This window comes from Calidris pugnax, unplaced genomic scaffold (genome assembly GCF_001431845.1).
Source record: "Calidris pugnax isolate Ruff unplaced genomic scaffold, ASM143184v1 scaffold38, whole genome shotgun sequence".
Lineage (NCBI taxonomy): Eukaryota > Metazoa > Chordata > Aves > Charadriiformes > Scolopacidae > Calidris > Calidris pugnax.
The window spans coordinates 3,191,555-3,326,394 of record NW_015090995.1 but is presented as its reverse complement, the minus strand read 5'-3'; the positions used below and the strand labels follow the sequence as shown (position 1 = coordinate 3,326,394).

Genomic DNA, 134,840 nt, shown 5'->3' with positions numbered 1-134,840 from the left:
TGTTTATAGGGCTTTATTAATCTACTGAAGGAATACATTGAAAATCATGTTAGATATTATTCAACTAGTGAAAACAGAGTTAATAAAGTTGAAAAAAAAAAAAAAAAAAAAAAGCCTAGCTTGATTAGGAAATGTCGAGTGCAATTTCAAGGCTGTTGCACAGAACGGGGTTGTGTGGTGACATTGGCCAACGACAGAGGAAATCAGCTTCGCTGTGAAATATCCACCTTGGACATTGATATTGGTCTGCAGTGCAAAGCAGGGTGTCCTGTCACACCAACTTAGCTTCATTACTGTTTGGGTAATTTTTTTATTAGCCTGTTTCTTGCCCTGCATGTGTAAAGTCAATAATAATTTGGGTGATCACCATTTTTCCTTATGACGCCGACCCCAGATTCACAAGGCTTGCTACCAGGTGTGGCCAGATGCTACAAAAATGAGCAGGACCAAATCCCCACCAAGTTGTGAAGAGTCTCCTAAACTCCTGAGATCTGAAGGGCCTGCAGGAGTCTGCATTTTGGAGGCCAGGGATCCACGTCCTTTGCCAGAGCGATGGTTTTACCGACCAGCCTGTCTGCAGATCTAATACCCGATGTCTGGGCATCTGAGTTTGATGCTTTTCATAATTCATTTGTGAGATGTAGCGGCCAAAATGATGACTTTGATTAAATGCTCTGGCCTCCTGAGTAACAAATGCAGCACCTTTCAACAGTTAACTTTAGAGCAACATGGGGATGTGTGCTGTGAGGGTGCAGCCAGTGCATTCTGCTACTGAGCATTGCAGATGGTTCAGGGCTATTTAATTTGTGGAGGAGTGTGTAGATGCTACTCTTGTTCTAATGAAAGCATTTGACTAGTCTATACATTTTGCATGTATATACACACATAGTGCTGAATTTGTTTCTTTGCCTGGGGGCCTAAAGCAACTCTGATCCACGCTGTTGTACATCAGCACTAGTCCCCGAGAAGTGCAGGGGGTCCCGCAGATGTAAATGGCACGTGAACAAGACTGAAATAAGTCACACTATTTTATCAATCATGCTTCAAACTGGGTGTAGAAACTAGCAAGAAGGAGTGAGTAGCCCAAATCTTCTGTTCATGTAGCAGAAAATGAAAGGAGATGTGTAGTTAACTGCTGCTGTGTGAGAAGATACCTGGGAAGATCACTGCTAGAGATGGATGTGGACTGAGGATTTTGGATCTGGATTTAGGTCTGGGCTTTTAGAAATCAAAAAATGTAGTGGTCTTTGCTTTGGGTGTTCTCAGTCACTCATGATTATTTTTTTTAATTCAGCACTGACTTACGTTGCAGTAAGAGTGACCAAACGTTTTGTTTTCTCAGCACTTGCTCTGTGCTGCATCCCCACAAAGAATGGAAATGAAGCATCTGCCCTTTTTCCTTTTCGTAGACCTTGACCTGGAAGTTCACCCATTTCAAAGCCTTTAGGGTAAAAGCAGGAGAAAGAGAGAGTGAAAAAGAAAGCCTAGAAAAAACCCTCTGCAAACTCCATGAACAAACTTATTTCTTTCTACCAATTAAAAACCAAAGTAGAAACAAAACAGAAACCGCCTGGACCTTTCCATTCCTCTTTTATTGTATATTTTAAAACACAGGCAGATGAAAGAGGAACTGAACGGTAACTGTATTCCTCATTATCTAACTATCCTGGGTGCAAGGGCCAGGTTTTGCTTTCAGCAGGAAGGTTGGCCTCGCTGAGGGTCTGCGGGCAAAGCTCAGGAGCAGCTTGTGAGTGCTCCCAGGGAGCTCCGTGTTTGTAGCTACTCAGAGGTATAAGTGTTTTCCAGATCAGGGGTTTAGACAGAGCTGCAGGAACATAAGAAAATTTGTGGCTGCAGCCCCAGCAGGCTGATAACGTAACTGAAAGCTGCTGCATGAACACAGGCTCCGGCTGCAAGCACCAGAGGGTCTCCCTGAGGTTTGGCTGCAGAGCTGGACAGCAGTGGGAAGGCTGGGAAGGGAAAACCTGAGAGGCAAAAAAACTAGAACAGAAGGGCAGCAGCTGAGCACAGGGAGGGAGAAAACCAGTCCTATGAGCAGGATGCCAAAGCCTCCATCACACTGGTGTGGATAGATGATGGCAAACACGCTTGGTACAACACAGACATGGAATGATGCATTTTTAATGAGTCCTGGCCTCACAAAATACGCTATACAGCACGCTGGCTGAGAGAGACCAGGAATGTCACTACAATTCCTGCTTTTCCTTGAAGCGGTTTGGCTTCTGCATCGTGAGTTGTGCCACCAGCTTGAGCACAGACAGGTGGTTGGCCTCTTTTTCCATAGCTGCATTGATTGGTCTTACTCTCAGCCAGGTCAGGTGGAAATAGCACTAAGAGATGCCGAGTGTGTACCTTCGAGCACCTCGTACTGCAGGCGGTCCCAGAAAGGACAGGAGGTGGGAAAGAATGGAACTTGCTTTGGTTGTAACTCTAAACAAAACACTGGTCTTTATTTTTCTGCACAGGAGCTGTGGATGTCAAACTGGTCCAGAGGCAGGGATCTTGGCTGGTACTGGAGGGACTGGCAGGGATGGGAGCAGAGGCCCAGGACCGGTGCCAGCTCTTCCATCAGGCACTGTGACTGGGGAAGCGAAGCCTGGCTGCCCACGCAGTTCCTGGGGAACAGACCCATTGCTGCCCATATCCATGCCTTCAAAAGGGAGATGAACCCCGTGGGGAACCTTCTGGGGCAAAACCACCTCCACAGGCTGGAGTCAGCTCTCCCGGGTGAGCAGAGCCCCTGTTACGCAGCCGGAGGGGTAAGAGATCCCTCTGGGAAGAACATGGGAATGAGCCTGTCTCCCGAGCCAAAGCCTTTCTGGTGGTCCCTGCCTTCATGGCCCTCCCCACGGCTCCTCTGCACATCCAGAGCTGGGGGCATTGGGTCTGACGGCTCAGAAGAAGCCACATAGCTCCTCTGACCTGCTGCCTTCAGCTCGGGTGCCAAGAGGGTGGCCACCAGCTCCTGTGGCCCAGGCTGCTGGGGGGGACAGGGGGGCATGGGGTGAAGGTGTGAGGTGCTTGCCCTCCCCCAGCCACCTCTAGCCCCTCTCGTGAGCTTTGTGCCCCGGCGGCAGGATGGGGACAGCTGCTTTCACAACCTGGCCGTGTTGTCACTCACATCCAGACATTTCCTGTTATCTAACCTCAGCCTTATCTTCCCCATTCGCAGCTTCCTCTCGAAGGAGGAGCGGCCCCTTCAAAAACGAGCTGTGTGCCTGGGCTGTGCCCCCCACCGCGCTCCTCCTGGGTGGCCACCAGTGCTGCTGCCTGCCCCACGCCGTGCCAGCCCCACACCATGCCAGCCCCACGCCATGGGCCAGGCTGGCTCAGCACGGTAGGTGCCAGGTCCCTGTCCCGCCTGGTGGAGGGGGTGGTTGGGGACAGGGGAGGATTAGACCCTCGGGGGCGACCTCTCATTTCTCCTCTGGGAGGTCCCAGAGGACCACAGAGGTTGGGACACCAAAACCCGGGGGGTGTCTACATTCCTGGTATGGCAGAAAGCTCTCCTCCCACCCCGCATTACAGGTTGAACTTTGGGGGGACCAAAGCCAGCTGGGGTTTGAACTGCCTCCCCTTGGCATCAGGAGCAGTTCTGCCTGAGCCAGAAGAACTTTTTGGTCGCTCCCTTCACAAGGAAAGTGGTGGTGTTGGGCTGGGTGGACTTTGGTGAGGGTGGATTGGGGGATGTGAATGCCGCCGGTCCCAGCTGGGGACTGTGATTCATTGACGAGGTTGAATTACAATTAATAGCAACGGCAATGTGTACGTAGCCCTGTTTGGTACCAGGATGCACATGAGTGTGCTCCCCCAAGCTCGCACGCACACACACGCTACCGATGAGTTGCTGGCAGTAGGGAGATTTTGATCTAAATTAGTCATAGATGAGACAGCGCACAAAGAGCAGGGGAAGTTGTGGGATGGAGGAGGGTTTTACTGGGGAGAGATGGTGTCCCAGCTGGGTGCGAGCCTGCTCTTCAGCTCCTTTTCTGGCTCTCCCGATGGCGTCAGGACGGCAGACAAAGGTTTACTGTGCACCCCTCTTCTCTCCTTTTGGGCGTTGGGGTGCGAGCAGGAACAGGGACAGAGTCCAGCGCTGGGCCAGGGGCTTAGGTGAGTGCAGGGGCTGCGGGAGGGTGTCCCTCCAGGGAACGGGGGGGTTTATCGGGCACTTTTGGGTGAGCCATGGGTGCCAGTTGAGGTGTTTCTGGTTCCCAGCCTCTCGAGCCACCACCAAAACCCCCAACTTCCTGGGTGAAGTGTTTGCTGGCTGACGGAATGGCACTTTGCCTTTCTGTCCTGTACAGACCTGGGGTCTGGATCTGGCTTTTGGTGGTCCCCAGCCTCAGCAGTGCTTGATCTGTCCTCTGGTGGGGCAAGCTTTTGCCATGAATGGCTGCCAGTCAGGAGAGGGGACAGTTTGCTCCTGGGTGCTCAGCGAAAACCTCTCCAGAATTCAGGTCTGTGTCAGGAGGGGGTTGGGTCCATGCACCTCTGGAGACCACGCAGAACAAGGGCACCTGAGCAGCATCAGCCTTTCCCTGCGGTCGGTGGTACCCCCCTGCCAGGGGTGCTGAGGGTGTGTGGGGGATGTCAGGGTAGGAGGTATGAAACCGTGTGGTTTTTCGTTAAAAGCAGGGCATGTTTCTTTGCTGGGGAGAGCGCTGAATTATGGCTTTCACTTGTTGGAGCAAATTTGAAGAGGAAGTTGGGACTTGTAGGACAAGATGGAGGAGAAGTTTATGGTGGAGCAGGGCTAGGCAGAGGGGGGTGTCCACCTTGGGCTGAGGAAGGAGGGGTTGCTTTTAGTCTTACGACAGCTGTTGGGGTGTCAGGATGGCACGGATGGCAGCAGTGGGAACACATGGCTGGTTTCATGCTTCCCGCAGTTGCCTGGGGACAGTCCTCTCTGGAGCACTTTGGGCTCTCTCTCACTTATGTCCTCTCTAAAGCTGGGACAACTGCCGCACTTGCCAGATCATGGTTTGCAGGAGCTTTCCTTAGGACAGGGCAGCTGCTCACCACACCGTCCTGTAAACTGCAGCCCAAAGACAGCTGGAAGCCCAGGGTGAGGTGACAAGGGACATCCCAGTCACTCTAGAGCTGGAGGGAGAGGGCATCACCTCCTGCCTGATACCTCCTGGTTTTGATGAGGGCAAGGGACAAGGGTATCACAAAATCTGTTTCCCTGCACTGCTGTTGCCCTGCTCGTGCTGGGGAACAAGTGATTTGTATGCCACCGAGACGGCTCCATCTTTGCCCACGTGAGCCCTCTTGGAAAGCAGAGCATGGCCTCGTTGGCAGCAATAGCATCCTTCGCCTGGAGTTGTTCCCTGTGGCAGAGCAGGCAGCCACGGAGCTGCTTTGGCACCTGCCAGCTAAGGAGCAGGAGTTATTAATTAACTGGCTGCACCATTTGGCCTCTTTCTTTGTTTAAGTGGTGTTAACTGTCTCATCCAAGTCAGCAGATGTGCTAGAGAAAGCTATGCTTTGGGTATGCAAACTGGGCTTGCCTGCGATGAAGCAAGCCCTTTGGGCTGCAGCTCTGGGCTCTGCTGGAGCCTGCCTGATAGATGAGATGGACCTTACTGAGCCAAATATTCCAACATTGGTCAGGCAAAGCTCCCAGCAGCGTCAGCTGCAGGGCTGGGAGCTCAGGAAGGATCCTATAAGGAGCAGGACGGCATCCAGAGGAAGTCTGCCACGAGCAAAGCCTCATTTGAGTTTGTTTTTTTCATAAAAAAGGCTTCCAGCTCCCTGGGAGAAGCACACCCCAAGGTAATTGGTGGGCGGGGGTTCAGCGGACCCTCTTGCCCACAGAAATGGGGTGGATTCTTGCTTTCAATCCAGGCTGAGATTTGGGTTTCATTAAATGGGAAAGCAGAGATGGCCTCCATCCCAGTTCAAGTCCTGTGTAATGAGTGCTGGTCTCCAAATGGCTGCAGCCTGCAGCTTGGGATCCTGCCACTCAGCATGTGAGAACCACACAGCCACACTCTTGTGCATGCTGTTATTTAGAGTATAGAGCCAAGTCTATCCAATAATTGTACTTTTCGCTTGCTTTAATCACGAGTTGTGGGGGGAATATGACAGGCCTGTAAAAATACCTGGGTGATGACACGCAGCCCAAGGTTTTTGTGACTTTGATAGGGGACTGACCAAAGAATGCAGGAAGAGGAACTCTTTCTGTGTCCCCTCAGAGTATGCAGTTGATGGCTCAGTCTGTTTTATAACACTGAGCTTTTTCTTGGAAATACCCACTTCAGCTTGAGACCAGAAGCTCTGACAATGACAAATCCATCCAGATCAGATACTATCGTTATGGGGTAGGGTAACAAGCTCCATTCCCATCTGCTGATAGAATTATCTCCACTGTGTACCCTCCTCTTATCTGTCACTGACAGCAACGTTTCAAGTGGCTGTTTTTCCCCTCAGAAAGCCACAGTGGGGGATTATTTTAAGCTGTAATTGCAGAAGCAGTGCTGTCTTGTTTTTTGTTCGTTCATTACTTTTTTTTTTTTCTCACCCTCTCAAGCCCACATCTGCCACTGTTAGAAATCAGCATTGAAGCTGAGGGAAGTCTCATCACTGATACCTGCTGATGACCCCGCTTGGCCTTTCTTTGTGCAGCCTCCCCATCACACTTCAATATTGCTGAGAGTCCTTTTGGGGACAACAGGTTCATTTTTCTTTTACCCCTGTGCTCTCGTTAGTGTGTGGTGTCTAAATCTCACTGAAAATCGTTTTCAGGCAGAGAGAGTGCACCCCTGCTTCATTAGCATCCACAGCAACTCTGCAAACCGTTCAGAGCTGGTTAAAAAAACCTTTTACTTTTCATGGTACAGCAGAATTCGATGTGAAAGAAGAGTAGTCTGACCAACCCCACTGACAGACAGACCTGAGACAGGGACCCAGGTGTCTTTAGGACATATGTCTGTTGCTAAAACCCACAGATGAGAGTATTTGGGAATAAGAAATGTTACCCCAGATCCTTGGCTACATTAAAACATTTGCACAAGGGTGACAAAATGCAGGGAAGGCCCAAATCTCCAAGGATGCCTGGCATCCCTCTCCCATGGCCTGGGCCTGGCTGCTTCGTGCTGCAGAGAATATTGCTACCGTGGCGCAAGAACTTGGGAGATATAACAGAAATCAGTTTTAATTGTGCTCAAACCAGTATGTCTTTTGCTAGGCTGATCTTAAATCAGCTTATTAACACTGTTTTCGAATGCTCATGAAATACACATGCTTCTTTTATCCATTGCAACATAATTCTTTTATCTACCTTGGTTGAAATGCATTCTGAATTAGGAGCCAGAACAAAGAACTGGCCACTATCTACATCTCACCAAAGGCCTGATGTGGAGGGCAGGGGGAATGTAAGAATTGCAAAGCCTTTGTAGTAACCTGGTCTAGAAACTGATTATATCTTTAAAGGTGTAGCTGTTCCCTTGCTGTTAAATCTTATTTCACTCTCTGCTGGTTTCAGAGCACGTATAAAGAATATGTATTTGACATTACCATTTTTTATTTTACGCTTTCACGTGAAAAAAACCTTCCCCTTTCCAGGTATATTTCTATGTGTGAAATATTAGATTAGATACTATAGTCATCTGTATGAATTAGAGTCCTAGAAGTTAGAGATAGCAAAGGGTTAATGGAGAATGCTTGTTAATATACCTCAGCTAAATTCCATGTATGTGTCTCTAATGGTCTACCTTCCAAAATTTAGTTAATGTATCCATTTTAGTTTTTCATTTTGATACTAAAAATAGCGCAGCTGCTCTCTCAGAAACTGGTGCTGCTGGTCATGTGGAATTAAAATGAGGGGACTGGGAAGGAAGCAAAAAGCACCATGCTTATGACTCGGCTATGCCTGGTTTAGGAGCCATGATCAATTTTTCTGGAGAGTTGCACAGTATCAGAATTTCAAATCTGTTTTTCGGCTCAAATTCTGAAGAGTCAACATCTGAAAAGGACACAGAGCACAGTAATGCTTAGCCATATCTTCTCTTGTGTATGTTTAGTTATTTAATGTTCTTTTAAGTGCATTTCTGCATTTGACACACACTTTTGTTAAAAGAATAAGAGAACAAATGGCATTTTTTGGCCCTTGTGCAAAGGAATAGTGTGGGGAGACACACACATGTTCACCCTTAAATGCTGGATTATGTCAGCATCTGGGGATAGAAAACTCCATTTATTGCCAGAGAGGCTTTTTCTGCGTGCTGGAAACAAAGCAGAAGGGGGTTAGTTTGATAAGGGAAGAGAAAGTTTCACTTCATGCCCAAAGTTCAGTGTTTCCCTACATAGCAGTTTGGTTTTCATGTAACATCATGGTCTTTACAGCGATTCTGCATCACAGAACAGCTTCCTGCTGGCAGGCAGAGATGGGACTGGAGTTTGAGGGGCCAAGAGGTTGCCCTGGCTGGTTTTTTTGCTGCAAAAGCAAACACATACAGCACTGGACTTTGACAGCTGACCTTGCTTCCAGCAGAGTCAACGATGAACCCCTACGTGTATGCCCAGGGGCAGAGCTGTACCTCTTTTTCAGATGGGTTTCAAGAGGTGCCTCTCAGATCATAGGTCTAGGTAAAAAAAAATAAATGATTTTAGCTGTTAGTGGTACAATAAGAGGTAAAGCCTCGAGCCTGTTCCTGGCAATAGAAATTTTGTCTCTGGCATGCATAGACCCACCAATCTCTGATAAATACAGAGGCTCCATCCCGCGTTCTTTGGGATCTCTCAGACTGGTTACAACTGAAATAATCACATATCTGGAATTAGGCACTTAGATGAAGCACCTTACAGTACAGGGACACTTGGCCATGCGTGGCTGCTTGACACAAGGAGCCAAATAGAAGGAATTAAATGTGAGAAGCCTGAACAACTTGTTTAAATTTGGGAGGTTAAAGATGAAAGCTGTGAAAAGTCTGTTAGATTATCATGCCCTTATCTCTGACCAGTGCAAGATTGCTCCCCTGCAATATGTTCTCTGGGTATTTGTCCGAACTTTGTGTGTCTAGAGAGACATTGGTCTTTGTGATGCTGTACCCGACCTGTGTGGCTGAGTGTTCGCATGGACATTTTGTCAATATTTCAAGCTACAGCTGTAGCCATATAGCTAAGGCAGAAGGTTACTATGGAGCTCTCAGCATCATTTTCAGCTCCATAGAGCTTCAGCTTTTGAATTAATATAGCAGACATTTTCCTCAACGTAAGACGGTGTCTGCTCGTGTAGGTCGGTCTCACCCAAAGAAGAGCATTGAGTGGGGAGGGAATACGGGAAGGATAATGATAATTTTTGCGAACTGGAAAAAAGCCTCAGAAGTTAACAGCAGCTTCAGCCCTTCTTTTCCCTTTCCATTTGCCCAGGATGGCGCTCCGGCGAGGACCTGCGGGACCCCCGGCGAGAGGTGCAGTGCAGCACTGCGTGTATTTGACAAGCTGAGTCCGACACTCAGTGTGCAGAGTGTCAGTTTGTCAAATACCCCAAGTGAGGCATCTGCTGAGCAGCGCGGCGAGGGCACCGGCTCCTTCCTGCCCCTATTCTGCCTCTCTCCCCAAGCCCAGCGAGGTATTGAGAACCCATCCCGTCATTAATGAATGCTTGACTCCCCATCCTGTGCTGTCAGCTTTCCCTTCCACCCCGATTTCGGGAGCATCTCTTGGGGTACTCCTCCTAACAACGGCAACTCCGTACAGAAGTGGTGCTGGTACAGTTCCTCTGCGCCGTGAAAGCAGAGAATTGGGGCCTGGCTCCTTATTCTGTGCAGGCAAAGACAACACTGTTCTCTCCCACGGCATTAATTTGCCAGCTCTTAATTAATAATCCTGCTCAGTTAACAAGGATTCTGGCAACTGTAATCACAACATCATGGGTAAGGGCAGCATTATCCGTCATACAGCATCTTTTCTCTGAACATGTAAGAATCTTCTTTTATTTGGAGTACAAACAAATGAGCCTGCTGATTAACTTCCCTCTAGCCCATTAACCAGTGAAAAATGCATGTTTGCTCAATCCATTTTTAAATTCGGCTACGGAGTCCACCACTTCTCCTTGAAACCTTGCTGTTTGGAGAAGGCTCCTTGTTTTCAGATGGTTAGTCCTAGTCAGCAAGGTTGCTTATTGCTTGCCTTGCAATTTCTGCTGCCTAGTTAAAGTAATTCCCTCTAAATCATCCCACTCAAAGATCTAATGATTGGTAAGCATTTTTAATAACCGACTAGTAGCATAGCAGATCTGCAGAGTGAGATATCTCAGGGTGAGGGGAATGACAGAGGGAGAGTGCACAGCCCAGTTTGACAAATCGAACCCTCTGAAAGCATTTAGCATTGAAAACTCAGAAACTAAGAAAAAAAAATCCCAAGACCCTACTGATTTGTTTTAGGGTGGTACCACCAACAAATTTTGCAGTATTTGAGAATATTGATAAGCTTTCATACTAAGCTTTCCAGGATTTTTTTTTTTGTTGCAGCTATTTCTTGCTACATATTTTGAAGAAGTTGGGGTTTGTACAAAGCTGGGACAAATGAATGCATCTCATTGCCTAAGCAAATTTTGTTCTGCTTTTCAAATAGGTCCTATCAGTAGGGCTTATTGTGCGCTCCTGGACAAACATGGTCCTACTCCTTATGACTCACCCTCCCGTGGTCTCTCTCAAGCACCTACTCATGACTCACAGACATCACCCTGATCTTTATCACTGAGGTCAGCTTCAAAAGAGAACAAAGTCTATTATTTCAGGGTTCGTTTTTTCCCCAGTGGATCCTTGTAGCAGGCAGCTGTGTCAACCCCAATCCTTTCTGCCATCACAGACCTCAAGGTTTCAACAGACCTGAACTCTTCTGCACCACAGGTAGCCAAGTGTTTGTTTATGCTCTTCATCATCGTTTTCTCATGCATTTCCAGTTTTTACTTTCAGTAGAGTTTGCCCCTAGGATTTTTAGATAACTCCCCCACCCCCTAGTTCCTCCTAGGTGGCTTGGGAGGAAGGGGAAGAAAGTTAACCCCTTCGTCTCCTACTAGAACAAATACCAAATCGTGGTGGGACAAATTCCTCTTCCCGTCTCCCTCCTGAGATCGGCAGGTTCAGGAGGACTCTGAAGGCCAGGGAAAACCTGGCAAGTGTAAAAGCCAACAAAAGGCTATCTTCTTTGTACACACACTTCAGTTGCTCTGAAGCCAGGGGAGCCACAAGTCTCATGACACTCTGCTGGCCACTAGAAATAGCACGTTTTTTTGGAGGTGGTGTAGTTTCGGAGCGGAAGCTGAGGTTTCCCTTCTGTGCTGGAGCTGAGCTGGTGCTCAGGGAGGGGATGAGTCACGTCACTGGGTGAGTGACCAGCTCAAGGAAAGGAGAAGTTCTTTTGTTTGACAGTGATACGACACAGCAAAGTCCTCCATGACTGTCAGAAGAAAAACTATCTGTTTCCAACAGGTTTTACTACCAAGCATGCTAAAAATATAAATAAAAAAAATAATTACACACTTGCTGCATGGGGAAAAACAACAACCTCGGCACTGGAAAGAAGCTTTTTGTCTTTCCACTGTTCTACTGCTTATGACCAAAGTCGGTTTGCTGCCCAAACCTAGAGGCAGTGCCAACATGAGGTAGGTAGAGTCTGCTCCAGCTGGAGTATCTGCTGCCCCTGTCTTGGATCCTGTTGTGTTCTTCCTCTGCAGCTTCTCCCGGGCTTCAGGTCCTCTGAGGAAGTTGCCTGGACCTCCCCAGAGCCCATCAGTGCTGGGAGGAATAAAAAGTTGGAAAAAATCATGGTGTTACATAGTCAATGAGGGAAGTTGGAGCTGGGAGCTCCAATAGCAGCAAATCTTGCATGAAACACTAGGCTAATTGAAAAATAATGAGGCTGGCACTTGGGGAGTAAAAGAGATCTTCATGTCCTGTGTTTTGGGCCTGGATTTGCTGAGGTGAGGATGGGGAAGCTGAGAGGTTTTCAGTTCCCTTTTCACACGGCATCGACCTCGCATCACAGATTCCTGCCCTGCGTAAGTGTGGCCGCAGCTCCCCATTCCCCTCACTTCTTTAGCTTGGCACCACCTCTGAGACCACTGACACCAGCTCCAGGCTGGTGTCTCCAAGTCCACCTTCTGGGAGTGTATGTCCTACCTACAGCAACCACACTGCTGGGTGGGGTGAAGTACCTCACCCCAGGTGCAAAGCACGGGAGAACCTCACACACATTTCTAATGGTCCCCACGCTTCTTGCCCTTGGTCAGGGCACAGCTCCTCTCCTCTCCAACTGGGATGGGGGGAAAGGACCAGGTCTAAGGGCTAAAAGAGCAGTGCTTGGAGTGGATCCTGGCACTGCCATAACCCCAGCAAAGACAAGCCCCTAATTCCCCTGGGAAGCACAGGGGTCTGACACACCTGCAACACACCATCCCTGCCCACCCTTTGCTGTGCTTATAAAACCTCCATGATACAGGCAGGAGACTTTTCTCTCTGATCTTGCCTGATGATAACCACCTCATGTCCCGAAGAAGAACTGTCATTGTAATTCAGGGCACTAAAGGTAAAAGCGAGACTCTTCTTCCCAGCGCTCAGGCCATAAAAAGCTTGGTGAACCTGCCATTAGGCTGCTGACCTGGGAAGGGAAGATCCATGGTGGCAGGCACAAAAGCCATGTGGGTCCAAGTCAGCACCAAGAAGGAGGGCTTGCGTGACCTCCCCCAGCTGCACTGGCTGATTTAATAAAAGCCAATAACTCTCCCTGCAAATCTGCTTTGCTAAACCAGGTGGCATCCTCTCTTCCCTGCCCCTGGTCCTCTTGGGGCCTGTAGGCCGGAGGGACGGACGCTGCCTAGAGGTCTGGAACAGACAGGAAGGGCAGAGCAGAGCACAGCAGCACCCCAGCACCACCAGTACATGTAAAAGCCAAACCATTAACAATGAGGAAGCAAAGCAGGCTGTTGAGTAGCTGAGTGTATTGCAGGAAACGCACTTCAGCTGGAGGCAGGAACAGCTAAGCAGGCAGCCTTGCTGGTTTTGCAAAAAGGAACTTCTCTTCTAATTTATTTATTTTTGCCAGAGATCCAGGAATGGCCTGGAATGGGTTTAAGCAGCAGCGACAGACTGCACCCTGAACAGTTTCTCAATAATATCCTGTTAATTTCAGAGTTTAGTTAGTTAGAAGGGGCCTAGCTAAAAAAGTAAAATTACTGAACAGAAAATTAGTTCTGTTTTACCTCAAACCAGGACACACAGCAAAGCCTGCACCCCATTAGCACAGGGCTCACAGTCTGGGGACTTCTCTTTAGGACTGCACAAAATCCAGGGTTAATCAAAGTGGTGGGTTTTGCATCACGGACCGTATACTTCAGCCCTCCTGCTTGAGGGGAAGACTTGGAAAATGCAAAGTATAGCTTTGTAGCTCAGGAACCACCTGGCAAAAAGGAGAACCCAAAATACACCTTCCAAGAAGAGTCTTGAACCTAATGCAGCGCATGTGGGCTTCTTATTTTAAAGGTGATCTTGTGATTTTAGAGCAGTCAGCAGCTGAAGTTTGGCTGATCTAGAAAAGACACCGGCCAAAGAGCTCCAAACTAGAAGTGAAGGAAAATAATGCCGCCCCACTCCATCCCCTCCCCAATCTCTTGAGCACACATCTGCAGTGCTTCCTCACTTCTTCTGCCTTACAGAGGGCTCCCTCAGCTTCAGGCATCCTCCCTGGGAAGTGGTGTCTCTCGCTGAGCCTTGACATGCTCCAGCTGAGCAAGAGTATTTCTTTGCTACAGGATCTCCAGTGCCACTACTGGAGATAGACCCTGTTTCTCACCCCCCATGTCTGCAAAGCCCCCTCTATTGCTCCTTGCAAACCTGCAGCCCTAAATGTGCCCAGCTCAAGCACTGATGCTTCCAAACAGCTCACTGAAATGAGAGTTTTTCCATTGTTTCCAGTCCTCAGCCTGACATTGTCACTGTTTGGAGCGCTGTGTCTTTCTGTGCTCTCACTGCAGGAGTAGGTGGCTGCAGGTTTGTGATTTTGCATGTGGAGGCAGCACCAGGACCCTGACAACAAGCTCTGGGGGCTGTGGTGAGGTGTAGCCATGCCAGGAGTCCCTTGGGGGCTGATTTGGTGCCCCCTCCTGTCCTCTCCTCTTTAAAAAGCAAACCCAAGTCAAAAGCCCAAGACAAACTGTGGCCATGACTGTCCCCCTGCCTGTTCTGCAGAATTAAATCAGAAGGCTGAGAAAAAACATAAATTAGCAGGGAACAGAAAAATGATGGCGCTGGATGGTGAAATACCAAGGAAGTCAGAATTCACATGCAACAAAATCCTTTGAAGCCTTTTGTATTTGCCCTGGGAAAGAAAATACATTGCACCAAGCAAGCATTTTTCAAGGCATTTTACAAACATAAGCACTCACAGCATCCCCATAGCACAACTCAGCATTAATATCTCTGTTGTAATCAGACGGATTGACTCGTGTCCCACCGAGTGAATCAGCGTCAGTCTGTTGTGCCCAGGGAGATCCCTTGCTCAATCATTATTCCAAATGCCTCAAATTTATCTCAGTTTTTTTTATGCCTCTGGCGCCCACACCATAAAAATAAAATGCTTCAACACAAATTCTGCTTTTCTAGGAGAAAAACAGGGGGTAGCAGTTAGGAGGCTCATCACCTAGAATCATAGAATTGTCTAGGTTGGAAGGGACCTTTAAGACCATCTAGTCCAACCATCACTGGGGGACACCTACGGGGACATGCCCTCTTCCTCTGTCAATGAGTTCCAGTCTGAGAGCAAAAATGACATTCCTGGGCCATCAGCCCCCCTCTGTGGTCCCTTTACCATGCTCTAACAAAAAAGACTCAAGGACAAGCAGGATGTACAACCAGAAGTGATTGAGCTGTAAAAGCCAGACGACATCCCTTTCCAGCACAAACCCTGGCTCCTCGCAGTCTGGGATGTCCTAACAGGGGAACATGCACTTAAAAGTTCACCTTGCTGGTATTATGGGATAGCATCATTGCACCCAGCTATACCGTGATTTTTCAGGCTTAAAGACATCTCTGTTTCCACTCCTTCAGATCCTCTCTTTCTCACCTTGTTCCTTCAGGCTGCTCAGAAATTGTTCACTCTCTAAAAGTAGGCGGATAACCACTTTGCTGAGGGTTTCTGCCCCAACAGGCAGGCCCTCATTTGTCAAAGCCCAAGAAGGTTAAGTAGTTCCCCTGGGATAAAAAAAAGCAGCGAGACTGGTAGATTCATCAGAGCAGAAGGCAGACAGGAAGGAGAGCTTCCTTTCCTTTGGTAAAGTTTACCACTCACTCTCTGCAGCCCTGCATGGCCGCTCATGTGGAAAAGCTGATACTCTAGTAATTTTTTTCTGTTGCAAATTCCACTTCCATTGCACTCATAAGGTTCTCATACTCAGGATTTTTCCTGATGCATATGCCGTTATAGCCATTGTCTTTCATGGTCAAAGTGTCATTGGATGTTTCAGCCTTAGAATGTGTCTCCGTCTGTAGACAAGTATAAGGGGCTTCCTCATCAGTCTCCAACCTCGTGACATCTGCGGTGCTATGGGTGAAACAACAGAGAGAGAGACATCATTGAAAAGAATTACTAAATCAGAAGTAATTTGATTTACAACGTAGTCAAAGACAAGATCTACCACATAATCTAGGGAACAGCAGAATTTATATTAATCTAGTGAGGTCCTGGAAGGCTCTGAAAGACACTACAAAGTAACATTAGGAGAATTATACACATAAAAATAGCAATAAACAGTTAACATCAGTACCTTATACTCTCATGGCATTATCATATTATACCCAGCACAGTTACCAAAACAGTCTAGACTTTAGAAAGTAGTAACTGGGAATGCCAGTTATTACCAGAATTCCAGAAAGTGATACTGGAATAACCAGTAATGACTGGGAAAAAATGGCAATGTGTGAGGCTACAGTCAGCTAAGGTATGTCTCTGAATAGGAAAGCAAGATGAAGAGGTTAAAGGCTGAGGTTTGGACAGGGCAGAACGTATATTTGTATAATTGTAAGCAAATAGGAATAGGAATTGCACAAAATAATACTTGGATAAGCAATGGGACATGTTTCCTAAGGAGAAAGGCATGGGTAGAAGGCAGTTATCTTGAGGGGAGAGCTGAGAATTCCTGTTCTTTTCCTTCGTGAAATAATGGCAGGAATTTACCACAGAGAACAGTTTCCCCATCTGCAAGGAGTGAAGGACCCAGAGTGTCTTTATCTCATTCTGACCTATTAAAGAACAGACTCTTGCAACATCCTGCACTAAAATGTTAATTTTGTCACGCTACTAACGAAAAGGACTGTCAAAAGTAGTCAGATCCTCCCCCTGCAAGTCAAAGAAATCTTTGGCTTTTCACTGAGCAAAGAGGCTTTTTGGAAACAGACATGAGTGTGATGTCCTTAAAGTCTTCTTAATGTCCCAGGTGAAAAATTGTACTCACAAAGCAACTTCATAGATAGTGTCTGGGGAAAAAAAAAAAAGAATCAAAGATGTGCATCAACGTATTTTATGATTAATGTGCCACAGAAAACAAAACAAAACAAAACAAAACAAAACAACTAAAAAAAAACCCCAACAAAAACCCAGATGCTCCCAGGTATTCCCACTTTCAGCAATAATCCTCCCACCCTGCTCCTCCCTAGAAGGGACCAGATGGGGCTGGGGCCAAGGCTGGGGGATGATGATGATGATGGAGTGATGGAGGGGGAATGGGGGTGATGATGCTGATGCTGGTGGGGATGGGAGTGATTGGGATGATGATGATGATGGGGATGGGAATGATTGGGATGATGATGGGGATGGGAGTGACAGGGATGATGATGATGGGGTTGATGGGGAGGGGGGACAGGGGTGTCGGGACCCCTCCCGCCCCGTCCCCTCCCACTAGGGCTGCCCTCTACTGCCCGCCCCGTCGCGTCCCGGTCCCGGTCCCCATCCCCATCCCCCCCCCGCCTCTCACCCTCCTTCTTCCGCAGCCGCCGCCACAGCAGCCCGACCACCAGCGCTCCCAGCGCCGCACCGCCCAGCGCGGCCGCCAGCGCGTAGAGGTGCGGAGGATACGCGGCCGGCGGGGAACCTGCGGGCGGGAGCGGCAACGCTGTGACAGCGGCGGGAGGGGAGAGCCCAGCCAACCCCCCCCCCTCCCCGCGTCCGACCCCCGCTTGGGCAGAGGCTTTTTTTTGGGGAGGGGTTTTCCCTCCCCAAAAGGGTTTTGCTCGCAATCAAAGCACTTCAAAAGCGCGTTTCGGGGCGTTTTGCCCCGAAACGCGCTTTTGAAGTGCTTTGATTGCGAGCAAAACCCTCAGTTCCAGCCTGAGCCCGGCCAAACAAAATCACAGAATGAGATGGGGTGGGAAGGGACCTCTGGAGATCATCCAGTCCAACCCCCCCACCAAAGCAGGTCCACCCAGAGCAGGTTGCACAGGAACGTGTCCAGGAGGAATTGGAAATGTCTCCAGAGATGGAGACTCCACCACCTCCCCGGGCAGCCTCTTCCAGGGCTCTGCCACCCGCAAAGTAAAGAAGTTCCTCCTCATGTTTCGGTGGAACTTCCTGTGTACGAGTTTGTGCCCATTTCCCAAACCGTGAAAGCTGGGGCTGAGGTTGGCATTTTCAGCCCCTTTCAGCCAGAAATGCAAACTACAGGCAATAAACACACTCCGACTGGCCTGTGGAGGGCAACTTCTGCCTAGAGAAAACCCGATGTTTGATTCCTTCCCCGCAGCATCCCACAGCATTCATCAGCCTGCTCTGGCTGGTGCAAATCTGGTGTTTTCCAGCACCAAAATGCCGCTCACCCGTGGCCATGGGAAGCCCCTCTGAAACAGCATCCCTCCTGGAGGCCAGCGTGGCTGCTGTGGGCAGATCTGCCAAAACACAAGGGTGAAAGCGTTGTGACCCTTCCAGCAGCTGCCCTGTGGTGTCAGGAGAGCTGGGTTTGCTCTGCAAAGCAGCAGCAGGGCTGGCAGCGATGTCCTCTCGCCCGTGAGCCCCTCTGGTTGCCCTCCTGGGCTGCAGGTAACCACTGCCCTGAAGTTGCCTGCCCTGTTTTGAGGAGCACGCTGTTTTGATGCTCTCAGGCTAACAGGTCGGAGGTGGACGGAAACAAAACACCCCCTGGACCTCCCTCTTGCAGTGACAAGCCAGATTTTTATCCCTGTCGTGTCATCCTGTGTGCGTTCTACCAGCAGTCTGGCAGGCAGCATGTGGTATTTGTGTGTCCCCCCGGGTCCCTGGCAGCCCTGGCCAACGCGGTACATCTCCAGACACCAGCACGTGTGGCTGCCTACAGCCTGGCCAGGGAGTGCTTTGGCTTTGCCTCGCTGGGACCCATCCAGGTTTCCCCAGGACTTTTTCTCCTACAGTGACCCCCTGGCTGGTCTGGGGTGGTTTCCCGTTGGCAGCTGCACCTTGAGGCTCCCTGATGCCCCAAGCCAGGTTTCTTACCCCAGGTGACCTCCCGCTGAAGCTGTGCAACCCCCTGGTTTCCCACATCGTGGTCCCTCTAGCACGGGCTCTGCTGCTGTCCCAGGGGACTCCAACCCCGCTGAGTACCTGCACCCAGAGGACAGGGCAGACTCTTTCTACCCCACCTGCAAAGAGGACCTGAGGCCCCAAAGGCATGGCAGGGAAGACTTGTCTCACTCACCTTCTCTGTCGCTCACAGAGAACCAGGGTGAAAGCAGCCCTTCCCCTGCAGCCCACATCACTTACCTGTGGGTGCTGGTTGGGGTGCATCACCTCGGGGGGCAGGTGTGGGAATGGTCTGCCTGCTGGTCCCAGTGCTGGGCTGCTGGCTGACTGGGGACTCTGTGGGAGACACTGGTCATCAGGCTGTTTCTCCCATGCCCTGTCTGCAGTACAAGCCAGGTAAGAGCAGGACAGGCCAAGGGGAGCAGCCAGGCTCTCAATCCTGCACAGTCCTGGTCCCAGAGGGACACAGAGGACATTTTCCTGACCCCTGCTGTGATCAGGCACCCTCAGAAGCAGGGAGGATGCCACCCCTGTGGTTTCCTCCCTGGGTGGCAATCAAGACACATTCAGCGTTATGTGTCTGACCCTGCTATGAAAGAGGAAACACCCATGTCCTCTGCGGTGGAGATGAAGAGCTCTAGGCTGGGGACTCACCTCTCACCCTCAGCTCGACGGCGTCGCTCTGCTGCACTGCCTTGGCCCCAACCCTGTTTTCCGCCTCACAGTAGTACGTCCCGGCGTCAGAGGGCTGCAGGTTGTCCCACACCAGCTCAGCCTGGTTGCTCAGGAGCTGGGCTTTCCGTCCTGGGCTGCTCCTGAACCAGCGGTAGCTGATGGGGGGAGACCCACTGGCCACACAGGTCAGGCTGGTTCTGGCTCCAACTGGGACACTCAGCCCCAGTTCACCTGCCCTGATGGTGGGCTTGGTCACTGCAACTGGAAGACAAAGCAGATGGGACCCAGGTCACATTGGCCCTTCTTGCAGTGAGGAAGGTTTTCCTCCCCTCCCCAAGCAGTTCTTGCTCTGGCTTTCAGTTCTTTCCCAGGAGGAAGAGGGGAAGAGGGACACCTCTCCCATGTCACTGCTCTGCACAGGTTAGGCTCAGTACACCTGTGCCTAAAGCCAGATTTATACCATCTATGCCACCATTGCTACTGCCAACATGACACAAGTCCTGCCCTGTTGAGTGGGTGTCCCCCTTGCAGAAAGCCAGCTCTTTCTAGCACACACTGAGGATGCTTGGGAATGGGAGGAGGTGGATTTGGCTTGTACAAACCCATTTGCTGTCCTGCAGAATCACAGAGATGCTGGCTACCTGCACAAAACCAAGTGGGTGTCCCCCTTGCAGAAAGCCAGCTCTTTCTAGCACACACTGAGGATGCTTGGGAATGGGAGGAGGTGGATTTGGCTTGTACAAACCCATTTGCTGTCCCACTTGCCACAAGAATCACAGAGATGCTGGCTACCTACACAAAACCGAAACTACATCTCGATGTTATCTCAAGCACCATGAGTTCAAGTGGCCCATCAGTAGATCCAGACCGGGTTGTATCCTCACTGATCCCCCTTCCCCAGCCCATCCTGACACCTCCACGAGTGGATAAGGGCTAACACAGCAAGGGACCAGGATGCCTCAACACCCAGCCTGGATGTGGGTAGACAGTATGATGTGAAAGACTATTCCCACCAGCTCCTTCTTCTCCTACATGCTGTGCGAATTAGACTGGCTACACCAGAGCAGGGCTTTGTTGCTGGATTTACCTTTGACAACTTTAACCGTAGTGGTCAGTTGCTTTGTTATCAAGCTGTTATTTTCAGACCTCCAGGTGACTTGACAGGTGTAGTGTCCATTGTCGGGGATTTCAAGGTTTTCTATTAGGAGTGAGGCATCCCCTGGGCTGTTCTTAGGGACACTGACCCGGTCTCGGAACCGAGACAACAAGACGTGGTCACCAGTATCGTCCCTCCGAAAGATGGTAGAGATGCTGTAGTCTTTCTCCACACTCCAGCTAAGGGTTTGCTGTGTGAAACCTTCTGAGGGTGTGTAGGTACACGGTAAAGTGGTGGATCCCTTCCATGTGCCCTTGACCTCGTGGACACCAGACAGATCCAGGAAAGCTGCAGGGAACAACAATTGAAGGGAAGAAATAAGAATGCAGCAGAAAAGGTGAACATCCTTAGGATAGACAGGAATCACTAGGAGGTGGAAGCCAGAGCGTGGCCATGTCTTAGATGTGCTGTAGACCACAGCCAACTAAACCAGGGTCTGTCTCCACTTCACTGAGCACAGGGAAGTGGACAGTTGCTCTGACCTCATGGCTATTTTTATTGCTTCTCTCTGGGCACTTGCCAGTTCTCAATTCCTTCTCCGCACAGAGAGGCACAAATCCTGCTCTCCCTGGCAGTGTCACAGCTCTGGTCTTCACAAGACCTTAAGGAGCATCTCTTATTCCTGCTTTCTAGCCCCAGTCAAACATAATTCCTTGATGTATCAGTTTTTAAAGGTTTCCATTTCTCCTCTTCCTATTTTCACAGGCTCCCACCAAGAAAAACTAAGAAGGGTGGAAGCTATTTAGAAAACTGCTCAGAAATACCCTGAAGGCATTTGTTGCTCTCAAGGTCAAGTATGTTTGCTATCCAGTATATTCATCCGGACACAATTTTGTTTAAACATCTCTCTCATATTGTTTTGCATTTCTGTGTGCCATGAAATAGCTGCCAACATCTACTGACTCCCTGCAGAGCAGCTGCATATACGTGTGTGTATATATATATATATGTATATGACCAATTTGAACATTAGCAGGGATGACTCCAAAGGAGAGCTGATTGGAAGGAATGGAAGAAACTCAGCAACAAAAAAATCGCTGAGACAGCATTTTTAAAAAAAGTATTTCCTCTCAGTGACGATTTTTAAATTGGGATGTAGTCTTCCAGACTACGTGGAGTTGTCCCACTGGAGGGAAATAGAGCTGGACCAGGCAAAAACCTGATGGGCTATGTCAGAGATCAGAAGACTGATCAGAGGGATTTCTGTTATCTATAAAGCATGATAACGGAAAAAAAAGAGAACTCTCATATCCTGGCCCCTTTTCAAGAATGATCGAGTATCTTCCTTCCTAGCCTGCCAGCACCAGCTGTCCTGGTGGCATGGACGTGCCATGAAGGCAGGAGCCTTAAGGGATCTGCTCTGAAGTACTGGATCTGGAATAGGAACAGTGGACCAAACCCAATCTTCTTCTGGGGAGTGCCTTTGGTAAGTAGAAAATCACCTGAATTTAGCTGGTCTTGGCTCACCTCTACTCATCCCCTCCTTATCCCACTCCCCCTTTCCCCTCTTTCCTGGAAAGACACCCGTTTTGTTCAGCTGCATTAACTCACAGTAAGTTGCTTGAGAGGTAGGTCCCAGAAATCTGCGAAGATGGTTTTTATGGTGAAATGGGGAACATATTTCAACCCGTTTTTCTGAATGTCAGTAGCAATTCTGTGCTTCTGTATACAACTTATTAAAGCACCTTTCTGCTGTTTCCCAAAACCTTCCTCTGCCAGCGGCAGTGTCATATGTGCCCTGGGAGTGGTACATATACCTCACGGGCATATGAATCGAAGCAGATTCCAGCATCACCTCTCCTAATGCACCTAGAGACTCAGCAGATCAGGAGAGACCAAGGGGAACCATGTATGTTCTTGCACCTAGTCTCACAATTACAGCTTTTCTTCTCCCCAGGACCATGCTAGAAGAACAACAGTGATGCATTAATAATTTCTAGAAGAATGCATATTCCGGCTTCACAAAGACTGCTTTGGAAGCTAACAGTCCAGAGCAGGTCCTTTCCAAGGGTCCTGAACAATCCTGTTTTGCCCTTGCTTTGGGGCATGGGAGCTGGCCTTTTTGCCCAATACTGCCCTGTTTGCTCCACTGCTAAAAGCACCTTGTTGTATCTGATACTGAAGGAGACTCTTGGTGAATTCTTAGGTTCTATTTTTCATAGAAGAAACTAAAGGCTTTCCACACTTGACAATTTTTAAATATTAAGACACTATAATCCAAAAGGTTTTCCCTACCCCCTTAGGACTCTGATTTTTGTTCTCATACACTGAAGCATTTACTCACCGTTGCAGCTGACGAAAGCCATCACAAACACCACCATCCACAGAGCTTCTCCCATTCTCCCAGAACTGCAGGGCGGTCCTCCTTTTCCTGCACTTCATGAGAGACCCCCACACTCCTGGGACCAGAATGCAAGTGACGGACACTTCCCTTTCTTCTGTCCTTTGTCATCTAGGATCCTCTTTCTGAAATATCACGAGCCCATTTTGCTGCTGACTTAGGTGAAGGGTAAAGGATGAACAAAGACGACAAGGATCTTTCCAGTTCCATATCATATTCTCCTCTCCCTACTCACTTCTCTTACCATTCTCTTGACTTTTCTGACCAGTGCTCTTTATTATTATTCTTCATAATTGTGTGCTTCTTTTTTCCTGGTTTTCCTTTTCTCCTTTCTTTTCCTCCTCTCTTTTCTTCCACATTTGCATTCACTTCACAGTGAAAGAGCTTTATGATGACTACAGAGTCCAGCACTCAGTAGCAAGGGAAAGCAAACTTAAGGTGCTTGTGAAGCATGAATTCAATTCCTTCTGACTTGTGTGTGATGATATTGCTCAGCAGAGTGCCCAGCATCTCTCTCCATCAAATCTGGGCATCCAGAAATGAAAAAGCACAGGTCCAAGTGCACCATCTCACCTGACACCACAGAGCAGCATGAGGCAGAGACCAGCCTGTTGATGCTCAATTCCACATCCTTAGTGTCTTCTCCTGCTGATGGTACTCGACTCTTCCACCACATGCATGTACCAACTTCTGCAGCAACAGACCCTCCAAGGGCAACCCCGTTCACCTTCTGAACAGGTCAGTCTGTGACCTGAGTGAGAAAGACAACCAACCACAGCTTCTTTGCCAAGCAGTCTGAGCCTTTTAGGCCAGAAAACTTCAGATGCCACTTTTTTTTTTTTTTTCTGTTTTAACAGAAAATGCACAGAGAAGTATTGAATAACCAACATCCTGCTCTTTACCACAATAGGAATTGCCCTGCAAAAGCTTGATTTTCTACCACCTGCCCAGAAACTGTGTCCTATTGCAGTGCAGCTACAGACGCAGTTATACCTACCAAGGCCATGGAGAAGGTGCGTGGGGAAACGTAAGGTTAATGGTCCAGAGTCATCCACGTTTAGTGTCACATTATCTTTTACCATCTACTGATGATCAGATGGTCACTACTGGCTGCTCTCGTTTTCACAGCATCACAGACTATTTTGGGATACATTTCTGTTGCAATAGTCCAGTTCATGGGCAAAAGTCATCAATTTTGATGCTCTGCAGGCACACGTAATATTTTCAAAGGAGGTGACTCATGGCCAGTGGCAAAGGGACTTTAATCCAGGAGACATTCTGGGTATACTCTGTAGGGGTATCTTTAAAAGTACATCCAAAAGTTATCAATAGCTGTTATGCATCGCATTAACATGCACCTACTAATTATTACCAAAAGGAGGAGGAATTACAGAAGATAAGAAGCATGTATAAAAGCAAATCTACTGACCTAAAAAACTCTGTTATAGGCTTCTAATCACTCACTAAAGCAACTTTTGCATATCCTGACCCATGACTGGTGATGGAAGCTTGTCCCAACAAACTATCTCCTATGCAAAAGGCTTTAGAAGAAGCTGGATTTTGGGGAACATGCCCTGAAACAAGCTGAAAACCCAAGCTAAAATTGCTGATATGACTATTTTCTGAACCGGACATGCAAGACTTCCTGAAGCTGTAATTATAAGAATAAAAAAAAATGACTGTTTAGCTGGAACAAATATGAAGAACTATAGTTCCTCAAACATGATGCACACAACATCTTTCTCTCCCTGAGACAGAGATGTAGCTGCTAGTTTTCTTCTCTCTAAGTCACAGAGTCCATTTCTTGCTTACCAGAGGGACTCCTCATAGTTTTGCATCTGAACACATGAATAAAAAGTCTTTACTGGCTCAGACTTTGTGGCTAGTTACCTGGTTTATTATAATGAAGTATATTTATTTCGATGTCTCTGCTTTGGATTGAATCCATTGCTTTTGTGGCCTGCTCTTCCTCGGAAAGCCCTTTGTCTCCGTACCTCGGTCGCTGCTTGCCTTAGTGTGCTCTTCTTCTTGGGCTTGTCATACGTGCCACCACACCTCACCACCTTGGATGAACATCAGTGCAAGTTACTTTGGAGTGAGCCAAACCCCCGTTTGGGTAGCCGTGGCAGTCACCTTGAGGTGCTCTGAGCATACTGAGCATTATCACATTCCCACCTGGGAAAGCACACCTCGCAAACCCAGTGCGGTTACTGACACACTGGGTGTCTCTTCATGACTGGTGACACTTTGACTTCCCCAGAACTTCTAGGGGTATTTCATCACCTAGGGCAAAATCCACCACTTCTCTTTGGAAACAAGGATGAAAGGAGACGGCTAGCAGGGGTGACATCACTTAAAGTAATTGCCTCAACCTAGCACAGCACAAAGGGTCTTTCCCATCTAGGTCAAGGCCAGCAGTGGTGGAAATAGAGGCGGGGGGGAAGGTCTCGTGGTGCTGGCTGCATTGCCCTTCTAGGTCAAGGCCAGCAGTGGTGGAAATAGAGGCGGGGGGGAAGGTCTCGTGGTGCTGGCTGCGTTGCCCTTCTTTTGTTTAGACAGAGCTCAGCTCTCTTCCAAAGAGCCAAGTCTATTGCTCTGGATGGCTCTACCCATCACACCACAGAAAGGACAAGCTCTTTTCTCCTCATTCTCCAAGTAGCACATGTGTCTACACTCAGATGTTCACCCTGTCACTTGACTTTGGCGTACCTCTGCTTCCCAGTTGCTCCACACCACACTGAAGCCCCATATTCCCATTGCAATGTTTGTTTCTGGGATGGAACTCAGACAGGTGGGCTGCTCTCCAGTAACATTCCCTTCTCATTCCCACCCTTCAAAACACAAACACACACTTTTTAAAAATTGAGAACTTTAGTGGAAGGCTCCAAAAACTGCAACGTCATCTAGAATTGAAAGATTAAGAAAACATGAGTGTTTCCCAGAAAATTTCAACACTGTCAATTTGTCATCACATTAACACACTATCCAGTCGTGTTTTTCTGTTGTCCTCTGGAAAACCCTTTCAGTGATAACTGTGTGCTTTGCAATACTACTGCAACAGCTTTCCTCCCCTGTTCACCTGCCTGCTTAGGAAGAAAGACTGTCGGAGGACTTCACCAGCTTTTCATACTCTTCATTTTGTTTCACATCCTAAACATCTTGTTTCGTTATCTCAGAGCCCCACATTGGACTAGCAACAGCTCTTGCACCTTCTGTTCCCTAAACTGTGGCTGACTGCAATCTACAGACATCACCTGACACCACACCCCAAACTCCAGCAGATTCAAAACAATTCCTTTGCTTTCAAGTAGAGAGACCCAGCGTGCTCCTGGGAATGTAATTCCTGGGCACACAAAGACATTCACAATAGACAAAATAAAGAGAAGTATTACAAAATCTAACAACTTCGCAGTCCTGAAGTTTAATGATTTTCATTTGCTTCCCCACATTTGCAAGAAGCTGCACATACACGTTGACAATTTTTTCCAAGACATCATCAACAAAAGCTGCTCTTTGTTCCCTTTCCATTTTGAAATCAAAGTAACCAGCCCTTGATTTTTAAGTACGTTCTTAACAAAGATAAATAAAACTTGTGGTACAGGAAATTCATAGAGAAAGTGTACGGTCACCCATAGAGTGTGCCTGGTGCTTTGTGAATTTTGATGAATTTTTATATCATTCACTTCTCATTGGAGCTCTGTGAACTTTGGGTTTTCATAGCACCGGATGAGTAGCATTGCATTCCACACTTATTTCTGTATTGCATAAAAGAAATACTTTCCCTCTCCTTTTAAAACTGCTGCCAGATGATTTTAGCGAATATCTGCTTCCTTTTCTCTTGGAGGAAACTGTAAACAAATAATCCCTATTCTTCTTCTCCACACTGGTGATGAGGAGCACACTTTGGTCATTTTGCTTCATTCTCTTTTTTTCCAAGCTAAGAAAGTAAAATAAGTTTGCACAGAACCAGTTTCAGGCCACTAATTATCCTTTATTATCATTCTCTGTAACTTTTCTATATCTGTTAAACCCTTTCAAGGTGAGACACCTACACACATACCTGAGGTGGAAGCGTTCCATGGGTTCTTACAACATCGCAGTTGCATTTTCTATTGCATTATAATGCTTTTCCTTGTAGCACCTAATCCTCGTTTTTGAACGCTGGTGAATTTTGAGCTGATCCTGGCAGAGAACTGCAGATGCAGATCTTTCCTGAGCGTGAAGAGCAAATCTGGGGGCCCACTAATCCTATGTTTGTGTCACCTCACCCCTCAGATCACTCATTTTGCTTTACATCTCTCTGTATGGCTTTTAACTGGGCATAGTATGGCCATATTGTTCATTATAAAAAGGTTCTTTCATAACTCTGCAGTATCCCAGTTTTAGACTTACTCAAGGTAGCAGAAATGAATAACAAAGTTTCTCAGCTCCCTACTTACCCTTCAGGACTTCTAAGATGGGAGGAAAGTACTTCATGAGCATCTACTGAGGAGCTATAATTGTGAGGCCTTGCTGGCATTTTAACGATGAGCTGGCTGTGCAAAAATATTCATAAACAAAATAATTCAGGTATGTGTAAACAATCCTACCCACAAGCTCATGGAAAAGTACCTTATTTCTTTAAAATAGTAAGCATACATTAAACAAGAGGACAGAGAAGGTGAACTCAGAAAGAATGTGCCCTGTTCAACACATTATCACCATTGCCCCAAGCTGTCCAGCATCAAAACTATAGAAAGTGCATCCACATCTTACTGGGAGCGCTGCAGGAAAGAATATTGAGCGCAGCACAATGAGAGAATGAGACATTTCTTCTTTTTGTAGTGCTGCTCCTAGTTTGGTAAGGTTCTTGGTGTTATCCTGGCTTTAATCAGTCTTCCATTGTTTCTTCAAGGGTTCTCTCACATTTAAAAGGATATTCTACCACCTTTGCAACACTTCAGGTGGATGGGAGGAGAAATACGGCTTCCCAGGCCAGCCTCATTCTGCACATCTTACCCAAAGATGATGGGGATGTTGAGCAGCCCTTGTTGCTCATTCTAATCCCACCACACGGAGGTAGGGAAGGCAGGTCCTCTTGGTCATACAAAGCAGCACATTTATGGCCTGGGAGTCCTCTTGGTCATACAAAGCAGCACATTTAGTACAATACTCTTGGCCTGGGATCTGCATACCATAGCTTTCAAAGGGCTTTCTTCTACAGAGGTGGTGAAAGGGAACCAAAAAAAACAAATCAGAAGATTTGTACAGCAGTCTGCAACTGAAGTTCCTAAAGAGGTTTGCATTTTCACTACAGAGATTGTTAAGGCTCCATAAATTGCAGAAGAACAAGAAATGCTTGTCCAACCTATTTTTCAGAGGCAAAGGTGGATAGGAAGATAAATTTTGGCTGGACGAAAGTACTCTTCAGGGCTGCTACCTGTAGAGCACTGTTGGGTCTCATACAGTGTCCCCTACTTCATATTCAGATTCCTGGGTGTGTCCAGCAGAGTCATATTCATTCTTTTTTGTATCAGATTCTTTGTTTTTCATTAACTCCATCACATAGTTGTTTTCAGTGGAGGAGATGGGTTCCTCATAATGACCCATACTTTGACTTCTTGAAAAAGCTGCTGCTCTCGAGTTATGGCTGAAACCAAAATACAAGATGAAAGAAGAGTTGCAACCAGAGGAAATAAAGCATCTCCCAACCTTCAAGATTTTGAGCAAGATTATGATCCAACTCAAACCCATGTAAACCTGGGCCATTGGATTAGGACAGTATTCTGAAGGAGAGAATCTTATCCTTTGCTTCAGTGTAGCAGGAGAACCTCGGACATTATAGCAGCGTTGCCTCCAATCCAGGGAGAGTTACAGAGGCAGCAAAGGTATGTAAGCAGCACAAGAATTCCCATAATTTCTTGGAATGGCACAACCAGACAACTGCTTTTTGCAAGATAAATATATATATCTCTATTAAAAAAAACAGAAGTGGTGGAGGAATTGTCAATTGTGAGCTGAATGCAGCCCACATCCACCATGTGGCTTATGATATCTAATATCTTTAAAAATGAAGGTAAATCCTCTGATGAAAAATGCCATCACACCATTTATTCAGTTGCTCAGGGTTTAACTGCTACTGGAGCATGATGCTTTAAAAACTGCTTGGGAAGCCCAGCACCTGGGCAAACGCTGTTGGCATGTTCTACAACAGCACTTAAGTCATCAGCACTCTAATTAATATCTAGATAGGTCATTCTGCTTGTATGTTTTGACTGGATTATTAGACTTCAGTATAGCTTGCATAGGTTACATGTAGATCAGGATGCTGAACCTGAGTTTTAGAAATAGTTGTAACTTCCTGACACAGTTATGGTTAAGAGAGGCAAGTTAATCTAAGGATATTTCAGGCATAAATCAGTCTAACTTGCACATTGGGAGCCTTAGCTCTCTAGAAAGGGAATTCCTATTCTTTGCATTTGAAAAAAAACACTGGGAATTTATCCTTGGCAATGGTCTTCAATAGGTTTCATCGGGCTGAGGAGTTAATGAACAGCTCTTGCTCACTTTTATGAGTCTAGTATTGCAAAGGGAATGACCTTTCTTTCTTCCTAAATTATGTGTTGATGTGGATCAGTAGAGAGTACTACTGAGCTTACTTTAAACCTCTTCAACCACACTGCTTAAGAGGCTTTTAATTTTGACAGCTAAGTAGAACCATCTCCCCCCCCACACACTTTGATACAGCCCCCAAAGACTCATCAATATGTTAGGTAGAGGGTTATACTCACCGTTTTACTTCATAGACTTGAGCTGAAAAAGAATAATCAGAAATTTGTTTCAATAATTTGCATTTGTAGGCTCAAAAAAATAATTTCTGCTATGTCTCTTAAGAAAGCAACTTCTGAAGACGGAATAAAAATAGGAACCTTAGAGATCATGTTAGGTGGGTGATGACTCCTATTCCCAGGATTCAGTCCAAGAAAATGAAAACAACCCATATCCCAGTTGTAGCACAACTGGGTTAAAATAACTGGCCCAAGGTCAAAGGTAAAGTTGAGTTTAGAAACTAGTTCCCAGTTCCCACAATTTTCCTTTTCATTAAAAGTTCAATAAAGAACAAGTTTAGAAAGGGGTTATTCTGGATTCCTTTAAAAAAAAAAGAAAAAAGGCAAAAAGAATATTTGATAGTAATTATTAATTGGTATGACAGTTATAGAAAGGTAATAAAAAATTCAAAGGGACAAGGAGAAAACTATGGCCATCAGTATTAAAGACCCCAAACCAAAACCCCAGCGTGTTCTCTGTATGCTGCTGAGTGCTATTAGTGAGAAAGGGGACTCTAAGAAAGCATTTGGGCAGAAGCTTTCTAATATTAGTGCAGAAAAGACGGAAGCATTCAATAAATATATCCTATGTCTGAAGGCTAGAAAAAAAATGAATTCATATTGAATAGGGAGAATTAATGATGACCTCTTTTCCTCCAGGTTCTTACTAAGGGAAATATTAAACAGCAGCTGGTGCAGACAGGTATTCTGAAGTAGCAGGACAAGATTAACTTGCTACCTTGAAAGATCTGATCAACTTGGTTGAGCAGGTGAGTTTGAGAGACAAGGGATGTCTGTGAGGACCAGAGGGAAATGGCCATCCCTCAATAATGGTGGCAGAGTGGAGGACAGCATGATGGAGAAGCCAAGCACCATGGCATAGCCAGAGGGGGTACAGAAACTGAGGTTCCCCCTGGAACCAGCACAGGGAGGAGGGCTGCAGGGGCTGATCACAATGTGTCAGTCCTTCCTGTGGTGGAGGAGCACCCGGCAGGACCTCTCTGACTGCTGCAACTGGTTTTCCCTGATGAGAAAGGGGCTTCTCTGCTTCTTTTGACCTTTCACCACCTATTTTGACCCATGCATGTTTTGATTGAGTGCCTGTATGATACAGGTGCCAGAGCTGCTAAAGGTGGCTGCACACAAAGTACCAGCCCCAGCCCCAAAAGCCCTCAAAGGTAAAACCAAGGTGGGCATGCACAGCACATTCAGGGTTTCCAGAACATCTCACTCACCTTCTTTGGGCTTTCTGATGCAAATGATGAGAAAGATGACAATGAAAACCACAGCACCACAAACCACAGCAATCAGGATGACCCAGTACAGAGACAGGCGAGTCTTCGGGATATCTAGAGCAACACAGCAAAAGACTTTCAAATAGAGAAGCCCTTCCGGGTCACAGCAGCAGCAGTTATGTGGTGCTGACCACTTCCCTGAGGGCAACAGCAGCCAACCCTGTCATGGCCGCACAGGGTTGTCCCTGCTCGCCCCCATCTGGGCAGCACCTTGCTCTGAATGCGGGTGTTTGTGGGACCTGCCCAGACCTACATCACACACATCTCACCGAGAGACTGCAGCCATGAAGACAACCAGCAGAGTCACAGAATCACAGAATATGGGGTTGGAAGGGACCTCCAGAGATCATCTAGTGGACCTGCCAAAGCAGGTCCAGCTAGAGCAGGCTGCACAGATGGGTTTTGAATGTCTCCAGAGAAGGAGACTCCACCATGCCCCTGGGCAGCTCGTTCTAGGGCTGTGCCACCCTCAAAGTAAAGAAGTTCCTCCTCATGTTTAGGTGGAGCTTCTTATGTTCAAGTTTGTGCCCATTTCCTCTTGTCCTGTCCCTGGGCACCACTGAAAAAAGACTGGCCCAATCCTCCTGACATCCACCCTTTAAGTATTTATAAGCATTGATCAGATCCCTCCCTCAGCCTTCTCTTCTCCAGACTAAAAGACCCAAGTCCCTCAGCCTTTCCTCATAAGACAGATGCTCCAGGCCCCTAATCATCTTTGTAGCCCTCTGCTGTGCTGTCTCCAGCAGTTCCCTGCCCTTCTTGAACTGGGGAGCCCAGAACTGGACACAGTGCTCCAGATGGACCCTCACCAGGGCAGAGCAGAGGGGGAGGATAACTTCTCTCAACCTGCTGGTCACACTCTTTCTGACGCACCCCAGGATGCCATTGACTTTCTTGGCCACAAGGGCACATTGTCAGCTCATGGTCATCCTATTGTCCACCAGGACTCCTAGGTCTTTCTCTCCAGAGGTGCTCTCCAGCACCTAATGCTGTGCTCTCCAGTCTCCTAATGGTGAGGCAAACTGAGGTTGTGTGCTGGGCAGAAGAGTTGCACTACACCTAAGGAAATAAGAAGTCTCAGCTTTTAATGCCAGGACACTCTTCAGTTGTATCTGGAAGATGTTTAAACCTACCACAGCACTGCAAAGCTAGAGGAGGCGTGGAAGATCTGCTCAAGTTGCACACTGAGGCTTTTCTGCTCTTCCAGCTTTGAGACTCAAGAAAAGATCAAAAGGGATCAGGAACACAGTAACAAGTCTCTATAGTCCAACTATGAAAGCTTCCCCCCCCCCAAAAAAACCATCTAGAGTCTTTAAAAGAGTGACCATGGGTCATCTAGGTCCCTTGAGAACAGCCGTTGATGCAATTTGCAGCCAAAAGGCAGAACACTAATTTTGAGGCTGAAGGTACTGACTATTAGTGGCCAGTTTAGGTCCCTAATCTCGTTCTTAGTTTTGTTTTGCTCTCCACTTACCCTGAGTTGTATAATTCTTTTCTGGATACCCCACACCACTCTCAGGGGTCACTGTTATGGACAGATCTGCAAAACAAACAGGAGTGAAAGGCTCCCAGTGCATTTCCAATCCTCATTTTAGGGATTATAGCTGTAGGATCAAGAGACAGTATCTCCACCACCTTTACAAAGCTGTGAAAATAGACAAACTCTGGAAATAAGTACTATATATACACTATAATATAGAGAGAATATATATTGTACTATATATATACACACAGTAGATACATATATATCTAGTACATACATACATAGTTTGTGTATACATAGATACTATATATAGTATACATACACTATATATAGTATCTATGTATACACAAATTATGTATGTATGCACTAGATATATATGTATGTCTATATATATCTATGTATGTATGTACTAGATATATATGTATGTCTATATACACACAGATCTGCAAAACAAAGAGGAGTGAAAGGCTCCCAGTGCATTTCCAATCCTCATTTTAGGGATTATAGCTGTAGGATCAAGAGACAGTATCTCCATCACCTTTACAAAGCTGTGAAAATAGACAAACTCTGGAAATAAGTACTATATATACACTATAATATAGAGAGAATATATATTGTACTATATATATACACAGTAGATACTATATATAGTATACATACACTATATATAGTATCTATGTATACACAAATTATGTATGTATGCACTAGATATATATGTATGTCTATATATATACACACACACCTGTAATAGTGGTAATGTCCCATGAAGCCCAAGGGATTTCTGAGGTACCTTCAAACACCAGCTCCGTTTGAGTTTTTTCTGTAAAACAGTCAACAACCATCAACACCTTCCCTCAGCTTCTGGTCACTGATGTCAATTCCCACAACCTGCTGTGTGGCTGGTGGGGCACTATAAATTCAACTGAAACATAACCCCAAAATACAAAGTTTCCACAAGATGACCTACTGCAGCCCAAGTCTGAATTCCCACATCCCACAGAAACAAACTGGGAATCATAAGCCCTCCCTCAAAACAACCGTCCTTGGTAAGGTAGACCATTTCCAGTCAGGTCTGAAGCAGCTTCTGCATCACTTGTATCTGCCACTAGAGACACTAACCCTGCCTCCCACTTCAGCAGCTTTCATTTAGGACCAGAAAACAAGCAAAAAAGCCCTTTAAAAAAAAAAAAAAAAAAAAGAACAGAACTGCAAACATCCTTTATGGTCTCCAAATTAGGAAGTGGTATTTCTAGCAGGCCTAAGACACATACAGAGTCTTTCATACAGAGACACAATCTCCTTAAGAGCAAGCTGAAAGCTCATTGCGGACTGGAGACTGAGGAAAGGAGGATGTTCTATGATCAGAAACATCTGGATTGAAAACCGGGGTGTGTGGACTAAAGCATAATATTGTCAAGGCTGTATTCCCCAGCCACAAAATCCACTGCTAAACACGGTGTCAAACCTTCCCCTGACTCCTCGTCCTTGCTGTCAGCCATAACTTCTCTTACCCCTCTCTTACCTGTGGTTGTGTGGTGTCTCCCTGAGGTTCCACCATCCCTCTGAGAGGCTACTGTTGTGGTGGACAGATCTGCAAGGTGAACGAGAGAAAGGCTCACACAGGAGTTTGACCACATTTGTGATGCTGCTGCAATACAGGAGAACTTCTCCCCTGGTGGGGTAAGACCATGAGGAACCAGCCACCATCCAAAGGACAGGTAGGGACTGCATGCTAGCAGCGTTGCTAGCATGAGCATCATTAATTCTTGTTCCCTTGCTGTAAGCTTTTTCATGCAACTGCTATGAAAAACAAGACAGTGTTTCAGCCATAGTCTTTGTTCCACTGGGAGCTCAACAGGCTTTGCCTCTTCCAAAGGTCACTGTGTGGTATCTGTGCTTGGCTCAGCGATCACAGGCTCCATGGCTCCAATGACCAAGTTACCAGCCAAGGAAAGCAGCAAGTCTTCCACGAGGCATCCATCATGCACTGTCTTGCAGAGCCTGGATACATCAGAGCACAGAAGTGCAGTGTGTTCTCCTGGAACTTGTGTCCAGGAGTTAGGAACAAAGGCCAGTTTGACTTTTTCACCTACTGAATTACCACTTTTGTGTTCCTCATACTCAAAATGAAGTTCTGATTCCTCATCTAAGCTTGCTAAACCACACTAGAGAGCACTACACAGACAGCAAGACCCTAAAAAAGCCGAAGAGGAATAAATATGTGTTTTAAATATAAAACCCCTTTTGCATCAGAAAAGAGCAGTTCCTCTAAAGAGGAGGGAAATTGAATACAGGAAATAAAAAAAAAAAAAGGACAGAAAGTCAAAGCTATTGAAGAGAAGTGCTTCAGAGTGCAGAAGGCCAAGGCTTTTTGTGTTTTTGCCTTTCAAGGAAGGGAAGCAGGAATGTTGTTCCATTCCATTACAGAAGGACTCCAGGTGTTCTCCATCCAGCTGTGGCTCTGGGGACTCACCTCTCACCCTCAGCTCGACGGCGTCGCTCTGCTGCACTGCCTTGGCCCCAACCCTGTTTTCCGCCTCACAGTAGTACGTCCCGGCGTCAGAGGGCTGCAGGTTGTCCCACACCAGCTCAGCCTGGTTGCTCAGGAGCTGGGTTTTCTGTCCCGGGCTGCTCCTGAACCAGCGGTAGCTGATGGGGGGAGACCCACTGGCCACGCAGGTCAGGCTGGTTCTGGCTCCAACTGGGACACTCAGCCCCAGTTCACCTGCCCTGATGGTGGGCTTGGTCACTGCAACTGGAAGACAAAGAAGATGAGGCCCAGGTCATGGTGCTCATGGTTGCAGTGGGGAAGGTTCTTCCCCACCTTCCCCCTCCCCAAGCATTTCTTGCTCTGGCTTTCAGTGCTTTCCCAGGAGGGAGAGGGACACCTCTCTCACACCTCAGCTCTGCACAGGTTATGTGTCTGTACCAGCTATGCCACCCATCACACCTCCTACACGAAGGCCTGCTCTGCCAGGTTAATGCCATCTCCATTCCTCCAAAAATCACCACTTCCCAGGCAAAGGGTGATCGGGCACGTGCTGATGGAGTTTGGCCAAAGAAAAACAATACAACATCCCAGGAGCTTCCCCTCTGATGCGTGTCCCTTGAAACACTGAGCCATCAGATAGAGGATGAGCCAGGGAGAAACTGATAAACAAGAAGCCACAAATCCTCCTCCAGTAGGGTGGGCAGAATTCTGCTCTATGAGCCATTCACTGCTTCTCGTTTGAGTCTGGCACTGCTCAGCAAAATGCTCCTGAGTTGGAAGCAGGTGGTCACTGCCTGCCTGGTCTATTCAATTCCCAAAAGCCTTCCCAAGCCAAGCCTTCCATCCTGCATTTCCTTGTTGAGTTTACCTTTAACAACCTCCAGTTTAGTGGTGATGTCCTTTGTTACCAGGCTGTTATTTCTGGCTCTCCAGGTGACCCGGCAAGTGTAGGTCCCCCTGTCAGAGAATTCCAGGCTCAGGATGTGGAGAGACACGTTCCCTGGGGCATCCTTCAGGACGTTGACCCTGCCTCTGTACTCGGACAGGAGAACGTGGTCACCAGAGCTATCCCTTCGAAAGATGGTGCCAGAGCCCTGGTCGTGTACCACAGTCCACACAAGTGAGTGCTGCACAAAGTCCTCCTCGGGCACATAGGCACATGGCAAGATGGTAGATCCCTTCCATATGCCTCCGACCATGTTGGGACCAGTCAGATCCAGAAAAGCTGTAGGAAGAATGGAGAAAGAAAACAAAAAATAAAGCAATCACAGTGAAGGCAGCTCCTGGGTGATGAAATGGTGGTGAGAGCATCATCAAGAGGAATCCACCAAGTCAAAAGCCTGGGCAGTCAGCATAGACGATGAGGGATGGGCTAACAAAAAAGCCATGTGGCTTGAGGAATCAGATAGGAGAGAGCTGATTGCCAGGGGCACTGCCACGTGCCACGTGAGCAGTTTGGTTCTCCTGCTCTGCCTGGTGCTTACCTGCAAGCAGGTGAACAGCGGGCAGAGCACAGGGTCAGAATTAGCAGATGATTTAGACCTGAGGGAAGTAGGTCTCAAGACCGAGTTGCAGAGTTCCCTGGTCACAGCTGCCGTCTGCCCCCACCACCCGACATCAGTCTCAGGGCTTTCCTGGAGAGCATTGCACACTAACAGCAAACCAGAGGTTTTATTGTTTTCCCTCCTCTGCTGCCCATTTGTTCTTCTGAAAGACACTGCTTTTTCAGACTACACTGAATTTAACCAACTTCAGCAATGGATCAAAGTAGTCTAAAACTCTTTAAATTTTCCTATAGAAATGAGGTCTGTTGACTTTGTCACTCTTAAGGTTGAACCTGTGCTTCCATAAATACGTCTTTACCCTTTTCTCCTGATTTCCAAACCTCCACTTTCCTGAGAACACAAGAACTAACCAGACCCTTGGTGCTGGGCTGTGCTCTGTGCAATAACCATCACAACACACACAGCATCTTTGTGCTCTGGGTGCGTGGGCAGCCTTTCCATAGCCATCACGCACCGTTGCACTCCCCAACCACTGGATTTGAAACAACTGAACGCCGAGGCAGCAGCATGCAAAGACATTGGCCTTTTTGCCATTTTCCTACTCCCAAAAGATAACCACCCCTGTACAAACACACAGAGACACACCAGTGCCAGGGAAGGACCTGCCTCCAGCAGAAGACCTTTCTGTACACTCACCGTTGCAGAAGAGAAGAGGACTCACAAGCACAGCTGCCCTCACCAGCATTCCCATCCTTGCCGGGGCTGCAGCTTCTCCCTCTCCAGTAGAACAGCCCTGCTCTCTCCAAGTCAGGGCGTAAACACTTCCCTTTCTTCACTCACTTTGTCACCGAGGATGAGGACAGCTGCTGATGGTTTTTCCTTCCTCTTTTTCAGAAAAAAAAAGAGCATCTCAGTGATGACTGTCAGAGGTGCGGGTGGAAGAGAAGTCCTCAGGGAGGGTGAAAATAAGAAAGTTTAAGAATTACTTTTACTCTATTTCACATTTCCTACTGATAAGGTTTTTTCCCCTTCTGTTTTTCAATTCAACTTTTAAAAAAAATAAAATTTCTTTGTTTCTTTTTATTCCTAAACACCTATTTCCTCCTCTTTCCCCCCTTGCATTACTTTCTAAATAATAATTTTTAACACACATGTTACATACAAGAAGATCTGATAGAAAACTTTCAGGAGCTAAACAACAAAGGTCTTGACTATTCATTTTCTTACCGGCTTTTCAATTGAGCTCACCACTGGTGCTTTAAATTAAGATTCATGAAACACCCTAAATCTTTATATTACCAGTGTGAGACAAATAATCATCATAGGCCTCTTCTGACTGACTGATTCTATTCCATTTCATTATATCCCGTTCAAGAGATGGAGAGTTTAGGCATATAAATCTGAAAACAAATTATTTCCAAGAGCTACAGGCACCTGATTTAACCATCCCACTCTAGATCACAGACTGAGCCTGCTTTCTCATGCAGCAATTTAGCTGCTGGGTTGAATTGATTAATTGCATTCAATTAAAAGCATAGATTAGAACCACATGCATCTGCATTACCCTGTAGATTACTTTGGAAACAGGTAAACAATTATATGCCAAAAAAAAAAAGCAAAAAGGAACTTATCAAAGTAGAAAATCTTTGAGACTATGAAATCATGACTTCTTAACTGTAATGAGATTTGCTATTGTTAATTAAAGGCACTATAAATTATAGTTAATCTGTATTATTAGGTAATTGAGCACTAGATTAATCTAGAAGCATCAGTTGTTTACTGAAATGTTATTTTCAAGAGATTTTACATGTCTTTTTCTCTCTCCTGTAGCTCTTAATTTTTCTGTGGCCCTAATGACAGAAATCTCTTCTGCTTCATTGTATACAACTAAATTGATACGAGCACTTTGCTATTGTTACACCCAAATTCAACATCCAGTCCTCAAACGCAAGTAACCAGAATAAAAATCCCAGTCAATAAAATCCCAGGCCATATTCTAAAGTACAACCCTCCTTTAACAGACAATGTTTGCACAGCACTGGATACTGGAGCAATCAATGCCACGTACCTGATTCTGAAGTAGTGGCAATGTGGAGAAACAAATATTTCATATAGTCTTATATATGGCTTAAAGACAGCTCCACCTACGTTGTCATTTGTAGGTGGCTTCCTTACGTTGTTATGTAATTTAACATTAAAAACAGGAGGTTTGTGTATACAACCCCACGACCTCCGATACTATCTTCTTCCTCTTCTTTCAAGATCTTTGCTTTCATTGTGATTGCTTGCTTGTACATATATTTTTATTTTAGAGTCATTGATAGTTCATTCTGCAAAACAATGGTACTTAAAAGCATATACGCATCTAGAAGTATGATTATTGTTTTTACTACTTGTTATTAAAATTGATCTAATGATGACTATGTTATTGGTATGAGTTTGAATTTGGTTCTTTTCAAGTTATAACATTCTGGTCTCTGATTCCCTGAAGCTGGTGATTTTACTACACGCAATTTTCTTGCCTTTACTTGGTTAGAAAATCTCCAGATCCTTGTGGGTGTTGGACAGTCTTGCCTTAGAGAATCATCTGTTCAATTAATTTCTTACCACATATTTGCAGTTATACCTGTAATTAAAGAGGACACCTAACCAGCTTAAGGTCCAAATGCTTCTGAAAATATCCTACTTGATAAATCTGAGAAGAAGATTCAACAGAGGCTTGAGAGATTTTGGGACCTGATTTCACGTGCTCCTCCCGTGTAGCCCTGTGTTCCTTGGTCAGAAGTTTTCCATGAGATGCAACTCCAATCTGGAGTCACTGCAATGGAGAGAAGCAGCAAAAGCTTGTGTGGGTTGCAGTGTTCACTTACTTGGTTCAAAAAAGAAAGAGAAAAGAACATGTTAAGTTCAAATTGATGAATCTCCTTCCTGGGGAACAAGGCTCTCTGGACAGGAGGGCAGAAGTCTAAACTGATTCTGACTAAGTCATAAAGGAACCTACCACTAGAAGGGTATGTACCAACCAGGAAGCTAAAATTCACTGTTTTACAAAGAAAAGATGTGTATATATTTATTTATATATGTATATAAATATATATAAATATTTTGGTTGCGGGGACAGTGGCAGGAGAAATCTCTTGTCCTTCATATGGTACAAGTACAGGTGCCTGTAGGCTAAGATGACCCTTGGTAGGATTAGAAGCAATCTCTTGCGAAGCTAAAATTCACTGTTTTACAAAGAAAAGATGTGTATATATTTATTTATATATGTATATTTACATTTACCTTTTTGGTTGCGGGGACAGTGGCAGGAGAAATCTCTTGTCCTTCATATGGTACAAGTACAGGGATGTGTATATATTTATTTATATATGTATATTTACATTTACCTTTTTGGTTGCGGGGACAGTGGCAGGAGAAATCTCTTGTCCTTCATATGGTACAAGTACAGGTGCCTGTAGGCTAAGATGACCCTTGGTAGCAATCTCTTGTTTCTAATTTGGGAAACTACAATAAGACGGATACTACATTTCAAAATGGGACAGCAAAACATTCTGAGCATGGGCTGGACGAGGTGGCATCTTACAGTCCAGGAGAGACAGATCAAAATAAGTTTTTCTGGTGTTCTGGAAAGCTCTGTGGTAGGAAGTGCAAAATAATATGAGACAAAAAATTGCTGGCTGGGTTGAGATGGTGGGGAGGGGCTCGTCTGAAACAGTATGAAAAGTATTGATGAAAGGAGCATGTGAGGGGCACTTTTCCCCTTCTCACGCTGTGCTTGCCATGCCTGGGTGTGTTCAAATTCTCAGCACGTGGCAGTCAAGGGAAACCAACCTTCCATTCCCCAGATACAGGACACTCAACCCAAGCAGTAAAAGAGATACCCGCGTGCGCTGATGCTGGAGGAGGAAGGAAACTTGCATTATAGTGAAGCAACTGTGGGCATGGGAAACACAAACTTATTCTGTGTCCACTTGCGGTGCCACAGTAGTCCCAACCAACAGGTTGTTGTCCATCGAGGGGTTCGTGATGGGCTGCCATCTGTCCTGCTGTGCTGCAGAGACCACTTGGCCACAGACAGACTTGCCCAGCTCATCCTAAGGGAGGACTCTGGCCGTGGCTCCCAGCGACGACACCACTGCTGCGTCCTTGTCCATATCTAGAAGCAGAGCAGCACCTTTTCATATAAACATCCTTTTTCTTGGCAGTGGAAATGATGAATGGAGTTCCTTACTTCCAGGAAAAGCCTACAAAAACTGTAAGGCCCACGGTGCCAGTTAACCTCGGCAGGGGCTCTGAACAGTGTGCCATGCTCGGACCAGAGCTCTGCCTGGTGCTAAGGTTATCTGTGCTGTTCCCTTCTCGTGTTATCTCCAGTAAACATTTTAATCAACACCTTATGGAGTTGATTTTTCTTTCTTACTCATGAGTCTCTTTCTCTTTCTCCCTCCTCTCTTTTTGAAGAGAGGGATCAGGGGGAGCATCCGTCTTTCGCTTCAGTGGCCAGTCCAGCCCAAACCACAACATGGACTCTACGAAGAACACTTGTGCTGGTGCACTACATCTGGTGTAGCTGGCAGAGACTCGGTGAGAAATGGCTTTTTGGGGAAGGATAGTGTGGCCAGGACAGGGCGGGTGCCCCGCTGGCCCCACACCCAGGCACGGGGACACTTGCACAGTCTGTGGGTGGAGTGACTGCCCCGTGAGTCGGCAAACGGGGAAAGAGCCATCTGGGCAGCCCATCCCAGCTGAACTATTCACTTGCCTCCCAAAGGGAAAGGAAAGGGTAGTAAAAAAACATACCCAGCAGAATTTACCTTGTAGTTGGCTGTGACTAACACGCTTTCCAAAGAGTGCTGGGAAGTTTTGACCGGGCAGAGAGTTACAACAGACTGAGGTACGGGAAGAGCTGGCGTGGGTACCTCAGCAAGAAGAACTGATGAAAGAGTCAAGAGCTGCTGTGCCAGCTGGGAGGGGGGCAGCCCTGGTCGTAGCAGCAGGTATGAGGCCGAGACTGGGATCCTGCAACGTGGGACCACCAGTTGTGGGCAAGCAATAGGGATCCTGGACAACCTTTCATAGCTTCTGTGTGAGATTCCACCCGTGGCTCAAACTTACTGGCAAAAAAAAAAAAAGGGTCTAGAATAGAATTGTTGGTTTCTGCAATGCTTTTCCTTTTTTAAACAAACGCAGAAGTAACAAAAAAAAAATCTCGAAATCAGAGCAGAAGTAACATTAAAGGACGAAGGCGTAGCTAAGTCTTAGAGGATACTCAGACCTGTCTGATAACCAACCTTAACAGCTGTAGTCTACTGAATCTAAGTTAACCCTGTATGATACATGATCTTAAGGTGCTAAGGCCTTCCTTTTAAAGGAAAGGAATGAAAGAGAAGATGGTAAGTGTCTGTGCGTAAATATATCCAACTAATATACTGACATTTAAGCTAAAATGTAAATTTCGTCTGTTTATTATAGAGAAAGTAGAGGGAGACAGAAAAATAGAAGGGGAAGGAAAAGTGAGTGAATCTATTGGGTGTTCCTATGAAGGAAAATACTCCAGCTCTGGGAAAAAAGAAACCTACTAATAAAAAACTTTTGTTAATCTCATTTTCAACAGGTAACAAAGGAACCAAGCATCCAAAAAACTTCTGGACTCTTACCCGCTTAATCCAGGACTTTTGTGCGAAAGGAACCAAGCATCCAAAAAACTTCTGGATTCTTACCCGCTTAATGCCATTCCATCCTCCAGGACTTCTGTGCAGAACCCCATTGACTGCTCCAGGTCATTAAATGGATGGTTTCCACACCTGGAAAACGCAGCTGAGGGCATCTAGTTCTCCATTGACTTTGTCCTAATCATTTTCATCCCATCTTTCATCTTACTTTCCCTTCCCATGGAATCACTTCAGTTGATTTGTGTTTACACAGACCTCATACAACTAAGAGGACACCTCTGCTCCTCTGAGTATTAGAAGAGGATTCAAAGATTTGAAACAGCAGTAGCATTTGTTTTGCTGAGCTTGGGGCAGGTGGTGATCTTTACAACAGCACTTGTTTGCCCATCAGGTTCCTGAAGTGGTTCCTGGAGCTGCCACTTCACAACACACAATCCATCACGACTTCCAGTTGTCAACTGGGAAGCTTTCCACCACAAGTCCATTTCTCGCTAGCACCCAACAGTATTTTGAGCTTTTACATCACCCACCTATGAAAAAAAACACTTCATCTATATTCCCCCACTGCTTGGATGTGAAACCTGGCCCCCAGCAAGCAACTGGCATACAGGCAATGAGCAAATACCCAAAGCCAGCCTGGTCCTACACTGTCAGTGGTGGTCAGTCCCCTTCCCACAAGCTTTGATTCCATGGCACATTGAATATGGGTTAATAATAAACATAACCTTCCTTCTTTTTCAGGCTGACAGTTCTGAGAACAGGTGCCAGGCTAACCTGAGCATTTCAGTCATTTCTGAACAAGCAGCAGCTCCATAATGAGATTCCCCCAGAGAGCATTAAAGCTCTTTTTTTTCTAGAAAACTCAGTAAACAGGTTTGGGGAGTATTGGCACACACAGGAACACACACACAAAAGAACGTACAAGAAACACAGTAATGGTTTTGCAATTCTTGAGTTTAATTACTTCAGCATGTGGGTTCTTGCTATTCAGCCTTCCCCTTTCCATCGCAACCTTTTTAAGGAAACTTGCATAAATACACACTTTTCCTAGACCAGTACATAAACCAGACACAGATGCACAAGTTCTTATTTGCAGTTTTCCCAAGCCTTGGTTTCTTAACTTCTTAAAGAGAGAAAGTGTATTAAAAAACTATTACGAGATCAGATCAAATATCTGATGGGGAGATGCACTGAGATCAGAGGGCTCCATGATGGAAGAACATGACAATAATCCGTAACAGGAACTACGCTTCGGTCTAACCTGTTCAGGAAGTCAGAGTTACAGCAGATCAGCCACTCAAAGAACCTCGTTGTCTGCGCTCTGCTGTCAAAATATCACAGAAGAAAAGCCTGGTTTTGACTGTTTCACTCTTGGCAAAACTGAGGCCTTTGGGAAGAAACGGGAAAAAAAGCAGAACCCAAGACAGATACACAATTCACTCATTTCCCCCTCTCCCTTTAGCTCACGAAAACTTGAGACTATTCAACTCTTTGTCCCAAGAAGCAAGCAAAAGAAAGACTAGAAAAGGCTAGAATAAGACATACTTGACAAAAGGCAATTCAAAAGATCCAAACGTGAAGGGCCACGAGGTTAAGAACAGTTACAGAAGCATGGGAATAAAATGACACTGTGAAGGCATTACACATAGACACACACACCCAGCAGCAAGATCCTCCTCTGCAACTCAAAAGATTGGACGTGGAAGCACAAATCCAATCAAGCAAGGCCAGTACAGACTAGTAGGCTTCAGAATATCAGATTAACTTGGATTCTTGAATATAAAAAAAAGAAAAGAAAAAAATAATAAATTTCAGAACTTATCAGTCCAGAAGCTTTGGAGAGAACAAAGCCTGTAGGTAGCCTGAACTTCTAAAAATGAAACAAAATTTACAAGTAATTGTGCTGGTAGGAAATATCATGTGATATTATACAGTGGGTTTTCTACCTGCCTCCAGGCCTCTTCTAGCCCCAACAGGTTGGTATCACTACAGCAAATTTCAGGTTTGCCTGGGCTACAGGCAGACTGTTACAAACTCGGTATCAGCGAAGGAGAACTTGCGATTCCACTGTCACCGGGGGCTGATGCCTGCGTTACAGCTGCTCAGAGAAGTTCAGAAAACAGCATAGAATGGAATTTTGGGGAGAGATTTTTCGATTAAGCAGCCCCCTTTTTTTTTTTTTTTGTAATTCGCTCTCAAAGGATTCAAATGCATCTAGTTAATGAAGCTTAAAGACTCCACAAGCAGAAAACGCAGGAAAAAGTCCAGTGTACATATAGGGTCAGGTAAACAAGCAGCAGCTGCGAGCACAAGACAAATATTAATGTAATGTCCTATATCAATGCAAGTTACCCCATGACTCCTTTTTTTTTCCCTCCCCTCTCATTTTAAGGGCAGCTGCTGGACTTTGCTAGACGTGGATCAGTTCTACTCAAAATTTCTGAGGACGCGTAACTTGTGAGCTAGGTGCAGGTTACCCTAGAAGAACTGCCATGCAATGTGCATGAGAAATCAGCATTACGCAGGGTGGCAAGCACTTCCTACCACAACACCTATAATCTGTGGCAATGGATGCGTGTTAGCATGTTAAAAAGTAATATTCCACAGTTAAAATGTAATTTTCCATAGGAAAAATGTTCCCTGTATACCTAGGAGTCAATCTAGGAGTACGAAAGTGACTTAAGCAGATGCAAACAAAGGTAGCCATAAACTATTAAAAAAGAAATCTCAAATTAAAAACAAAATTTAAAAAAAAAAAAATAATCTTACTTCCAAACAACTGACAAGCCACCTATTGAAACAGGCTCTCAAAAAGAGTAAAACCCTTGTTGTAAATATTACACACTACATTACTACCCAGCTAATAAAAAAAAACCCAACAAAAAACCAACAAACCCCCCCCAGCCAAACTTTACAAACTGGATACAAACAGATTTCCTTTTGCAATAAGGATATTGGATAAAAAGTTATGGAATACGTTGCGGTATGTTTACGAGGAGGTTGCTCTTCTCCTCCGCTCAGTGCTTTCACTTCCACCAGCTCTTCTTTTGAGCTTGTTTTCAGTTTTTTCCACACATTCTCTTTGCTTATAGAAAGAGAATTTTCTTTTTTCTATACAGAACATGGCACCTGGGAAGCAGGTGAGGACAGAGATCAAACTTCTCGCCGATCCATTTCTTTTGTGACCCATTTCCCATCACTAAGCCAGTTACAGATGCCACGTCAGTTCAAGACGTTTCTATCTCAGAGGCCTCTTCTATGAAGTTAGCAACAGGACTTAGGAGCAAGAGTGGAAACAGTTTATACTCTCCATTCCCATCTTCTGAGAGGAGAGGTGGATCACCCATTCCCAGCGCATCCAGAGGCTCAGCCTGGCTTGCTGGAGCTGCTGGCGGCACAACAGTTTCGCTACTAGATGGAGGATGAAGAGCAGGTTTCTCCTCCACGGGGGGCAGCAGAAGGTCTTTCGGATCCTCTATCTTCCCTGCAGCTTCGCTCAAAGGTAGTTCTTCAAATAATGAAAGCAGAGGATTGGCCCTGTACTGTATCAGCTGCATATCTGAGAGAAAACAAACAGTTTAAACTCCAAGGCTCCTGCGGCACATAAGCGAAGGCTCTTATTCAAGACAAGGACAACTGGAGAGGCTGCTTCAAAACTTGGTTCACTAAAGAAAATCAATACAGCTGAGCTCTGACAGACTATATCCACAGCTGCAAGAGGGGAGCTAAGGCTCCTGTGGCTGTCAAGATCAGTGTCTGAAGCACACTTCAAGCCCCCAACACATATGGCACACAATGGCAACACTGAAGTAGTTAAAAATGAGTAGCACTGCATTTGTGGGGGTTGTAGCCCATGTAGGAGATACTTCCACAAGGACATTTGCAGTTCTGCTCTCTATTGTGGCGTTCTGTCATGTATAGGAAAAGGAAAAAGGAAACAGTTAACACCAAACATGGGGCATAGGAGGGATGGGGCCTCTTAAGACTGAGGCACAGCTTCAAGGTCAGTGAAACATCCCAGTCTTCACAAACATTTTAAGCCCAGACCAAAGGAGGAGAGATAAAGCATATTACAGGCTACAAAAATTCCACTTCAACACACAGTTTTGGAAGAGTCTGGAACTGTCACAGCTCTCAGTGTTCCTTCCTGCCCACCTTTGCTTCCTGCTGTTTCTCTCTCACTCGCTCCCAGATCTTCAGGGTTCTCTGCCAAGTTTGCAATCTGAAGCAAAACGGACAGAGAGTAAGACAGAATGTTTAAAAACAACAACAAAATCCAAGTCTTCACTGACTGGTTAACAAAATTAAAGGGAAGAACAATGGAAGAATTGACCAAGGAGGCCACTGGTGCACATGAGGGTCAGCAAACAGAGCTCCCAGAAGAAGGTCCGGTGAAATACAGACAAACTAAACTGACTAAAGCCAAACAAGCTTTGACTAGCAAATATTTATTTTACCATACTTTCTCCTATTGGAATAACACTGTTAAACATGATTTCATCAATACGATTATATTTTGCAAACACTACTTGAAAACAGCTGCATTTTACCTCAGTTGTGGTCTAAGCTCTTATGACTGGGAAGTCATAGTTTAAATATTATTACAAGACCACAAAATAAGTGACACTTGCAAGGTTGTTTGGTTGGGTTTTTTTAAACATGAGTCAATTTTAGGAACTGGACCAAGATAAGTAAATTTGCACTGGACTTTTGTATGTCCTCTGAGGAAATTCCACACAGCCATGTTGGAATAAATACAGTATATTGCAATATATTTTCATATCGTACTTTTCCTTCCATTTTCAGACAGACTGAAGACACTATCTCATCTGAACTATAACCCCAGACCTAGTTATTACTTGACTAAAAGACATCATGGGAATCCCCAAGGCTAGAAAAAAACAAGATAAGAAACTGTTCTCACATGCTTAGACCAAAAAAAGACAAGATTTTCTACCCTCCTCATTCTAAACAGAAGGAACAGAAGTAATAGATAAGAAAAAAAAATTCCTCAATATAGACAGCTGATTCAACAAACACCAGTTTGTTTCCCTCTTCCTTATGTTCTCAGGTGTATTCAGAAAGCAAAGAAGATGTTACTCAAAGCAAAGTGACAGTTTAAATCAGCCCACTGAGTGTATTACTGCAGCTAGGAACATAAGACTTGAAATTATCTTGAGAATCCTCTTAAATTCACACACTTCAACAGCGATAACTGAAAACATTAAGTCAGCAGGGCTAGATAAAATGGCAGTTTCATCCTGTGCTATCAATCCAGTCTCTCCTTTCAAACTGCATCAGTCAAAATTTAGCTCTCAACCTCATATTAACCCTCCCCATCACAGAAGCAAATCTTACTCTTACATTTTCCATGCCAGGGGAAGTTTCCATCAAGCTCATATCCAGGGCTGGCAGCTCAGGATTAAGCGTCTGAAAATAAAAACAGACCATAAGTCATAGAATAAGGGCCTTAAAGCTTCAGAAAGCTCCTGAAAGGAGAGCAGGGTCCAGCACACCACTCCATCCAAGCAGGTTTCTCCTCCACGGGGGGCAGCAGAAGGTCTTTCGGATCCTCTATCTTCCCTGCAGCTTCGCTCAAAGGTAGTTCTTCAAATAATGAAAGCAGAGGATTGGCCCTGTACTGTATCAGCTGCATATCTGAGAGAAAACAAACAGTTTAAACTCCAAGGCTCCTGCGGCACATAAGCGAAGGCTCTTATTCAAGACAAGGACAACTGGAGAGGCTGCTTCAAAACTTGGTTCACTAAAGAAAATCAATACAGCTGAGCTCTGACAGACTATATCCACAGCTGCAAGAGGGGAGCTAAGGCTCCTGTGGCTGTTAAGATCAGTGTCTGAAGCACACTTCAAGCCCCCAACACATATGGCACACAATGGCAACACTGAAGTAGTTAAAAATGAGTAGCACTGCATTTGTGGGGGTTGTAGCCCATGTAGGAGATACTTCCACAAGGACATTTGCAGTTCTGCTCTCTATTGTGGCGTTCTGTCATGTATAGGAAAAGGAAAAAGGAAACAGTTAACACCAAACATGGGGCATAGGAGGGATGGGGCCTCTTAAGACTGAGGCACAGCTTCAAGGTCAGTGAAACATCCCAGTCTTCACAAACATTTTAAGCCCAGACCAAAGGAGGAGAGATAAAGCATATTACAGGCTACAAAAATTCCACTTCAACACACAGTTTTGGAAGAGTCTGGAACTGTCACAGCTCTCAGTGTTCCTTCCTGCCCACCTTTGCTTCCTGCTGTTTCTCTCTCACTCGCTCCCAGATCTTCAGGGTTCTCTGCCAAGTTTGCAATCTGAAGCAAAACGGACAGAGAGTAAGACAGAATGTTTAAAAACAACAACAAAATCCAAGTCTTCACTGACTGGTTAACAAAATTAAAGGGAAGAACAATGGAAGAGTTGACCAAGGAGGCCACTGGTGCACATGAGGGTCAGCAAACAGAGCTCCCAGAAGAAGGTCCGGTGAAATACAGACAAACTAAACTGACTAAAGCCAAACAAGCTTTGACTAGCAAATATTTATTTTACCATACTTTCTCCTATTGGAATAACACTGTTAAACATGATTTCATCAATACGATTATATTTTGCAAACACTACTTGAAAACAGCTGCATTTTACCTCAGTTGTGGTCTAAGCTCTTATGACTGGGAAGTCATAGTTTAAATATTATTACAAGACCACAAAATAAGTGACACTTGCAAGGTTGTTTGGTTAGGTTTTTTTTAAACATGAGTCAATTTTAGGAACTGGACCAAGATAAGAAATATGCACTGGACTTTTTTATGTCCTCTGAGGAAATTCCACACAGCCATGTTGGAATAAATACAGTATATTGCAATATATTTTCATATCGTACTTTTCCTTCCATTTTCAGACAGACTGAAGACACTATCTCATCTGAACTATAACCCCAGACCTAGTTATTACTTGACTAAAAGGCATCATGGGAATCCCCAAGGCTAGAAAAAAACAAGATAAGAAACTGTTCTCACATGCTTAGACCAAAAAAAGACAAGATTTTCTACCCTCCTCATTCTAAACAGAAGGAACAGAAGTAATAGATAAGAAAAAAAAATTCCTCATTCTAAACAGAAGGAACAGAAGTAATAGATGAGGAATTTTTTTTTTCCTAATATAGACAGCTGATTCAACAAACACCAGTTTGTTTCCCTCTTCCTTATGTTCTCAGGTGTATTCAGAAAGCAAAGAAGATGTTACTCAAAGCAAAGTGACAGTTTAAATCAGCCCACTGAGTGTATTACTGCAGCTAGGAACATAAGACTTGAAATTATCTTGAGAATCCTCTTAAATTCACACACTTCAACAGCGATAACTGAAAACATTAAGTCAGCAGGGCTAGATAAAATGGCAGTTTCATCCTGTGCTATCAATCCAGTCTCTCCTTTCAAACTGCATCAGTCAAAATTTAGCTCTCAACCTCATATTAACCCTCCCCATCACAGAAGCAAATCTTACTCTTACATTTTCCATGCCAGGGGAAGTTTCCATCAAGCTCATATCCAGGGCTGGCAGCTCAGGATTAAGCGTCTGAAAATAAAAACAGACCATAAGTCATAGAATAAGGGCCTTAAAGCTTCAGAAAGCTCCTGAAAGGAGAGCAGGGTCCAGCACACCACTCCATCCACCAAAGCAGAGGGAAGGTGGCTCCTCCAGCAGCCAACAACAATAACTTTCAACCCATGACAGTAAACTGAGGTCACAGGAGAAGACAAGGACACCATATTTCTCAGCAATTCCAGGCTAATCAGGATGTGATGATATGTGACAAAGGCTTGAGAAGGAGAAGAATCCAATTTTTCCTTCCCCCTCCTCCCCCTTGAGTTATGTGTAACAGAAACACTGTATGAACTGAAAAAGGCTCTCAATGTTGCCTCGTACGTTCTTGACTCCTAGAATGACCACATATCATTCTATCCATAACTATTTGCTTTTCAGTATTTTGTCCCCCTCTTGCCTGTTACAACATGGAATAGAACAGTAACATTTCATGACACAACCTAACCAGTATTTTTTCAGAAATTAGGGAACATTGAAAGGACACTCACGTCGCTGAAAGCTTCAGAACCAAAGTTATACTGCTTCCCGGATAACATTGCTTGAAGCTCTTCAAGGCTGGCATCAATGCAGTTAAGAAAATCCTGAATTTCTTCTCTAAAAAGACAAAACGATACAGAGTGGTGAGGAACAGTCAGCAGGTAGGGCCCTAATTTGCACCACAAGGCAGGAAAAACTCTTAGAAATGATCTGCCATCCTCTCAGCAAGGTGAGAGCCAGAGGGGGTCACCCATAATCCAGAATAGTTTATTGCCAAATGAATGAAACCACATTCCTCTATCACTTTCCACGGTCCAACTCTTTGAAGGACAGGTACACGGAAGACTATCCGAACAGCAAATATAATTATAGCTATCATATCAAAAAGCAGTTCCTCCTTCTGTATCTACTTCCTCCTTCATTTTAATATCTTTTGAATGTTCTCAGATCCCAGCCCAGGTACCAATATTTAAAACTAAGGTGTGATGGCTTTCACCTGGGGACAATAAATGCTAAGCAAAGGGTTGGAAATAATCTGGATCTGAAGGAACACCACCTATTTTGAAACATCTCACTAGTGTTGATTTGTATATGTTTCCAAGGGCTGTGGGCAGGATAGAAGGGACAGTGAATGAAGTGGAGGGGAAGCTCCATGCATGGTGCCAGAATTGAACTTCTCACTGCTCTGCAAGCTACCTCCTCTGCAGGGATACTCAGCTACAAGCAACAGAGAGTTCCAAGGCACTGCTGTACATTTTGCAGTGCCAATGAGAGAAAATATTCCAGGGCCTTCAGATTACACAGGAGCTGCTGCAACACATCATCTCACTACCTCCTACCTGAAGTTAACCACAGAAAAAGCTGTCAGGGGAAAGAACGAGTTTGTTCCTCGGTCCAGCTCACCCTGCAGCCCCACAAATGATGGGGCTGATAAAGCTGAGGGGCCAGTGCAGAGCCAGGAACTGCTTAAGCAGAATGTGAAACCACAGCCTGCCTGATTCTGATGCCAGGGGTGAGGCTGATCTGACAATGCACAGGGAAATAAACAGGGAAATACAGGGCAAAGAAAGGAAGCGACAGCAAAACAACATGAGACTACCACTGACACAAACCTGTATCCAGTTCTAAGAAACAAAGCAGCAGTTGGTGCCCTCCTGAAACCACTACCCCTGACCTGTTGTTCGGCAGCACTTGGCAGTGCCAGTGGTTGGTGGTACCAGGGCTGACGTGACAGACTGACCTCACCAGGCCTCAGACTGACACATCAGAAGTCAGGCACGCTTATTATCAGAGATGTGAGAGATGAACTTGCCCTGCTTTTAGTGTATGATGCTAAGGCTTGTCTTTTTCAAGACCTTCTAACAAAGGGGCAGAAAATCCAGTTAACCAATGACATTCAAAAAGTTAATTCACTATGTTCTGCCAAACACAGCCTCTAAAACTCTGCCAAGATGCCACAAGACAACGATAGCGTAACAGTTTCCAGCAACAAGTTCATACCTGTCCAGTAAAGGATCATTTTGGTTTCCAGAGTTGTTTTCATTCAAGATGGAGTCAATCACTGACACGGGGTCTTCTGGAGCATTAGGTTGCACAGTATGGAGTTCCACAGCGGCATTTTCCATTTCACTGTATTTATTGACATCATTTAAGTGCACTGGTGGGATAGGTTCTGCACAACTTAACTCATTTGGCTGCAATGCTTCACAAATAGGTAAGTCAGGATCCAGAGCTGCCTGTGTCTCTCTAAAACATGACCCAAAGAGAAACAACACACAAGAGAATTCATCAACTGTATCATTACTCATTTCAAGTATAGTATCTCAAATCTTAATACCTAACAAAGCCAGTCAAGGGTTCAAACTGGTCTTCAGAAAAAGACCACAACCCACTGGTCTTCAGAAAAAGAAGAAAAGTACCTTCCTAAAAGCAGATGAAGAATCTCTTATTACAGCTTATATAGATAGCATGTATCAGAGCAAAACACCCCATTTTGCCAGGCCAAAAGTGGCAAAATATTATATAGAAATCTGGTAGGAGGGAAACTCCTAACATTGTGTCTCTGGAAATAAGACTCCAAATTGGCTCATATTTCACTCTAGATAACAACAAGTAAATTGGTTTTCACAAGAATCTGATGCTACACAGAAGAATGCCTTCCATTCAGCTACGCTTAGAACTGAACTCCACTTAGAAGAACTGAAAGTGGAGACAAAACTAATCATCTTGGTTTGTTTATTACTAATCTACACATTCAGGTCCCTGTTCAGTCGAGAAATTAAGTATGTGCTTATTTGTTGAACAGACAGAAAAGCCTCAGCAAATTAAACTTCAAGTGCCAGTCAGCTCGACAGACCTTCAGGCACTCCTGAAGAGATACGAGCTCTTGAAAAACTTTGCTGACCATGACTGACGCTATGTGCTGTAAAAAAAGCAGTCTACAAACAGGCCTGACATGCACAAATAAGAGGCTGTTTCCCAGAATTTATATGGATCCCTTACACTAACACAACCACCTAGTTAACAACCTAAGCATAAATATTCCTGCATCCTTTAAATGTACCTGGCTTTGTCGCTTGTGTGTGCCACAGCAAGGAGACCACTGGGGCCAACTTCCAGGGTATCGGTGATATCTCGAATGATGAGACCTGTACCGTTTCCACCCTCATCATCTGCATTACGTTCAGAGAAAGCCATCTGCAGGATACAGAGAACAGAATGAGTAAACCAAAAGGTCTCTTTTTGACGCTGAAGCTCCATTCTTCTTGCAGCTTCTCTTCCCTGTTCAGATTTCACTTATGACTAGTTGTACCGATTTGCATGATTTTACAGACAGAGCAATGCTCTAAAGCTCTCCATTTCAAAATGGAGTGCATTTGGTGATAAGATTAGGGTATTAACAGTTATAAGGAAGATTTTGAGATGGCCCTGTACCATCTTGCCCAACCCACTGTCTCTCTCCCTGGGAAGACTTACTGCTTGGCCACTCTCCACAGGGATGCGAACATACTGACGACTGTATTTGGAAGGTGAAGCACCTGCAGCATCCGTTAGAGACCTGAGACAAAATACAGTATATGGTATAGTATATATAGTTCCGCAGTAAAAAGCTGTAGCAATGCCAAGTGCGTGCAGTAATGGCAAGAACAATCATTCTTCCACTTCTAAGAAAACTGGATTTTAGAAATGTTTTTTTAGTAAGCGTAGTGCAGACAGGCTGCATTCTAAACATGCTTTTCGTTTTGAGTAAGTCAGTCACACTTACATATTTTGAAAGAGTTACCATTTCTGATAAGTGTGCCCTTTGAAATTTAGAAGGTATAGTATACTCTCTTCCCATCCATTCTTTTTTTGTGATAAAGAAGATTAAATCTTTATTTCATACTTTACACTACTTCCTTCAGCTTTCTCAACTTTGAATATAAAAGTGATAAAAAATATTCTTCATACACTTGAAGTATCTTGTTTCTACAAGCTGATTTATCCCTACAATTCACATCTGACACTGATTTGTGACCTATCCAGTAATTACCTTTTTCTTTTCACCCCAACAATATAATTTCCTCGCATCAAACTTAGTATAAATTGAAGAATCTAAAAAGGAAAAACAAAAAACCAAAAACAAGTGGTCAGTATAGCAATCCTAACATTACATTACTAATTCAGACAGGTATATTAAAAATCCATTTGTGTTCAGGTCTTAAAAACCAAAATGATAGTTACAAATGGCATTAAAAGGTTATCCCACTTGGACAGGTTTGGGTTTGTTTTGTTTTTTTAAAATGTAATATAACACCACAAGTCACTAGAGGATTCCAGACCAGAAACAGCTGAGTGACAAACAAGAGAAAATTTGTTCCAGTGCAGAAGCTCCTATAGTTTCTGGGTTCCAAAGTTCACTTCTTAAGCAGTCTAAGTACATCTTGGTCCAAGATCTTTCACAGACTCCATCCAACGTGCCTGCAATCTCTTGTTTTAGGCTCCTGTTACCATGCACTGCCTCCAGCCCCATGTTTACCCCAGGTCAGTTTGATTTACTGCTTTCTCTCCAAATAAGACTCACTGAGATTTCAAACATATTGAAATCCTTTTTGACTATAACTTTTGCCTTAGCATTTTGCTCGTGGGTCTTTGCTGTGCTACTTCTGGGACACTCAGGAACTGTGAACATTTCTTTAGGCTGTATTAATATAGGCTGTTCAGCTCTGTGTCATTTGTCATTCTACATAAGCAAAGAATGCCATCAAGTCTCACAGAGGCAGGAATAAGGATGGTAGCACTGAAGATGCTGCAATGATACCTTAGACAGCAGCTTCTGTTGTTGACTGTGCTTCTGCCTTAGAACTGCCACTTCTTTCCACAGGGCCTTATTTTCTCTGCAATGCAGAATAAATCAGAAGACAGAGGATGAACAGAGTTTACTTTATATGCTTTGGTTTTACAGCTTTCAAACTTTCACAGTACCTTGCAGGACCAATGGCAACATTCCTTGTGTGGATAATTAACATTCAGTTAATCCAATCCACTAGTATAAACTCTGGGTTAAATTAACTCCATTTTCTATCAGGCAGGACCAAACACTCACTAATAAGGACATTCTCATCCACTGCTACTCCACCAATAATCTTGATCTGAGGCATTCCTTCAAAGCCTCAAAGCCTTAGAATCAAGACTTGGTGTTTGGAAACAGGTTGAGTGTTACACAGATCACCTCAGAATAGTTAGAATAGTTTCAGAGATTGTGTTTGAGGGGTTTTTGTTTATTTTTTCCTTTTTTTTTTTTTAAGGGATCAGCAGGAGTGGAGTGAAGGTATCTCCTGAACTTTGCTTGATATCTTCTTGTTTACCAATGATCTGAATGAATGACCAGTGCCTATACAAAAGGAACAGAGATGAGGACGTGCAAAGTCCACTTCTAATTGGAAAGAAAAGCAAAGACTAGTTCTCACTCACTGCATCTAACCCTGTTTTGTGTTTGAAAAGAAAATTTTATGATCGCCCTAAAAAACTACTACAGGTGATGCCAACCAAACTGAAATCTCAAGATAGTCAATGAACTCCCAGTCTTAATCTCTGGTCTGTGACTGAATTATAAAAACAAACAAGATTCAGAATGTTGTGTGGGGTGGAATGGGGATTCTTAGGAAACAAAATACAGCTTCACCTGTTTCCAGTTCAAATGAAACCCACATTTAGAGTCAAGGTCCATTAGATATAAGCCATATTCAATGAATAAGTGCCTCCGAAACAGACGGAGTCTACCTCCTCATGTTAGCCAGCCTGACATCCATGTTGTTCTGCTGCTCTCTCATCTCCTGGACTTCAGAAAGGACTTTGTGCAAATCTTCTGTATAGACCTTGAGATCCTCAGTTCTTACTGCAGATACCTAAAACAGGAACAGGTTACACATGCTTTACTATGAACAGTGCCTTGCATGCTCCTTTCTACAGGAGCAGTGTAGTTGGTCTGTAAAAGAACAGGTACAAACCTCATTAAAAAATTAAGTAACACTGTAATTCTTATGTATTGTACAACACTGCAATTGCTATAGATGACAGTCCTTAGGACAGTCTACACTGTCTTATGTATCAAAAAGCCAAGATGTCAACGAAAACATGAGATTACCACTTTGTACAAGTAGTCAGTAGATTTGCCATTGTATTTAATGACAAAAACCTACCACTGATTGAAAATGGCCTTCCCTAGGGGGCTCTCTGATAGGTCTGGTGACAGCTGGGCCTCTAGTGTCACAGTAAGACACCAGCCAAAATCAGAATTGATAGTGGAGTAAGAATGACATGATCATATTCCTTTTTGGTGTGGGTAAATCTGCCAGCCCAGGACTAAAAAATTTCCATTAGCTTACAGGGAAGGGTGGGTGGAAAAAAAAAAAAAAAAGGGGAAAGAAGAAAAAACGAGGTATCTAATTAGACACACCCTACTTGATTTGAAAATTCATCCCACATCACCTAAATTGCAGATTCTTATACTGGTGTATCACCTTTCTGCTCAGTGACATTCCAAAATTATAAAGACTTGTCTCCAGAAAGTCAGAGCTCTTCTGCCCACAGCAGAATCCATGAATGTCCCCTCTTCAAATGATGGCAAAAGAGTCATCAGAAAACAAAGACCTCACTCTCTCCTCTCTACACTTCCATATTCAAAATTCCCCAATTCCTTCAGTAACTCTCTCTGCCGTGGTGGCACTTACGACTAACATCCAATGCAGGATTTTGGAACAGATGGGTCTGGTGCATCACACGCCTGAATGACACGTCCAGGTTTTGTGGGCATAATTTTAAAAATCATTCAGCCAAATACTGGCCATCATTGAACCAAATGGAGTTGCATGAGATAACCACCAGATGTCCCTTCCCACCTACAGTACGCTCTGGTTTTTCTTATTGTTCTACTAAATTCCAAGGGGGAAGGTGAAAGCCCCTGGGATTGGCCTGCTGAAGGGCTAGATAACTTCCATGCAGGCTGACTCACAGATCCGTTCTTCCCAAAGAAGAATGGGATGGTCATAAACAGACTTATAAAGTAACATGCCATCACTTCATGATGAAACAGAACATAATTGTTACGCAATCGGTCCACAGAAATAACTAACCCCTTTCTTAACATAAACCAGTGTCACAAAGGATGGATTGAATGGCCTGACAGTTCTCTGTCTACATTTTAAGATGCTTCTCTATTCCTTGCAGATAATACCTTATCGTAAGGTACGTGAGCTGTGTCCCAAGTGAAACTCATGGCTGTCTGATTTCCCTTCAGCGTACCACCTCTCTGCGGGGAAGACACCCAAAAGATCCAGAGAGCAGGTGGAGATTTCAAAGACAGTCAGTCTGCCCCTAAAAAAAGGGCCAGACTAAAACATTCTGTCCAGGTGCAAGGAATTGCTCTCTTCAGAGTCTCTAACTAGGTAATAAGAATGTCCAGATTGACGCACACCAGCAGAATACTAGGGAGGAAATAAAGGGAGTCCTGCCTTTAAACTTGCATTCCTGTTAGAGCCTTGAAATCCAGTTTACAGCAAGTACTGGACTATGACTCCATTCCAGACAGGAAAAGATCAAGAAAAACTAATGGACGTTTGGCAAAAAAAAATCACTAACGTTTCCTGTGCAACAAAGAATCTTTCACCAAACTATTCAACAGTTCCATATGAACATCCTTGGCACTAACTGGAGCTTTTGTCTTTCCATCTAGACTACTCCACCCAGCGCAACACCCCTGGGATGTGCGGTGCCCACACATAACATCAACAGCCGACTGCCCCGACGGACCGGCAGGCGAGGTGTGCGAGCCAGGGCAAGTCAGAGATGACAGCGTCTGGGAAGAGCACAGCCCCGAGCCAGAGGAGCAACTGTAGGACCATATTTCGTGAATTGTGATTCTGAGCAGAGACAGCTCAGCGAAGAAATCAATCAAAACACAATTGTGACTCTCAAGGCGACCCTGCGCTTTTATTAACTCGGGCGATGTCCCTACCACATGATGACATTCTAAAGAAAAGCTTCTGCAGTTCAAATGTCAACCTGATGCATCATGATACTCTCTTTCGCTGGCAGCCAGGATATTATGGGCTGTAATGTGCCAATAGAGGATAAATATCAGTGCAGAAACAGGTCAGACAAGGCCTGAATGTACAAAAGAAGACTGGAAAGCGCTAGTAAAGATGTAGCTTAATGGCAACACAGTTGTGGAAGAACGATGTAATTTACACAATCTCACCCAAAATAACTGATTACTGATGCCCTTGCTAAATTTCAATGAGCATCAAATGGAAATGTATTTTCTTTGACTTCTTTTGCTTTGTGACTCTTTCCAACTCTGCTGCGCTGCTAGAATTGAAGACCATGCTAAGCTGAAATGGGGTATATAAACTCTTTGTGGAAAAAGGGCTCTAGTTTGACAGCTCAGAAGGACGTGGTCCTGCTCCAGTGCGTTGCTAAACAGCAGCAGGCTGTGTTTTGTGTAAGAGCTGGCATGAAGAGGCCAAGCCAAGCATTAGCCTGGCATTCGAGAGGGAGTTACAAAGGCTTGCATCATGATGCACAACCTCGGTTCCCAAGGAATTTGTTGGCTGTAAAGTGTTTGAAACCCCCAGGCATGCTCTTCACAAGCTACTTCTCATAACAAAGTGAGGTACATGCTTAGACCGTACCTTTCGCTTGATGTTCTCCAGTAAGTGCGCCTTCCCTTGCTTGAAGAAAGGGTGCTGGAACTCAATGACTGAGCTTCTCTCCACTGTAACCATACCATTCTCCAGAGCAATCACCTTCCTGAAACCATCTGTGGAGAGGTATTAACAAAGTCATTTCTTTCAGTGCAAAGCTGACTGTTATAACACACAGCTAAAGAAAAAGCCAAGGCTACTGAAATACCTACTGTATATACCTACAGTTACTGGGAGCAGAAACTATGAAAAACAGCCATAGTAAGCTTTTCTTTGGTGCTCAATGACTTAACAGCTCCCCTCGCAGCAAGGGAACATGTCCCCAGTCCCACCAAATGGCCTTGCAGGCTGTACAAACAGCACACATGGCAGAGGCCAGCCAGTGTCTGCAAGCAAGATAGCGATGTCCAAATAATCACAGAAGTTATGTTAGAAATGAGATTTATTAGGACATCTTGAATAAAATCTTCTCTCAGTGGAAGCAGCAGAGAGGTGCACCTTCCTTTTAATTTCTATAATCCCAGACTGCTACATATCAAATCCAATGCTGCCACATACCACCGGGGTCTACAGACTAAAGTAAGGAAGAGAAATTAGCTCTCAGCCTATGCAAACACATGCACACAGAGTACTTTCTCCATACCAGGCTGCCTGCATGATTGAAGACATTGCCAGCTCTACTTCCATCACTGCTTCAAGCACCGCAGGGCAGACAGAAAACAGAGTTGACAGACCAATCCATCTCTCTCCTCGTTCAAGTTTTCAACATGGTTAATGTATTCTAGTTTCACTGTGCCCCAACAGCGCTATCATTAGAAAACTTTACTTGAAGCTAGGATAGGTCCAGAAGGAAAAGGCCATTGGCACTGCAAGTCTTCACAGGAATATTTGCATTTTAGCACTTACCCTTGCTACAAGGCAACTGTCAATTAATTGTTTGCATTATCCTTTGACACTCAAGTGATGGAGTCTCAACACTCGACACAAACAGAAGCATTTACCCTGTGTCAAGAGGCTACATGTGTGCTTTCTCGCTCATGTCTGACAAAAATCTAAGTAGGCATCAGCTAAAGAGGCCAGGGAAACCTACTGGGCAAGGACAGAGAGTTCCTTCCCCTTATTCTGAATGGAAATTCTAAATAATGCAGCGATCTTCCATGTGGTTTGTACTTTCACCCAGCCCACAAGCTATCTGCTGCTAAAACCACATTTCTGCTGTGTGTTGCAGCCCCGCACATTGTACTATACATCTGAACAGCCACTTCATTCCAGCTTCTGTGCCTATACAAGCTGTACATGAGCTATCTAACAGATGCTACATGATGCCCACAAGCCAAGCACAGAAAACATGATGAGAAACTTAGTCCAGCTCGATCCATCAGTGTGACTAATCTTGTTTCAACACAGCAATGCAGGTGACAGCATGATCTAGGGATTAATTTTTTTTTCATAAACTAGATGTATGGGGTAGATATTGCCTTCATTCCTCCACCTAGGCATAACTTTGCTGTTACCATTAACACTACCACTGGAGCCCAGTGAACTCTACCCAAGCTTTAGGTACCAGGACACAAAACAGTATTTTTACAATCATTGCTCAAAAGGACTCAGAACTGAAACACAGAAAACAAAGACTAAGCCAAGCTCTACTATTATTCTTTTCTTTTGCAAAGCAAACTCAAGACCAGAATTCAGGTTTTCAGGGATGAAGGCCCTGCCAAGTCAACTGGTTTGCTTAAAGAAATTCAAATTGAAGCCAAGTAGCAATGAACTTGGCAGAAACGATATGTAATAACAGCTGATGCTTACACATGTTAAGCTGTCGTATGAAGCTGGAGATATTGTTGTGTTTGAAGTACTTGGGGAGAAGCCCCTTGGCAAACCGCTGCTCATCCAGAATGCAGAAATTCTCACCATTCTAGGAAATAAACAGAAGTAACAGTTAGAAAACAAGCACAGTTTTTCTAAGGTGTTGCTCATAAATCAAGACCATAAATCGACAGAGATGGTTCCTATAAGAGGGAAGAGCAGAACACTGAGCAAAGGGAATTGTGAGCACTTCTGAGTACTCGGGACTGCAGTAAAAAGTCTGAATCCAAAAAAGGCAGTGACATGGAACACTGAATGAGGGATTTAAGTTTAGATCTTAATCCAAAGAAAAATCGTTCTAAAACCCCGCATATCCACAGCTCCTTTCCACAGGAAACATAAATATTGCCCAAGCACAATGGAATTCAGGCCACTAGAGGGCTTTTATCTCCCCGATCAGAGCTTGTCCAGTTCCTGACGAGATTCTTCCATTGTATGTACTATGTCACCACTAAAAATAACCAAGTAACATTGCAGAGTAACTACAAGTTCAGACAAGGCAACTCTGCCGTGACAAAGGGTAACTGTGACACACACAGTTTTCAGATTTAATCCTCTTCTCCAGTTCAAACTTCCCAAAACCCGGCAGCTCCCAAAACCCAGCTGTATCGTTTGATTGGGATGGGGCTTTGGGGCAAGCTGGTCCGGTGGGAGGTGTCCCTGGCCAGGGCAGGGGGTTGGAACTGGATGATCTTTAAGGTCCCTTCCAACCCAACCCAGTCTGTGATATTATGATTTCGCTGCTGATCACAAAGAGAACAAAAATACTATGTTTCTTTTCATCTCTGTCGTTGGAAAGGCCAAACTTCTGGATTAAAAAAAACAACAAAAAACAAACAAACAAACAAAAAAGTGGGGGAAAATCCTACGGATTTAAAAATGCCCAGGGACAAAAATAAACACCACGTTTGTGTCAGATGTCAGACTAATCTGTGGACGTTTGCAGTGCCCTACGCCCGAAGCCACGCCGGACCAACCGGGCCCGCCTTCCTAATCTCAGGAAGAAAAATCAAATTAATCAAAGTTAATTACTTCTTCAAGCGCTTTTCCTGCCCAGCGTCACCGCTTGGAGCCCATTACGGGCAGTTCAGAGTTTTTAAGGCTCCGCTGTGCGGTACCGGGTGCCTTGGAGTCTCCAATGCGTGGTCCCTGCGCAGGCAGCAGCATCCCCCGCACCGGGGGTACCGGATACCGGGGGTACCGGGGGTACCGGGGGTACCGGCGGGGCGGCAGCGCGCTCCTTAGCCCCGCCCTCCTCCTGGCCCCGCCCCGCCGGCGAGCGTGACTCTTGTTGTGCTCCCGGGGGAGCGCGGCGCGCGGCCCCCCGTGACATCACCGGGCGGCTTTAAAGGGACCGCCCCCTCCCCACCGCCCCCGCCGGCCTCCCCGGGGACCGGGACGGCACCGCGCCCCGCCCGGCAGGTAGGTGCCGGTGCCCACGTGCCGTAGCTCCCGGGGTTCGCATCACGGGGTGGGGGCGCGACCCCTTCACCCCTAACCCCAGGCTGTGGGGGTACCGAGCCCGGTACCGGTAGGTACGGCGGTCCGGTGGGGCTCCGCCGCCCGGGTTCCGCGGGGCCGGGCCTGAGGCGGGAGGCGAGGCAGCGCCCCTCTTTACAGCCCAGACTTTGTCCCCTCGTCACTCTGCAGGCTCCCGCCGCCGGAGATGTCTCCCCGCTGACGGTCCGGCCCCGCGTCCTGCCAAGTAAGGGGTGACACGGTTTCCTTCCTTCCTTCTTTCTTTAGCACTTGTTTGACTTTCCCCTCTCTTTCTCGGGCAGTGGTTTCTCCGCGGGCAGGTGTCGGGAAAGAACCCCCTCTTTTTGGTAAACCCAAAGTTGGTTACCGACCGAGTAGACTGAAAACTTAATTTTCCTCTTCATTCCCAATTCCTGGACTATTGTGCAAAGGGAAGTCCTGGGCGTAAAGATTCTGCTATAAAACAGCAAGATTCAGGGTTGAACGTAATACAGAGTTTGTTGGTTTTATTTTTTTTCTTTAACCAAGGTGTGTATTTCAAAGAAAAATTAACTTTTTTGAAAAGAATTTGTAGTTGTCGGTTTCCTTCACCTTGCCCTGGTAGAGTGACTAAATGGCAATTTGTCACCGTAAAGGGAATGTGAGACCGGACTCAGCCGGTCCTGCTGAATCTCCACTGAGTCCTCCTGCTTTGCTAGTTCTGAAAATTGCCCCAGAGGTACGTGCAAAGTCACGTTCAAACTCCAGCCCGAGGTCCTCAGCCTCAGTGAGGCTGTCCCAAAGACTTTGTCCTTGAGGTTGTATGTTTTTTTCAAGGCCAGAGCACGTTCGTGAAGCATTTAGATTGCCCTGGCTTCTGGTTGAGTCTGGTTTCTCTGGTAAATACCCTGCTGCTGCGGTGCGGAGCTTTTGGGGTGGTGAGTGGGGGCTCTGCCATGGGGAAATAGTGGGTTGGCAGTGTGAGGCAGTTTGCCTCACACTGGGTTGCCTTGGGAGGCAGTTTTCACAACCAGCCTTAAGAATGGCATTTAGATTGCCCTGGCTTCTGGTTGAGTCTGGTTTCTCTGGTAAATACCCTGCCGCTGCAGTGCGGAGCTTTGGGGTGGTGAGTGGGGGCTCTGCCACGGAGAAATAGTGGGTTGACAGCGTGAGGATGTGCCTTGGGAGGCAGTTCTAAGAGCTTTAAGAGCTGCTGTTCCTCCTTGTGTAAAGTCCAAGCTTTGCCCTTTCCTAAGATTTGATACTGCTTGCAAAAAAACTACTAGTGTGAGAGGACACAAAGATTAGACCCCACTGACTGCTCGCTCCTCCGGGACGGTTGCCCCACACATCGGACATGCTTTCCCCGGAAAGCTGCTCCTCTGTACTTTGACCCGTGATGACAAGAAGGCCACTTCTTTGGCTGAGTCCAAAGCATCTCCTTGCCCTTCCCAGCAGGGTGTGTGCCGACAGGAGGAGAGGTTTCGGGCTGAGCACTGGCTGTGTCTTTCCACATTGCTGTCCCCACTGCCTTTTGTTGTTTGTTACGGGGGGTGTGCGTGTGTGAAGCCACAGGGGTACAGCTTTCCAAGCTCCTCTTTATTGGCACGGTGGGTGAGACAGTGTGGGTGCTTCACTTGGAGCAGCAATTGCAGAGAATGAGGTTGGTGAAGTTGATGGACAGTGTGTAGCAAGTCCTCTGCCATCATCCCTCCTCTGCCATCACCACGGGGAAGGGGCTGTTCTGTACCCAAGGACATGCTTTCCCCGGAAAGCTGCTCCTCTGTACTTTGACCCGTGATGACAAGAAGGCCACTTCTTTGGCTGAGTCCAAAGCATCTCCTTGCCCTTCCCAGCAGGGTGTGTGCCGACAGGAGGAGAGGTTTCGGGCTGAGCACTGGCTGTGTCTTTCCACATTGCTGTCCCCACTGCCTTTTGTTGTTTGTTACGGGGGGTGTGCGTGTGTGAAGCCACAGGGGTACAGCTTTCCAAGCTCCTCTTTATTGGCACGGTGGGTGAGACAGTGTGGGTGCTTCACTTGGAGCAGCAATTGCAGAGAATGAGGTTGGTGAAGTTGATGGACAGTGTGTAGCAAGTCCTCTGCCATCAGCATCCCTCCTCTGCCATCACCACAGGGAAGGGGCTGTTCTGTACCCGAGTTTCTTCAGGTCCTTCACCAGGACCTTCTGAAGGGCTTGCTGCTGGAGCAGAGCTATACCGTGTTGATGGATCACAAATATCTCAGATGTAGAGATCCCTGCAACCTCCTTTTGAGAAAGGAGGGAAAGAAGGTACTTTCCAAGATGAGAGTTGCTTTCTCACAAGTTCTCAATTTAATGACAGTTTAGAATCAGTAACAGCATGTCTGGAAATCAGAAATTGGGCTTGGAAGTGAATAAGTATCCAGTCTGTCGTCATGTACTGGGGTTGAATCCCACATATTGGGCATCAGATTTCTCAGCTTCCCTGGGAAAGCTGTTGTGGTGTGATGCCATCTCAGCTGAAATCTTACTGAGAATCCGGCTTTGCTGCAAATAAACCTGACATGTTCATGTTGCTGTTACCAAAGATGGAGGGGAATAATGACACGGGGAAAATATTTAATGGAGCTAAACTAGGCAAAAAGCCTCGTGCAGCCCACTTGAGGTGCAGTCTCTGGAGACAGAGAACCGCTCCTTAAGAGCAATCTTTAAAGAAGTTAAAATTCTACTTCACAGTGACTAAATCATACATCCTCTAGTGGTTTGGTAGAATAGACAGATCTTGGCAATGATTTAAAATACAAATACACTTGCTCAGTATTATTTTCCTGGTCTTTGTATGTCATCCTGAAAGGTAATTTGGGCCATCAGAGGTGGTGGAAAAAACAGTCACTTAAAATTACCCTTTCTGCTCAGGACCCTCTTGCCTTGAGATACTTTTGAATCCATGAGCTGAGTAACTACATTTTCTGCTAAAGTAGTGCTTGCTGTGAATCTGTTTACCTCATGTCCTTCTGTGTGAAACCTTACCGAATTAGTGGTATCTTCCCAACATTATGGAACGAGGCATTTGGAAGAATACTCTGCAGACAAGAAAAAGGTTAATCAAGCTGTCATGAGAGAAGCATGTTTGGTATTGGCGACTGATTAGCAAGGCATAATCTCCATTCACCTTTTGTGTTAATTTTGTTATGTGTGTGACTTCCCTATCTCAGAACACATGGATGTTTGAATAATGATCCCAACAGGACTTCCACCTGATTTCTTCATACCCTCTCAGAATGTCCAGTGCCTTCAAACCATGTGGTCATGTTCTACTTCTGCTTCATTACGTTTCTTTTCTTTTCCTCCCAAATAGGTGTAACCTTCAAAAGAGCCTTCACTTCAGGCTACAATGGGATTGCTTTGGTTGTTGCTGCTTTACATCTACGTGCTGTCACCCACGTTTGCTGAAGGTGTCACCCGAGTCTATTACCTGGGGATCCGTGAGGTGGACTGGAACTATGCTCCAACAGGAAAGAACGTTCTCGCTAACCAAAGCATTGCACATAACCCGTATGTTTAATTCTATAAGAATTTAGTCTGGTGCTGGTTTAAAATAGTAATGCTATGAGTAATGTCGTGCAAGTACTCTGGGGCATCTAAGCAAGCAAGAGACACGATATGGTAGATGTCTGATCTTTATGAGCTTAATGGTTAACTCATTTTATCGTAGGAACAGAGGAACTGTATCAGTGGGGAAAAAGAATGGTCAGTTTAATGGAGCATCCAGTGCCCCTACGCTAGAGGGAAGTACAAACACTCTTTAATAATGGACAGATTGTGCAATATTCTGCCCTGGGGTTTCATTTTCCTTAGTTCCAGCTGGTGATCAGCTTGTGTATCCTGAGGCATGATGACTTTTCACCTTGATGAAAATGACTTCACAGAGCTGCCTTGTTTTCCTTTAGATGGAATTTCAGGCCTCAGATTTAATGGAACTTCCTGCATGAAATTTTAGGGGTTGTTTGAAAAATGGTTTTGTTTTTGATGCAAAAGTAAATCTGGAAACTGCAGTAATTACTTTGAGTCACTACAAAAACAGGGTTTGTTTTTAGTTTTCAGAACACCAAACCATTTTATTTGGTGGTTTTTTTGTTTGGTGGGTTGTTCTTGTTGGCTTTGGTGTTTTGTTTGGTTTTTTTTTTGACATAGCTTTCCACAGCTTTTTAAAGGCACTTGTGGCTTCCCCCTCTCCATTTTTTATGTCAAATAACCTGTATTTCTTCATCTGCTCTCAGCCATTTACCCCTCCATAATAAATAACATTGGGTTTATACATATCTTTCAGAAACAGCACAGTGGGAATAAGAGGGGTTCACAGGAAAACATCAGTTTGTCAGTTTAGTGTGGAAAAAAATCTCTGTTCTTTGGAGATGTTGAATAGACTAAACTTATTTCACAGAAAAGGAAACCGTCCAAAATTCAGGTTTAATAAAGATATTAATGCAAACTCCTGCAGTGATAATGAATGCAGTAGTTTTGTTTGCTTTCTCTCATAATAGATGAAGAGAAGGAAATTAAATTCAAGGCCATTAAACTTAAAAGCAATTTAAAAACACTTCTGTCATTGCAAACAATTAGCTAATGGGCCTTATTTCTACAGTGATTGCAGAAAGCAAATTGCTAGCAGTAAGAAAGGGATGTGATATTGATACAGATTATAGAGGTAGTAAAATGCTTGAAGGATTTTTTTGTTGGCAAGAAATGGACTATGTAGGGGAGAAAAAGAGGCAGATCTGCAAAATGAAGTAGGAATCATCTGTAAGCTCTTTGCTAACAGTGGCTGCAGGGATGACTTCAAAGGGATGGGCTGTAGATTGTGTAGCTGGAGCCCAGCCCTTCACAATTTTGAATGACAAGGGCAATGTTTAATGGTTTGGTCTCAACTGTTCATCCTCTGGAGACACACATTAGAGCGTGCGTGTGTTTCAGGGCTGCTTCTATTACTGCAGGGTAATTGATACTAAGGTGTAAGTGAGGGGAGGAACCTCAGCTCTCATTTAGGCCTGTTCCACTAATACCTGAACCATGATTCATCTCTTATCTACTAAGAATTATCCATACACTCATTGCAAATATAATCCTGAGTTGAACTTTAGTACCTGGATGAGTTTTTTAACTCTGGAAGGTGATTACATACTGGGCATGTACCTCCCTGACTTGCCTGCCATTCTACAAGTAATTCAGAATCTGTTTAGTAGAAAATCATCTTTTAGACTGTGAATTTTGGCCAAAGAGCTCGCTCAGGAGATACTTTTTTCACCTCCTCTTGTGATTTAGCTACAAATGACAGAAAGGCATTGTAATGAGTGGGAAGCACCATCGTTCCCATTCCTTGTTTGCACTTCACAGTTCAGAGGTACACTTTGTGTCCCTTTGTGAAGAACTGGGGACGAGGCCGTGGTCATGTATGACAGCAGGCATCTGACTGTACTTGTGTGGCCATGGTGCCAGGCTCTCCAGCTGTTCCTGTGCTGATATCTGCTTTCTAAGCATGTGGAACACAACAGGGGACGAGTCCAATGGCCAGTGCTGCCTATTTCTCAAGCAGGCTGTGCTAGTCCTGTCACAGCAGTCAGGTGTGGGAGGAGGAAGCTCACAGATGGCTTAGGGCATGCTAGGTTAGAGCACAGGTGATCCTCTGTAACTCTGTAAAACTTCTGGGCCATTGGGAAAGTTGTGTTTAGTCATCAATCTACTGTGTTATCAACCACCTGTTTTATATCGAGCATGACTCATGGTGCCTTTCCCTTTCTGAATTTAACAGCAAGGCCTCAGAGTTTCTCCAGCCTGGCAAAGACCGAGTGGGAAGCACATACAAGAAATCTGTCTATAAGCAATACACGGACTCCACATACACCACTGAGGTTCCCAAACCTGGCTGGCTGGGGTTCCTTGGGCCCATCATCCGAGCAGAAGTCGGGGATACCATTAAAGTACACCTAAAAAACTTTGCTAGTCGGCCGTATACAATCCATCCTCACGGTGTTTTCTACGAAAAGGACTCTGAAGGTAAATGAGCCACTGCCATAAAAAGGAGGCAGATTTTTCTCACTGGGAATTTAGGAGTATGCACTGAGGAGAGATGTCTGTAAAGCCACAGACTAGGTTAACCCAAAGCTATATTGCTGCAAAGCAACTGCACTTAGGTGATTAGTGAAGTCACCTGATGTTGAGTTAGCAGGTTTGTGGGTCTGGGAGTGGTTTCCTGACCTGGGCATTACAGTACCCAGCCCAGATTTCCTGATTTTAGAAGAATCTCCAGAGCTTGCTAGTGGGAGAGTGGTGCAGAAGGAAAAGACCTCTTTACGTTATGTGAAGTGCTGTAGTATAAGAGCCATGAACTTCAGGGAGTTCACAAGAATGACAAAGTACAAGACCAAAGAACTGCTATTTGAAGCAGCCCTGGAGATTGTAGAGGGACTGACTGTGGCACGTTGCGGAGTTGAAGGCAAAGTAGCAATAGGTAGAATGGGGATCATCTTTCTGACTCTGTGCTGACCTGTTTACTGGGCAAGTTGCCTTACAATACCTCTGTGCCTCAGTTTCTCTTTGATACAATGATGATTAAACACTATTTCAGCCTTAGGATGGTGAGTCTGGCTTTGAAATCTGCTGCCCAAGTATATATGTGCAACTCTGAATGAGAGCAGCTAGATATAAGGCTACATGTGTGGACATCTCTGCTCTTCTTGAATAGATGTTGTGATTACTCAATTGTTCTAGGATCCCTGTATCCCGATATGTCCCCCCAGGATCAGAAGAAGGATGATGCTGTTTCCCCAGGAGGGAATTACACCTATACTTGGACTGTCCCTGAAGATCACAGCCCAACGGCTGATGACCCAAACTGCTTGACCTGGATCTACCACTCACATATTGATGCACCAAAGGACATTGCATCTGGATTAATTGGGCCATTACTTACATGCAGAAAAGGTAAAGACTCCAAGAGAAAGCAGCTAAGGGCTGCAGTTTCATACTATGAAGGTTTTGTGGTGACTTGAAGCTTCATGGGAAAACGCAGCATGACTGGAGTAGACAGTACCAATGTTCTAGCTGGGTTCTGGTCAGTACGTTGTCTCTGTCCTTTAGTGGCTGAGCAGGTGAGCTTGTAGGCCTCTTGATCTGAGCCAGCTGGTTGAATCCATGTTAGAAGTAGGAATCTTGTCCAAGACCTGGTGTGTGTATTTAGAAAGATGGGGACTGGTTTCAGAGGAATAAGAACACTGATGGTGTTGCAGTTCAGCCATGCAGTGGCAGAGGTTCTTGGGAATGAGAAATGTGTTAGCAGGGATATATTAGAAAAGAGTGAGCTTGCTAGAACTCTGTAATGAGCTGTGCCAGGATGCTGGGGAAAGCATCTGTCCCTCATTTGTGTGATAAGAGTTACTCTTCTATTGATGTTTTAATCCCTTGGCTGATGTCTGCTTTTCTGCCTGGGTGAGTATTCACTCATCTTTTCTTTCACCCTAGGAATACTGACTGGCAATTCCCAAAGGCGCCAGGATGTGGATGTTGATTTCTTTCTGATGTTCAGTGTGGTGGATGAGAACCTCAGCTGGTACCTGGATGAGAACATAGCATTATTCTGTGCAGATCCAGGCTCTGTAGACAAAGAAGATGAGGAATTTCAGGAGAGTAACAAAATGCATGGTTAGTGTCACTTTTGTGAAGCAAGGGACTTTGCCCAGACACTCCAGGGTTGTCAGTATTCTGGTATTCTGAAGTGTTACTTTGATTTAATCTCTGACTTGAGCAAACCCTTAATTGTTTTGAGATTTTTGAATATACTTCATGTTAGGAATCACTTGTGGAGCTGGGCTTTCCAGAAGAAGAGGAGGATGAGTTCTGGTTAGGTCCATCCTCCAAAGATGTCTGTACTGTGACCTGCTGGCAAAAGCACTGAAGGCCCTTTTTCTGATTTTTGAATTTCCTTGGTTTTGCAGCAATTAATGGTTATGTGTTTGGGAACCTCCCTGAGCTGACGATGTGTGCTGGGGATTATGTTTCGTGGCACCTCTTCGGGATGGGCAATGAAATTGATGTCCATACAGCCTACTTCCATGGAGAAACGCTCAATATTCGAGGCCATAGGTCAGATGTGGCCAGTCTCTTCCCAGCCACTTTTGTTACAGCAGATATGATCCCCAGTAACCCTGGGAGATGGCTACTGAGCTGCCAGATCAATGATCACATACAAGGTAAGGCAGAGCATGGAGTATGTCCTGCATGCTGTAGCCTCCCTTTTTATTCCCAGTGTAGTCCCGTGGTGCCCAGTGTGGTAGGGGACAGTGCCTTGGGCAGCATTCCCTCTCAAAATGTCCCTAGATGAATGGAGTGTTTCCTTGTTTTGTATAAATTGGGGTGGATTGATTATTAATGTGCAGGCCAGACTTACTGGGGATGACTTAGACCATTGTTTGATGTTCACCTTGATCAGTAGTGAAGATTGAGTTTGGTACAGCTGAAAGCTCAGATGAGGCAGTGCCTTTAGAGCTCTAGTCCCTATAATTGGCATTTACATGGTGTGGCTGACGATGGCAGGAGGCTCTATTTGCTCTCTGTCCATACTTCCATAGCATCCAATATCTAAGGTGAGAAGCTCTGTTCACCAACTCAAAAGACTCCTTGCTTTCGGAACCACCTAATCACCTCCTTCCAGCCATGTGCCTTTTGGGATGGCAGAGGAGGAATGGCCAGTTCATGGTAGGAAGGTGGGACTGTGTTCACTGCCTGAGAGGGGTTAAGAATGTGTGTCCTCCACCATTTCTTGGACAGCTGGGATGGGGGCACTCTATGAAGTCCGGCCCTGTTCTCAGCAAGCTCTGGCATCCAGCCTGGGAGGGAGAGTTCGGAAATACTACATAGCTGCAAAGGAAGTGCAGTGGAACTATGGACCTTCAGGGCGCGACCAAAGCAGTGGGAAACAGCTGACTGAGGCAGGCAGGTAAGCAAGAGGCTGAAGGGCAAGGGCAGCATTTGGGGGGTCTCTGGGCTGTGTTGGGGAGGCTGCTGAGGAAAACGTGGAATTTCTTTCTTACCAAAATCCATGCCTTCAATTCATGGGAAGGCAGATCACCCCATCTGGAGCCATAGGTTGCTGTAGCTAGACTGTACTGGGACCAGTACTAGGTTGACATGCTTATCCACAGACTCCAGGAGTTCTAGTTTATGTAGAACGTAAGCTGCCACATGTCTCTGGGCTTTGTTTCTCCTTGCTGCGCCTGACCTAGGAGCAGATCCCGATATTTGATCAACTATTAAGAAAGCACATCTTTCAGCAGACACAGGGTGGCAGAGCTGGCCTGCAGCTTTGCCTCAGTGTAGCCGCGCTGCAGCGAGCGATTTCTAGGAAATCAAACGTGGTGACCTCGATGACAGCCTTGTGTCCCACATGTCAGGCGGTGGTGATAGCAGTTGGTGAGTTGGTGCCCCGTTCAGGCTCTGGCTAACCGAAACAAAGACATTCCTCCCCCTCCACTCCCTTCCCTGGGAAGCTGTTGGAGAGGATATGCCTCTTTGAGATGGAGAAGTAGAAACGTAGAGCCGTTAATGATTTACCCAAAGCCACGCAGCAACTCTCTTACAGACCTTAGCACTGAAACCTCCTGAGACCTGTGAGCTGGCCTTGTAGCGAAGCTGACTCTCCTGCAAGGCATGTTACGTGTCTGTGTGTTTGGAGAGGGTGGTGGCAGCAGAAATAAATCTCTCTTTGCAGCAGTTGTGTGGTGGTTTGGTGCTTTGCTTTCTTTTTTTCTTTTCAATTATGATTACAGTTTTCCCCTGTCCTCTGAAGAACTCGATGTTTTAGCGCTGCCTTTCCATTTACTGCACTGCTGTTTTGTTCCTTGCCATCTTGCACATCAGCTCTAGAGATGCTGTTCAGACCTGTGCCATCGAACCCAGCAGTTTCAGCTGGGAGAGGGCTGTGAGCCAGAGGTGCTCCCTGAACCTGGAGGAGTCTGTAGGACAAAAAAAACTTCACAGAGACAAGCTGTGCTTGTTCCAAACCAGAGATGCTGTCCTTGTCTGAAAAGCTGCTTGATTTGGAGACGCGGCTGGCATTGCCATGGGGACGTGGGAGGGAGCAGAAGAATAGGACTGATTTTCATAGAAATGACCTGACATTTGCTTTTTGCCTTTAGCCCTGCTGAGCAGTTTTTCAAGCGTAGCCCCAACCGAATTGGGGGAGTCTACTGGAAGGCGAAATATGTGGAATACACTGATGAGACCTTCCGTGAGGAAAAGCAGCAATCGGAGGAAGAGCAACACCTTGGGATACTCGGTAGGAATCATCCAGCAACACAAATCCTCTTTCAGTGCCAGCGAGAACCATGCTGGTGTCGGGAGTACCAGTGGGCTGTAACTGTCCTCTCATTCTGTGGTGCAGAGAGTGGCACAGAGGAGGTGTTTCACAGCAGTTACTCCTAAGAAAGATGGGGACAGACCAAGAACGTGGAGTGATAGAATAGACAGAACCACTTTTCTGCCAGGGCAGTCTTCAGAGATTAGTAGTAAAGGCTGAGGGACAGTATTTGTAACTAGAGTAAAACAGGTCACAGTAATAGCTCCAGGTTATGTGGTTTTGACTGAGCATCTTCAAGGTGCTCCAAACCCCATGTTCTCATGGAAAGCTGCTTTCTCCCAAGTGGATGCTTTCTCTCTTATAACCAGGTAACAGTAAGAGTGGTGAATAAACTTGAGGGAAGAAAACAGGGAGTCTGCAGGGGTAAATGAATCGTGCAGGAAGGCTGAGAGTACAGGGTAGAAGCACACAGGTGTGGTCCAATTTCCTGCATCAGCAGTGACTAATAATCTAATGACACCTGAAATTAGCCAATGCAATCCCAGCAGAGGCCACAGAAGGAATGAGCGCATGGAGTAAATTACAGATCTGGGAGTGGGAGAGAATAGCGAAGAGAGGCAAAAAAAAAAAAAAAAAAGCAGCTGAATGAAACTTAAATGGTGGAGTTCTGCATGGAAGGAGAAATGCAGTGTAACTGTCAGGAGCTGGCAGGGTCTTGCTAGACCTTGGAAACCAGGGGCAAATAAAGGGCTTAGCATGACCACCAACAGCCACCTTCCTATAGAAAGACAAGTGACTGAGGGAAAACCTGGATATATATGACTTTGTAGGAAGATATTACAGGTATTTTCTACTGGTAAACTAAAAACAGTGAAGGATTGATGAAAATTCCTGATCAGATAAACAAGTGACATCTGCAGGGGGCTCATTTGAATTGGCTGATTGAAACAAACTTGGTAACTAAGCACGTGGAGACACATAGAGATGTGCACATCGAGGCACGGGTCTCTGCCGGGCAGCAACCTGGCTTTCCTCATGCTCTCCTGTGGCTGTCAGGAGTGGTCTGTGGACCCAGGGGTCTACAGGCTGGTGGGAACTGATAGGCATATTAAAGACTCATGGTTTCTTTCTAGCTGGCTGGGGCCATGGCTCACAGAGACAGTGGTGGGCTTAGAGCATCTCGTACCTCTCTTTACACACCAGACCTCAAGCCTAAGACACCCATCTTAGAAGGCTGAGAGGGCCTTATGTAGGTGGGCGAGAGATTACAGGCCTTTCCTGAGGGTGTTTCAGCACGTTTGGCCATTTTGTTACTCTATCTGTGAATGCCTGAAGCCTATTTTCTGAGTTCTTTTGCAGACCCAAAATGTTTTCAGACAGTCCTCATCAGCCCCCTGCTCTTGCTGTCAGGGCTGAACAGCTTTAGTGGTGCTCAATGCATTGGGTCATCCACCCTTCTTTATCTTCTCCCCTCAGCCTAGGTGAAAGGTGGCCCTGGCTTCTTTGGTTTGCCCGGTCACCTGGGGCATTGCAACATTGCTGACATTCTCTCTGCTATTTGTGTAGGTCCGGTGATCAAAGCTGAAGTTGGAGACACCATCCTGGTGACATTTGTTAACAAAGCCTCCTGGCCTTTCAGCATCCAGCCTCATGGAGTGTCCTATGGGAAGGCGTGGGAAGGAATGCGGTACCATGATGGTTTGTGGCTCCCTTTTCTTGAGCAATTTGATGTTGATGAAGGTGGTGGAGCTCCACAGCCCATAGAGTTTCTGCAGCCGGGAAAGACTACATGTCCTACAGGGTGATAGCCAGCCTGGTCCTTTGAGCCTTCCTGAGGCCTCATTGAAAGAGACTTTCCACTGAACTGGTGCCCAGGGAGGGTACCAGAGGGTGTGCAGTTCCAGAGGTGCTATTTTTCAGATGAAAACTGTAAACCAAAGCTCAGACCATTTCTGGCTGTTTGAGACACTGAGCAGAGGAATGTGCCTTGTGCACTCCAGCTTAGATAACCACATGCTTCCAAAATTCATCTCCCTGGATGCAGCAGGACCTGCTTCATCATTTCCCATTGCCAGGCCCATCTCTGCTGTGGTACCAGCAGGAATTTCTATGGTACTGAGAGTAGGTCCCCCATTTGCCTTATGAACACACCCACATCATGCCTCAGAGATGCTGAGTATGAGTGACATGAATGAAGTGAAGCCCAGTACGAGTGTAGCTGGTGAGAAGATGTAACCAAGTTTGTACAGGGACCTTGGGAATAACTGTGCCAATCTCTTTTTTTTTTTTTAAAGGGCTGTTCCAGAGTGGGGTCTCTGTTGAACCGTTGCGCAACTTTACATACCGGTGGACCGTGCCGAAGCACGTCGGGCCTACGTCCAGCGACCCTCCCTGCCTCACCTGGATGTACAGCTCGGCCGTGAACCCCGTCAAAGACCCCAGTTCGGGCTTAGTAGGGCCTCTGCTCATCTGCAAGCCAGGCACTTTGGATGAGAACAACAAACAGGTAAAAGGAGTTTTCCTGCCACACTTTTATCCTAGTAGAGAAAGGAAACACCAGCGAAATATTAAGGAAATGTAACGGAAACAAGCGTACAACAGTGTGAGTCGAATCAAAGCCACGGGGCAGGGTAACACTGGGACAGCTGGTGCCCGGGTCCCATGTAGGAATTGCTGATGTTCCCAAGGGCTGCCCTTGAAATGGCTTCTGGGCTCTGCTTTAAAATTCAGGCAGACTTGGCTGAACAGCAGCACCTTGGATGTGACTCTATAGGTAACTTCTGTCCTGAGACTCGCACAGCAGGCTGCTTTGAGGCATGTGGAATATTCATTGCAGTCTCGGAAACGTTGAAAAGACATTTTCCCTTATTTATAGGTGGTGTGCTTGAGTGATATAATGCTTTGAGATTAGGGTGAGCCTTATTTCTTCTGCCAGATCAGTTCATTTTCAAGCAGGTCTGCCTATACAAAAGCATGTGAAAATCTATGTTAGTCTTTATGCTTTTGATGAAAGAGAGGTGAAATCTGAAGGGAGACCAAACCTTCCTCTTGGAATTTCACTCAGGGGTAGTCTACTCATGGCAGCAAGCCTAGGAAAAAACAGTAGATTAATATACTGGGGAAGTGCAAGACAGATTAGCAGAGCCTTATTGTGAAAAAACCAGGAGGCAGCAGAAAAACAATCTCCTGCCATGCTGCTTGCTTTGTGGTGTAGATCAGGGAAGGGCTGACAAGCCTGAAAACAGCTGCCACAAGAGCCTCCCTCGAGGGGTTTGCTTTCTCTCTGCTTTCGGTGGTGGCACGATGAGGCTAAATTAGGAGTGCAGAAGAGATCAGTCTGTTTACCCGGGGTGGAAATGTGAATCTTCTGCGCAGAGAGGATCGCAGCCCACTATGTGAAGGAGCTGTGATAGTGATGAAACATTTGCAGGCATCAAAAGAGTGTAAACAAAACAGAGAGAGACTTGTTCAGAAAGGTGAGATGGAAAAATCACCTGAGGCAGCAGTTCTGGCTCCACAATCTTAAGCAGCCTTCTAATGATTGCTTAATTGGGAAAGGTGCAGGGCTTCTTCCTGGGTACCGTTGAGGAATCCGACAGCTTAACGAGAATCTGAGCAACACTAGAGATGTCCTTTTAGTGAGGAAAGGCACCATGCTTGGGAATTAATTTCTTATTAGAACTAATATTTTCAAGGATTTAAGGTAATAAAAAAAAAATCCCCAATCCAGGCCTGTGGTAGGAGAAAGGAGGGTGGAACATAGTCATCAGCCTGCGTGGAGGGCTGGGCTCTGATCTCAGGTCTGATTTGGACAGGCAATGAAACCTACACCTAAACGTATGGGTGGTGGGGGAAGGAGGCAATGACTTCATATCCGTGGCTGAATTTTGATCCCTTTACTCCTGTGAAATATTATGGAAAAACCACAGGTGGTGCCTCTTGTGGAACAAGAGGAACATTCAACATGAGTAAAGGGATGGAGCCCTGTCTCTTGGTGAGCCAAGTTTTAGGTTAAAAGGGAACATGAGAGTCAGGCAAAACAGCTTAAACTGTAAGGACAGTTAATTGGTGCATTTTAAAAATTAACAGCCATCATTATGGTTATATCTTAGAAAGGGATCGACAAAGAGTTTTACCTTCTCTTCAGTGTGTTTGATGAGAACCTCAGCTGGTATTTAAATGCAAACATAAAGTACTACTTGAGAACGGAAGAGTCTTCTGTGGAAAAGGACGATGGCTTCAAGGAATCGAACAGGATGCATGGTACGGCCTGATGCTGTTCTGCGTGCAGCGGGAGCGAACCTCCAAAACATGGGGTGGTGCTCCCTGAAAGACTGAGCTGGGAGGCTGAAGTAGCTGTGTTAGATTGGCCTAAAATCAAGTGAGGCCAGAAGCAGTGGGTGGGACATGAGACAAGAAGCGTGGCTGTCTCAGGAAGGATATCCTGAGAGTATTCTGAATTACAAGCAAGCTACGTTTTCACTGGCAGACCTGCCCTGTCAAAATGTCCAAACAATATGAATCTCTTGGCCAGTATCTACCTGCAGAGAGTTAATTGTTTTCTCCTTTGCAGCCATCAATGGACTTATGTTCGGTAACTTGCCTGTGCTGAAGGTGTGTGAAGGAGACAATGTGTCCTGGCACCTTCTGGGCTTGGGCAGTGAAGCAGATGTACACGGAGCTGTGTTTCAAGGGAACACCGTGCAGATAAATGGGATGAGGAGAGATTCAACCAGTCTGTTCCCCCACACGTTTGCTACTGCTTTCATGCAACCTGATAACAAGGGTAAGTGCCTGCACATCTAACTTAGCAGCAGGAAAAGTCTTCTGTTGTGATATTTGGTCTTGTGGCTGATTATATAGCACAGTGTAAACTCTTATGGGGTGAGCTGTGCTTTACATCCTGTTTGGTCCCATTTTTGAGGCTACAGCTCTTGTCTTTGTATCTGATTCTGGAGAAGAACAAGAGCCACAGCATCTTGTCCCGTGTTGCCCCAGACTGATTCTCTAGGCTGTCCCTCCCTATTAAGTATTTGTAGTAACAACCCCTATGGACACTGCTGCCTGTGACCCACAGAAACATGCAAACATGTTGGTCAGAATAAAGTAGCAGGGAGTTGTCAGAGCTTAATTCTCCTGTTCCATGGCTTGCAGAGATTTCACGTTTCTGACAGACCCCAGTCTTCCCAGTTTGCAGGTCAGGCACATAATACTGTGTCTCGTTCATACAATGTGATGGCCTCATCTGCGAGTTGTCTCCTCCCCTTTGGCATTCCCAGGCTAAATCTTTTACTTAACCAGCCTCTCAGCAGTCGTAGCACAGCTATGTCGCTTCATTGGTCTCTTCACATCTAACAAGCTGGTTATTGTGTAAGAAAGCCTCCTGAGATGATTTTTGTGCAGGACTTTGTTGTGCCATTCCTGCTTGGTTTCTCTAACAACCCCTTTTAATCCCGGCCTGTGGCAACCAAGCTCCCTAAACAAACACACAGATACACACATACCGATGTCAGCCACGTCACAAGCTCTGCGTGGGAAGCAGCTGTTTCCTGGGATCTTTGGAAGTAGCTGATTTCCTTGTTTGTGCTGCCTCCCTCAGGGATTTTTGAGATATACTGCCAGACGAGCAATCACTACCAGGCTGGGATGAGGGAGCGCTACTCCGTTTCCAAGTGTGGAAAGAAAGATCCTGCTCCTGCTGCTCAGTACAGAGGGGTGCGGACGTACTACATCGTGGCAGAGGAGGTGGAGTGGGACTACGCGCCTGACCGAAGCTGGGAGAGGGAAAGGCACAACCATTCTGCAGAGAGGTAGAACCCTTCTTCTGGGGAAGCCTTTGGCAAAGTGTCTCAGTAGACTTTGGTGAAGCCTGTTGGGTATCTTGGCCATCTTGTGGCATGGTGCATATGTCACTGGTGGTGGTGCTGCTGATGGGAGCTCCTGCCCCCTGCATCACTGCGCCCACCTTTGCAGCCAAAGCAGGTCTCTGGGCAGACCCATTCAACTAGTGAACCCCCTGTGGCAAGTTAGCTGTTTATTCCCGGTGAGTTTTGGGGTATCTCAGCACTCATTCTGCATTTCTCAGCTACGCCGATGTATTTTTGAGCAACGAGAATGGACTGCTCGGTTCCAAGTACAAGAAAGCAGTTTACAGGGAGTACACTGATGGGACCTTCCAGACCCCCAAGGCCAGGACAGACAGAGATGAACACCTAGGGATACTAGGTAAGGACATCACACAGCGATGGTGCTTGGACTCTAGAGCTTCAGCGACTAAGGGCTATAATCTGAAGGCCTCCTAGATATTTAGGCATCTGCTGTGTTATGAAGTGAGGAGAAATTCAGACTGTCTCCTGTCCAGGTCTGCCAGCTTTGGAGACAGTAGTAAAGAGGGTCCTGAACACAGGTTGTAATAGAGAAGACTGGGTTCTTGTCCCTGACTTTACATCAACTTACCTTTGTGTCTCAGGCAAAGTGTTTTTCACACTAAATCTCACAATGTCTTGATCATGCTCTGCTGCTGGTTTAAAAAAGTATGGTAAGACATTATAAGATTTAGCCTAGCATTATTCAGAAATAAAGCCTTAGTTGTACTGGGCACACTTAAAATACATAACAACCTTAATTTTCCTTATTGTGAAATTCATTCTGGTTTCCTAACGCTTGCTTGAATTGGGGCTGACCTGCAATTCTCTTTTTGTGGGTTAGAGAAGAGGGAGGGGAACATCATAAACATTATAAGGGAATATCTCTGGGGAGATGATGATGGGGAAGAAGTGGGAATATCCTCAGGAGACAAGTTGACATTTTTTTGCGAGTCTGAATACATTCTTCCTACTTCAAGGTCCTTTTCTGTGGGCGGAAGTGGGCGATATTCTGAATATTGTGTTTAAGAACAACGCCTCACGGCCCTACTCTATTCATGCACACGGGGTGCTGGAAAGGGAGACGGGACAGCCGCAAGTAGCAAACCCTGGTAAGTCACTGTGGTCTCCAGACATATTCCTGTACTGGGCCTACAAAGGTAATTTTAGCCTGTAACTTCACTGGTTGTCTTAAGGAGGCTTAGATATACTTATTTTCTTATGGTAGAGAACTGGAATTGAACAGTGGTCTTCCAGGTTCACTGGAGTTTAGTGATATCACTTGGGAGTAGCAGTCCTGGGAGCTCATATTCTGCTCTGACTTCTAGGATAAGTGTAGCACAAACTTCTCTGTGTGCAGCCTCATCCCTCACACTGAGTGTGGTCTGTCTGGCAAAAGGTGATGGTGGTCACAGCTCAGTCAGTCCCTGTTAGCCCTGGGCTAATGGCCCATGAAGGGGGAAGCCTGCCCCACTTCTTTGGGACCTGTACTTTTTGTGATGTGCACAATAGTATGAAATAGGACAAATGCATAATTGCTTGCAAGGACACTGACTGAAGTCACCAATTTGTTTCATGGTCCAAATGCCAGTTTGCATAATTTTTGGTCACCTTCAACTTGCACTGGCTGTCTAAGCAACAAACAGGCTTTCAGTTGGGACCTGTCTTTCTCAAATGCATTGCTAATGTCCAAAGTAGTAACTTTAAGAAGGAATTTGAATGAGCATCATAAATATACTTCAAGAAGAGGAAAGATCATCTCAAGCTCCATCTGTACTGAAGAGAGGAGGTGGAATTTCCTTGGTCAGGTCTGGTCTCAAAAAATCAGAACTGAATTTGCCCTTTGGAGACAGGATCATCTTTTTGTTTTGAAGGATTACATGCTGCTGAGCAAACTGGCGAGTGAGTGTATGACCCTGATGTTAATGGTGCTTCTCTGTCACTCAGGTGACATTGTGACGTACCGATGGGAAGTTCCCGAGAGATCTGGTCCAGGGCCAAATGATTCAGCCTGTGTTCCTTGGATCTACTACTCCAGGGTGGACCCAGTAAAGGTAAAATAAAAGTTAGAACCAGAAAAGCACAGTTAGACCAATTTGTTACCCACTCTAGAAAACAATGAGCTGGATACAATTTGAAGATTGGCCCAGCTGAGAGGCAGAAGGACCACCTGGTGACCTAGAATCATAGAATGGTTAGAGTTGGAAGGAACCTTGAAGATCATTGAGTTCTAACCCCCCTGCCATGAGCAGGGACACCTCCTACTAGACTGGGTAAGACTGGTCCAGCATTCTCCCGGGAGATTAAGTTCTCCAAATTTGTCCTTATGTTTTTCCTAAGACAAACCTTCATAAAACAATTCCACTGTCTTCTTGACACTAGCCTGCCTTCAGTTATTTGCAGGATATGAGAATGTAGAACACCCCCCACTAAGTCATAGTTTCTATTAGAGACAGCCATAGGGCTAATCCAGAAAGGCAAAAATTGTCCAGAATTAGGCTCCATGGAAAAGGAGGAAGACTTGAGCATTGCTAGGATCAATTGTCATAGCACTGATTTCACTGGAGGATCCTGCAACAAACTGTCTCATTCAACCCAGAGATCATTGCCTTTTAATCTCAAGTTGCAGATGTTTTTGCAGCCACAGAGTGGAGAATATTTTGATACTATTCATATTTATGACTTTTGGATTTGCATTCGTAAGAGCACATATAGTCTTCTGTTCTTGTGTTTCGGTAGCTGATTTTCACCAACAAGAGCACTTAAACTGTAGCACCATTTGTTTTAAGTGGGGTCATGCAGGGAACAGAAAGTATGGTTGCTGAAAGGCAAAGAACTGCATAAAAAAGAGGCTGAGAAGATCCTTGCCTCAAAGGCTTTTTCCTTCATTCTGATTAGGATATGTACAGCGGTCTGATTGGACCCCTGAAGATCTGCCGGAGAGGGACACTACACTCTGATGGGATCAGGAAGGATGTAAAGAGGGAGTTTGCTCTACTCTTCCTGGTTTTTGATGAAAATCAGTCCTGGTACTTGGAGGAGAACGTGGAACGTTACAGTAAAGGAAATCGGAATGAGATCAACCTGCTGGATGACAAATTTGTGGAAAGCAACAAAATGCATGGTAAGGCCTGTTAGGCACCTGAGCGCCCATTGCTATCTGTGCACAGTTGATGTTGACTCTGCAACCTCTATAAGTAGTCAGTCACCCAAAACCTGACTCCTAATGAATGCCCTCATCCTTTTCCAAACCTGACTCCTAATGAATGCCCTCATCCTTTTCCATTGTCAGTGGCACGGACAGAATTAAACTGTCTGTTGGTCTCACTATTGCAGCACAGACACGGCACAAATCTTTGATCTACAACAAAGGCTAATCATTATGGCTCTCCTTGTCAGGAGGCAAAGATATGGGGCAGAGAGGTCAATCTCCGATGTGTGGAGTGACTTGGAACAGGAAAGAAAATCAAATGTGAAATTAACTTGTCAGACTAATTTCATTCCGTTCATCTTGGCACCATTAGAATATGTTAGATTTGAAAATTGATTGATTCAGCTTTGTTGTCGCTGCAGTACATGGCTCAGTTGTTTTAGCTGATTACCAAAAAGCTATTTATACCATAGCAGGATGAAAACATTTTCTAAATTAACATGTTATTTGTGATAGTTTTTCTCCACATCTTGTGTGGATCTCTCTAAAGTATTCTTAGCAAAACGAGTCCCTTGGCAGCTGTGGAGATAAGAATAGTGAAGAGTTGCATTATGTGTACTGTCCTTACTACTGGTTTTGTACAGGTGATATAAAGCATCTCCAAATACACATGTCCGTTGTTATAATTAACTCAATATTGTAGCTAGCAAAAGCAACTCCCTGAAGCTGGATGCTTGTTTTGGGCTACAGAAAGTGCCTGTGGCAGACCTGGGAGTAAAACACCAGAGTTCCTGCCCTCAGATCATGTCTCTTTCCATCTTATTCCTTCTGTTATCATCTGAGCATTCAGCTTGCTCATTGTTTCGGTTCCTTTCCTGCAAAATAGTATTCTTTCTGGCTAATTATGAAGTATTCCTTCTGCTAATTATGAAATAAAGTCCTGTCATGTGGTGATTTTACAAGTGATCAGCACGTAGTGTGTGCAGCCAGCACGAGACACGGAAGGACAGGGTTGCCCTCTGGCAGGGTTTACCTGTTTTCACTGTACAGGAAGTAAATTGTTCAGATATGTGTGTGTAGATATATGTATGTATTTTCCTATCATTGGACTAAGGTGGCTGTTTTTACACGTCTTGACTTCTAGAAACACCCACCTCTGCTGGCTGACTGCAGGTTCTCAGCAAGAGGTAGTTTTTGAGGTTTATTTGAGCTGAGCTACAGCATGGCCTTGGATGCAAGTCATTTTACTTTTCCTATCTGCTAACAGATAGGAAAAGTAGTTGAGCTGGAGAGAGACCGCCAGACTTTTGGGGGACTGTCATATGGAAGACACTAACTGCTGATGCACTGGTTGCTGTATGAGCTTTGTAACATCTAACTGGCCCTGCATGTTCTTCCTCTGAGATGGTTCAGCATCTCTACCATTTCAATAACGGCTTTTTCTGCTCTCTGTATGTTGTTTACTGCACAGCCATCAATGGGAGGCTCTATGCAAACTTGCCTGGGCTGACCATGTACCAGGGTGAGTGGGTGAACTGGTACCTGCTGGGAATGGGTCAGGAGATTGATATCCACACAGTCCATTTTCATGCCGAGACCTTCATATACAAGGTAAGAATATCCTGCTGGTGATAAAAGCAGAGACTGACCACCAGTATCATCACTTTTGCTTGAGTCTGGTGGACTTGAACTTCTTGAATGACTTCACAGCAACTTCACCCAACTAGGAAAGGGATGTGAATTTTACACATCCAGGTCTGGCTCACTGAGCCTCTGTATTGTGCCGATGTGTCTAACAACCCTTCTTAGGATTAGGCATTACCAGATGGTGTTTGCTTTCCCAGATACAGCCATGGAGTGGCTCTTTGAAATTTTTTCTTGAGCTTTTAAATACTGTAATAGCAGTGTCACTGGAGATCGCTCCAGTGCTACAGAATTTGCATTCTGAAAAGATGCACAAGGGGCTGCAGGCTGACAGCGTCCTTTCCCTTTGACAGAATGGCAAAAGCTACAGAGCAGATGTTGTGGATCTGTTCCCTGGGACCTTTGAAATGGTGGAAATGTTGGTTGGGAACCCTGGGACATGGCTGCTTCACTGTCATGTGTCTGATCATATCCATGCTGGTATGGAGATACTCTTCACAGTCTTGCCCGGATCAGGTAAGGAATTATCACTGATTGTTACTGTAAAACATCTAACAGCACTTTCTGCTACTGCTGCCAAATTCTGAGTGTTTGCATCACACTTACAACTCTTTTACATACCATAAACAGCCTGTTAATTGAGCAGATAATTACTTAAGTACTATTAATTTAAGATGTTGCCTTTTGACTATGGTAATACCTGCAGCTGGAATTAATAACAAATTGGTTTCTGGGGTTTATATTGCCTACATTATTATTATGAGTTTTATTTTAGTTTGTGTCTGAGAAGCAATGTCCAGCCATCAGCCAGTGGTTGTTCTTACTGTGAATATTACCTGTAATCTAAATGCACATCCTAAGGCTTCTCATTTCACCAGGAAACAGTGGAAAGTGACACTCTGTAGTGGGTTTGGCTGCGATGGAGTTCATTTTCTTCATAGCAGCCCACAGGGTGCTGTGTTTTAGATTTGTTACCAAAACAGAGTTGATAACACACCGATGTTTTAGTTGTTGGTGTTTGCACAGCATCAAGGTCTTCTCTGTTTCTCACTCAGTAGGGTGGGGTGTGCAAGAGGCAGGGAAAGGACAGTTGACCCAAATTGACCGAGGGATATTCCATGCCCTGTAACATCATGGTCAGCAATAAAAATGGGGGTTTTTCCAAAGTAGCTGTTGCTCAGGGACTGGCTGTACATCAGTCTGCTGGTGGCAAGTGATTGCTTTTGTATCATTTGAGGTTTTTTGGTTGTATTTTTTTCACCTATTAAACTATCTTTATTTCAACCCACAAGTGGGTGTTGTTTTTGTTTTTTTTTTCCTCGCTTTTGCCCTTCCTGTTCCCTCCCTCATTCTGCTGTGGGGTGAGTGAGCAACCCTGCCAGCCAGGGTTGAGCCCACCTCACCCTCAGAGACTTTGATTTTGCTTTTCTTTCAAAGGCCATAAATGGTTGTGCGGCAGCAGCTCTGCTTTTGAAGCAGGTAGTACAAAACCAATCTTGGTGTGATGTGGAGAGGGAAAACATTGGCAGGAGGAAAGAAAACCTGCAAGCCCTGGAAAACCATGCTGGTCCTGGATCTGTTCCTTGCCAAACGTGCTGAGTTTGGGACGCTCTATCCTTTCAGCCCTACACTTTCTCACCTTCTTTTTTGTTTCTTTTCAGAGGCAGTGCCTGAAGTTGTCAACTACGATGCAGGTACGGTGTATGTTGCACTCCTAAATTCTGTCTGTGTGTGAGGCAGAGGAGGAAGGGAGATCTCCGATCCGCACAGAGATTTGAGTCTGGAGGAGGAGAAGGGAGAGGAGGAGGAGGAGCATGAGCACCACTTGCAGCCTCTCCCCTCTCAGGCTGGGCAGCCTGTTAGTCTGAGGCCTGGCTGCTGATGGATAACAGGGAGGGTTCTGGGCTGTCTGTCCTCCAAATGTCTGTGCTGTGCTGATAAAACATAAGGAAGTTGAGCTTGTTAGACTTGTTGACCACGTTAGCTGGAAAAGTTTAGTGGCCTCGCATCCTGTTGTACTTGCTGTGCGTGGATTCATCTCCAGAGGAGAGTGCAAGCTTAGAAACTGGCAGAGATTCAAAGGGTTTTAAAGTGCGTGGATTCATCTCCAGAGGAGAGTGCAAGCTTAGAAACTGGCAGAGATTCAAAGGGTGTCGCAGGGAGGGTGTCGCAAAGGAGATGATTTTCCTTATCCCTTTCAATCAAATCCCAAGAGGCACCTTAGATTAGTTGTCATCCCTTCTTGAGCTGTTAACGACTACGTGGTTTAGGGAATTTTCAGAGTCACCATTACTAGCTGAAGGGACTGAGTCAGCATGCAAACAACCACATCTGCCTTCTCTGCTCTTCCCCCAAGAAAAGAACCTAAGCACGTGCCCTGGGTCTTTCAAGTATTTTAAAGAACAGATGCGAGAAGAAATTTGGTTGAGCAGCACCAGGGAGAAGGGGGGTAGTTGATAAGGTCCCTTTAAAATTTTCTGGGGTGGAAGTCTGAATGGTTTGTGGTGGTGATTTATTTCCCTGTTTTTTCATCTTTCTCCATTTTTCAGCTGCTGTGAATAATCCAGCTGTGCTGATTTCAGAGCCAGCTCAGACCAGCTGAAAACATAGCCATCTACCTACAACTCTTCAGTCTTTCTCTACTGATATTTCAGTCCTTTCCTTTCCAATAATGTTTTCCTCACTCGAAATGGGCCTAAGGAAGAGGAGTAGGAAATTTCTGGCTCTCATTGGAACTCTCTTTTTGTTTGTCTCTCAGAGTTGCCACCTGAGGATGAGGATGAGTCCGACAAGATCAGGCTTTTTGGGGCTAAGTTGGCTCTAGGGCAGGTAGAGGCCGCGGTCATTGGTCTCGCCATTGCAGGAATGATACTATTCCTGGTCGTCATCTTCCTCCTGGGAGTGGTCATCTATCTCGAGAGACAAAAGAGGTTAAGACGCAATCGGAGGTCCATCCTGGATGACGGATTCAAACTCGTGTCTAAGAAGAATTCGGAGTTATAAAAGCCATGTACAAACTTCAGGCTGTGCGCTTGGAGCAGAGGCAGGATTGTTGTCCACGGCAAAGATTTTGGGGCATCATTTCACTTGTACACTGTACTTTACATGGTAAGGAGGGAAAGCTGGAACACTGACCTTTTCCTAAATCCTCCTCAGCGCTCTGTAAAGAAAAAAATCCATCCAGGAGAGATCCAAGGACTCTCTGAACTGACTGAAGACAAGTAACAAGAGTAAAAAGGTCCTTCTAAAATGCTTCTCTTCCCCAAGAGAGAGGAGATGCTTCCCCTATTTTCTTCTCTCCAGAACAACTCCACTTGGTCTTTCTCCACAGACTAGCTTAGGCCAGATTCCAGTCTTGCTCCATTGCTAGAGCTGAGCTGGGAATTGTCTCCCAAGAAACCGTGAGCCTTTAAACTAATTAATCTGAAGGAGGGGAGATAATCTTTTCATTTTTGTGAATCAAATAAGAATACAGAAGAGAAAATACTAATTTAGATTTGGATTGCTGGTCTTTTTTATTTTTGATGAGTAATTGGACAGATGCAAATTCAGGGCAGTACATGTCACAATGTTTGAGAGAGCTCCACAAGGACCATGACAACAGCTGTGCCTCACCATCTGCCTCGCTGTGACACATCCTTCTGCTCTCGGCACTCCGGGCAGCGTGCTTTGATATCAGGCATCCTGTGTCTCATGCTGGGAGAAGAAGCTTTCCCAAGAGCTGGAGAGCATCCTGGAGACTTCCCTGCCTCGTGATTCTGTGGGTCTGTGCGTGGGAAGGGCTGTCCTTTGGCACTGCTGCAGCTCCTTGTGCAACAGGGTCAGGGATGCTGTGATGTTCTGTGATCCGGTTCGCGCTCTTTCTTTCAAATACATTTCAATGAAGTTATCTCCAGAGTTGAGCTGTTGCTGTGTCACTGCTGTGAGCCCAGCCAAAGGCTCAGTCCTGTGGGAGCTGCCTGGGGCAGAAAAAGTCATGGAGTGCTTCCCCTGTGGTGGTGCAAGGGCGGTTTTGGCCAGGCAAATGTGACAACGGTGAAAAAGGAGAAAGCTAAAGTGCTGGTGGAGTTTAGCAGCGTGGAGAAAATAAGGTGCAGTCTGTGGAGCCTGAAGTGCAGCCAGAGCTAAGGGAGTGCCTGCTATAATGAGAAGTTGTACTAAGGGGACCTTTGCCTTTTCGATAGCTCAGAATTGTAGGTGTTAGAGGTGGAGAGGCCTGTCCTGATACGTAAATGCTCATGGGACACTGCTGTCTACTGAACCCTCTGTGCCTAGTGACAGTCCCCAGCAGGAGAGAAGCTGGGTGCTTGGGGGAGCCTGCTTGGAGCCAGGAGGGGACAGGGACCTGGTGGCTTTGGGTTGGGGTCAGGCACCTCCTGGTGCCTGCTTCCTTCACTCCAGAAGCCTGGGGGTGGGTGGGGTGGCCCATGACTAACCCCAGAGCTTGGTAGCCCACCCTGCGGGTGGTGGTAGCCACCGTCCAGCAGCAGCCGTGCCCACACACATCACCCCGTCACATATCCCTGCATGTCAAATACCAAGTGGTTCCCTGTAAAACATCTATATTCCTGGCTCACCGACCAAATCCCCATTATCTAAATGGATGCAGGTTAGTGCTTACATATTTCTGTCCCTGGTTTGAAATTGGAAAGGGTACAAAAGAAATCCTTTCTGGGTGGCTTTCAGAGGCAATTAAAGCAGAGCCAGCTAAATGGCTGTAATGATAAGGGACTGCTGTAGGCTATTTAGGTATAACAGCACCATTTTATTGAGAACAATAGTTATAATATACTTAATCATGCTCAATTCATATTGGGTCCCTGCATATTTCCAGCTGCCCTTTCCTTTGGCAATGGGGACAAAGCTCATTAATTTCCTTTCATTACACTTCATTAAGCCTGGTGAGGAGCTGGAGGGCTGTTGAATGCTCTGAACATGGGTACTTTTTGCTCGTTGTCAACCCTGGTTCAGCTCCTTTTGCAAACTAGAGGTTTACAAGCCCACCAGTCCTGGATCAATTTTTAGAAGTTGTGTCATCAGAAGTAAGAACCAAGCAGGAAACCTTTATTATTTATTACTTCCCCCCCCCCGCCCTTGGCTGTGGAAAAAATAGATCAAAAAGTGTTCTCAGCCCACACTGAGATGAAGGAGTTATTGAAATGTACTTACTTTCTTCAAGAAAGCAAAAAGAGGGAAGTTGCCCTTTCTTCACCCAGTAACCATGGCACTGAGCTGGAGGATGGTGGACTTGGGTTTCGGTGCTGGCTCTGAAGCAGGGCAGCACTGGCACTGAGGCTGGGTCTCCAGGTTAGCACACATTCCTTACACAGCAGGCTGTAAAGATTCCTCCAACACAATGTTTTTTGGGCCAGATGAAGCATCAGTTGCGGATGTGTCTTCTCCAGTGCTGGTAGTTAAGATGCTCTTGAGCCCATACTCTCGAGGAGGCCACAGCTGAGTGGAGAGGACTGTGTCCTCTGGTAGGCAATTCCACCCCAGCCTGAGAAAACTCAAGGGAGAGCTTTGGACAAAACAGATAATTTTGCTAAAACTTTCTGTTGCAACAAACTGTGATGAAGAACATTTTATCAGCAGCTTCAGAACTGCTGCTAATCAGAAGTTGGCTCTCCCAGCTGGTGGGTGTACGAGGAGGAGGAGAGATGTTTCACAGTTCTGGTGACTCTGAGCTGGAGCCTGTCAACGAATGGGTGTTTGTTTTGGCGCCAAGCTTTCTGTCTGAGCATCCTACAGCATCTTGTTTGTGCTTATCCCTGATGTGGTTATGGCTGCCAAGGAGTCACCTTCTCCAGAAGACAGCAAGGTGTGCAGAGGGTCTTGACGCTGCTGCTCTGCAGGGAGACACTGGGATGGCAACAGGTCCCGTGCTGAGCTGAGGCAGTAGATCACTTGAGCGCTTCCACTTCTTTGTCAGTGCAAAATAAACCAGCCAAATTAAAACTCAAGGCAAAGGGTTCACAATAACACACTGAAAGGGATTAGAAGTGTTCCTATAATCCATTAGCATGCCTCAGGTCATGGGGACAGAAGGATAGAAATAAATGTATATAAGCTTTTAGATAGTTGAATGCTATAGGAAACTTTAAAAAAGCCAACAACAACAAAAAACCCCCACCAAAACAAAACCGAAAAACCCCAAAACAACAACCCAAAGTCAAACAACAACAAAAAAACCCCAATCACAAAAAAAAAAACCCACCCCACTTTAATTCATGTTGCTAGTAAGAGTCCAGAACAGGTTTATCTTTATGGAAGAACTGGTCTCTCAGGTTTTATATGGGATAAACATAAGAAGCAGCTAATATTTCCTATTGCATTCACTTCAGCTAGTGCTTTCTGTCTGCAGTTCTAGAATTACCCTTGCTAGGCCCCAACTAGGAGGGATAAAACTTGTCAGAAGTTTGCCTCGATGCTGTCTCTCCTATTTAAATTTACCCACGCTCTTCCAGGCTGCCTCAGGTGACTGCAAAGCTCGGTTACTCATTTACGTGACGGCAGCTGGATGTTTGCAGCAGGGCTGAGATGAAAATCCCTTTATTTGTGCTGTCACCTTGCTCGGTCACGGGCACAATCACCACTACATTACTTTAGCAGGTGGGCAATTGTGTCCTTATTCCATGTCATTGCCAGGCCAGTGTTCAGCTGACATTCCTTTATACTCCCACTCACTCTATAGATGTGAGAGATGCGTGAGTCGAAAGCAGGGTGCCTTTTGGATGTGCACGTGGAAGTATAAAATGCTATCTTGATTTTTTTTTTTTCTCCCTCAAAACGCAGAAGTTAATGTCAAATTAACCTGAAGCACGCCATAAAAAAGACTAACATTGGTAATTGTCAGTGAAAGGAGTTAAATGTCTTTCAGGTGTAACGCAGTCTTTGGTCCTGAATTAAACGTGTGGCTTAACGTGCAGCTTTCCTTGTAATATATAATCACCATGTGGGCTGTTTACAGCAGTTATAATTTTGTTGGCACAGCAAATTATAGGAGTGATTGTAGGTCTGGAGCTGTGTGCTTATATACTTACTGCCTGGGGAAAAGAATTCATGGCGCAATAACTGCCAAAATAAGGTGATCTGCAAGATCACAATCAGAGGATGGATCTGAGTACAAGTAAAACCTGGTCTGCAGCTTATTCCTATATGAAATATAGGAGCACAGCCATATAGATACATAAGGTACCAAACTTGCCGAAGCATTAGTCTCGGAAACAATTGATTAATTTAGTCACAGACTATTCTGGCAACGTGAGAACAGCAGGACTAGGCATGTGATTGATGAAACAGCTATTACTGGAAATTAGCATTTGTGGTGTTAAAATTCAAAGCCAGCGTGTTTTGGAAATCAATTGGTTTGTTAATTTGCTCCTATGTTGGGGAAAGTAAATCTATTACTCAGCAGGCGTTCTTGATAAACCTCAGATACTTTGGTGTTCTTGAGAGACAGGTTTCATTCTGCATTCTTAAACCATGGGAAGGATGAGAAAGATAAAATAGTCACCTATCCCCAGTGAGCCCTGGAGGAAGAGCAGGGGAGAGTCTCTTGGGAGAAGGTATGGGCAAAATTCCTGCTGCGTAAGGGATGGTTAAATAGGTGCGATGCTGCTGGGTGCAGGAGAGAAAAGTTCTCTCTGTTATTCAGTATCATCACAAATAACAATGAAATTATGTCTTTGTGTGCAGAAGGATGTTTATGTAGTGAGAAGTTTTGCAATCTGTCACTGTGAGGAACTTAGAGAAAACCCTGCCTGTAGGACCTTCTTATCAGATCCTTATTTTTCACATTTAGGGGTTATTTTCTTCAAATGAAAGCTTTCACTTGAGAGGTAAGCAAAGAATGGCCATCTGCTTTTTTGGTCAGGATGACCTAGCTTTGTGAGAAACAAGCAAGCAGAAAACAAAGCTCAGGATGCTGAGAGAGCACGGTCCATTCCTGCCTGGCTCTTTTCACCAGAGGGTGCATCCAAAACCTCAGTTGCTGCAGGAAGGCGGTTCAGGGTGTCATAGGGAGGTTCCTTCTCCACTTGTCAGTGCAAAATACAGAAAGGTCATAAATCAAACATAACTCACTGGAAGGGGCCACTGGTGTGTGTCCCCTCTTGTAGCTTCAGTCACTCTGGGTTTGGTGTTATTTTTGCAGATTTCTGCCATCGCTGTGGTTGGGAGACAGCGGGCTGAGTGATTTACAGTTAGAGTTGGGTGGGCTTTTCAAAACCTAATGTATTGAGCAAGACTGAGCATAGGGATCCCGACTAGTCCAATTTACAGGCTCTCAATTTGTTAAACATAAAAAAAAAAACCAAACCCAAAGTGTAACAGCAACATGGGTTTTTAAACAGGTGGCTTGTTTGCTGTGTTACATTTAACTGAAAGTGCTTCTCTTGTCTAGAGGAACTCATTAGCGGTGCATTGAGCTGAAGTAGTCTTCAACCTTCTTTCATCAGTACTTTGTGAATGTACGATTCAGTAGATGACAACTGGGATGTCACCCCAGAAAACATCCTTTTTTCATCGTTTTTCAGAAATCCTTCTTGGAGAGAGAGCTGGTGTCTCATTTAATCTGCGCGTTGGCCTAGATGTTCAACGTCAGGATTATAAATCTGTGCACAGATGCTTATGGAAACATGCACATTTTTGCACTGGCCCAGTGCACAACATCGTATTAAAACGATTGTGTAGCCACACAGGAGGGTCCTCATCATCCTCTGCCAGCCTGTGGCCGGTGGAATCTCCTGTCCTGCATGAAGGTCTTCCTGTGCTCTTTCCTATGCAGCTCCATGTAAATCTGAGCCGACAAGACCATTTTCCATTTCTCAAGGCATGTCATGCCTTGAAGTTGTACTCTCCTTTTATTTCACAAAAGAAGAAAAAAAAAGCCAACGCACGTTTCCTGATGAAAGGTTTTGCTTCAATAAAACTGAAACAGGCATTCCAGCTCTGATTTTTAAAAACCTGAGGGAGATTTATGTCAAAACTATGAGCAGTCTTTCAAAACGTGTTCACAATGGAAAATGGAAATTATCCCTTCAATTGACGACGATGTTTTGATGCTGTTGGGATGTTTCATTTGATTTTTACAAGGTATGACCGAAACAGAAACTTCAAAAAAATAGATATCGGTAAAGTCTTGACACAATTTCTTCCCACGGTCTCTTACCTTTTTGCATTTCAGGAGATTTACCTTATCCCTCTTGTCATCTGAAACTCAGTGAGCAAGGATATCTATTATTAAAAATGTTAGCCATCTAACTTAACAGGAGAAATGCAATTGTCTCTTTTCATACCTGAAAGTTACTCAAGGACCAAATGCCTGACTTGCTGAAGGCCAAAGAGGTCACACGCTGATTAGGCTGGGACCAGAGCCTGCAGCCACTTAATTTTGAGTTTGTCCCTTTCTGCAGCCACTGGCACAAAATGGAGGCAGCTTTCTGGGAAGTGCCAAGGATCCTCATGAAGCAAAGTTTTCGTCTGAGCACAACAGCTGCCCCTTCCTCCTGAGCCCACCTTCCTCCCACCACCCCCCTGCCCACCTACACTCTGTCTACAGGTTTGGCTGCAAGTCTTGTGGCAAGAATAGCTCGTGGCTCTTGGTGTTCTCTCTGCAACCTTTAGAGATCCTCAGCTTGGAGGTGTTTCACAAATTAGGCTGGAAGAACCAGCCAGGATCCCTTGGCGTTGCTAATTGCCAGCCTGAGAAGCCCAGTGTGTTAGAAGGTACCTCTGGGCATTGTGGTTATGATTCTTACGCCTTTGTTAATATTCCAGATGCATAGCTCAGAAATGGCTTCCTCGTGGGTGCTGTTCTTTTCCTAGAATGGATGGGACCCGCAGGCTGGAGAGCTTGGTGTGAAATTGTAAATTGTAGATGTAATAAATTTCAGGTTTTAGTGTTGCTTTATAACGAACCCCCTGGGAAATCTGCTGCTGGTGTCACGGCTGAGTTATGTGATTTCCCTTGGGTGAAGCTGTACAAAGGTTTGATAAAACTGATTGAAATGTTTTATTTGCCATCAAATTCCCAAAAGGCTGATCATCCATCATAGTGCCCAATCACTGTCAGCAATGATTCAGGGTATGAGACAAGGCCACATCTTTGAGAAACTCAGATAAATTGCTGTCAAGGCAAGTCATTGTGTTAAATCATGTTAAAAGCCTGAACACTGGTTACAAGGCTCACAACAGAAGTGGAGGGGTTGTGGGGAAAGGACTCTTCAATGATTCAGCTCAGCCATGGTAGTGCAACAGGTGGAAATGCCCAGCGGCACCAGTTTAGTTAAAATAATGGTTAATGCCTATGTGCTATAACCTAAGGGACTATAAAGAAGCAGCTGGCATCTGGAGAGCTTACACCAGGCTTCAGGAATAAATTGCTACTAACTTTCTAATTTTCTAAGAATTTAAATAGAAATAGGCGATGATGGCATTTCATGCTGCGTTACAGACAGCAATTTCATTCTTACCCGGGGGAACATCAGTGTTGCTGATACAAAAACCGTAGCAGAATTTGGTGGATTTTGAATAGTCAAGTGAAATGGAACCAAGATTTAAAATTATCCTTGTTCCATTTTGCCCAAATAAAATCTGACCAGACCAAACACAGTATCAGATTTTGTCTATCTCCTCTATCTCCAGTCCATCTTGCAAACAGTAATTCAGCAATCATCAAATACCTGTGACCTGAGTCATGCAACAACTGTTGTTGGTCTGTGATCTCTGTCAGCTCTTTAGTTATGTGAGCATGGTCCACTATGACTTTCTTATTAATACTTTTCCCTTAGGCTCCATTCTGCTGCATTATTTAACCAATTCTCTAAAGCCCCAGTGCCTCAGTACTGCTTCGTGACAGCAGCTGCTTTATGGGTTCCATCTCTGCATACCCACCAGGATTTGTCTCACTGACCACCCACCTCTCCCAGGCTCTCCATTTAAAATTATCCTTGTTCCATTTTGCCCAAATAAAATCTGACCAGACCAAACACAGTATCAGATTTTGTCTATCTCCTCTATCTCCAGTCCATCTTGCAAACAGTAATTCAGCAATCATCAAATACCTGTGACCTGAGTCATGCAACAACTGTTGTTGGTCTGTGATCTCTGTCAGCTCTTTAGTTATGTGAGCATGGTCCACTATGACTTTCTTATTAATACTTTTCCCTTAGGCTCCATTCTGCTGCATTATTTAACCAATTCTCTAAAGCCCCAGTGCCTCAGTACTGCTTCGTGACAGCAGCTGCTTTATGGGTTCCATCTCTGCATACCCACCAGGATTTGTCTCACTGACCACCCACCTCTCCCAGGTGATGCTCTGCACGCTCTGGTTGAATTGGTTCTTTGGGTCATTTGAAATGTCAAGCTTTACTGCCTCTTCTCTCTAAATTGTGACTCTTAGAAAAATAGCATATTGGTTTTAAAAGTGTGTTGCCGTGACAACGCCACATCTGGATCTTGTAAAAATATTTGGGAAGTGTATATTGTTAATCGGGGGAAAATGGGACTCACCTCAATTATGGGTCAGTTGCCTATTTGTAACTGGGCACCTTCCTGTAACTGAGAGAGTCTGGAGTCAGTAGAGTGGGTGATGATTTTGATGGAACAGGGCATGCACGTGTGCTCTCATGGTGTCCAGTAAATTATTAAAGCACATGTTCAGAGAAACTAGGGTTTGTGATTTATGCCTTGAATATTGCCCAGCTCTTGAGGAACCACGTAAATTCTGTAAAAAAAGAACCACTTTCTGCCTACAAGACTAATTCCTCTAACAGCTCTGAAACAATTGGTGGTACAGATTCTTCCTCTCCCATGTCTCAGGTGACAATCTGTTGCCTCTAGATGGCTAAGCTCTCAAACCTTATCTAGCTGTGGCCTAAACTGCAAGTTTTAAACCTAGACTGGATTGGTGAAGCCCCAGGTTCATTCACTCACCCATTTTTTTTATCTCTGTCCTCTGTACAGTGTGAATAATCAGGCATTTTTCTCACATGTTCCTCGCTGCTTTGCAACCACAGTGAGAGTTCATCGACTCACCTGGAAGTCATACATATTTATTCTGGCACTTGCTTTTAGATTACTTTCACTTCATGCAGAAACCAGCGTCATTTATAAATGTTCAGAGAAGCCTGGGAACCTGCAGCTTGTTCTCAGCCATTTCAGCCCGCCGCAAACTCTGCAAATAATCACTTCAGAAATAGTGCCTTTGGCTAAGAGCTGTGCAACAAGCTAAGAGCTTTCTTTGCTCTTAAGACGCCTTATAAAAGTTCAAAAAGCAATGGCTTCTGAGGCTCTCTCCTGTCTGCTCAGCCCATGCCATTTCCAGGAGCTGCCATGGTGTTGCTGTGTAATTGGGCTGTGATTGCAAATGTTCTAACAAGCACATGTTCTAACAAGCACTACACAGGCTCCCCAGGTCTGGCAGAGGCTGAGATTTCATGCAGCTTGACAGTAAGACTGTGAGCGTACAAAATACTTGCTACCAAAAAGGTAACCATGGAGTTGGAATTTTCTGTTCCATTACACAAAAAACAATCCCAATGCTAAAGGCGAGCCAGACGCATCTTACTTGCACAAACCAGGCTGTAAGCACTTCCTAGGAAACCGGCTATGGACCTGAATGCTCTACCCAAACTAATGATTGAAAGCTCACTCAGGAGGTTACGCTTTGAAATATGGCTGGGTGAGCAGTTCGAGGGAGAAGGAAAATCTAATGAACCCCACCTGAGGCTCTATGGGTCACCTGTGCCTTTCTGGGGTCTATGCTTAGACCCCAAGATGAAAGCGATTGCCCAGATTTCTGTAGACTAAAGCTCTATAAATCACTAAACTGAATGGAGGAGAGTGAGTGGATTCCTGTATGCTTTGTCTTAAGGTAATGGAAAATAAATTTTACCCGGTGGAATGGAAAGGCAACAAACATTAATTGGGTTTGTTGCCTTGGGCACCCGGCACAGCGACCTCCCTGCCGCAGGGCACGATCCTGCCAGTGTCAGAGCTCAGCTGGGCTTCTGTGAGACTCTTGTTTGCTTTATGTGATAAAAAAGAACCTTCTCGGTAGGTCGTCTACCTGTTGCAGTTGGCATTGTGATGCTAAAACACTGTGAAAATACAGATATAATTTGTTTCATTACAGCTGAGTAAGTTCCTCCCTGCCATTCCCCGGTTATGTATTGCAGCAAGTCAATTGGCTGCAGCAAAACTTGATTAGCTGAGCCTGCAGAGCACGGTTTGGAGAGGCAGAACGTAGAGAATGAATCAAGGGAAAGTCTGCAGGGGCTGTGGAAGGGAAGGAGGCTCCCAAAGGAGCCGTAGTCAGAAATATGAGTTGCAGTTCATCTGCGGGGCTCCCGAGTAGACTTCTCTTAAGGAGTGATTTTCATTTATTTCACGCCTCAATGAGAGACCTGTGTGATGACCTGCTCCACTGTCTGCTGGCAAGATGTGGTGAGCTACCAGATGCAAGTACCCAAAACTTCTAACAAGCCACGTGCAGGGAAAGCTGAGGATTCCCCTCCAAAACATAGAGTGTGATCAGCCACCAGTGAATAGCTTGGGAAAGCCAGGTTCCTCACCTCCCATCATGGCTTGGTGTTTGACCTACTTCTGAGGAGTCTTCTAGGTCTGGTGGGGTGGTAGTAGTTCCTTACACTTATTAAGAGTAGATTGCTGATAGTTAAATAAGATCATGTTTTGAGAGAGAAGAACTTAGGGTTTTGCAGGTAGTCAGGACACACCATCAGTTTACAGATACATGTTTTGCTTCTAGTTACCAAGGAACAGAATAAAATTTAGCATCATATTAACTCAAATATTGAGAAATGTGCTCTAGAAAATCTGTTTTATCCTTTTCTGGGCTCCAGGCAGCTGTGTCAGAGCAGAGATAAGGGAGATGCTGAACTCCTTCACTCGCGTTTCCTGTGGCACGGAGTGAAACTCAAGCACTGATTCCCCATGTCATGATGGGTGGCAGTATCTTGACAAAGATCACTCAAGAAGCAAACACATAGCTTAGATAAGCTGCAAACCTTACAATACACCCCACAGTCTTACAGACTCATGTTTTATCTCCTTCCTACATATATTTTCTATCTTCTCTAATACTTAAATAAAAATGAAGGCAGGCAAAGATAAGATGTGTCATATGGGCAGGTGGAATGAGGTAGCTCAGCTGGAGGAAGACAGGTTTGGGAGGGAAAGATCCCCGCGCCAAATGAACCTGGGCACTATTAATTTGTTTTTAACAGTGAAGTGTTTCTCATTCCTAGAATGATGCCGAGGGATGCAGGGGTAGGGTTGAGGTCCCAGCTGAAGCTGCAGCCGCCTGACAAGGCAGGTCCCCACTGCTGCCCGGGGAGCTGGGCTCATCCCTGCTCCTGCCAAGCCTTGCTGTCTCCCCATGGGTCCTCACCAGCCCCATCTTCTCCACAAGTGTCTGGTGCTGGGGCTCTTCCCCAGGTGTGTTCAGCACTTACAGCTGCAGCCCGAGACGATGAGTGCTGTGTTTTGTGACAACTATCCCAGAAAGGCCCTCAAGGCTGATAACTTCAGAAATGGAATTGCATGGAGGAAATGCTCTCCATTCTCAGAGCACTGTCAAATAGAAGCCCTGACTTTCTTGACCAGGCAGGTTTGTTTCATAAGTATATAAACATCATATTCCTTATTTTACTCAAGCCAAGTAGCCAGAATGGAAAAGCAGACAGCAGTTCACCCCAGATGTTCAGCTGGAGAGCATAATGTTTAAAGTCATCACTAGTCCTCCAAGTAAGACTTAGGGAAAATCACTCAAAGGCATCTGTAAGAGATGCCTCTGGTCCATGGCACAGCTCTGCCAGCTGGAGCCCACCCCGACCGGGAGCAGACACCAACTCTTTGGCACAGCCCTGTCCACAAAAGCTCTTCCAGGGCTCCTCACTCCAAGCCAACATCTCCCAGCCTGGAAGCTTTAACCTCCTCTCTGTTTGTCTGAAGTTTGGGGCATATCTTCTCCATCTGGTGCTACAGTTTCCATCCCTGGGTAACCCCTCTCCAGACCTTTCCAATATGCTATCAAAAACTCTTGGTTTCTGCTGATATTCCTCACTAACACTCTGACACATGTTTTTCACTGTTTTGCAAGCATTTGGCTCAGACATCAGCACACCTCCCCAGTCCTGTTTTTCAGCTCTGAGAAGTTGGCTGCACAGAAAACAGAGAAAAAAAAATTAAAATCATTGTTGTCTGAGATGCTAATTAATAACAGACCAGCCAAGGCGGAGACTAGAAATTCAGGGCTGTTTTTGTCTTCACTTGTCTTCACTGCTTTTTCTATAGCAAAAAGTCACTAAAACAAGTGAAAATCCTAAACCAAGTGTTCACCCAGAGCTACTTTCTGTGATTTTATTTTCACATGCATAGGGATCTTTTCGATGACTTTACCTTCCAGCAATTCTAGCTGTTCAGCATTTGCTCCAGAAGTGGACTGCCCAACACATGTCAAGGCACAACCACGGACCGTGGAATAAAAAGGCATTCTTTGTTTGCAGGGCTTGTTGTTTTGCTTCAGGTTGACTCACAGCAAATGTTCCAATATGACTCAGAAAGAGACGATACTTAATTATAGAGACATTCTGTACTAGCATCTGAGGTTCAGCAACTTAAGATGCTGTTGCTGATAATAATAACCTTGCACTAATAGCCACTTCCATTCACGACTCCAAAGGCTGTTTGAGCATTATCCTGTTAAGTTGGCTGAAGAGCTTTAAAAAACCTGTCAGGTGCAGAACCCTCTGCTCAGCTGGGGAGAGGTTTGGATGTTACCCAGGGCTCCTTTGCTTCAGATTGTCTATAATTAAAAATTCATAATACCTTCTGGAGGTAAGATTTATGTGCAAATCAGATACACCCTGGTGGCCAGTCACATAAAACCTTTTTTGGCCAGGGTTAGAGGTGCTGTTGTTTTGAACATATGAAATGAGACATCCTGTTCCCAACCAGACTGTTATTTTTGATCTTTCACGGGGCTAAATTCTGGGAAATTTTAGGAAAACGCGGGCAACAAGAACACCATTCATTTCAAAGGGAGCAGAATTAGAGCTAAAGACAGGACTAACAGTTTTTACCTCTAGGCTAGTTTTGTGACACTAGGTGCATCTCTTGCTACTTTGGCTTAGTCTTTGGTCAGCACCTTTCAAGCTGCTAGGATACCATTTAAACTGGACTTGTGCTTCCAAGCACTGTCTTCAACTGGGCTGAGCTAGAAGAAAGTGAAACAGGACTGCAAGTACACAAATCACCTTCCTACAGGTGATCACCCTTCTTCTGTTTACCATATCCTTGGTGCCAGGGACAGTGGAGCATTAAAGCAGCACAGCCCCAAAGCCCAGATGCCCAATTGACAGTATCTGGTGAGACAGACCCACCTCCAGTCAGATGAGCAGCTCCAAGGCTGAGGGAAGAATATTGTGCTTTTCAAAACCCCACTTTTCTTGTTGGTAGGGCTGCCACACATACTATTGTTAATGTAGTCACAGCTGTTCTTGGTTTAAGATATTAAGCAGAGTCCCAGGTGCTCATTTTACAGAGATTAATAATTAACTGGCAATTTTATAAAAGAAGCCTTGCTTCTTGCAAGCAATTCCTCAACTGCTCAGGCTGCAGGAAAGCTCTTTCAGGGTAAAGTCACATGGTTCCTGTTTGTTTGAAAGCAAATCCTTCTGTCTTCTACAAGCTTGAAGAGACCTTGAAGAGCCTAGGAGTTCTCTGGAAGGTCAGTGGTTTGTGCCTTTGGCCAGTTCTGCTGTTGTTCCTCCCTTATTCCCCTCATATACTAACTCCAAAGTCACCACAAACATGTAAAGTAGAGTTGGAATGATTCAAACCAAATGACTAAAAAGTGAATGGGGAGGAACATCTCCAACTTAAACTATTTGACTCCACAAAATTACTTCCCCCCCACCCCTGGCTGATTCAGGGCAGCTGCAATTGCTCTATGATCTATTGATGAACAAAAGAAATATAAACCATCAAAGAAACTGCCTGCATCTGTTTAGTGCCTAAGTCTACCCAACCTGAAGAGAAGTTCCTTACTAGCAGCAGGAATGAAAAAGTGTAGGAAGCTGTAGTCTGTGTTGGAAACCTCCCATGTAGGAATGTTCCCATAGACTTTTGTATTTCTTTTCAGATTCTGGCTGTTAGGAAAGAAGTAATAACACTCTCAAACTTTATTTCTTTTTCTTCTGCAGTTCCCTCCTTTAAAGCATTTCTTGCAAGCTGAGAGCCTCATAAATTCCTAGCAACAATTGTGGTCTTTGTAGGAAATTAGTTATGATGATGACTGCAGCCCCAGTGGCATCGTTCCTGTTTGAAATACAGCAGTATTAAAGAATGAATGACAGTATTTTAAAATATGTTTTCTGGAGGCACATGAGGTCTTGTCTTGTCAGACTGCATGATACAGCAAAACCTCTAGGGCAGTTTGACTCAGTCACTTTTTTCCTTTCCCTAACACGTGCTTCTCTGCACCAATGGACTCTTGTTTCCAGTGACTCAATCCTTAGTCTTTCAAAACAGCCCAATAAAGACAAAGAATGGCTTTATCTATTTTTTAGAAAATTTTTGCCCTTATCGTTACATTAGTTACTTCCAGGACAGTGAACAGTTCAGAGCTTGCTAATGGGTCTTGCTTTTGTCTGATTCATAGGGAACAAAACATGAAAATGTTCTTCTAGTCCCTTACTTATTTCAGCTGGATGAGGTACAAGGCACCCTCTCGGATTATTTTTCTTTTGCACTCTCTCTCGTAGATCACATTGCAGAGAAAGAGATAAGCACAGGTGCTTACCTATTATTCTTTCACCCACTTCCAAGTAACTCTTCTTGAATACTTGTGTGCTGGGGGAAAAAAACAAGACTCTGTAATTTATACTCTGCTGATCACTAGTAATTTAGTGTTGCGAAGAACTTTAAAAATACCAGTTACTTGGAATTAGAAAAAGAGTTTCAAGAAAGGTTTTAAAGGGCAAACTGATTCACTGGCAGTGAAGGTGGAGGGACTGCAGAAGTGCCTGGTGCTATCACTGATCCAAGGGTCAGAAACCAAAGGCAGAGCAGTGCTGGGTGCGGGTGTGATGTTTGGGAGCAGCAGTATGGTGACAGGGCACTGATTTTTGTGGTCAGGCTTCCCCTGTGCTACAGGATAAGCCCTGTTCCTTGAAAGCATTTTGGTGCCTAGAAGCATAGTGACTGCACTGGGTGGTGGGTGGAGAATTTCCCTGGAGTGTCCCAAGCCCACCATGGTGCTCAGAGCTGGTGTGGGGCAAGCAGTGGGAACAAGGTTTGGTGCATTACAGCAGGCACAGGTCACTGCAGAGTGCCTGCTCCTTCTCTCACACACACTTCGGGCTCCTGGTGCCCCTTTGAGTCCCAGATTGAGACCCTAGTGTGGCTCAGTTATATCGTGAAGGTAACTCTGCTTCTGCTTTCTGCAGGCACTGTGCCTGGAGAGCATACTGGGGCTGTACCACAGGGGAGGGGGCTCATCTGTGTCCTGACATCTCCTGTGCTTAACAGGCTGCAGCAGCCCCACCTGGGTCCCCCCCTGCGGTGTAGGCATCCCCTGGGTCCAGCAAATCATGACTGCTCAGTGATCCGTGCCATTAAACCCAGCACCGCCGTGTTGGGAAAAATGAACTCACCTGTTGGCAAAGATAAGGGCACAAGAGGTAGAATTTGTTTCCACGAAGGTGTTATCTCTTTTAAAGCTGTTGGCAACACCCCAGCCCTTTATCTAGAAGAAAACATCCACGTAGCTCTTTGGAAAAGGGACAATTTCCCAAACGTGCAGAGGGCTGGCAGAAGTAATCTATGGGGTGAAACTGTGGGAAGGCTTCCACCAACGTGGAACCACCACAACAGGGAGCTGGATCAGGCCCAGCCGTTCACATTCTTCTCGTGAAAATACTTTTAGGCAGTCATTTTTATAAGCACATCCTGTGTTCACCCTGTGTTCATGTGCCTCCTCCAGCCCCGTAGCAAGCCCCTTGTGAGTTGGCAGCAGCCACGCTCAGTCACCATAGTCTGGCTTGAGAGACTGAAGTTGAAAATTTTGGTGCTGTAGAGAAATATTGTCTTCCTAAGGTAAAAAAAAAAAAACACTTTTAAAAATTACATTCTTAAATTGAATGTGGTAAAAATTATGGTACACAGCTAAAATTCCAGGTTGGTATTGATTACACTTATGTCCTGGCTTTCATGCAAATTTTCGGTGAAAAACTAGCATTCTCAGGACACAGGTATGGCTTGTAGAACATCACTTATTCTCTGATCACCTTCTGAAAAAGAAAGCTGCTGTTCAAGGATGGGTTTTGCAACTGTGTGTTTCAAGGCTCATGTCAGCCCTGCCTCCAGGGAGTCTTCAGAAGCATTTCAAGGTTTTTTTTATTTCACTTTTACTTTTGAATAATATTTTGTCTTCTGCATTTCTTATTAAAGGAACAGGGCGTTCTGTTCCCATTAGCTGCCGGTAAAATCTGATTAGCTGGGAGGGGGGAGGTTTGTTATTTTTCAACAACTTCAGAGCAGTTTTTAGCATTGTGCATCTTCCCATCCTCCCAGAGGAATTTTCTTCAAACTAAGGAAAAAAAAAAAGGCACAACAGAAGCTTCCACAGCAACTCGCCTACCTCTGCCAATGAGACTTGGCTCTGGAACAGCCTGTCTGGCTTTTTCTCCTGGTATTGAATCCTTTACAAGGGAATAAAACCACATCACCAGTGCTCATTTCCACCTCCTGATGGACTGTGATCAGCAGCTGCTGCTGCATCACCAATGATCACCTCCTCTGCATGTCTTGCCTCTGCTATCAATCAAGTCTTCCTTGTCAGGAGCAATTCTTCAGGATTAGCACCCTGAAGATGCTACATAAAATTTTATGCTCTGAACTGGCAGCGTGTCCCTTGGCTACTTTGCCTTGTTTTTACTTTACAGCCACTTGATAGTCGCAGGAAATAGGAAACAACGTGAAATTTTAGAATATAATTTTGTACTTTCTCGCTGCTTAGAATGGTGTGACCACAACCCACTGGAGCATTTTGCTGTGGGTGACCTGTGTGTGCTACGGCTGATCTCTGCTGTGTGTCTGGCACACTGAATTAGAAATAATTGCAGATACATTAGAGAAGTCACGGAAAACCCGTTAGGTACATTTGTACCAAGCTTTATAAAGGTGACTGGCCAGAGCTGACTCCCACTGCTGAACTGGGAAGTTCTCCCTCTCCTGGCAAGGGACACACATCTAACCAAGACAGACTGCTCTCGAGGAAAGGGAAAAAAAGAGGCTCCCTGAGAGCTGAGTTCCCTCTCAGAAATGGTGCTATGTATTTTATGTAAAAGTGTTTATTTGGCAATGAGATGTGATCACTTACACACATCCCGTTCTCCAAAGAGCCTGGGATAAGTGACCTGGCACAAACAAACGTAAACTCCTCTGAGAAGAAATTTGCTGGAGGGACTTTTTCTGTCGCATATAGTCCTGCGGTTGCAAAAAGGAAGCAGCAAATCTACTTAAAGTCTCTTAGCATAAAATATTATAAAGATTTGCACTGGTTCCAGGCTGCAGAATTGCCTATTTGAGGTGTTTCAGGATAAAAATATGGGGTGCTGTGCATGGATCCTTTTAGTTACATTTGCAAACTCCCGACCATGATAATACAGCATTTGAGTCACAAGGTCATGTAATTCCTCACCACTCACCGTGGGCATTTTTACGGGATGCTTCTGTGCCAGTCTTCACTATGGGAAGGCTGATCCCATGTATCCAGAGAAGTCATTTTCAGCTCCTAACTCAAGCATCAGTGTCCTGGGTGATCCCACACAGGTCCTCTGATCATCTGTCCCTTTCTTCTGTCTGCAAGATGGCAATTGTGTCTCACTGCCTCCCAGGAAAGCCGTGAGAATAAAAGCTCAAGTGCCAGTTCAGGGAGATTTAATTAAGTACCTTGGCAGATAGACAGTCTGTACTCAGCACTTTATTTTCATGTTTTTCTGCACAAAGAGGAATTTTTTTTTCTCTCTTTTTCTTAAAAAAAAAAAAGAAGTATTAAAACTGTACAGTGTCTGTTTACCTCAGGGCGCTCCATTCCACTGAAAAGAAATTTCACCACTTCAAGGAGGACCTGAAAGTAATTAGTGAGGTTTACTTTGGAATGACTATATAAACTGTGTTCCACCCACTCCCTCCTCGGCTGAGCATCTTCTGATTACACGATTCATTTATCTCTTTGTTTACTGATGCTGCTTCTCCACAGAAGAAAGCAGGTATGACCTGCTGTTCCCGAAGCCCTACCGTGCAGCCTGGCTCCAGGAGAAGGGATGCAGGTGCTGGTGGAGGGACCCCGGGGTGGCTGCCTGCTCCCAGCTCACCCCCAGCACCAAGAAACCCACTGTGCTGGAGGCATTGCTGTGGTCCCAGCACGGTTGTCAGCCTGCAGCCCACCTCCGACTCAGACTGAAGGGAAAATGACGATCTCTCCAAGCAACACACTGGATTTTCAGGCTGAAATTGGCCCATGGGCACAACTGGGAACATTTGGAACTTTATGCATTGTAATTCTCAGAAACGTGGAGGCAAAGCCTGGTGGGAGAGCAGATGCAAATGAAGATGAAAGAAGCCCCTCGTCGTTTTTTAATGGGAGCTCAGCCTGAGAGCGCTGAGGGTGAGAATGAGGATGTGACGACTGGCACCGCTCGCCTCATTGTTCGCAGGAGCAGAATCCTGTCTCAAGTCAAGATAATTGGCTGGAATGGGTTTGCCTTTCCCTCGCAGCTTGTTCTGTATAATGTATTTTCTTAATAGTGGACTCTTCCCCGTCTCAAACCGCCGAAGGAATGGGCAATTTCACATGCATTTAAAGGTAGCACTGAGAAATTCATCCGTCTCCCCGTCAGCTGGAAAGTTTTGCAGTGGATTTGCAATGACTCTGAGTCAGCTCTTGGACAAGGGTGTCCTGCAATAAGTCCTCACCTTGGAGGGTTGTTTTGTCCAGTTGTGCGCTGGGCCTCATAGAGGGACTAAATGGGCATAAGGATTTCAGGAAAGGAGTTTGTGCACTCACATGTCGAGCTAGGATTTGGCTTCTCCTGCTCAAGAATCCCGTAGTGGGAAGAGCAGGTTCCTGGGAGAGATACAGGGCTTTATCTCCTACTGTCTCCCTTAGAAGTGGAGGCCCAAACGTCTCAATTCTCTTTAATAATTTTTGCAGACATCCAAACTTTGAGTCATGGGCCAACACCGATGGACTGTCCCTGCACATGAACTTCTCAGGTCATGCCTGGGTCATGCTGGAGGCGGCAGAGTGACCCTGAGCCCAGGAGCACAGAAAGGGAAGTGGGAGGACAGAATGCAGACATTTATTTCAGTCTACTTAAGGGAGAATTAGTAAAAGCAATGACTAAAACACATCTTTCACTCCTGAGAGTGGGGGCTGAAAGAACCTGAAACAAAGAAGAAACACTGTAAGGTGTTGCCTACCAAAACCCACTATTTTTTACTGCAGACTGCCGAGATTGGAGAACAAAGTTGTTCACTCTGAGCCACTTATTTGATTCTGAGGAAGTCCTTGACAGTGCTGGAGGTAACACTGGTGGTGGGTAATGGCACGTTACCACAGGCAACAACAGCCCTGAAGCTCAATGCTCTCCTCCATAGCTGGTACCCTTCTCCTTCTCAAAAGCACTTCTCCACCAGATTTTCTGACATTATTTTTTTAGGTTGCTCTTCTCAAGAGCAGCATTCCTCTGCCTGGAGGGGATGTGGCTCTGAGCCCATCTCCTCTGCAGCTCCCAGCTCCAGACTGCCTGTCTGCAGTCCCAAAAGCCAGAGACATTGCCAGCAGCACCCTTGGCTGATGCTAAATGATTGAAGAGCTTTAGTTCAGTGTCCACATCATTAAACACAGCGTTAATTGGATGCTGAGACAGATCGGCAGACAGTGGATAGGGTGTGTAATTATTTGCAGGTCACACCTGGGGGGTTCCTGCCTGGGTCTGAATTGAATCACTTTGACAAGAGATATGGGGTCCTGCACTTAGCAGAGGGGGCTCCCCTTTTTGGGCTGCACTGAATCATTTAAGTGCTCACAAAGTGAAGATCAAACCACAGACTTACTAGAGTCCCTAAATAAACCTTATCTGCACCAAGCACACCCATCAATTTTACTGCCATCAAGCAGATACAGAAGGAATTAGTTGCCAGGGAATGCTTCTAATTTAAATGTTAGCAGCTGTTATTATTTCGGAGTGGCAAATTTTATGATTTTGCCTAAAAGTCTGCTCTCAGTAAATTAAAACATTTTGTAAAAGCTGGATTATATCTGCAACAACTCTTCCATATCGAGAGGGGAATGCAAGAGAGAGCTGACGGTGATTAATGTTAGTGGGGATGAAGGAACACACAGATAAAGCTTGTGTTGCCAAGTGCTGCGGGCTGAGCAGACCTTTTCCTCCCCAGAAGCCAGATCTTGGTGTAACCTGCGCAGAAAAGCGTTCCCCAAAGCACTCGGTGGCTCTGAATGTCTTTTAAAGTAAATGCAGCTCGGACCATTGCTTTCACCCGTGGTGACCATTGCAGAAGGGCCAGTGGCTGGGCCAGTGCAGGTGAGTCACAGCTCTCAGCAGGTTGCCATCCCTCCTGGCCCTCCTTTCACCAGGAATTACGGCAGGACACACCAAAGCTCCTCTGCCTTTCCCCATCTTCAGACACAGTCTACTCTAGGCTTTACTATTGCCGTGACATTAAGCTGTTCTGCACAGCAAACAGCCCCGAAGTTAAACATATTTGTGATTCTGAACTGTTAGCATCTGTCTGGATTACAGGGCTGCTTTATTTAATTCATTACTGGGGTATTCACTCCATTACCACTAAACTTGGTTTATTTTTAAAGTCCTATTATCGAGTCCATGAAACATCCTGCAAGATTTCTATGCCTGTTCATCCCACATTTTCTGAGGCACAAAAGCAATTCTAGTAATTGCAAATGAAGAGGAATACCGTGTCCTCAGAGCATTAAAGCAAATATAAAAAAACGAGAAAGTTCCCAGATCATAGTTTTCAAGGACTGTCCAAACTCTTATTTATAACACACCTTTTGAGTGGAATGAAAAAAAATCTAGGGGTTGATATATAGCTCTCACTCTTTCTGTTATTTATCAAACCTGTTTTTAAAACAGAAAAGTGTAAACTGGTAACATCTCTAGGGAACAGGAATCTTTCAAAAAGCTGCCTGATACAACAGGCACATTGAATGAATTTTCCCTCATTTAGACTTGAGAAATTTAGCTGTTGAATTTTCTCCCTCTGGACAAGGCTCAAGCACTGAAACTTCCCATCTACTCAGCTGCTTTCAACTCGGGATGGCAAATCACAAACAATTTCAATTCTCAATTTCAATTATTATTGCACCAGTAGACCCTGTTTTAGGTTTTGCTCGGTGTGGTCCCCTGCAGACCCTGGCCTGGGAGGAGAGAGGATGCTCCTGGAGGCACGGCTGGTTTCTCTGAGGGTTGCTCTCTGGATCTCCTTTGCATGTTCTGAAGCAGAAACTGCTCAAAAGTGGGAGCAGCACTTTTTCTCAAGTAGCTTGCACAAGCAGAGGCTGAGGGACTTGGGTCTGGAGAAGAGAACACTGAGGAGGGATCTGATCAATGCTTATAAGTACTTAAAGGGTGGGTGTTAAGAGGAAGGGGCCAGTCTTTTTTCAGTGGTGCCCAGGGATAGGACAAGAGGAAATGGGCACAAACTTGAACGTAAGAAGTTCCACCTAAATGTGAAGAGGAATTTCTTTACTTTGAGGGTGGCAGAGCCCTGGAAGAGGCTGCCCAGGGAGGTGGTGGAGTCTCCGTCTTTGGAGACATTCAAACCCACCTGGACACGTTCCTGTGCAACCTGCTCTGGGTGGACCTGCTTTGGCAGGGGGTTGGACTAGATGATCTCCAGAGGTCCCTTCCAACCCCATGTCATTCTGTGAGTAAGTGATTCTGTGACCTTTCCCCACCAGCGTGGGAGGCCTGTGCTCGACACCAGCAACGGAGCTTGGAGAAGGATGAACAGAGAGACAGACAAGAAGCTGAAAAATGCACTTTTGGAGTGTGATGGGAACTTTTGCATTAGTAAAATGTTTAATGTAATGGCCTTGTATTCTCAGTATTTCTCTTATGCCCTTTTATGAGGTCTTTACATACCTTATAACTATGAAATACAATAATCTGCAGGGACCCGAAGGGACAATTTCAGCTTTGTGAGCTCAATACTCCAGTAATGAAACATTTTCTTTATATCTTCATGGGAGCAGACAGGGACAAGCATTTTAATACGTGTACCTACTAAGACTGTGGTAACAGCCTGAGAAGAAAGACTCCATTACTATTATGATCTGGCTCACCATTAAGTACTGTCCGATAATCAAGCTGAATCATGTCTTTAGAAGTCATTTCTTTAAAATTAGCTTAAATTAAGGTGTGAGATTGAGCAGCCTTGACCCTGGACACTTTTACATACTGTACACTGAAACTGGCTGCTGGATTATCTGCCTTATCTCTGCCAGGCAGGAAAAAGTCCCTGCAGGCAAGTACTGGGATGATACCATGAACCCACTAAGTCCAGTGACTCAGCCCTAACAGCCGACTTGGCCTCTCTGAGCAAAGACAATGTCATCCATGCTTTTGTCCAAAAGACCATGGTATCCTGTGTTACAGGTCATGAGAGACTTCTCTGAGCAAGAAAAGTGAAGATCAAGTGAAACACTGTCTAAAAATGAACTGTAGCAATGACCTGTGAAAATCATAGAATCATAGAATGGTTTGGGTTGGAAGGGATCTTAAAGATCATCTACATCCAACCCCCCTGCCATGGGCAGGGACATCTCCCACCAGACCAGGTTGCCCAAAGCCCCATCCAGCCTGGCCTTGAACCCCTCCAGGGATGGGGCAGCCACAGCTTCTCTGGGCAACCTGTTCCGGTGTCTCACTACCCTCACAGTAACTTTGGCCCTCATCAGCACTTAGTCTACATTAGATCTAGTCAGAAAGTGGATCTCCATCTCAGTTGAAATGTCAGCAATTTGACATTTCTTTTTGACACAAAAAAGCACCAAGACAGAAAATGCTAAATAATGTCATGAAAATGAAATGTTCCAAGAGCTTTTGACTCAAGGAATGTCAAAGTGAGAAAGCCAAAAATCGTTCATAGAAAAAAGGTTGCCTCTGTGCAATTCAAATGAGCGTGTTTGAAAAAGTACATTTCTCCCTTACTTTCTCTGCTTGACTTAGAGGACCCAGAACAAACGTTAAGTTATGATGCACGACGAGCACTGAAGTCTACTAAAAGCGGCTCAGAATGTTTATAAGTGGATAATAACTGCAGCAAAACAGCATATGATTGCTTAAGTGTTTGAACCTTTGACAGAGTAAATCATTTCTGCAGAGAATACTGCAGTATGCCAATAGCATTGGGCACACAGGGCGTTTCATGATGATGGGGTTTGTGCCTGTGCATCTAAATGCTGTTCTGCCAAGTTGTCCTTCTAATGCATGGCAAAGGAATGAAAGGGAACGTGAGGAAATGAGCACGTAACCACAAAGCAAAGGAGCTCCAGGATGAAGCTCCGAGTGTCTCCACAGCCTCTGTAATGCCACGGTGGAGACACCGGTGGGTGCTTGCCCACCCCAGAGCCACTCAGCGCAGACTCCCAGCCATGCCAGGGCCACCAAGCGTGTCAGAAAGGGTATGTGTGTGCATGGATATCCATACATACACAGGATGGCATTCACCATGAAGCCCTTGGCAGCAATTTCTGCATCTCCAGAAGATGCGTGAAGGGAAGTGGTTGCCATTTCTCCTTTGGCAGCAAGAGTCCTGGCCTCACACGTGTCACCGCCCTCCACCTTCACGGCTGTAAGTGATGTATTTGTGATTTACAGTCCTCCAGATAAAATCCTGACTGAGTTTACACAACAGAAACTATGAAGAAAAAAAGATGAAATGCCCCACTTGCCAGTTCGTGCCCTGGGCAGGCTGTGGGCCAGAAGAAAAAACGGGGTCTGAGGATGCTGGGGAGGGGTGGAGAAGGCTGGTGACATCTCTGAAGACACATATGACAAAAGCACTTATGCCAAAAGACATTCTGTGTCGCCAAACGAATGCTGGGATGCAGAGCCTGTCAGAAACACCAAGAAGTTGACTTTTGTCTCCTGTCCCATGTGCAAACCTGCCTCTTCCCCACACAGCCTCTCCTGCCCTCCCAGTAGCCACATGGCCCCCACTCTGGGGTGCAGGGTCCCGCTGCAGGAAGGCAGCACAGAAAGGCTCGTTCCATCTGAGTTTCTGAGCTTGGATCCTGAGCTGCTCTATAAATGACTGTGTCTGCAAAGGAAGGGAGGCAGGATAGGGATTTCCACCTGTGCTGCTGCTCTTTGCTCCTGCTCTCCCCTCCCTGTCCCAGCTCAGTGCACAGAGGGCTGAGCTGCAGCACAAGTCTCTCTGGACACCCAGCAGCACCCTGAAACTTCTGTTCTCATTTTCAGGTTGCATTTCACTTTTTTACGCTGTCCTCCATGCCAGGGGAGAGTGAGAAGGAGACACTGCCAGGCACAAAGCTGGGAGCTCTCTGGAGGCAGAAATCCTACAATATTCTCTGCTAAAACTCTGGAACAGAGAGAAAGGAAGATGCTGCAGGTTAGTAAGGATGTTTCACCCCACGAGCTGTTGTGCTGGGTACCCAGAGAGGCAGAGGAGAAGGAAGAGGGAGGGAAGATGAGAGCACATCCACTCCCTCTGCGTTTTGCTGCTCTGCCAGATCTGCACATGTCAGCCTCTCCCATCGTCAATGTGTGGGGTTGCAATCCACCTCAGGAGAAAACTAGGAAGAGATACACTATTGGCTATTTCATATGCGGTGTGTCATCTGGCAGGCTGTATATATCACAGGGAAAGCAGGGACCACTCAGCCTCTGAGCAAAGCTGCTTCACTGTATGGCTCAGAGACACTTTGAGGATGGAGAAAAAAGGGAAAGGCAGCCCTGGCTTTTCTGATTCCGACAAGCTCTAAAAACTCTTGAGAAATGGAGACCTGACAGATGAAGGACTATGTGGAAAACCAATAGAGCAGATTTCCAAGGAGGAGTTGCGGGAGAGGAGCAGAACAGCACCCAAAGGGGAATATTCACTAGGATTTCTTCCTAGTGTTTGGGGATCTCTGATATTTCCACACCTGAAGCAGCTTCTGTAAATAAGACATATGGGACTGAAAAAGGAAGAGCAGCTGGAGCATCCCTGGAGCAAAGCTCACATGTAATCAGCACAGGAAAACGGACCCATTTATCATCTCTTTTATGTAGTTTGCAGCCACAGGGCAGATATTTTAAAATGCAAGCATGTGTGTCCCCTCCTGCAATCACTGACTTCAGCAGCTGAAGGAAGGAGGGCAGAGAGGAGCGTGCAGCCTGCCCTGGGGACATGGGCAATGTTAGAGCCATGAGCAGGCACACGTGGTTCCCTTTGCAGTACATCTCCAAGCCCTTCTGGAGAGGGGAGAATCACAACACCACCAACTTCTTCTCTGCCCTGTACGGCTTCCCTAACCAATCCTTCTTCCACAGTGACTTGGACCTGGAGGACCTGGGGGACTTTGAAAGCGGCACCAGGTATGAGGGCGAGTCGCAGAGCCGGACGGTGAAGGCGCTGCTGATCGTCGCCTACTCCGTCATCATCTGCATCTCCCTCTTCGGCAACATCCTGGTGTGCCACGTGGTGATCAAGAACAAGAGGATGCACTCCGCCACCAGCCTCTTCATCGTCAACCTGGCCGTCGCCGACGTGATGATCACCATTTTGAACACCCCCTTCACGCTGGTGAGCACCCGGCTTCTCTGTGTTCTGCTGGTGTCTGTGTGTGCCTGTCAGCTGTGTGCACGTGTACTGAATGGGCTGGTAATGGGCTAATACACAGAGTTTCTTCTTGGTGTGTCCTCCCCTCCTCCCTTTTGCCTTCTGGACAAGCTGCATTCGTGCCCCCCCCCTTCCCTGACACCCCCTTGCAGGCAGGGTTGGCTGAGCAGAGCCAGGACCTCACAATCCTGTCGGGAGGCATCGCTCCTCCTCAGCTTTCCTCCTTCTTCCAGGTCGGTGGCAAGGCATGGCTATGTGCCCTTTGATGGGGGAAGGAAGCAGGGACAAGTTTGACACTCAAAAGTCCAAATAACTGCCAATTTCCTATGGAAATGAGGCAAATGAGGTCAGTCCTCCTGAAGATGATGGCAGCGAGAGCTGCCAGGTCTGTGCTTGGCGTGCCTCTTACTTGGGTGTCACGAACTGTGCTTCTTGGGGCTGACTCCCCTTTGTTTATTTTCAGTTACTAAATAATATAGGACATAAAAAAAATGTTAAAAGAATGAGGTGGGAGGAATGAAACAGATTCATTTCTTGCCCCACTGTCACCATCTATAAACACTGTGTAAGTGGAACTCTCTGTAGAGCTGAATGTGAAGCATCCCTCTGGTTTGAAAGCATCCCAAACACTCCTGCTTCAGTCCTTAGAGCTGGCCATAGTGTTCTTCCACCTTCCAAAAGCACTCCCTGAATTTATCAGTTTGAATTCACCTTTTCTTAAGTTGAGCCTGTTTCTTCGGTGGGATTTCTCTGCCTCTCTCTGATGGGATTCGTGTCCCATAATCCGTTCAGGGAAAGGATAGTGCCCTCTTGTGTGTTTGCACAACACTCTCACATTAGGCACACGTAATTAAATAACTGTAATCTCTCTTAGGAAAGAGCTTCACATCAACTTCAAAGAAACAGCACATTGCTACACATTCAGTGACGGTCATTACTACCAGAGTTGTCTCCATAGAGAAATTAATTAGATTAATTGAAAAGAGATTAGCTAGTCTTGACTAATTTTCTGTGTGGACAGATGTTTTGTAGTAAATGTGCTTTATTTCAAATTAGCTTAATCTGCTTCCAGAATGAGTTACATTAATTTGGAATAAATATTGCTCAGTCATAAATAACAAGGGAGTGAGACAACTGCCGTTATTTGGAATAATCTCTTCTGCAGAAAAGCCACGATAAGTAACACCTCTCTGGGAAATCATAAGAAATGTCCTGCTGTCCTTGTCACTGCAGCTTTGGGAGGGCTTTAAATGTTCCCTGCCTCCCTCCCTTCCCTGGGATTTCATGCCCAGGTGGAGATGGCTCCTGGACCTGCAGGGGTCAGATCAATGAGGAAGGCGGCCCAGCTTGGGAAGTGTGAGTTGCTTTTTCAACAGGAGGGTAAAATCTTCCTCTCTGCTTGCGCAACTTAATTGACACCCCTGGAATTGCTGTTGATGTATCTCACACGATGTGATGAGAGTCGGGCTTAGAGAGCAGCGTGTGAGAGAGACCCTACCACCCAGCTCCACGTCTTGTTTCTGAGCATGGGTGGCAGCTGCAGACCCCAGGGAGGGTATTGACACCGGGCAGGTGGGCAGGGATGCTCCACAGACAGGCAGTCTCTAACTCAGAGGTGTTACCTCCCTATTTCACTGCCCTCAATGATTTTTCCTTCCATGAATTTCTCTCGCTAAGTTTTGAACCCACAGAACTTTCAGCATCCACAAATTCAAACATTTTAACACTGACAGCCGTGCAGCTGGTTTTAAGGAGGCAAGCTACATTTTTTCCCTACAGAGCTGAACCAAGATTTCTTTGCATTTTCCAGAAGGGCCATGCCACATGTACACCTGCACGTGCAAACACACATACACAGGGCACTACTCAAGTGGATTTGTTTGCTCAGCATAATAAATCTCACCTCTGTTTCAAAGCCTCTCACATAGTCACTCTTTCCCCAGAAAAACTGAGTACAATGCATCTACAAAGCATGAGGAAGCTCCATTAAAGCATTTCTTCCTTACCATACTCCAGGGAAGTCTATTTGCTACTCTTCAGATAATGCACACTGTTTTAATCCAATTTTGTCTGTTCTGCAGGTGCGGTTTGTAAGCAGTACCTGGGTTTTTGGAAAGCTGATGTGTCACATAAGCAGGTTTGTCCAGTACTGCTCCGTCCACGTGTCTGTGCTGACCCTTGCTGCCATCGCTCTGGATCGGCATCAGGTAAGCAACAAACACCACCACACCTACGTTTGCTAGAAAATATAGTGCTAAATACATTGTTTTTCCCCCTTCGTTTATGAAGAGTCGTACAGTTTTTAGGTTTGCCCCATTACTTTGGGATGCCTAAGGCTGGAAGTAGTGAGAACTGTGTTACCACCTTCAGTTCAAGGGGAGAAATTCTCTTCTCTTCCCCTCCCCATATTTTTTTGGTGAACGCCAGCCAGGAAAACCTTACAGGTCAAGCAATGAGCGCAAACCAAAGGGTTTCCTTGAGAGAGCACTGGGAGAGCAGATCCTGCAAGGTGTGCTCTCAGGCAGACTGCCTATTTTCCTTGCAGGGCTGGAGTCACGGAAATAGTTGTTACTGAAAAGCAATTTCACATGACAAATGACACGGCTAGATGAAGTTCAAAACAATAATGGATTCCACTCTGATTGTCTGGGATGTGCTCCATCTGGTGTCAGAAAATTACCCTGACTGACAGAGTACAGATCATCCATTTCTGTCCTTTTTTTTTTTTACCACAAAAAGTTTGGTTGTCTGCCCATTCTATATGCAACATTACAGCTCCCGAAAGGAAAGCATTTGGATAATGATTCGTTTTAATCAGTAGATTCCGAGTTGATTGCAAAGCATGGCTTGGTATCAAGAAGTGTTTTTTTAACTAAGGGCAAACACACCACCTGCCTTTAAATTCAGGGGAGTAGGTTCCTCAGAACTGGAATTAACTAGTATGGCCCAAGGAGATAAAAATAGAAGTAAGGAGATGTCACTGAGGAAAGAGAAATCAACACTTGGCCTCTAAAAATACTGCTAGTCCTGAGAGGTACCAGAGCAGACAGATGCTCAGGGGAGTTGTAGAAGCTCGATTAAGTAGATATTTATAATGAGACTAGAAAAGACATGCGTAAAATACCAAAGGCTTCCTCAGCCAAAAGATCATTTGGATGACATGATAGGTCTATTTTTAACTATTGCTTCATTGCCTAATATAATCATCCATAGTGCACGTAGCTCAACAGATATCTAACCATCATGATCTCTGAAGCCAAACTGATGCGTGTTTCTCTGCTCAGGGCTCTGGGCCAGCAGTAACATTTAATACTTGCACATCTCTTTGCATTTTCCACCCCTGATACTCTCCAGAGTCCTGTAAAATGAGTCTGTCCTTTCTGCCTTTTAACCCTGGTGGGATGCAGAGCTGCTGCAGTACTTTGAACTTCAACGTGGGGCTGAAAGAGTGACTAAGACAGAGAAGAACGCTTACAGCTTGTTTTTATCAATTGGAGACTTTGTAAATCCTCAGGATTGGTTGTTCTCTGCAGGTCATCATGCACCCTCTCAAGCCCCGCATGTCCATGGTGAAAGGAGGGATTTGCATCATTATCATCTGGGTTATGGCCAGCTGCTTCTCCCTGCCTCATGCCATTTATCAGACTTTGACAAGATTTTATATCGGGTAAGACATTTACATGGTGCTTTTTTTAATATGACGTGCAGGTTAATCAAAACCCCACAGATTTTAAGGCACACATCTCTCCGTCTGTGTTATTAAATAGGAAAGCCTGGTGAAACAGAGAAGTCTTCCTTCTCTTTGACTGCACAGTGTGTTTCCCACAAAAGGACCATGAAAATCAATGGAATTGCTTTCAAGCCTGTTTGTTGGTTGATTTTGGCTCAGAGATTCAGCCCTGTAATTTGAGGTGGGCACAGAGGAGAGGTGCTCTTTGTCGTTAGAGGGCGCAGATGTCAATATGGATTATTGTTTTTTCTTTTCCTGGAGATGTGTTTACAATATCTTCACTGGGGCCAAAGGTCAAACTTGAAGCAAAATTTTCCATTGGAAGTGGCACTTGTCCGTGTTACTGCATGAGTTCTGCTACCTGTACCTTTACTGAAACTTTTAAGAACATCTGAGATGTTTGTGTAAGAACATCCAGGTGTTGTGTGCATCCAGTAGAGGAATTGACAGTTCTTTCTCTCTCTGCTCTTCAGGAACAGAACAATACGAATGGTTTGCCTCCCCAGCTTCCCTCCTCCTGCTGATCTTTTCTGGAAGTATTTGGACTTGACTACTTTTGTTCTCTTGTATGTCCTGCCCTTGCTTGTGATCTCCATCACCTATACCATGGTGGCCAAGAAGCTCTGGCTCAGAAATGCCATCGGGGACCTCACCATGGAGCAGTACTATGCCCATCAGCGGAAAAAGAAGATGACGCTGAAGATGCTGATGGTGGTGGTGATTGTGTTTGCAGTATGCTGGTTCCCCCTGAACTGCTACGTGGTGTTGATCTCCTGTAGGGCCATCCACAGTAGCAACGCTCTGTACTTTGCTTTTCACTGGTTTGCCATGAGCAGCACTTGCTACAACCCCTTCATTTACTGTTGGCTGAACGAAAGCTTCAGATCTGAGTTGAAGTCCTTGCTGTGTGTGTGCCGGAGAAGGAGTGCAGCCCAGAGCCACGCTCTGCAGTCCATCTCCCCCCCTTTCAGACATGCCTGGGTTGAGAACTGCCGCTATAAAAGAGGCAGCACCTGCCAAAAGGCAAGAGCATCCTCCCAGAGGAACTCTGCAAAGACAGACATATCCAGCGTTCAGCCAATTGTGGCAGAAAGCTAAATCTTTCATGTGATGGCCAGGCATCGTGTTGTAATTGCAGAAAAACTGAGTTGGAAAGGACTGCTGGAGACCACCTAGTCCAACCTTCTGCCCAAAGCAAGCTAACATCAACGTTTGACTGGGTTGTTCAGGACCTTGTCCAGTCAGGTTTTCAAAAAAATCTCCAGGGATGGACTGCCCACACGTGGGCTCCAGAATGAGGGGTGGGGAGGGAATTTTTCACCAGAACAGTCAGCAAAACTTAAGAGAACTTGTTCACAGCACACAAAATCTATCAGCGCCTAAGCAAAAAAGGGGAAAATTAGTAAAAATTACTGAAAGGAAAATTGGTTCTGTTTTACCTCAAACTGGGACACCTACACTGATTATGCACATGCCAACTGGTGCACACTGTTTTAAAGTAGATGGCTGTTCGTGCATATAGAAACATTGCATTGATGCCTTCTTTTTATTTATTTGCAATTTATCCAAGATGAGTAACATTTAAAGCCATTCTCAAACGTATACCCAGCACCTGTCAGCTGCTTTCTCTGCTGTTGGAGATCTATGGCTCTGCCTCTCCTCCTCCCTGTGTCCCACGACGGCTGGCCCTGCCTGCCAGTGCAGGGGGAAAAGATTCAAAAATCACCACTGGAATGCAGCTTAGAAGCAGGACAGAAAAAACTTGCTCCATTTTTGCAGGTGTTCTTCTTTCAGTGGCTTGTTTTATTCTGTAAGGACTACCAGTAGTCACCTCAAAATGCTGCTTATTCTGCAATCTGTGGACAAGAGAGAAATTATGCAAGTGAGCTTATTCTCAAACATGAGCTAGCTGAGGGATCAGCCCTTTCTTAAAACATATACCAAATGTCATTTTGCTAAGGACTAAACTAATGCCCACTCACAAAACACCACCAGCCACCCAATAAATAGAAATGATTCCAGAGGAATTTTTTATTTTTGCACTTTCTACTATGTTGCTTTTTTGATGGATTTCTATTATCTATTCTATACTAAATTGGAGGTCAGATGTGGTGTTTAGATGTGGTGTTGGGGGATATGGTGTAGGGGGAGAACTTCATAGAGTAGGGTTGGTGGTTGGACTCAATGATCTCAAGGATTTTTTCTAACCTGAATGACTCTACAATTCTATGTTGACAGTCAAAATCATTTTACGGAGCTTGTACCAGTGGAGACACCAGTTTGAGTCTAATAGCTTGGCAGTCATGTCCACTGGTCCCAGCAAGTTAAGCTGTTGACCTGAGGGCAGCTCCCCAGGCTGGATGCCAGCCCAATGTTGGGTACGTTTGGAGGAAGCCCTCAGGGACTGTGGACTTCAGACACCAATGTCCCTACCTGACCTTCCAAATTAGGGGTGGTCAGTTGCCAGCCCAGCGATAGGAACTGGGATGTGACCAGTTTCTCTAGCACTGGGAGCACTGGAGGTGAGTAAATGGGAGGGGTATCACTCTGTGGGTGGGGAAGAGTGGGTTCCAGACTCACCTAAGTGCTGTAAGGTCCGCACAAATAAACTGCACAAATATAGCTCTTTACCTATTTTGTGAAAAATGTTGTAGTTAAGAATAAAACCAGTATGCAAGCACCCAGAGGTGGTAAAGTCTGAATTGTCTTGCCAGGATGTATCTGGAGAGGGGTGCTGGCCAGTAGGTACCTGTTCTGCTGATATATGTATATGCAGGGCTTTGCTATAGTCCCTAGGCTTTCCCTCAAGAACATCTCACATCATTATATTTCCTAAGAAAACCATATATTGCCATATTTTAACACTGTTCATTGAGATTTCTTTAGAGTAAGGTCTGCATTTTTTTCAGTTCCAGTAATATTTTACTTTTTTACCAGCCCTCAAGAACTGTGTCCTTTTGTGGCGTGCCAGTCTGTCTATCTGTCTGTCCTGGAGTCAACCCGCTGGGCAGCAGTGATAACTGCTTGGCAGCTGCCAAACAGGGCACCCTGCTTTGCCCCAGGTGGAACCTGCATTCTGACTCCAGGTGTTAGCAACAGATCTGCCCTTTTTTAAAACCAAAAGGCAGGAGGCGGGCGGGGGGAGGGAAAAGTTGGCAGTAGATAAAAGAGTTCATTTGTAAACCTTTATACACTTCCCCCGCTCAATAAATCTGAGCATCTGATAATGTGCCACAGCGATTGCCTCAAATACTGATACTTGCATTCCTGCTGCTCTGGGTGGTGATGGAGGGCTTTCAGCAGCGTTTATCCCGTTGGGAGCTCTGGCTCCGATACGTAATGGAATAGCTGAGATTCCTCGGCGTGTGGGCAAGCGGGCGCACCGGACAGCCGGGGCAGGCAGCTGCTGGTCTGACTGGTCACAGTGGGAGCCAGCCCTGGCATTTCAGAGCTGGATTTGGATCCCCAGTGAGAAATACCAGGTGGGAGCATGTGGCCAGCTCCAAACTGTGAAAATTCCCCAAAACTGCATTTTTCTCTTCCTCAGAAAAAAATACTCGGTTTCCTTATTTGTGTCCATTCAGGCTGGCTTGGCCTTCGTGATTGCGAAGGATTTAGTCTCAAAAGACAGTGAAAGGAAAATTACTTTCATCCTTTCTGTGCAAAATAATACTAATTACGCTTCTACAGCTTGGCATCTCCACTGAAGACTAGCAGTTTGCTGCAGTTGCAAATCTGAGCGAAAGACTATTTCAATTTGGAAAATAAGATGCTTGGATAGGTACAAGAATGTTACTGTGTGACCTGAGAATGTATTTGCATCTAAAAAAGAAACTGTGAAGGTGAGGAAAGAGAAGCGTAACACAAATCTTGCCTCTTCCTAAGATAATTTTGGGAAGGGGAGAGGACAGAAGAGCATCAGACAAGGAACAGAGACCTCACATGGCTTGAAATACTGTGAAACACCCTGGCATTTCCAAGGCTTGTGCTGCAAGTAAATGGTCCCCTCCTACAAAAGGTGATTACTTGTCCCTACTGCGTGTATTCAGAATTACTCTGCAGAAGGATGAGCTTAGGGGAGGAAACTGAATTAGAAAAAATCACTTGAGAGAACAAGCACCCAAGACTCAGATGTCTCCTCCAATTCACTGACAAGAAATGTGTTTTTTTAACAGACTTTCTCCTGCGGGCTTTATCATGTGAGCCTTCATTTTGTCTACGCTAATGAAGAAGTGTAAATGGAGATCTGAATGGGGCTGGCTCAGTGGAGGCAGACGTCTGAGTCTTTCATTTTATGTTACAAGTAAGTAACAGCATAAACCTGATATTACTACTAAGTTGATTTTTTCACTGTGTGGAAAATTTGGAATTCATAACACTGCAAATGGCATTTCTGTAATGTAACTGTCTGGAGGGTCTCTATAAACAAGATGTCTCTTGTTAAAAAACAGACAAACAAACAAACCACAAACCCAAATACAACATTGTTAAGGTGAATAATTTAATGAAACGTCTTCTCATTCAAATACTCTTTTTACATTGGAAAAAGATCAATGAAACTAAATAATGCAGTTCGCATGGAAATCCCAATGGACTCCCAGAGAACTCTTTACTCCAGAACAAATAAACCAGACAGAGTCTGTTCTTGCTACTCGTCTTTTTAGTAGGACATCAAGCTGGGTCAGGCTTCCTTCAGCCTTTGCACAGAGGGATCCACGGTGTACACCCAGGTGAAAGCCAGAGTCAGCCTGTGTGACAGCAGAGGGTGTGCAGAGATGTCCCTCACCTGGAAAGGGGTCTCTAAGGGACAGTTTGCTCCCAGACAGAAATCTGACATTGGCTTCCTAACTGCACATCCTTGCTTGGGTTAGAATCTGCAGTTAGGCAGTGTTGAGCTTCCTTTAAAAAATATTATTTCCTTGAGGCCATTGTCAAAAGCTTACATTTTTGTAGAAGTCTGGCAAACTTCGCCATCATTATATGCAGCCTTCTGCTGGGGGCTCTTGCTTTAACATGAGCTCTGTCAAAATTTCCATATGGTTGTAATACAACAAGATTCGATTCACCGATGTTTTTTGTGGAGCTGATAACAGCCAAATAAAATACCTCCTTTAGGACCCTCTCTCTCCTGTGGAATTTATTGGAAAAAAAACCAGAATTAACTTTAAAATTTTGGATTGGAGGTATCCCCTCTTGGTTACGTACCTGAGGATTAGCAGGAAAGCAGACTGCTGCTCCTGACAGTCTCAAAACTACCACCAATACTTATGTCCGCATGTGTTTTGACATCTTTCAGAGTGAAAAGCCCTTTTGTGAAACGCAGAGCTATGATCACCCAGTTGAGGAGTCAGCCAGGGACGTGTGCTGGCTGTAAATGCCCTCAGGCTTCCATGCCTTTCATCGCAGCTCTTTGCAGCAAACAGTTGATCTCGGCAGCACTTCTCCTCACCTGGGTGCCTCAATCCAGCCAGCAGCATGGGCACGTCTAACTCAAATTAAACTCTTATTTTCCAGTAAGCACTACCATGAGTGGAAGCACAGCTCAAATTCCTGTGCATTTCTCCCAAGTGCTCCTCCCAGGATCCTCAGCTATCTCGTGGGTCTCCTTCCCCTCAGTGGGGACCTCGCTCTCTCCATCACCTTCCACCAAGCAAATAGGGTAGGAAAGGTGCACCACTGAGGCTGCTATATCTCTGCCACCCTTCTTTGAAACTGGTTAATGAAGTCATATTTTTTATTTGGGAGGAACTGCTTGGTAACAACACATGCAGTGGGATTGTGCAAGACCAGGTCTCTTTGAGCAAAGCTGGAAGTACAACCCCAAAGCCTCAGGCAGGGAACCTGGTTACCAAAGATGCTACATCAAATCCTAGCTCCACACCTCCTGAAAAAAGGCAATATGCCATATATAGAGTGCCCTGCATCTACATTAAAATAGCTCTGTGGTATTCAAAGTGTTAAAAGACAACTATACTAAAAGAAAACATTTTATTGTCATCTCTGAAGAGCTGTTTCTTACACCTCTCCTTTTGAAGAAAGTTTACAAGCAGAATAATGAATAGTGAATCATTTAACCAGCTCTGATCAGCTTCACGCAGCTCCAGAAGGGTCAGAAGGTGCCCTTTCTTGAGAGGGCTCTGAGGTGTGTAAATATTTTAAGTCACTGAATACAGTGACATGAATATAGACACCGAGCGATGAGGCTGAGTACCCCACAGCATCACAGCATTTTGTTTGTACTAGAAGGTGGGTCAGGCAGAATAAAGATCAGTCCCTTTCTGTATGACCTTGGTGAAAAAAAACCCTTTTAGGAAGAGTTAATGCAGCACAAACATAGGAAGGTCCCAAGGAGACCCTCTGCCCCATGTGCCCCAGCACAGGGGATGCCACCCATGCAAGGAGCTGAGCAGGAGAGCAGTCAGAGCACCCAGTCCCGGTGTCCTGCCTGTCCCACACCTTCAGCCAGGGCTGGCAGTGAGCAAGGAAACCAGATTTCCAACATCTCCCCTCTACATCACTCCATCTAAGGCGGTGCAGCAGGGAAAGAAGTAAATGACTTTGTTTTACACTGAAAGTAATGGCTCCCATTTGGATACTGACCTGCATGGCCTGGGTTGTGGCTCAATATTTTATAGCATCTGACAGAGGTTTAATAGCATATGATGGTGTGAAATGGGCTGTGAAACCAGAGCAAGACCTCTGTAAAAGGGGTTCCATGAAAATGATTTTTTTTTCCACTAGGGAAAAAAAAAAAGGTGTGCTCTTAAGAGCAGAGCTCCGTGAAGAACAATATTGTCATGTGGCATGACAGAAACACCTGTCATCCTGAGTAATGCAGGTAAAGCAAGCTTGGCACTAAATAACTTATTTTCACATGGAACTGTCTTTTTTGTGTGCAAATAATCTGTGCCATACCACATAGTGCTGGGGAAACAACCTTATGTCTTCCTAAAAGACGGGAAAAACAAAATATCAAAGGTCTTAAAATGACACTGCTTCCCATGGATGTTTTTCCCTCCTCTAGTAAAAGCTAAAAGCAACGAAAGCTGTTTCTTTTCTCTCCTCCATAACCTGAGTCAAAGGTCCTGAAATTCAATGGAGAAGCCCTCACTGATTTCAGACAGTGCTGCCTGGAGGGTCCGGCACGGGAGACGTTGTGTTTGCTCTGTGAACTTGTCCCCAGCATCAGAGGGAAAGGTGGAATAAGTGTCCTTACATTCTCCTGGTGCAGGACCACCACACCACAGACCACAGGGGATTATTAGTCACATCCTGAGCTATTAGAATCCCACCTGTTAATTGGGTTCGCTTCACAGTACCATCAAAGTGCAAAGCAGTATGGCGCTCTCCTAATCAAGACTTTATTCTGATGTAGAAAGAGAGAGATATACGTAAGTGAGAGAAACAGGGAAATTTATCCATCCATAGAGGGACCTTCTCATTTTGCCTTTAACTGTGGTAAGGAGAAATCTGAAGATTTGCTGGTAAGGCTCTCCTAAGCACAGTACTCTAAACATGTCAGACTGGTAACCTAAATTTAGACTCCATTTAGATTGTTTCTATTACTAAATAATTCAGTGTTAGTCGTGCAGGAGACAAGCTTGCCAGTAGAATAATTATTAGCTAATTGTGTAATTATTAAGCTGGGAAAACCAATAGCAACTTTAGTTCTACTGTGGACTTTGTCCATTTTTTGAATTTTTTGGTCACTGACTCAGATTCAAGAATTGCTCCATGTTGATGATTTTTTTCTTTACAAGGAGTGCTTTAACTCTCATGGTGTCTCTATTTGTGCAGAGATTAGTGTCTGATAAGGTGAGGAAGAGTCACCTGATATTTTACATGGCAAAATGGGAAGTAATTTTATTTTTTGCCTAGGAGAACAAAATTCTCAGCTTTATCAAGTGGAAAACTCTCATCTGTGGCATCTGCACTGAACCTTAAACTGTTCCTAATTAATTTTCATTTTTTAACATTGTCCTGACAAGAAGTGGGCAAGAGTAAATGGGATTTGTATTGACATTCATCTCCTAGAAACCTGGTGTAAAGCTGTCCCACTGATTAATTAAAAACCCCCAGGCTGTTTATTGGCAAGGTGCTGTTCCTGGGTGTAACACCACAAAGAAAGATGTGAAAGCGTGTCTTCAAAAACGGGGACACTGTGAGGAGAAGTGTGATGGGGAGCCAAGGGGGGGTACTGAGCTCGTGAGAGGTCTGAGGACCCGGAGGGTGGCACGCAACACGTGCTCCGTTATGTCTCGTCTCTCACCCACAGTAAATCCAAAGGCCCGGAAGTTCGGAGACTATTTTTTGGCTGGAATGTGTCCCACTGAGGTCCTGGCATTGTTGAAGGTCTTGTAATTCTTTGTAAGATTAGCATTACCAACACTGCTCGTTTATTTCACTTCTTTCACTGCACTTCAGCGGGCACCTCTGTTTATTTGCTAAAATGCAGGGGTTTATTTCTCTTGTCTTTTGCTTTGCTTTTTTCCAGAATATGTCAATGAGGTATGGAACAGACTTTTCAGGTGAGAAAACTGATGGCCTCCATCACTGCCAACTCAAACGTTACTGACCCACCTGCAGTAACTTGGAAGTAACTTCTGCAGGTTTTGCCTTGCTGCTCCAAAGCTCACTTAGCACGTTATTTCCCCAAGGAAGTTCTACGTTACATAAGCATGAAAATATAGCAGGTCTCATCTACATGAAAGCTTCCATGAAACCCAGACCCGAGGTACTAATAATTAATAACTGGCTCTGAATCAGAGCCATGAAGAAGCACAACTGCCAACATTGTTAAACAGAATAATGAGTTTCAGGATGTTCCCAGTAACACTCCTGTATATTTACTGGAGTGTACTCCTGTACTCTTACTAAAGACCCATCTTAATAAAGCTTTCTTGTAGCATGTTGAGAGAGAAAGACGCTGCTTTCTTCTTTTTCCATTATGCCCTACTTCAGACAAATGTTTGTGCTACATTTTTACTTTTCAACTCGGTCCAAATTGAGTTTTATTTGTTTATAGGGTGGAGAAAAATCCCTGGAGCATCCCGGGGCTGTGAATGACTCAGCAGGGGAGAGCGTGGGTCCCTCTCCATGTCCAGCTTCACGCGTGGCACCCACCCGCTGTTGGGTTGAGTGTGTCTGAGCAGTGTGGCAATGAGAAAAAGCAAAAAAGGGTCCAAGACAAGGAGGTAATAAAAATGTTGTTCCATGAAATCATACTTGTATTTAAAGTGCATGAAGTCCAGAGGGCAGGAAAAATGCTCTGAGGATCAGATCAAAGTGGCTTTGAGAACTCACTGTTAATGAAAAAGCATCCAAGATTCTTGTTATTCCTGTAGTTTCCTGCTCGGATTCAAGCCTTGTGTAGTAAATGCCATTTGCTGCTCTTCCAGAAACAAAGAAAATTGGTGTCCTGCAGGAAGTCTTCATGGTGCGAGTGATTCCTGCAGGACAGGGCGTTGTGGTCCCCACCTGTGCTCCCTGCGTTGACGAGGTCTTGGCTGGTCTTCTCCTGGCTGGGGGGCGGATTTCACAACCTCCACCTATCCCACCTCCCTGCAGCTGCAGACACTGAGCCACAACCACTCACAGACTAGGAAGAAAGATGCTTTTTACACAGAAGAGCAAGGTCTGGAATAATATTTGCACCTCCAGCTTTGCTGCAGGTGCTCTCAGTGACAGGGAGGTGAGGACCCAATCATCAACATTTGCTTTTTCCCCACAGATACCGAAAAGGTGGGTGGGTGGGTGGCTTCACCATCATCCCAGAGCTGGTGGGGTTCATAATGCACATGGTATAAGCACTGCAATAACTTGAAGGCTCCAACTCCTACCTTGCTGGCCACCGGCATTGCCAGGAGGAACCCTGGCTGCAGCTCATGGCCAGCAGAGCCAGGGGGCACTGGGATGGCTGGCAAGAAGAAACAAGGAGGTTGGATGAGAAGAGTTTCCTCAGGTAAAGAATAGATACATCAAGGGAAAAATAGCTTGCCTGGATTTCCACAGTATGAGGAGCAGATTTCTGGTAATTTTATCAGCAAGTTTAACATCATCTCTGATCCCACCACAGAATAAAATTAAGCTATAGGTTTAAATTTAAGCTATGGGTCCGTGTCCTGGTGAGTTGCTTTGAAAGGTGTGTTGTGGCAATGGCTGCACTTAAACCGACCCTATTTTCTTCCGTCAGCACGTGTTACTGGTGGCCACTTCTTTTTCAAGAGAGGAGATTAAGTGAAAATATACCCACAAAAACGCGAGGAGCGGGGATTACTGACTCCATCCCCAGCGAACCACTGAGTAGACGCTTCTATGTTTCCCAAAATACCGCGCAAAGAGGTGGGCGCCGAACCCCCCTCGCCCCGTCCCTTCCCGCGGGAGGCGCCAGGGGGCGCTGCGGCACCGCGGGCGCGGAGGCGGGGGGGTGCTGCGGGGGGAGCGGGTGTGTCCCCCCCCGCCCCGCTCTTCCGCCCATCCTCCGCCCTGCCCCGCATCCCCCGCACTCACACTCGTACCCCCTGCCCACCCACCCCCCAAAAACGGGAACCCGAAGGGGCCGCCGGTGGGGGAGCTACCGATCAAAGGAGTTGGCTGGATGGTGGCATCCAGAGGGTGGTACTCAATGGCTCGGGGTCCAGGTGGAGAGTGGTGACAAGTGGTGTCCCTCAGGGGTCCGTGCTGGGACCGATGCTGTTTAACATTTTTATCAATGATACAGACAGAGGGCTTGAGAGCACCATCAGCAAGTTTGCAGATGACCCCAGCTGGGTGGTGTTGTTGATACACCAGAGGGATGGGATGTCATTCAGAGGGACCTGGACAGGCTGGAGAGGTGGGCCCAGGTGAACCTCATGAGGTTCAACAAGAGCAAGTGCAGGGTTCTGCACCTGGGCTGGAACAATCCTGGCTCTCAACACAGACTGGGGGATGAGGTATTAGAAAGCAGCCCCAAGAAAAGGGACTCTGGCATCCAGAGGGTGGTACTCAATGGCTCGGGGTCCAGGTGGAGAGTGGTGACAAGTGGTGTCCCTCAGGGGTCCGTGCTGGGACCGATGCTGTTTAACATTTTTATCAATGATACAGACAGAGGGCTTGAGAGCACCATCAGCAAGTTTGCAGATGACCCCAGCTGGGTGGTGTTGTTGATACACCAGAGGGATGGGATGTCATTCAGAGGGACCTGGACAGGCTGGAGAGGTGGGCCCAGGTGAACCTCATGAGGTTCAACAAGAGCAAGTGCAGGGTTCTGCACCTGGGCTGGAACAATCCTGGCTCTCAACACAGACTGGGGGATGAGGTATTAGAAAGCAGCCCCAAGAAAAGGGACTCGGGGGTGCTGGTGGATGAGAAGCTGGACATGAGCAGGCAGTGGGCACTTGCAGCCCAGAAGGCCAACCACATCCTGGGCTGCATCAAAAGAAGCATTGCCAGCAGGTCCAGAGAGGGGATTCTGCCACTTTACTCTGCTCTGGTGAGACCTCACCTGGAGTATTGTGTGCAGGTCTGGAGCCCTCGATATAGGAAGGACATGGACCTGATGGAGCAGGTCCAGAGCAGGGCCACCAAAATGATCAGGGGGTTGGAGCACCTCTGCTACGAGGACAGGCTGAGGGAGCTGGGGTTGTTCAGCCTGGAGAAGAGGAGGTTCCAGGGAGACCTAACAGCAGCCTTCAGTACCTGAGGGGGGCTACAGGAGAGAAGGGGAGAGTCTGTTTACAAAGGCCTGCAGTGACAGGACGAGGGGCAATGGCTTTAAACTGGAGAAGAATAGATTTAGATTGGAGATTAGGAATAAGTTCTTTACTGTGAGGGTGGTGGGGAGGTGAGAGGCTCTCTCCAGACTGAGAGAGCTGGGGTTGCTCAGCTTGGAGAAGAGAAGACTCTTGGAACTGGATGATCTTTTAGGTCCCTTCCAACCTAAACCATTCTATGATTCTATCACCTGGTGCTACTCCCAGCAGGGAGAAGGGCTCCCATTGCTGTCTTCCTTCAAGGTGTCTGGCACGAGGGCAGAGATAGCCAGCAAGCGATGTCATCCACTGGAAACAAGCCTGTCCTCCAGATTGTGACCTGAGATGGGCAACTTTATTATTTTCAAGCTGCTTTGGCAATGGAAAGTAGGATGAAGGCCGTCATACACACAGCCCTCTTATTAAACTGCGGGTTTTCAGTAGTGCTATAGCGGTATGGTGAAGAGGGATGTCTCAGAGAATTTGAAAAATCATATCAAGGTGTAATTCAAGACCTGAGAAGTACAATACAAACTTGGGCACCTACTTGGGGCATTTTAGTTATCTACAACAGGAGATGAGATTATCAATCTATCATAAAAGATTATTTGTGTGTGTGTGTGTGCACATCCCTGGAAGTTCACCTGCAATTCAAGAAAACCAAGGTCCTGATAAATCAACCAACCAGGGATGTTCCTGGGTTTAAATCTCTCCTTGCTAATGCCAGTACTGTAACTCTGGAGCTTTGCCTACTGCCTTGGCAGAGATCCCTTGGTCCTCAGACAGACCATACATCCGAGGAGTTCTGTATCTGGGTTAAAAGAACACATTAAAATAAATAAGATAAGGTAACCTGACCTCGAGTTCTTAATGCAGCCCAGCTGGATAACTACACTGAGCCCTGAGTTCCCAGAAGCGATAGCACAGATCGGCAAAGGAAGCGGAGCAATTATCTTCAAACCACTCCACTGACAGATCTTAACCAGCCAGCCTGGCAGAGGGGACTTTGGCAGAGGCTTTTGTACTCACAAGCATAGAAAACAATCAATAGGAAAGCTTAACTTCCTGGACCTATGCTGAATACTAAGTTAGCAAAAGAGTACCTCATTATTATACTACATTTTTTACAAGGAAGCCGTGGGCAGAGGAAATGTGACTCACTACAAACACGGGGATAAAAAGGCCCTGTGAGAATGAACAAATAAAGCACTTGCAAGTGAGCTCCGCCGAGTGCCACTATCACATTCTTGTTGAGTCTCAGGACATTTCAGGATCCACTCCAAAAGTTCTTAGCTATTCATAGGACTAAAAATAGGTCTCGATGGCTAAATGGCAATGGTCAGCCAAAGCACAGAGTAGCTAAATACCACTGAACTTAAAAACTCTGGGCTCTTCCAAAAAAGACGAGGTAGGTGACAAATTTCTGGTGAAGTTGAACCAAATGTTGACGGTCTCAGTTTTTGTCCTCTGACATAACGTCTCTCCTTTCCGGCTTATGATTTGTTAGCAATAATATTGCACTGAAATATACACAAAAGCCCACGATTGGAAAACACTTGCCCTGGGGAAGTTAAAACAAACAGATGAATCCCACAGATATTTTACCCTGTCGTTAACGTGTCCCCCAGAGTTTCATCACTGCTCTAAAGGATGTTTTGAACAACATGCCAGGTTTTTTTTTCCATTCTTTCTCCTGATTGTCTGTCTTCTATCCCCTCTTCTCCTGAGTCCTCTACATTAGTCTCAAAATCACAAGACTCGGTACTTTTTTATATGGAAAGCGCAATGTTTGCAAGGTTTATTTCCATCAGCTGGCAGAAGAAAAAGATGTTAAGTATGAGAAAAGGAGGTGTTGGCTCAGTCTTGTGAGAAAAATGTAAAAAAGTGGCAACTTCAAAAAGTCTATGGAGGAATAAAAAAGAGGAATAACATTCCTCTTTGTCATAGGAGTGAACGGGTGATGCTGTGATAGAGAGTTTGGATTAATTCGGGAGGATGAGAATGAAGAGAAAGGGCTTGTGGCTGTATGGGACCGCAGGAGAAAGAGGCTTGTGTGCCTTGTTCCAGCTTTTCTCCCGGCACTTGGGGTGGCTGAGTCACACTGCTAACACTTGTGATGAGATGGAAAAATGAAGGCAGTGAGACTTGCCCACAAGACTTTGCTGCACAAAGGCAGCTGGCAGCGAGACCATGGTTGTGGTGGGGTCAGCCTGATCTGGAGCAACCACCCTCGCCCCAGGGGCCCACAGCGGTTTTAGTGAGGCACCCCACACAGACTCCAAAAACTCCAGAGGAAAACTTCTCACCTCACTGGAACAAGTCCGACAGAAAACCAGCTGGGGGTCGCGTCTGAAATCCATGGGGGGATTTTTGGCACCTCTGACAGACTTGCTTTTCTTTAGCGTAGTGATAGGATTAGGGTTAATGGTTTTAAACTGAAAAAGGGGAGATTTAGATGAAATATTAGGAAGGAACGGGTCGCGTCTGAAATCCATGGGGGGATTTTGGCACCTCCGACAGATTTGCTTTTCTTTAGCGTAGTGATAGAATGAGGGTTAATGGTTTTAAATTGAAAAAGGGGAGATTTAGATGAGGTATTAGGAAGGAATTCTTTCCTGTGAGGGTGGTGAGGCACTGGAACAGGTTGCCCAGAGAAGCTGTGGCTGCCCCATCCCTGGCTGGATGGGGCTTGGATCTTTAAGGTCCCTTCCAACCCAAACCAGTCTATGATTCTCTGATTCTACAGCCATACACAGGCTATTGGGAAGGATGGGGTCCAGCTGCTGTTGGGCTCGTCTGTCCCCGTGTGCCAGCCTGTGGCACTCTGCAAAAGAAACGGCGCTGGCTCCCACACTAAAACTTCCCTGGCTGCCTCACCTGGCTGTTTCCCTTATCATATCAATCAAAATCCCATTTTTCTCACCCTTGTTTTAGCATCTGGAAGCTGAAGACAAACTTCAGGCGTCTCTTTCGGATTAATGTCTTGGCAAAGCTTTTCTGGAGGAGGAGGGTAGAGCTCAAACTCGCACCTCGCTAACACCTACTCACCTACAATATTGTGAGCAGTTACTTAATGTTTGCAAAAGTTCTGTGAATGCCTTAAGTGATGAATACTGCTATTACGTGGCATTAACTTTTCTTTCTCCTCTTTCTTCTACCGAAAAGCTCCTGCTGTGTTTAGTGAAAGATTCAACTCCCAGGGAGTGAGTACCTCTACGCAAGAGCCCTGTACGGGGAGCAAGGCAAGGCTCGAAGAGTAAGTAAAGGTGGCAGAATCAGACCATAAATAAATCACTATAGATTGTTACTTGTTTCCACAGCTTTTGGGAAAGAAACAGAACATTTCCTTTGTTGCTGAGTTAATAGAGCCTTTGCTGTAGCCTGTGGTACCACAGCTAAACACAGGTCACGGGGAGGTTTTCTGGAGATGCAGCCAAGCCTGGCGTGCAGCAGAGGAGCCTGGTCCAGGTCCCCAGCCATCCTGCCTGTCAGCTCCTGCTCCAACACACCAGTTCCACCTCTGCCCCTCGAATGGCTCAGACTGAGACCCCTACAGGGGATAATCCCAATCTTGGGATAAACCCAATCTTGCAGAACGTCACATACTGAATGCCAGCCCATGGTCATGGGCTAAAGATTATTGGCTGTGTCATTACCTACAGCATATTACCCTATTTTGTGTGCCTCCAGGGTATTGCTTGAGTTTCCAGCTGTGGGATCAGGTCTTTCTGTTCATCTTTTGGGAGAGCACTTCCTTCTTGTTACACGAACACAAGCGGGAAAAAGGTTTCTTCATTTTGTTTTGTATGAAAAGCCACAAAGCTTTCAGCTAAAGTGTGTTGTAAAAGCCAAGAACACAATTCTCATTATGTATTTCTTCTTTTTTTTTTCTTTTAGATAGAAAAAACAATCAGAAGCATTATTAAAAATGCTTAGAGTCTGCCATCATCTCAAGTTGGAATGACACTCTTGACAGCTGCTTTAGCGCACGTCGTCAGCTCCTGCTTTCAAGACTTATATATAATTTACAATGTTTGTACTTACCCAGGAAGGTCATCAAAAAGTTACAAGTTGATAAATTCAGAAAAATATCAGCCAAACAAGATTACTCACAGCCGCTTACCCGGGCTGTGCTCCTTGTGTTTGGAGAGATGCTTCAGGGCTTGGAGGCTAAAGCCAGGGCTTTGCAGGAAAGAACAACTTTGCCCAAACCCCGGAATTGTTCCTCTCTCCAACACGCTCCAGAGTTAAAATGGACTTCTGGTGAGAAGTCATGCCAAAAGATCTTTATCTTGTGTGAGATGAAGCTGATGGGAGGACCCTATATGTTGCTAAAATGCATAGAAACCCTTCTTGGGGTTTAGCAGCCTTAACTGTGTATATGGCCTGGGGAAAGCACAGTATGTTACTGTCAGGACAGGTGACAATGAGATGGCTAATTAGGGCCCACTGTTTTAAAAAATCAAGTTTTGTTGTGTTTTTTTCTTTTTCAAAGTATTAATGTGCATTTAGGTTACAAAATGCTGACAGGGATGCTACAGTAGGTCGTGGATGCTGTTGAGTAATGTGAGAAAGGGCACCAAAGCTTATTGAAGACAACACCCCTGCCAGGTGTGATGGTGGTGACCACCTCCAGGTGTCAGCTGAGTGTGTCCCCGAGCCAGCTGCAGCTCATCACCTTATCACCCAGAGCTTATTTCTAAGAGCCTGCTCCACACAGTTCCTCTGGCTCCCATTCCTCAGTATCATGCTCTCCTCCTGGCAGACAGCTGGATCCATGGCATCTCAGAGACAGGTGAGGTCACGGCTACCAAGGGGCTTATTCTGTTCTGGCATCTTTTTATGCCTTTTCTCGGATTTTCTGAGTTGGTCTCCTGCCCTGCAAGATGTCAGGTAATGATGAGATTGTTTTAGAAAACTTAAGAGAACAGATATTAAACCAGATGTCTCTGTGTCTTGTCAGGATATGTACCAAAGGTATTTTGGGGAGACATCCTTGTTACAGAGAGAGACAGACTCTGTGAGGTGTGAGTCCAGATACAAATGGGTAACAGAAATTTGAGGACTGTTTGCCTTCCCTTGTGTCTCCAGAACAGGTTTCAGGTGTGAGTTGGGGGCCTCTTCTTGGGATTAGAAGTGTTCTTGGGTTTCTTGCTCTCTCTGCTGCGAAGAGCTGGCTTCCGCCCTGGGGCTCGCTGCTCGGGCTGAAAGTTGACACAATAATTTTGCTTCAGTTGTGGTTTCTTCTTTTGAGCAGAAAAAACCTACTTAAATCTTGTCCCAGAATGTCTCTTCTCTCCTAGAAGATTTTTTTTTCATTCTGTATTTTAGCCTTTGCTATTTTGGATCCTGATCGTGAACTCAGTCATCGCTGTGATTAAATAAGATTTTGCCTTTCTTTAATTTGCTGAAACTGACTGGGCTTTCAGGCAGTAGCTCCCAAAGCGAGGTACCTAGCAACATGCAGTTTGTGATATTTTCAATCTAGGAAACTTATACGATGTGCTAATGTCCCTACTAATTAGAGTGTGTGTGTGTAAATGTCGGTTCAATTTTCTTTGTGGTCTGAGATTTTTAGATGAACTGCATCACCTTGTTCTTTCCTATGATAACAAATGTCTGTCTAGTAAAATACTTCTTGTCCTCATTACCACGGTGCCTTTGGGTCTACCTGAAGAGACAAACACCCCTGGTGTCCATTTGGCCTTTCCACTCAGGAGATTCCTCTTTCCCCATAAAGTTCCATCAAGTTTGTGTTGGGCTCTTCGTACCTGCTGCTTGTCTGAGGTCCTTTGTGCTTGCTGGGGTGTTGTTATCCATGTTGTGCAGCCAAAAAGTCATAAAGTTTTACCCTCCTTAGGGGTCTGGGCAGCTCTGGGGAGCAGAGGAACAATCCTGACCTCAGTGTTTTGCTCTGCTCTGACTTCTGCTGATGTGGATGCCACCATCCTCCTGGTCACTCTTCCCCTGGGGCTGTTGCTAATGTCCAGCTGGTGTGTCTTGCCCTGCAGTGAGCTGGACACTTTAAAATACAGCATTTAAAATGCAAAATAAAAATCTCTATTTTTGTTCCCTGTATGAAAAAGTTTTTTAAAAAAAGAAAAAAAAGTTAAACTTTGGCATGTGTGTTTAAAGAAAGCATAAATCACTTCAAATCTGAACTAGGAAAGTTTTCTTCTTTTTCTGAAAACATGCAGTTTTCTCAAGCAACTGTTTCTACTCTTTCTAGAAATATTAAGTGAAAAATATAAACTTCTGCCTCTGGGTAAAGAAAAATCCTAACTATAAAATTTTTTTTGTGACTTTTTTCCCTGCCTTAAAACCAAGAGAACCCACAACAACAGAAAAAAGCCCACAAAGTCACTGGTTTTAAAGGAAAGCCTTTCAGTCTCCCCTTTAGTAGATTATTACTTTCATATTTTGGCTTGGAGATTAGAGTATAATAACCTGCTAGGGCTTGGTCCAGGAGGGCATGGCAGAGGGAGATTGGCGTGAGGGTGATCTGGGGGGCTCCCAGGTTCACAAAGCTTCACCAGTGCTTTCCACACTGCAGAAAATTGGCACTTGGTGTGGAATCCACCTCACTGCACGTGCTGGACATGGTACCCTATCCTGCTACCAGCTGGTACCTTTGCATAAGTGTCACTAGACCCATCCGTGCTGCTTGAGGACCTGGTGGCTTCCGCATCAGTCATTAAGGGTGAAGACCATGATCTGTAATCACTGCACGGGGCAAAAGAAGGGATCCCAGGGGTTTCTGCTGTTCCTCTGCTGGGGGCTTTTGTCCAACTTCTCAAAACCCCCATGGCATAATTTGGAGATGCAGCGAGTTAAGGAAGGAGATAAAGGGAATGAGTAAGTGAAGCCAGTGTGACAGCTGTCAGTCGCACGAGACTTTCAGAATATCTTATGGAAAAGACTAGTCTCACAGGAGATCTAGCCAGCAAAAGGAGTTGTCAATTGCCATGGAAAAATCAAAATTTTTAAACTTAAAATACAAGCTAGGACTATTAATCTTAAAGTGAAAAAAAAAGTCTTAGGAGAAAAATAATTTCCAACAGCAACTTCAGAAAAAGAAAATATCCTATTTTATATTTTCCTATTGCAGACAACTCACTTTCTGCTTCAAAATTTTTTGTGTAGGAATCTTCTGCTGTTCTTGGCAAGGAGCTTACTTGTGTATTTCTTTCATTAGGACACAGACATCAAAGAGGGTGAACAAAAATGTGCCATTATTTTACTTGTCCCCACTGCTGAGTATCTGTGCTTAGGCTTCCATCCAGGTGTCTGTGGTTTGGACCCACCTGTAGGCTCATGCCATCAACCTCATTAATCTTAGTTTAAAGGTTTCCTTATTAAGTTATCAAATATGTGATGAAAGAAACTCTTCCCCCTGCTTCAGATGGACCTTGTTCCTGCTCAGCAGTTCTCTTTCCCCAGAAAATCACTTCCTCTGCTGCTGCCTGTGCAGCCAGGCAGGTGCTTCCCCCATCTCCCTCCTCTAGCCTCCACAATTTAAAAAATGAGCAAGACCAGCACTGACTGACTCTCTTAAATCTTGCCTAGCTCCTCAAATCACCAGTCTCCAAACAAGGCTGGGTTCAAGAAATCTGGAGGGACTCCTGGGATGGTGGGAAAAGGGGTTTCTACAAAGATGGATTTCACCAGGAAGAGTTGAGTTTAAAAGAATGCTCCAAATAAGCATATGCTTTAGCTTGTCTGAGCCGAGCCAACACTAGGGTGGCACGAAGCCTGTGAGGAATAAATAGAAATGATGCTGTGAGCACGCAATCAGCTACAAGCCATCAGCATTCCTCTGCTACCGCATCATAAGGGGAGCAGAGCATCTGGGCAGCGTCGTTCTTGAAAAGGCCAAGAGTCTGCCAGACCGGGCAAAAAACATCGCTTCATGAGCCCTCTTAAATCAGGGG

At 45.5% G+C, this 134,840-nt stretch overlaps 5 protein-coding genes and 1 long non-coding RNA gene across 14 annotated transcripts; 3 read left to right on the top strand and 3 right to left on the bottom strand.

The window, feature by feature from the left end:
* Positions 1 to 3,239: 3,239 nt before the first annotated feature.
* Positions 3,240 to 9,944, top strand: LOC106895524. Its single transcript, XR_001413434.1, has 2 exons — positions 3,240 to 3,358; positions 9,397 to 9,944. It is a non-coding gene; the product is annotated as an uncharacterized LOC106895524 (long non-coding RNA).
* Positions 9,945 to 14,321: 4,377 nt separating this feature from the next.
* On the bottom strand, positions 14,322 to 22,961 carry LOC106895741 (V-set and immunoglobulin domain-containing protein 4-like). Of its 2 annotated transcripts, XM_014955355.1 has the most exons (8): positions 22,626 to 22,961; positions 20,273 to 20,629; positions 19,165 to 19,446; positions 18,751 to 18,846; positions 17,835 to 17,903; positions 16,997 to 17,113; positions 16,478 to 16,499; positions 14,322 to 15,567 (listed from the first exon to the last, which is right to left on the bottom strand). In XM_014955355.1, the coding sequence occupies exons 1-8, from the start codon at positions 22,678 to 22,680 to the stop codon at positions 15,360 to 15,362; spliced, it is 1,206 nt and encodes a 401-aa protein (XP_014810841.1). In that variant the 5' UTR covers positions 22,681 to 22,961; the 3' UTR covers positions 14,322 to 15,359. The 2 variants fall into 2 exon arrangements, with proteins under 2 accessions (XP_014810841.1, XP_014810842.1); XM_014955356.1 differs by lacking the exon at positions 18,751 to 18,846.
* Positions 22,962 to 27,800: 4,839 nt separating this feature from the next.
* LOC106895740 (V-set and immunoglobulin domain-containing protein 4-like) lies at positions 27,801 to 37,648 on the bottom strand. The gene is made up of 9 exons (XM_014955354.1): positions 36,959 to 37,648; positions 35,626 to 35,982; positions 34,740 to 35,021; positions 33,789 to 33,857; positions 33,009 to 33,086; positions 32,258 to 32,323; positions 30,724 to 30,837; positions 29,453 to 29,474; positions 27,801 to 28,311 (listed from the first exon to the last, which is right to left on the bottom strand). The coding sequence occupies exons 1-9, from the start codon at positions 37,011 to 37,013 to the stop codon at positions 28,122 to 28,124; spliced, it is 1,233 nt and encodes a 410-aa protein (XP_014810840.1). The 5' UTR covers positions 37,014 to 37,648; the 3' UTR covers positions 27,801 to 28,121.
* Positions 37,649 to 42,873: 5,225 nt separating this feature from the next.
* Positions 42,874 to 60,146, bottom strand: LOC106895468 (heat shock factor protein 3-like). Its single transcript, XM_014954901.1, has 15 exons — positions 60,016 to 60,146; positions 58,195 to 58,322; positions 55,286 to 55,410; positions 54,324 to 54,399; positions 53,556 to 53,617; positions 53,000 to 53,081; positions 52,587 to 52,720; positions 51,524 to 51,769; positions 50,035 to 50,140; positions 49,451 to 49,516; positions 48,192 to 48,258; positions 47,468 to 47,595; positions 47,302 to 47,367; positions 46,093 to 46,159; positions 42,874 to 45,496 (listed from the first exon to the last, which is right to left on the bottom strand). The coding sequence occupies exons 1-15, from the start codon at positions 60,017 to 60,019 to the stop codon at positions 45,165 to 45,167; spliced, it is 1,689 nt and encodes a 562-aa protein (XP_014810387.1). The 5' UTR covers positions 60,020 to 60,146; the 3' UTR covers positions 42,874 to 45,164.
* A 1,316-nt stretch (positions 60,147 to 61,462) lies between these two features.
* Positions 61,463 to 86,426, top strand: HEPH (hephaestin). Of its 4 annotated transcripts, none has more exons than XM_014955298.1 (22): positions 61,463 to 61,497; positions 61,726 to 61,780; positions 64,873 to 65,069; positions 67,324 to 67,568; positions 68,283 to 68,495; positions 69,033 to 69,212; positions 69,506 to 69,760; positions 70,338 to 70,506; positions 71,705 to 71,844; positions 73,432 to 73,563; positions 74,160 to 74,371; positions 75,978 to 76,128; positions 76,439 to 76,651; positions 77,465 to 77,675; positions 77,951 to 78,090; positions 78,710 to 78,841; positions 79,677 to 79,783; positions 80,628 to 80,853; positions 82,352 to 82,491; positions 82,878 to 83,040; positions 84,186 to 84,218; positions 85,283 to 86,426. In XM_014955298.1, the coding sequence occupies exons 3-22, from the start codon at positions 64,909 to 64,911 to the stop codon at positions 85,525 to 85,527; spliced, it is 3,468 nt and encodes a 1,155-aa protein (XP_014810784.1). In that variant the 5' UTR covers positions 61,463 to 61,497; positions 61,726 to 61,780; positions 64,873 to 64,908; the 3' UTR covers positions 85,528 to 86,426. The 4 variants fall into 4 exon arrangements, with proteins under 4 accessions (XP_014810784.1, XP_014810783.1, XP_014810785.1 ...); XM_014955297.1 differs by having other exon boundaries at positions 61,475 to 61,606; XM_014955300.1 differs by lacking the exons at positions 61,463 to 61,497; positions 61,726 to 61,780; positions 64,873 to 65,069 and having other exon boundaries at positions 67,435 to 67,568; positions 68,312 to 68,495.
* Positions 86,427 to 110,520: 24,094 nt separating this feature from the next.
* On the top strand, positions 110,521 to 124,274 carry LOC106895450 (probable G-protein coupled receptor 83). 5 transcript variants are annotated; one of them, XR_001413429.1, is made up of 7 exons: positions 110,521 to 111,411; positions 113,529 to 113,654; positions 114,981 to 115,114; positions 115,651 to 117,699; positions 119,063 to 119,480; positions 123,672 to 123,911; positions 124,203 to 124,274. XR_001413429.1 is itself a non-coding variant. In XM_014954884.1 (4 exons), the coding sequence occupies exons 1-4, from the start codon at positions 111,016 to 111,018 to the stop codon at positions 116,273 to 116,275; spliced, it is 1,281 nt and encodes a 426-aa protein (XP_014810370.1). In that variant the 5' UTR covers positions 110,521 to 111,015; the 3' UTR covers positions 116,276 to 118,059. The 5 variants fall into 5 exon arrangements, 1 of the variants encoding a protein (XP_014810370.1); XR_001413430.1 differs by lacking the exon at positions 124,203 to 124,274 and having other exon boundaries at positions 119,063 to 119,195; positions 119,353 to 119,480; positions 123,672 to 124,169; XR_001413428.1 differs by lacking the exon at positions 124,203 to 124,274 and having other exon boundaries at positions 119,353 to 119,480; positions 123,672 to 124,169.
* The last annotated feature ends 10,566 nt before the right edge of the window (positions 124,275 to 134,840 follow it).

What these genes read in the sequence shown, in the direction of transcription:
- LOC106895741 (XM_014955355.1), bottom strand. Translation starts at nt 22,680, where the DNA reads ATGGGAGAAGCTCTGTGGATGGTGGTGTTTGTGATGGCTTTCGTCAGC. An exon ending in GGCTTTCGTCAGCTGCAACG is followed by an intron (nt 20,630 to 22,625) that starts GTGAGTAAATGC and finishes TGTTCCCTGCAG; the next exon opens with CTTTCCTGGATCTGTCTGGT. An exon ending in ACCCCAACCAGCACCCACAG is followed by an intron (nt 17,904 to 18,750) that starts GTAAGTGATGTG and finishes GTGTTTTGGCAG; the next exon opens with ATCTGCCCACAGCAGCCACG.
- LOC106895740 (XM_014955354.1), bottom strand. Translation starts at nt 37,013, where the DNA reads ATGGGAATGCTGGTGAGGGCAGCTGTGCTTGTGAGTCCTCTTCTCTTC. An exon ending in AAAGAATTATACAACTCAGG is followed by an intron (nt 30,838 to 32,257) that starts GTAAGTGGAGAG and finishes GTGTTGCTCTAG; the next exon opens with ATATCCCGAAGACTCGCCTG. An exon ending in CAAGTCTATGAAGTAAAACG is followed by an intron (nt 28,312 to 29,452) that starts GTGAGTATAACC and finishes TTTTGGTTTCAG; the next exon opens with CCATAACTCGAGAGCAGCAG.
- LOC106895468 (XM_014954901.1), bottom strand. An exon ending in AACAGAAGCTGCTGTCTAAG is followed by an intron (nt 53,618 to 54,323) that starts GTATCATTGCAG and finishes TTTCCTTTTTAG; the next exon opens with ATTCTTCAATTTATACTAAG. An exon ending in GTTCTGAAGCTTTCAGCGAC is followed by an intron (nt 49,517 to 50,034) that starts GTGAGTGTCCTT and finishes TTTTATTTTCAG; the next exon opens with ACGCTTAATCCTGAGCTGCC.
- HEPH (XM_014955298.1), top strand. Translation starts at nt 64,909, where the DNA reads ATGGGATTGCTTTGGTTGTTGCTGCTTTACATCTACGTGCTGTCACCC. An exon ending in TGAACACCTAGGGATACTAG is followed by an intron (nt 78,091 to 78,709) that starts GTAAGGACATCA and finishes TCCTACTTCAAG; the next exon opens with GTCCTTTTCTGTGGGCGGAA. An exon ending in CACAGTCTTGCCCGGATCAG is followed by an intron (nt 83,041 to 84,185) that starts GTAAGGAATTAT and finishes GTTTCTTTTCAG; the next exon opens with AGGCAGTGCCTGAAGTTGTC.
- LOC106895450 (XM_014954884.1), top strand. Translation starts at nt 111,016, where the DNA reads ATGGGCAATGTTAGAGCCATGAGCAGGCACACGTGGTTCCCTTTGCAG. An exon ending in TCGCTCTGGATCGGCATCAG is followed by an intron (nt 113,655 to 114,980) that starts GTAAGCAACAAA and finishes TGTTCTCTGCAG; the next exon opens with GTCATCATGCACCCTCTCAA. An exon ending in TTGACAAGATTTTATATCGG is followed by an intron (nt 115,115 to 115,650) that starts GTAAGACATTTA and finishes TCTGCTCTTCAG; the next exon opens with GAACAGAACAATACGAATGG.